The 144,179-nt window shown below is 40.3% G+C and overlaps 1 protein-coding gene across 1 annotated transcript; it reads right to left on the reverse strand.

Moving 5' to 3' along the window:
- Window positions 1–33,871: 33,871 nt before the first annotated feature.
- PLPP4 (phospholipid phosphatase 4) lies at window positions 33,872–100,045 on the reverse strand. Its single transcript, XM_037400993.1, has 7 exons — window positions 99,494–100,045; window positions 79,165–79,273; window positions 74,741–74,831; window positions 71,236–71,299; window positions 69,563–69,687; window positions 42,049–42,219; window positions 33,872–36,868 (listed from the first exon to the last, which is right to left on the reverse strand). The coding sequence occupies exons 1-7, from the start codon at window positions 99,547–99,549 to the stop codon at window positions 36,669–36,671; spliced, it is 816 nt and encodes a 271-aa protein (XP_037256890.1). The 5' UTR covers window positions 99,550–100,045; the 3' UTR covers window positions 33,872–36,668.
- Between the last annotated feature and the right edge of the window lie 44,134 nt (window positions 100,046–144,179).

Consider the following 144,179-nt stretch of genomic DNA (forward strand, 5'->3'; position numbering starts at 1 on the left):
AAATAAATAGAGGGGTATTGAGACTGGAGGAGAGCATTAGGAGACCTCACTTTTTCCACTCAGCACCCTACAAACAAAAAGTTAAAGCTCTCTAGATAGGAAGCTGCAGGAATTTATATTTGTCTGCTGTGGAGAACATTCACTTTTAGCTGTAAACTTTGAATCAGTTGTATTATAAATCCATAATACATATATACTGTTACAAGGATGGCTTTCCAAAGCTTGAGGTTAAAAACCAAAAAGAACCCTTCTCATCTGCACCAAGATTGGACTTCCCTTCTCCTGGCTGTCCTAAGAACGACACTTGATCCGTAGCCTTAGAGATGCACAGACTGCACTTTGTCTCCTACGCACATCAGACTTCATAATCACTTTTTTCCAACCTAAGATACTGTATTCCTGCCTCCTGATTTGCACACAGGAAGACCCAGGGACCCATAGCATGACTCAGGTTAACGGATGGCAAGCCACAATGGGAAGGTGAAAAAAATGACACCTCTGTCCTTGTTTTTCCACCTCCAGCTGACTTCGGTTCCTGAGGTAAAGGAACATATGCTCTTTGTAGAATCATAGGATTGTTTAGGTTGGAAAAGACCTTGAAGATCATCAAGTCCAACAGTTAACCCCGCACTGCCAAGGCCACCACTAACCCACATCCCCCAGCACCGCATCTACACATCTCTTAAACACCTCCAGGGATGGTGACTCCACCACCTCCCTGGGCAGCCTGTGCCAGTGCTTGACCACCCTTTTGGTGAAGAAATGTTTCCTAATATCCAATCTAAACCTTCCCTGGTGCAATTTGAGGCTGTTTCCTCTCATCCTGTTGCTGGTTACTTGGGAGAAGAGAGCAAACCCCACCTGCCTACAACCTCCTTTCAGGGAGTTGTAGAGAGCTTTGCCAAGCAGCTGGGATAACAGAGAAGCAAATCACAGTTCTCCTCAGATGACAGGGAGGAGGAAAAAACAAACAAAAAAAAAAACCAACCAAAAAAAAGAAAAACTATTCCTTGACTTGTAATGGACTGGAAGTCAGATTCTGTGTCCCAGACCAGCATTAGGAAATTACTCAGTCCTAACAATCTTCTCTATTCTGTAGTTTATTCCATCTCTGTCATTTTCTACAAGGGGTCAAACCATCCAGACATTAAAATCATGTTACAATTTCATAGGAAAGAAGCTTACAGACATTTCCAGAAGAATAGGGAAAATAAAATCTATTTCACAGACATTTTTGATTGTGTTTGAAGGAGGCATTAATTCATCCTTGCTTGATATATTGGGTCACAGTATGAAACAGCAAATTAATTCTGTATCAGAAAATACTTCTGCTTAGATTAATCCCTTTACATGTAATGTTTACCAAGAAAGATTAATACCTTTGGAAGTATTTGTACTTTGTTTAGACATAACAGATCATTAGCTACTTTACTAGTCCACGCTGAGGAGAGGGACTGTAAGAAATACCATGTTGTCATCTAAAGATAATACGATGGAAAAACAAATCAAATTTGTTGAGATTCTTTTGTAATAATTCATACATTTTTCCCACTTAGTTTGCATAATTTTATCTTTTTCCTCCGCACTTCCTCGGATGTTAAGAGATAAAAATAATAGTGTCCTTTGTAAGCCCAGCACAGTTTCACGTAACTGATTTTGAGAAAAAAAAAGATAAGAGGAGACAGAAAATCGGGTCTTTTTTGTGTTACTTCAAGGGCAGCCAGTGAAGGATTATTTATTATTGGATTAAAACAGAGGAAAGTTCAGCCCTGTTGTCTTAAGTAAAAGCAAGTAACTCTTTGAAGATCTTACAATCCAAACAGACAAGTGACTGAACACATTTACAGGCAGAAAAGCAGAATGCAGAAGCACTTCAAGGTTAAAGTGAGGTCTGAAACAACCTTCTGTGCCGCATACTCCAAGACTCCTGTACTTTCTACTTCCTTGGATGACCCAGGACCTTCCACACTAGAGTGCATTTCCCACTATGATCCATAGTGTGTTAGAGACCAGGGATGGGGCTGTTACTGGAACTTCTTGCTGGATAAATCTGACCTATAGATGCTATGGTGATGAGCGAAATAAATATCTCCATAATATAGGACAGAACAGAAAAAAGGGAAATGAAAGTCAACCAAATAGTTCTTAGAGACACCATGCAACCATTAAAAGCACTTATCTCTCCAATTTAGGCAAGATCTCACCATCAATGGAATGAAGAGTCCAGATTTCCATGAAAAGCAGAAAAATTCCTCCCAAAAAAGAATTAATCCAAACACTACCATAGTAAAAAGAACATTTCACTTTTAAACACAAAATCTTCTAGAGGGCATTTTGACCACCGATAAGGTGGTCAAAAGATATCGGTCAAAAGACCGATAAGCTACCTAAATAAACCATGCATAGAACATAACTCTTCTGAGCCTTCCTGCAGGTGTCTTCCTTAGAGATCTGTAATAAGCAGCTCAATACTTTGCAAAGCCCGTCTTCTTCATGCCCCAGGCCCCTCTAGGATCTGTCTAGAGCTTTAGCCTTATATTGTGCCCCGGTTTCAGCTGGGACAGAGTTAATTTTCGTCTCGGTAGCGGGTGCGGCGCTTGGTTTGGATTTGGTGTGAGAACGGTGCTGAGAGCACACGGGTGGTTTGGTTGCTGCTGGGTGATGTTTACACCAAGCCAAGGGCTTTTCGGTTTCTCAGGCCCTGCCAGCGCGAGGGCTGGGGGGGCACGGGGAACTGGGAGGGGGCACAGCCAGGGCAGCTGGCCCGAGCTGGCCATAGGGATATTCCATACCATAGGACCTCACGCGGAGTACATAAACTGGGGGAAGAAGAAGGAAGAGGGGACAGGCAGTGTTACGGCGTTTGTCTTCCCAAGCGACCGCTATAGGTGCTGCAGCCCTGCTGTGCTGGGATGGCCGAGCACCCGCCTGCCCTGGGAGGTGGGGAACGGATTCCTTGGGTTGCTTTGCTTGCACGCCCAGCTTTTGCTTGACCCATTAAACTGTCTTTATCTCAGCCCATGAATTTTCTTGTTTTCACTCTTCTGATCCTCTCCCCCACCCCACTGTTGGGGGAGCGAGATGGCAGCCATGGGACTTCGCCACCAGCCAGGGTTAAGCCACAACATATGGTCAGGGATTATTTCAACAGTCTTGTTCACAGCTTTCCCTGCTATACAAATGGAATACTGTCTTCTGCGCATCTGGCAATACAGAGTTGAGTTTTCTTTATTCCTATGCCTTACCTGGCTCAAAATGAAGAGCTGCCTCATTTCAGATGTTCTCTGCATTTCCTCCATCCTCTGCATCTCATTTGCCATGGAGCATAGCCCACTTTTAAGCAGAAAGTCTACTGTTATCTCTGCATCCATATTTTAAAGTTTTAGTACCATCTTTCTAAAGAATACAACTGTTATTAGTAAAGAATAACTAGTACAGAAAGTGAATACAAGATGCAGAGGAACTCAACTACAGTTCTAAGTATCTTCTTTTTTAAAGTGGAAGTAGGATCACACAGGTTTTCCTGTGGTCTTTGGCTCATTATCCAGTTATCCAAACAAAAGCATAATACCAGCTCACTTGCCAAGTACAGAGTCTGAAATCACTCGAGACCACCCTGCTTCTCAGTTGTCTTTGCATGAATTAATATCCGTGCTGTCACAGAATCAGAGGCTCTAAAGCAGAAATGATTAAAACTGACAAGTACAAAGGCCTAATGTTTTTTGGATACAAGCCAAGCAGATGAAATTGAGCAACACAGTGTTTCCCATCCAGTGTTTCAAAGGCTGCGAGAGCAACCGGGTGGCCAAGTTGGAACAATACTTTCAGCATCCTCCAGCCTGAGGATGTGACAGATCTGATCTAACCCAGCAGCCAGTCTGGGTTTTCAGTACATTAACATAAAGCAGATGTGATACCACAGCATCGCCGCCATTATAGCCATCACCTGCAGGGTATGACCTTCATACAACTGTGTTGGTCATTGCAGAAGGCACATAACAAAGAGGTAGGGAACAGCTGTGAGGGTAATCAATGACATTCAGGTAGGCTCTTACAATGATTCAAATTTGCGACACTGCTTATAGAGTATTTTCTACTCTGTTTTGGGATCCTGCTGCCACTAGCGGGTATCCAGTCTTCCTTTTTGTGTTCTGGGCATAACCTAACCTATAATTTCCAAAGTACGATTCAGTGTTTATTCACAAAAATATAGAATGAGTTGATTTTGGTGTTAATCGGTTACAGTGACTTTTCATAATCAAAATATATTTCACCCTCTCCTCCAACAGCAATAAACACCTTCACCCTCAATGGGATGCTTCTAAATTTCAGGGTGCAATTACATCTAATGTGCTACACTGCAATAAAAAAAATGAGTGTATTTCAAAACATTGCACTTTCAATACCATTTTGACTGAAAGCTATTAAGAATTGCATGAACTTATCTTATGGGAAATTACTCCTGAAAAAGGCTCCACGAGCATCTCTGAGGTGGCTAGGTGTACCTGGTGACTACACCTTTTATTCCATCACCAAAGATTAATCAGTGAGCTTCTGGGACCTTCTTTTACAGGATCTTTCCTTGAACATATGGCTCATGTCATGTCAGTGATCTATTTTCTCATGTACCAAATATACTTTTTGACTTCAACAACTACAAAATGACTTAAAATAATTTTAGTCCAGAGACCAGGCTATAATTCAGGGATAGGACAAAGTAAGTTTTATTATATTTAAAGGAAAAGGCAGAATTTAAAGTCATATGTGTGTCTGGAGAGATTAATAGAGTTTTGCTTCATATTAAGTATCACGCAGAAAATTTTCTTTTGCCATAAACGTGCCAACTATGTGTATCAACCAAATGTCTTCTGCAAAGGGGAAGGTGTGTTAGTCAAATTCAAAATTTATTTTCAATCTTAAACCCTGCACCTTTGGCTCATACACAAATGCGTTTCTTGTGCACCTTGAGGATTATCACTCAGTGACCTGCCTGGATAACCCCTTTCAGTGTACCTTTTTGGAACAACAGTCCACACAGATGTCCACACACCCCCCCGCACAGGTAGGGGGAGAGCTCTGCGGCTCAATTCAGACAGGACGTGGTTCTGCCTCTGAAAGTGTTCTTGGATTCCCCAGGTTATTTCACACACATGGATGCTGAGGTCATCCATGGATTTATCTTGTATTTGCACATCTTATATGTACTTCACACATACCGTCTTATACGAGCAATAGAGCATTTTTGCCTGGAGGAAGTTTAAGGGACAAAAGCATACATTTCCTCTGTGGCAACCAGATCCTGACAGGTAGAAAAAACCTGCCATAAATACTTTGCAAGAAAGGGACTGTAATTAGCACTAAGACTGATAGACCCAGAATTAACCGGTTAAAAATAAAAATAGAAAAGAAAACAGCAGCGATATAAAGAGACTAACTACTGCTTTTCTAAGCAGGATGTCTCAAAGAGCTAAATCTGCTACAGGGAGACTTTGCAAGAGTAATCTTGGATTTATCAGAGCTTTTAGCTTTCACATTTAAAGGGAAGGAAGAGGCAGATGAAAGGAAAAACACTGATGAGCTGAGGAACATGATGGCAGGACCAGAACAGAAGGAAAGAAGAATTAACAAGCATTTATGGCAGCCTAGAGAAGCAAACTCTAAAAATAATCACTTGAACTCCAGGACCTCAATGCAATTGTGATCAGATTCAAGTGAGGGGGTGGATATTGCGGAGCAGCCTTCGGGGAGAAAACTAAAAAGAGTAAAGATGGAATGAAAGCATGCGATTGTGAAAATAGCATTCAGATGTGGGATAAGGTCATGACAGAGCATACCCCAGGTCTTCTCTGTTTCAGCAGGTCACAGCCCTCTCCTATCTATTGGCATATCGGGATGTCCTGGGGTGTAGGGGAGACAGCTATGAAAGCAATAGTAAAATAAGTGCAGCCAAATCTTTCTGGCAGATCTCGTTCATCTTATTCTGCTTTTAATGTCTGTCAGTGTTTTCCCCACCCATTCCTCTTCTCTACCTGCAGCTGCAGAGTCTACATCATTCAATGAACACACAAGCACTTCAGATAAAAGTAATAGGAATACTAACTACCAGCTCCCTCTGCATTATAAAGATGCCTCTCCATTATTTTGCCAGTCTCAGGATTTTGCATACATTAATACATATATGATACCCTCCAGTTCATATCTGGGTTTTACTAACACCCTCATAGTCCCTAACAGCCTCAAACTAAACTGTTTCCACTCAGCCCGAGAGAAACAAGGTGAAGCGAAGGGTGAGAAATTGTAAGGACGAGTTAAGGAAGATAGTCCTTTTGCTTTACTTGTGCTTTTTTCTAGAAAGGAGTAACAGAGACCTATGTTCAGGCAAGATCCATCAGAAACTAGGAATAACAAAAGTAGTTAAACAAGGTTCAAGTCATAGATTATGGATCTCAAGCAGCTTTTCCAACAAGAAATCCTCTTTCATTTTCAATATTTAAAAGTAAGCTAGTCTGCATCGTAAGGCATGAGACAGCCATAGCATGAAGTACTGCCTAGCTAATCACCACAGAATCCTGCTTGTTAGCAGAACATCAAGTTCAAATGCACGTGAAACCCCAGGAATTTTACCCATACACAGCTTAATATAAAAGCTGCTGAGAAAAAAAAAAAAAGAAGTTTCATTATCAGCAAACCTTGGGCATCTTCCAACATCTTCCAAGGAAGGAAAGAAAATTAAACTTTAACAAAATAGGTGGGAGCATACTGGTTTTATTATAGAGCACAGGTCACTATAGAAATACTTTTCCTTTTGATGCCTCTCTCTAAGGCACGTCCTTGGTGTCATGATTAAATTATTGGACTGAAACAACTTTCTGTCTCCCATTCATTTACGTCCCTCTTTTCACTTGTAAAATACTTTTTAATCTTTTCAAATAGCCTATTTGAGGTGTTTGTGTCCAGCTCTTCTGGGAATTACTTTTTGAGATAAGAAATAGCTAAAGAAAACATTTTTTTAAAAGCACAGAAGCACACAAGGGAAATCAGACCCTTCACAAATAATGATTTAATAAAATTTATGTATTTTGGCCATAACCTCTGGAAATAGATTGTGTCTCCATTTTCTGTACTGTACAGGCTAAACATATTATCACACTTAATTATTAGTTAATAACCATTCACTGAGTAACCGCCACATCAATTTTTCTACCCATTTGCCTAGACTACCCAACTTGTTATTCAGTCCATGCACATCCTGCAGTATTATGAGATCATGATTACCCCATTTTCCTCCCTTTTAGTTTTATCCTAAGTGAATATTTTTAGACTAATCAGTATCTGTTAAAGCAAAGCAGCAATTCTCTCTCTCATCAGCTCATGTAATCCTTCACTTCCAGCATTTAACTGTGCATATCAGAAGGATTATGTATATTTAATATAATAAGTTCAGGAATGTTTGCCATATGAGGACAGAGTATGCCAAGAAACTTTTTCTAAAATGCACACAGCATTCAGCAACAAAAGCATAGAACACTGTATATATATAACAATAGCATGTTAAAAAAAAGTTATAGAAAAGGACATGCTCTTACATTGCCATATATCCAAAAGTTCATTTATTAGCCATCAGAGAAAGGAATGACATTCAATGAGAAGGAGGAACAGAGACAGTGTAAGTCTCCGTCATCATAGGACATGCTGAGCAGGTGGTAAGTCCAAAGGTATTAAAACTGTTCTGTTAGTTATGTAAGTTATAACTCGCCCCAGGATTTCACATTGCCAAGTCTCCCTTCAGTAAGCCAAATCAGACTGGGACCTTCTTTCATAGAATATTTTGGCACTGGGGTGCTTCCAAGTTCAAGGGGAAGAAAGTTTTTGGTGTGTGCATCGTTGCCGAGGACTGTTTTTCTCCTACAAACAATATAACCAAGATAGAAAATAAGTTCAGTTTTTAAATGTATAGCTTTTGACCTAGAAACCCTTGTGAATATTCTGATCAAAATTGAAAAGTCTTTTTGTTCAAAAGCCATTCTGATGAAAATCTATTTGCAGGCTTTTTTTTTGCCCAGGATGCATTGCAGAGAAATTTGAGATAACCCCTGTAGAGACAGAAACTCTCAAAACCATTTCTATTACTTTGCTAATATTAAAGTGAAATCAACCAATTCAATTAATTGCTGAAGCCGAGTGAAGTACAACGCTGTGCCAAACCAGCACAACCAGTGAAAAGCCGTTCGCATAGATGGCCCGTGAGGCTGAATCAGGAGGGCGCCCTGGCACACAGACAGCTGAGGGACCCCCGCGCTGTGGGCAAATAAATCAGCACAGCCGGCAACCAGGCAGGACTTGGAATTCATCAACAAAATTCCAACTTTCTGCTCTCAGATACTACTCTGCTCCCTGCCTAGAGACAGCGTATGAGGGCGGGCTGTCTGCAAAGCCTGCCGAGACCACAGCCGCCTCTCCCTACCTGTAGAGGGAACACAGTTTAGTTCTTGCTTACCCAGGATGGCTGCCTGCTTCTGTCAGGTCTCTCAAACCAGACTGTAATTACAGAACTGCTGCTCCTGTTATAGATTTGCTAATAAGTTAAGATTGATTGACTTTGATTACATGATTTTATAAAATCAAATAATCAATAGAAATATAAGAGGATAAGAAATATATTTTAATGAAACTTATAGTTATAGTAAAAAGCTGCTATAAAAAAATCCTCTGTACAGCCCCGTACCAAGGCCAGAGGAATTGGTCAGAATCACCTAGTAGGAATGTTTAGAACTCAGATAACAAACTTAAGATTTGAGATGATTGTTTATATGTAACCTAGGAGGATGTACTAAAATGTCAAAGTGAGAATTTATGTGAACTGGGAAGAGTTGAGTGAAGCAACCCACAGTTGCTGGCCAAGAAACAGTTACCTTAAGTAAAAAATAATTCCGGCAGGGGGAGATCGAGACCACCGACTCATGGACCACCTACCCAAATAATACCCCAGACCCATTTCCGGACCTTTCTAACCTTTATTGCGCAGAATCGGATATGGGAGGAGAGTATGTTAATGATTTATGGGAAATCTTATGATATGCATGAATATTTAATGAATATGTATGAATGAGTTCTATATAAGGTGTATGATTTTGAACCATGGTGTGCGTCGATCGTGAGGGGACTCACGCAAGCACCCGGCCGTCAATAAAGAAGTGTCTCTTATCTACATCACATTGGTGTCGATAAGTTCTTCATTCTGAGATTTCGGTAACACTCCTAGCAGTATGTTTAAATACTATCTGTGTATCTCTGAATTTCAGATTTTAAGAATACAGTGATATACTTTTCATATACCCCAAGGAAGGTGCAGACCAAGTCAAAGAATGAGCTATTTAGCACTGTAGGACTTTGAATGCAGCCAAGTAATTATCAAAAATGAAAGAGACTTGTTTGGACACTGATTTGTAAGGCTTTGAGCATGGCTGGATTTCAGAAAATACTGAAAAATATCATAGAACTGTACTCATAGGGGACTGTTGGCCCTGCCTAACCGAGGAATCAAGCACAACTATACGATGGGGTAGTTTAGACACCTGCATCTCTTGGTCTCTCCTCTCCACAACTTTGGCACATAAAGGTTTATGCCAAAAACCTCACAGAAATTGAAGAACATTTGTTTCTATTGTCTTGCAGCTGTTCAAAGTCTCCATATAAACAATTAGACCTTATGATAGTTACACAAAATGAAATTACTCACAAGTTTTGTTATTAACTGGTCCCTTCCCTGCAGATCATATTTTTTTTATCAGCAGCTCCTTACAGTACAATTAAGTCAGTGGCAGCTTTGGCTGGAGGGATTGCGAGATGAACAGTAGCATAAGTCCTATGATAAATCTCAAGGTTTTGTGCTGAGCTGGTGGAATCAGTACAGCAAATTGCAAGTGATGGATGTAAATGATACAAGGAATCCCAGCCTGGAACACGTGACTGCCTGTGAATTTGCTGAGTGTTTCTGCCTGTGGAGCTCCTTATAGACTACAAGGCACCTGCAGGCTGAGGAGCTGTGGGCTGTATCCCACCCTTAGCCACAGGCTCCCTGCATGTCCTCAGGTGAGTCTGTCCACTTTTCTGTACCTACATCTTAGCATTCATCTTGTCAAATTAGTAAATTGTTGAAAAAAAGGCCCTTTCCCCTTCTAAATCCCAATCTAAATCAATGAAGTCTTTCTTGCATGTGGACCTTAATTACACATTCCATAAATATTCGTAATAACTGTTTCCCATTCACTGGTTAGCTTCCTACTCCATAAACTTGTTTTAATATTGGGTTTTTTCTTAGTCTGTTTAAAGATCAAGAGAATGACAGTATAAATAGAAGCAATTTCAGAGCTAAAAGGTGTGATGCTATTATCTGAACACTTTCTGGTTTCCCTTTCGTTAACCTTCTATGATAAAAAGCGGCTGCTACGTCACTTTGATTTACTAGTGCGACAAACACACTCTTTTCCAATCACTTGGAAAGAGATTATAACCATGTTTTCAGAAAGAAGTACTAGTATCGAGACAAATATGCCTACATGCCCGAGTGCCTTTCCACGTTAGATGTTTTTGTGAGGGGACATTTGCTGCAGAAATTTTACCCTAGCAGAAAGACCAGGACAGGGATATTCCCATCAACCTTGCTGGGATGCCAAAACTGAGCCTGTGTCAATGCTGTGGTCCCCAGCTATGACAGACCTCCATCACCTGCGTGACTTTGGAGTGGTAGGTAGTTAATACGCTATTTTTTCTAGTTTCAAGTAACACGTTTACCAAGCGAGTCCATGTTGGAGCTGGTGGTTGTGGTTGATAGACCTTTAGGAACTGCCATAGGCTAGGTGGAAATACGGCAAGCCCAAACATCTTTGAAAGGCTCAGGGTTGTTTGGATATAAGCCCTGGCCATTAGACCATAACAAGAAATCTGAGTTCAGAACCTGTCTTTTAGGACAGCCCAGATGCTGCAAATTAAAACCTCCAGCGGGCATCAAGACTTGCTGCCTTTAGCAATGGATCTGGCAGCACAGGGAGAACTACTTGCAGTATTTGGACCATGACATGCACGTCCTTGAAAATCACTTGAAGAGTTACACTCTGACTCCACCACAGCTGCTCATACCCACAACATTTTATACTTCAAGAAAGTGCAAGAATGTGGAAAAAAGACAAGGTCTGATCTGATTCTGGGGACAGCGCTGGTGTCTGCGTTAAAGCTCTGCGAGTTCCTCTTATCTCCCTTACACAGAAGTAGCACAGCCTCTACAGGCTGGAAAAATCAAAGTGATACTCCCATTTGTGGGTTTACTGAAGTATTTGACTAAATTCCTGCCATCTCATTTCATTTCAAATGCGCTAGTGAATATACCATTCATACCACCAAAGTTGGTTTTTGCAAGTAACCTTTTGTCCATCTCACGGATTTTAAATTTTTTAATCAAATTACCTGATAGAAAGCTACAGCTTATTTTAAGATGACAGAAGGTAAGGTTGGTTAAGGCTTTCAACACGAAGGTCAAATCTGCGTTTGCAATATAAATCCAAAGCCCACCCAGACATTCTGAGCCACTCCAAATTTCCTATCAACTTGAACAGGAGTTGCAGGATTTGGCTGTTCCTCATTACTTCTTTCAAAGTAAGCTTGTAGCTGCAAGGCTTTGAGTCTCATTAGTCAGATCCTTATTAAAAAGGTAGTAACAAGCTTAATATGCATAGCTCTGCACCACACAGGTGGTTAGGATAAGGCCATAAAAGACAAACTGTAGAAGCTATTAAAACTGTTTACATCCAACTACAGTAATTCACATCACACAACTGATGACATGAATGGTTTTGCCTTCCTAGGTGATGGATTTAAAAAAAGCTTTGGTTAGATTTAACTATAAAAGAACTACACCTCTCAGATAATGATGCAAGAGAGAACAGAACATCTTTAAATTTCTGTGTATCCAAGACAGCAAAAGAATGCAAACTGACATTTGAAATAAGTTACTACAGGAGACTAAAACCTGAGAAGTTAAAAGAAATAGTAAATTTCAAATAAAATATTAGAAAACATTCTTAATTCCAATATCTCTGAGATTGGAAAACTTTCCCAAGAAAAAAAAAGGTACGGTCTTTGTTCTGTTAGATGGATAGTAAAAGTTAACCATTTAATGCACACCTTGTACAGACTAAGAAATTAGAGGTGAAAAACTACTACTTTCAGTTCAAATTTTTAACAGCCTGAAAATTGTAAGGTTCATCTCTTTGTTTTGTACCGGACTCCTCATCTGCAAGTCCAAAAGAGCTGAGAAGGATTTATCTGTCTGTCTGAATGTAGGCATGTCATTAGAGGCAAAATTATCCGCTTAAAGCATGTGAGCAGAGGGTTGCAAGGGCCTAAATCACGCACTCACAAGAACTTCAGGTGCATTTTTAAAGCTCCATTATGAAACCAGCTTCTAGCACCTTGTGATTTTTTTTTTTTTCCAATTTTAAGTATGTTCTTGTAGAATATTAGAGAGGTCTGTGTTTATTTTGGGCTATGCGTAGTAGCTTGAGATAATCTTGGACTTGCTGGACAAATCGTCATAGTTCGCTTGATACCGCTTTTGTGAACTACATTGTGATGGCTCAGGGCTCTCCCCACGAGCCTTTTCCCCATACAGCTGTTTCCTCATTTTAAGGCAACAGTTCAATATTCCCTAAGTCCAACTTGTCCTTATCAAATGTATTTATTAAAACATCAAGACCTTTATAATTACTACTATTGGCAAGGGGAAAGGATTTCTTCTAATTAAGCCAGTATAAATCTAATTATCCAGCGCATTTATATAAAAATTTAATTTCACGTTCATCTGTGTTTAGTTTGTGTTACAAAGTTCCCAGTAAGCTAATAAATGTTTGTGTGTTCTTTCTTCTCTAGAAGAAAGAAACCTTATCCTCCTTGGGGTTACTTTTAAATCCTAACACTGAAAGCCTGTATTTCCACTTGGGCTACTGCTTTATCGGTCTGTTCTGTGGCAGCTCTTCATTGAGCCCCACTGGCACTGAAAATATCTGCAAAACTTGCTTTACAGGAACCTCCCGAGTGCTGAGCAACCAGACGGCCTGCCACCAGACCTGGCACAGCTCCCACCAAGGTTTGTTCTCTTGCTCCTCCTCAGCTACGCGTAGATGACCTGGAGCCAAAATTGTCAGGCATTTTTATCAAGCTCGAAGCAGCCTCAGGGCTTAGACTGACTGAACTCAAATGTTGGCTGGTTTCTGCTTGTCCTGGTTCAAGGTCACCTCTTCAGCCCTGACAGACACGTTTACTCCTCCAAAAAGGACAACACAAACTGTGGAGCGAGCCTGGTACATGGACAGCTTGGTAGTTTAAAAGCCAGTAGGCTTGGCTTCTGGGCCTTGCAATTGCCCCATTCAAGTTTTATCACTATGAAGCAGAATAAATCCCATATATTTGCTTTCTTATCTAGTATTTTACTGTTCAGTGTGATAAAGCCACACATGCAACACCAGCATGGGCTTCGCAACCGACCGCATTATCAGCGAACATTTTGCATACAGACTGTTAATCCAAGATAACTTTTCTTTGGGTTGTATGCTTTCTTCACCCCGTTACCATTCATCATCTGCATCAGAAGCACACTGCTGTGAGTTCTGTTCACACACAGGGCAGCAAGGGGCAGCACGTCCCCTTTGCTCAGCGCTGGTCAGCAGCAAGAACAGGAATTTGCAACAGGGCTGCACTGCCTGGACGGAGGGGCTTCGTGTCCGCTCAGCACTGTGCAATTCCTTATGTTTGAGTTGCTACTTCGACAACCACAGTCAATAAGACATTTTTAGAGAGCTTGTAGATAATTAGATTAATGAGTTGAATCTCCTCAAACACACAATCCGCAGTAAGCCTTTCTGCTCATTTCTTTATTGACTGGCCCAGTAATGATATCTATTAAACTTCACTCAACCATTGGGTAATACAAACATATTCTTGTGGGTGGATGCAGTCAGAAAGGCCAGGCACACTATAGCTGCAGTACATCTATTTTCTGAGACAATTAGCAACCTCAAGTTGGTATTAATCAAGGAGAAATAGGACTCTAACAGAGGACTGAATTATCTCTTGCTGGAGTAGAGCTCTCTGAGGCATGATGTCCACATAATTATTTTGTGAGGATTCATCTAACCCTTTATCTTCCTATTGGTAATGAGGTAAGTCAGTCAATCCACAGGGTAAAAAAAAAAACCTGGTTACCTTGAAGAACCACTTTGACACGCAAGAGCTAGAAGCAGCGAGTGCCTTATGCAAAGCACCTTATCCACCTCATCCCTGTCCAGCAGCTGGAATTCAGGTTTTTAGCATGGAAATCTCTGTCAGTGTCCTTCAGTGATTCCAAAATAACAGCTAGCAGAACCAAAGCAAATTAAAAAAAAAAAAAAACCAAACCACAACACCACCTTAAGTAGAAGGTAGCAGAAGTAGCAGGATGGTAGTTAAAGCCTTGGGGGGAATGGATGGAAAGAGGATGTAAACAGCAGAAGACATAAGTGCCCTGCACCCATGAGCTACAGACACTAACAAATCTAGTCAGAAGACAGCTTGTTTCTGACAAGATCTGTGTTTGAGGCACTTGTTGTTTTAATGGTATTCGGTTAACTCAGGAAGATGAATTTAAATACTGTCATCATGTTCCAGGAGTTTGAGGAGCCATGCACTCACATGAAGTGTGCAAAATATGTGGTTTAGAGGGAGCTGAAAAAGCAGACATTTTCTTCAGTTTCACCAATTAGAATGGTGAATAGCCTTACAACTTCGGCTAAGCAAGTCCTTTCTGGGACCTTACCTTGGCTGCTATGAGAAATGAGAAAAGCCACACAGAAATGCAGTTGGCCCAGAATTAGCCCCTGACAAGGTGAATTAGCACCTGCAAGGCAACAGGACCAGTCAGCCTCAGCAGACTGGGGACTATAAATGCAATGGAAAAAAAATCAAAAACACACAGCAAAGAGGTCTGAGCTGAACAGGCATGCTGGGGAAATTTCATTAAGAACAGCAGAAGGAACAACAGCAGCAATTGACAGCACTAGAACTGTAGAAATGCAAGAACTTGACAAGAGAGTCAGACAAAGCACAAATCTGCAAACAGAAAAGATGCTGCACAGCTGACTGTCAAAAGGGTTAATGAAAACACTAACTGCTTCCACCAGCTTTCGCAGAGCTGCAAGGCAAAAAGCATCTGCTATGGTATGTTGTAAAGCAGCGCAGAGAGCGATAGTTAGCTAAATTGTAGAAAGTGAGATGGGGGTTGGGGCCATTTATTTTAGAGGAAACCAATAAAACAGAGATACCGCTCTCTAATGAATGTGACATTTTTGGTGAAAAGTAGCAAACTCTGATTATCAGTTGGAGAATAGAAGCATCCTGACTGTGTGACGGTGTTGGATACTGGTGTATGTGCCAGGATGGGGCCAGATGCCTCAGGCAATAGAAAGCAAACAGCCAGAGCATCAAGAGCGAGCTGTCACTAAAATGTGGGACCTAAACACATATCAGGGGAGAACGTTTAGTAAAATACATTGTCTGCTATGTGGATGAAAAGAGTGAGTTCATTAGCAAAGCAGGGGAAGAAAACATCCCATACAGCGAGTAAGGATGGATTCTTAGAGCAGGCAGAGATCAGAGCTGAAAGGATCTGTGCGGTCCACAAACAATATATCCCTCGGCCCTCCTGCTGCGGTGTGTTGGCTGATCACAAGGAAAGAGGACCTGATCCTTTCCCTATAGACCCACCAGTTCCTGATAAACAGATAGAGGAACATACGCTGCTGCCTATAACAGAAAAAATTCTGAGTGAGAATGAAAATATTTAAATACTGCACATCACTTGGTTTATGGATGTTGTCTCTAAGAATAATTAAAAAAAAATATGAATTTGTGGTAGTTACTTAAGCTATGCTTGGCACCACAGGCACTCCAGAGAGAAGCATGGCAAGTAGTGTAATGGTAGCAAGGAGGCAAATATCCCAATAATGTAAGGCTGAGAAGAGCAGCTTTAGAAAAGTCTGAGCTGTTAAGCTTCAGCAGCAACGGAAAATTTTCTTGACAAAATGCTCTTCAAACGGTACTTCAGCATCTTATCGTACTTTATACTGGTCTCAATGCTTCAATGATAAGCTGGTGTTTGTGCAAATAACTCCCTCTCACTGACCTAAATACACAGAAACAGCAGCAATAGACGCAACTGTCACATCCATCTAATCGAGCCAGTTGTCCGGGAAGCCCCCCAGCAGCACAGCTCTCCCAGCAGATCTGGGAAGGGCAAGCCCTGCAGGAGCCACCAGCACTGTCCCTCAGGCACTGGCCGGGCTGGGAAGGGTCCCGGGAGCTGGCAGGGCTGACAGAACCGATGCTAGGCACAGCGAGAGCTTACAGAGGGAGCATTGCAAAGTATAGCTTGGTTTAGGGGTCACAGCTCCACCATGGCAACACGGGACTGACACAGGATGCATCAGAAATAGGCGACTGTGCTCATACGTGGCAGTAGGGTAGGTTATCTGCAGCAGCCTGATGGCTACACAAAGTTGTTTCTCCAAAGATATGTACAGTATAGTAGGCGAGGTCACCTGCCGTCCCCAAGGTGGATGTAGAAAATGCTAAGTTGGGTCTTTCATCTAAATCTGAGAAACATGAACTTCAGGAAGCAGGGACAGCTGCACTGCAGGCATCATAACCAAAATTAATGGAGTATGCTAACTGCAGCGCTGCTAACAAAAAACAGAGATCAGTACAAAACAAGGCAATGTTAGCAAATACAGGCACCAGCCTTCGGCGTTGCATGAATGTTGGGTTTTATGAAGGTTTTTGCTGTATTTTGCCTGAAAAGGAAGATAAAGGGGACTGCACCTTCTTAAAGGATTGTGCCCTAAATGCCAGGGGAAGGATGGCTGACTTCTCCTAAAGGGATTCTTGCTGGGAAACAGTGATGAGCAGTGATTAAATGCACGCTGCATTTAACAAGTGACTGCTAATCAGCTTAAGAGATACATGAAAGTTTAGGCAGTTGTCAGTACCGGAGAACTGATGGGATGAGGACACATCCCACACTGGAAGTGTTTTTTCTCACCCTAGAAAACAGAGCTGAGCTGTACTGATGCAAAACAAGGCTTCCTCCAGGTTTTCCACGTATAGTTTAAGCTGATGTTTTAAACAAATACATTATTCATTATTTACCCAGAACACTAAGGCTTGTTATGTTCCTAACAGTACACGCTCACAAAGAAAACAGCACAGAATCATGCTGTGTAGGGTATTACCCATGTAACCAGGCTGCAGATCTAAGCTGAAATCTACCCCTATCCCTCACTGCTAGCCCTCCTGATTACGTGGAGGATTTGCCTAATTCTCCAACAACCCGAGGTGTTAATATAATTGAAAGTAGGCGTACAAATACATGGCAGAACACACATGTTTTTAGGTATCTGGTACGCGTGCATTAAAAGCTCCTTTGAAAGAAAAAAGCCTCCTGCAAAAACATCCATATCGGCATGGGAATTTCTGATAACCGCTGTCCCCCGTCGGAGATGTATCAGCCTTTCCAAGAGCATGGTGAGCTACCAGGACAGGGCACATGCAAAAATGTTTTACCTAGCTGTGATGGAGCAGGAGCTCAGATATGTGACTATCCTTACCAAAACTACTGCAAACCCCTGGTTTTTGGAGGGTTAATAATTTATAGACTTTGCTTAATCAGAAAACCGCAATAAGAACCATAATGATGCCAGGTGGTGAGGTATTTTTATTAGTATCAAGTCTAAATGACTATGATGAACCAAATTATTAGATTTCTCGCTCCACAATTTGGAGATAGGCCCAGAGATAAGTTATGGACAAGAGTTACACAAAGCATGTTAAGCCTTCAGTGCAGTGGGTAGATCTCCCTCGGGAGCTCATGTATCTAGAGCCAAAACCCACTTAATTTCTTTTTGCTTGCAAAATTACTACATAAAATATATGCCTATTTGCTTGTGTGCATTACCAGCTTAATGCTGCAGAATTATAAAATTAAAAGAACCTAAAAAAAGCCATCATCTCCTAGTAACTAAAAATATGTAAATAGGAAAAATACAACAAAAATTCCTCCTGACAGCTTTGGCAATAAAAATTTGGAAAATTAAATGCATATTTGTCAGTCAAGAGACTGTGGGGTGAGGGGTAGGAAACAGGTGAGAAAAGTTTAGCACTGCTAAAATAAATCTATATGTATTTAGCATCCGTGTTCTTCCAGTAAATCCTGAAGACTTTAACTTCCCTTGCAAACTGACGAAATTATGACAACTTCAGGAACTTCTCTGAAATTTTTCCTTTGGACCTTTTTACTTGTCACACAGTCCACATTCTAAAGCCAGAAACTGTTTCCTGGTTACAAGTTTAATCATCCACTTACATAGATTAATGGATTTTAACCAAGAAAAAAATATGATGATTTTTCTTTAGCCTGATTTCCCATTAACCTGAGATTTAATTAAAATATAAATTTTAGAAAGACAGACAGACTTGATGTATAGTCTTCAAATAGTGATGATATTACTACTACTTATCATTAACAACCAGAAATCATTAGGAATACATCTTTTCACTTAGGAAAGGGGAAACTTATTTCCAATTCGACTATTTCTGTCTCAGACTTTCTACCACCAGATCTTCTTCCAAGCTTTGATGTTTACTTTTGAGATGCTACCTTCAGTGTAATAACAGGTTGTAGGACCTTCAACCAGGGATTAAATATTCACCCTGACATTCAATTTTTTTTAAAGCCTTCAGCTACGTAAGCCTATCCCTTGCAACACGGAGGTAGGTGTCAATGTACAGTGTGCCGAATGCGTGCTACCCCTGGTAGGCAAGGATTTCCTGCCAGCTCTGGTGCATCAGAGCTGCACTATTATAGTGATTGATATGCCATCGGTCATTAGAATTCATTAGTAGAAATAAATGTAGGTTATTTAGCCCGCTTTCCATGTAGTTGATCCACAGCCTTCCTTGAATACTTCCAGATTTATCCCTTGGTGGATATAAAATTAAGTATATCATCTATAATGGATAATTCATGACAAATTAACGTAGAAGAAATAGAAGCTCTTCATACATAAACTGTTGGTAAAAATTCAAGAGGTACAGAAGTACCATTCAGGAAGCCAAAAAGTGAGTTTGTGCCAAAACTCATCTGATATTTGCTCATCAAGAGGCAGCATCCTTGCAAGCAGAGTCCGCCTGCAGCCAGCCTGCACCACAGAGCGCTGGGGGTGCAGGCAATGCTGCTTTTCGGCTGTAGGTTCTTCAGGGGCTTTCACTTTTGCAAAACCTTCCTTCTCCAGAGACATAGGTATGATCTGTATTAATAGCATCATTAAGGCTTCCTCTAAATATTAGAACTCACAGAAGCAAGCTACAAGGTTTGCTGCCACATGAATGCCTGTCTTTGAACAATTCATTTTGCTTTTATGAAGCAACATTCTCTTTGAAATATGCTGTTCTGATGGACACGTGGAAAGGACTACTGATGTTAACTGGAGAAACAGAACATGCTAGATTCTATGAAATTTAATATACAAGCTAAAAATAAATTAGAGATGCCCAAGTTTGAAACAGAGGATCTTTAGAAAAATAGCTGTGCTAATAAAAAAAAAAATAGAGAAGTTTCCCGAGTAAAATACCAAAGACATTAAACTGACTGAGCTGAGGAAGCAAGTGTTTCTTTCCAGGAAATCCAGTCCACTATTTTGTATTTAATCTTAGCTAATAAATCTTCTCACCTTTAATAGTTATTTGCTTATGTATTGGCAATATCTTCCCCCCGCCTTAAACACAAAGTGAACAGTGGTTTAACTTGAAGAATTTATATAGTTTGAGTCAATGCAGTGTTTTCTATTATGGAAAAATATGGATTAACATTAACTTTTAATAGGAGGTAACAGGATACAGATGTCTGATACTAATACATATGTAAGGTTATTATAGATGACCATCATAGAAAGGTCAGAGTGACAGATAAGTTCTGGGAGTAAATTAGTAGCAAACTGGATAGTCACCTAAGGAAGCTAACGAGCTGTTGGATCTCAGTGGACTTTTTTTTTTTCCTTCAGGATGTGCAAGGGCATCTTCTGAATGCCCTGAACATCCTTATGAGTCTTTGGATACAGGACTAAAGAACTGATTTACTTGGCTGCAATGAGGCACAGCCAATGCGCTTAGCTCCTTGCAAAGCTCCTGGTCCTTGGTTGTTTAAGAACTTGTACTAACCTGAAGCAAAGCTCTAGATTTGAGGAATGTTGTTGCCTGAATCCCTGGCCTTAAACTCCTTCCTATCTTTGGAATATGGGTTATTCAAATGCACCCGTCTCTACTACCATAAGGGGTAGGTTGCTTAAAGTCCTGCTCCAAACCCCTCCTGGGGCAGAGTTTTGATTTTGCAGCGAAGAATAAGCTGAACATCACCATTGCACACTTCAAGAAAGAACATCAGAAAAGGTGTGGAGTTTCTTGACACCCAGGAATGGGACAGAGTCCCCAGATAAAAAAACAAAGGCAATACTGCAGATGACTATTTGGGGGTAAAAAACCTGGCTTGTTTGGGAATCAAGATATCATACAAAGCGATGAATTTGACCTGTTTCAGAAATAAAATATTCTACAAGGATTCTGCATTATCTTTAAGACCTTAAAGCTATGTTCAGAATAAATCTAACTAACCCCACATGTTCATCTTCATTCTGCCGAAAGTTACAAACTGTATTTAGTGGAAGTCCCTGAAATATTTTCTTTCATGTCATGCACGATGGAAATTTTCAGTACCTTTTTTTTTTTTTTCCCCTGCAAGTGCTTTACATTTTAGGCTTTTTCTAGAAAGTTAGACTGGGGTTCCAAAGGAAACCACCACTTCCCTAGCGCAGATGTACTCTGACAGGTGGTCCACAGCACCCTGCCTGGTATCCTGGTTTGTCATTTTCTCTCCTTTTCTGACTTTGCCAAATATTTTACAAGTCTGGGGCCTGATCTCGTTGCAGTCGCATTGGATAACACTACTGCACTTCACACAGCTCTCAGATTTTAATTTTGACCAACAGCTGGACATGTAAAGCAGCCAGCTTAACGATCTCCTACATGACCTGCAGCTAGGTGCCAGGGAGTCAGTACAGTACATCTATCTAACCAAGGACAGGCAGACTCATTTGCAAATGAGTGACCCAAATTCAGACTATATAGTTTGAAAAAGTTTGCAGGATAATTTATTAGTGTCATTGTCTGCAGTTTTCCAGATGTTCTTATCCTGAAACATACACAAAGCAGAAGATCCCAAATATATCAATAAAAAGGCTTTGACACATTTTTCTACTAGGAGCCACAAAACCTGAAAAATTAAAGGTGCTTTCCAGAAGTGACTTTAAATTAATGAATGCATTTGGATCAAGGCCAGAGGCAGGAAAAAATGTCACTACAGTCCTTCCTGGTTATCTCAAGTTAGATTAGCGCTCTATTCACTACTGCATGTCAAGAAATGACAGAAGCTTTCCCGTGAGATGAGGGATACCTTCCCCAATGCCCAGCCAGTATCCCTGTTTCTCAGTCACACATACCATGTTGATAACACGATGTCTCACAGGCTTCCATTCACAGCAGGACTGTGTTAAATGATGCTGGTGGCTAATCACGCTGTCAACACCACCCTTCTCCCATGCAAGGAGTGTGTACCCCATGGATACCCACCAGGGGATGGCACGCCAGCTGAGACACTGATAATTTTGTATATGGGTTGCTAATGCTTGCAGTATTTCAGCTTTGTGCACAGAGCCACATTGCAAATTACCTGTGAAATCCATAGAAATGTTAGATGGAAGAATTTAACTTAGCCTTAAAATGCAGCCTATGGATCTGACAAATCCAAGCAAGCAGCCTCTGGGGTTTAGCATTGTGGCAAATCAATCTTCTCCTTCATTCACAGGTAACAAGTTTCCTGGCTTGATAATATCAGCTAATTGTTTTACGGCTTAAGTTGAACCATACAGAAATGCAGTAGGTCATTAGTGATGGCTTACACCGTGAAAGACATGTTACTCGTTATTTCTTGTATAGCATGTATATTCAAGTGCAAGTTGTCTTTGTTCCTTTTTTTCCTGAGAAGAAACATCTCTTTTGTAGTCCCAGGCTCAAGGTTTATAGTGCACAGCATATAGCTCTTTTCCACACTCCACAGCTCTCCTCATTAAAACAGAAATAAGGGACCACTGCAGAGATGAGTTACTGCATACGGCCATAAAGTGTTCACGATAAATAACTGCTTGGCAAGTAAAGTATGATCACTGAAATTTAGAAGGAAAAAAAAAAAAAAAAAAATCAGACCTCCTTCCACATTACAGCCTCGTGAGTCACAAGAACTATAACAAACAAAAGGGTTGAGGCAAACCATTTCTATTCTCTTCCTAGCTGTATCCAAAATAAATTGTCTATGCCCTGTCAGGTGAATGGGATTAATCTCCACCTGCTTCAGGGAAGGGCCATTGGAGTGTGCCCTCGCACAAGGGATAAAGCGGCACTTCACTGAGGAAGCCTCTGGGGCTCACCTCAGCCGTTCACCAGCTCAAGTTCTCAAAAAGATAAACCTTGCCTTGAAAGATTGCCCGAATCTCCCTTTTTTACTTAGCAACGAAGATAAGGCAGTCAAAATGAAGGCAGCGCTGCCTGCACAGAAGCAAAACGCTGAGCTCCAAGCGCCTCAGCTGCGGCCTTCCCTGGCTCAGCCCTCTGCTGTCATCCCACCGCACTAACCTAGGGAGTGACCCTCAAGCCAGGCACGCTAAGAGTAGGGACAGCACACACACCTAACAATGAAAAGCTTTCTGTTGCCCAATAAAATAATAAGGGGGGGGGGGAACCCCACTGCCCACAAATAAAAGAACGCACAGAGCAGGGAGTAACCCCACGTTTCTTGTTCAAACCCCAGTCAAGATTTTCACTTTGCAGAAAACCTAAAAGAAGAGAAAAGCATAATATGTGTGATCAGTAATTAACCTAGTTGATTTTAAGAACCTGATAGAAAGGTTTATTTAATACCTAGCACTTAATAAAAATTTGAATAATTCTAATTAGAACTAGGCATTAATACTTAATGACCTGAAATATTCCAGATCTACTGCCTGTATAAATACAGGGCTCAACATAGGCTACAATATAATTTTCACAGTTGTAGTGATGTTAAAATGTCTTTGAGTTTACTCTTCACATTCATTTGCTCGGCTCAAGCAGTTACTGGCCTGGCTACCAATAACGATGCCCTAAACGCATCCTGGGAGAGTTCTAGAAGGGGCACTTCATCCACTCTCTCCCATGCTGGTGGCAAAGCTTGATCATGGACAGCAGCTACAGGCTTGAATAGTAGGTACGTGTCTTCTGGAGTTAGTAACTGTCAGTACCAGCAGGATCAAATCTATTCTGAAGCTTCAGAAAAAGGGTAGTAGAAGTATGTATTCTTAGAAAACACGATCACATAGCTCGTATTCTCTTCGACGTGTGGGAAGGGATATGCACAAGAGAACACAGCGAACTGGGCTCCGGCAAGAAACAGAGGGCATCCAAGTGGTACCTCTGGAAGCGAGACGAGTTAGCGTGGTGCTCTTCCAGGCTTTTCCTGTAGAATAACAGAGTGCTGGGATGCTCAGTGCAAATAAATTCAGGGGCTTTTATTTAAGCTGATAGTATTGATGCAAATATCTGAATCATTGCCGTGCATCCAGTATGACATGCTTATTTTCCTTTGGAACACCACATGTGAAGGGGGAAGACATTGCCACTGGACTCATTTAGCCATAAAAACACAGAAGAAAAAAAGCCTGTCAGTTCACTGCTTCTTCCTAGGAAACCGCATCTGTGGGGATGAACAGCCCTAAACATTAGAAATTATTTCTGTCAGATCTAAGCCATAAACACTTGCTTCTGGTACACGTGACCTCAAAAAAGAATTGTCTAAAAAACACAAACCCTCTCATGATCGAGTCAGGTTTACGTTTCATTGAACAAAACCTGCAAGTCAGCAACTTGCAATACAAAATTTGTAATGAGTGCTCTGACACCTGGCTACTGTGACCCTGGAAAGGGTTAACTGGTGAGATTCTTCTGCTTTGGCAATTCCACTACTACAGATGAAGAGTTGATGCTCAGATATTAGAGCCAAGGGGGACTTGAGAGTACCAGGATGGTAACTTGCTTCCATAGCATCAATGGCCTTTATTGTAATGGGCACTGAACAAAGGGCGAGTGGGAAAACGGCTCCTGCTGAGTGGAGTTTAATGCCAGAAGAGCAAAAGAAAAGATGAGAGCTACTTTTATCCCTCAAGCCCTTTCACGTTCTACACTGGATGTATTCAGAAATAATAATAATTAAAAAATAAAATACCCACACAAACAACCTTTATAGGCGATTAGAAGCGATTCAGCCCATGTGTATCCCAGACAACTATCCATCCCACTATCTGCATTTACTGTGCAGAAGGAAAGAGTGAAAGATCGTATCAGAACTCAAGTATCAGTGTGAATAACTGATATCAGGATTTGCTGAAATGGAACAGCTTGACTGACCCACTTGCAGATTTCAGGGAAGCTTTTCCTTATGTAAAGGACTATTTTGAGTTTACAATGACTTGTTCAAGAGCATAAGCATGCCTGCCAGCTCACCTTGCCACGGACAAATTTGTAGAAAAGTCACACACAGTATGATGCTGGTATTCCCCAACTACATTTGGCCTCCATTGATTTCAGCAACGACCAAAGAGAGTTTATTTCTCGAAGACCAGTAATGACGTTAATTTTGGTATAAAATTTTCCTTATCAGGTCTGTAGACAGATATCTGTATTCATCCTAAACCGAGTCAGGGAGTCACTTGCAGCTGGAGGTTTAAAACCTCCTGTAGAGCAGTCCGAGTGCACAATGGTCTGTTGACTATAAAGAAATCCCAGAGCCTCATTTAAGGGCTTGATGTTGGGTGAAACCTGACTCAGACCCCACTTACATGAGCCAGCTCCAGTTTCTCTGAATAAAGTCTGAGCCACTCAGCTGTGTACCCTGCACTACTGAAAGCAGGAAAGAAAATATAATTTAATTGATGTAGTAAGATCCAGTGCTTTGCAGGAGAATCTCAGTTTCTTAAATAACCACCTTTGGGTATCACTGTTTAATATTAGCGAGCAATCACTGCACACAAAAGATACTGACAGCTCATTTTAAAACTCCTTACACCTAAAAGCTCAGCTTCTGCACGGTTTTTCCTGTGTAGTAGCAGTAGCTCAGCAAAGTCAGCAGGACAACTAATGTACGCATTTCAAACTGACCCAATACATAAACACATAATTTAGCCTGAAGACAGACATGGTGTGTTTTAAGAAAGCACATCACTGGACCATAAAATAGCAGTTGTGATGCTACACCGAAGACAGGGCTAGAAGAGGAAAGCATCTGTGAATTCTTCCTTACTTACCTGAGCATTATGTGATTAGCTTCCCCCTTTGGACCTAACCTTTCCTCCTTTAACACACTGAGGAGAGTCAGTTATAGCTCTTGCCCTCCTTTGAAACTAAGGAAAAATTCAGCACGACGGGGAAGTGACAGGAAAGCTCTTAGCTGAGTTCAGATGACAACGGGGTGTATTTGTGTTCTGGTCTTTCCTAGCAAAACCATGGAAATTCAGGTCACAGGATTGTTTTAGATTGTATTGCACCTGTTAGTTCTGGTGTTGAAATAAATTAATCTCAATCTTGATGCACCTAGGTGAACGTCAGCAATGCTACCAGCAAAGGTTTAGCAGAGCAAATGCAAGCCTACAGTCCTTCATGTATGATTTACTACACTAGCTTCTGAGGGTATTACACAGCACGTACAATTCTGAACAGTGATACTAATTACAGCAGTGACTTTAGATACTTAGGGGATTACCACAAGATAATGAGCCAGTCTTTCTAGGATTTAACTTGTAAGCACCTTTCTTCATAGCTCCATTTACTGCGTTATAAATGCTTCTTATTGTATAGCTGTTACCAGTGCCATTAAACTCAATAAATCATCCTGTCACAACTACAGTATCACAGGAAGATAGTAGTAGAAGCAGTGCAACTTTTCCTTTTATTTTTAGCCAGGAGAACATAGTGGCAAAAAATCTGTTATTTACTTGTCTAACAGTTCTGCATAACTCTTTAGAAACTACTATAAACATTGAATAGATACATATTCAAAGAACTAGTTGACTTCTTTAGAACAACCATTCCATAAAAGTAAAGATGGAACAAATTAATAGCCTGGATTTATAAGCCAGTACACATCAAGTTAGAAGTTAGCCTTTATTTAATGCAGATCGGAATACTCTTAAGAACACAAATCCTGGTGATTCTCCACTTGTTAAGTTAGGAAAAAAACACAAGGCTGAAAAATTTCACTAGGTCGATTCTGATTCTCCTTGCTGCAGAAACCTTCCATAAACTAAGGGTCATCAAAAAACAAGGCCAATTCTTCTGTGCTTCCTGCCCCCCACCCCATCCATAATACAAAGGTTCTACAATTTCACTGCCTTAAACCATGCAGTGCTTAAATTTCAGAACTGCCCAGCTGAAATGAATGCACAACATGCAATTCACACAAAACCACAACCTTGCAAATTTCCAAATAGTACAGAGGCTGCTTTTTTTATGGAAAACATAAATCCACTTACTAGCCAGAAGCTCCTGTAGCACCTGTCCTTGCACCGCCAGCCAGCTCTCCCTCCCTGAGCTCACCAGCTCTTGCTTGAAACGTTGATGGAGGAGGCTGGGTTGGTCTGTGACGGTGCTTGTTCTCTATTAGCCTGGATGGGATATTTGGATCAGCTGTGTTCTTCTCTTTTCCGGTTAGTAGCACAGGAGTTTCTCTTTTAGTGTTTAAAAAGAGAGGACTCTAGCTGAGGTTAAAAATAAACTGGTCAAAATTAAATTGAAACTATGTCCCATCAGAACAATTCACAGAAACAGAGTTGCACTGACATTTTGGGGGAGGTTTCTCAGCCCAGGATAGAATTAGGAAAGGAAAAAAATCACTTACTTGAGAATAACCCTGTTACTATGGGCATTTGCCTGGCATGAGTGGGTTGGAAGCCTATAAAAAAAGCAAAGGTGTAAATCATTCTCTCCACATGCTGGCAGAAGTCTTGATACACTGAGATAAATGTGTAGAGGTATCATAAACATTTTTCCATTAAAATATTCCTAACATTCTAAGTTTTGTTAACATACAGAATTAAAGCTATTTTCTAACCCCTCACATGCTTGTGAAATGGAGTTCCTGCTTCCCAAACAAGCCTCAGAAATGTGATTTCTGGCCCTTTGTTTCATTAAATGGTTTATTTGAAGAGGCAGGCTCCAGTCTTTTTCACACTTACTGATACAGAGGATGTTTTAAATTGCTTTATCTTTGTTGGACAATGCTGCAGATATGAATTCCAGCACATTCACTCCATTGACAAGCTTACACCTCTTAGATTAGAGTGACATTGTGACATTGCCATAATGTTCTTTTCCCCTTCCTTTTTTACAGTGTTATATTGGTTTCAATAAGAACTCGCATCTGAATCTTTTATTGTGGCTTCAATCTGTTGGACTGGAAATGAAGATGAAATGCAGTTTTGTACACACAAACGCTCTGTAATGCTGATAAGGAAGGATGTGCATAGAATACAGATTAATACAATAGTGCCGTATATCCAGCCTGTCTGGTAAAGGAGATAGTTATTCAACAGTTTTTGAGTAACAATAAATGATCTGCAAACATCACCCTCGGTAAAGTGGGGGCTCCTTTCTCCTAATGACCCCAATACAAGGAATTGAATGCAAAGCTCAAGGAGATTTTTGACAACAGTATGATTCCCGGGAGCCTTCGGTGTCACCTACTCCTTGTGACCAGCAATGAGCAATGGGCAAGGCTGTTGGAACAAAGAAATCAAACATTCCCTTGTTTAGATCTCTTCCAGCAATGATGTAATGGGCACGTATCTTAATTAGCACCTCTTCACTCTTAATCTTCCGACAGGTGTCAGAAAGTCAGTTTGAGAGCGCGATGCTAACTAGAATCCCGGCACAATTTGCCTTAGCGATGGCTCTCACAGAGCTGGCTACTATGAGGGCAGATCAGCATTGTCGTTGTCGTTATTTCACAGAGTGTTTCCCTTCTGCTGCAGTGACCACACATCAAAAAGCTGGAGGACAGAAATAGGCTGCTAACAGCGGTAAGGTCGCAGTGCTGGTCATGCGGAACAAAGGGAATCAGAACAAATTATTTTCCCAAGCTTTTGTATGCCACTGAATAGTGCTAACAACGTAGTTTCATTAGACAGGGGTCCGGAGAAAAGCAGTGTTATTTGACGTGCTCTGTCTCTTCTTGAGGTAGCCACATCAGGATTCATGCTCTCTTAAGTGGATGGTAAACCAGTACCTGTGCCAGGCGAGCGATATTTGGCAACAGGATAAACTAAGAAGTTTTGGGATCTCAGAAGGTTCTTAAAAGTGAAACATTTGCCTGCTGTGAGTGTAGCTGTGTTGGCAGGCTGCCTTCTGAAGGCATCATGAAGTGGGAATTTTTTTGAATTGTTGTCTCCAAACCACATTCGTAAAAGTGTACTCACCTGCCACTCAGCATCTCGCAGATCAGAGGTGCGTTTCATCAACCTATAACATCAAAAATGTGAAGAGCAGAAATCTGCTGCTGCTCCAGCTGTGGATCGGGATAAAAATTCCCTTGAATTTGAGAGCCAAATTGTATTTGGATGCTTCTCTTTCCTTATTACCCTTTCTCACTGCACTACTAAGAATTGTAAAAGCTGCTTCTTAACAGCGCCCTGTGGCTTCAGAGTGAGCAGTTTTGTGTATGAGACAATCGCAACCTGAGTGCTCCTGTCAAAGCTTGTTCTGATTCAGCTGGGCAATTCTGTAATTATATCTAGTCCCTTAAGAACTGCATTTTGTGCTGTGTGTAAATATTGTTTATAATATACCAGTGCATTAATTAGACTCAGAAACTTACAAATATGGATGCTTCTGTTCACCCCAAATACAAAAACTCCCACTAGGGGATACGTGTCTGTGTAGGGATCAAGCTGAGACAGGTAGTTACACATAAGTTTTAATTCTTAGTATTCCAAGCTATTTTTATTGCAGTGGTTCCCCATTACTAATGTATGTTTAGCCCCAGTATGACTACTGCTACTCAGAAGTCTCAGTTTCTCCATTTGTTGTTCGTATGAAGTGCAGGTACTCCAGGTTTTCCCATTCCTGAGATTTTTGCAATGTGCAAACCTTAACATCGTGTTCCCTCATACCAGCTTGCGGAGGGCAGCCATAGCAGGGGCTGGCGAGGAAGCGAGACTTTGCTTTCCTACTCGCAGAGCAGGCCTGGAACAGGTTCCATGCCGCTTGGGCAGACGTTTCCATGCCGCGGGACGGGTGCCAGGAGATCAGCACGGCATCGCTTAACCCGGGAGAGGCAGGGCAGGGCAGGCTGGAGTCGCAGCGTTCGTGACCCTGTGAGCTCTCCCACTGGCACCAATCTACAGGTGCAGATCCCTTAGGGTCCACCTATTTATTCATTTACATCAAAGAGTGAAAGTCAACCCAAACAGCTGATCCCAAAGTAACTGCTGGCTCCTTTCCCAGTGTGTGGAAATAACGGAGTTGCAAATGTTAGGTCAAATCATTCCAGTCAGTGAACTAAATCAGTGCCCCAAGGGAGGGGTGGCTGTTGTGTGCATCAAGCTGACTGAAGCTGTGACTTCAGAAAAAGGCAGTTTTCAAACAGGAGCAAGAGAATATATGGCAAAACAACAGAGGAGACCACTTTTAAACTCTCGAATTATTATAGAAAGGATGGAAGAGGGAGAGGAGGGAGACAAGACACTATCCAGAAGAATGTATGCATAGATGTCAGCAAAAACTTTCTTCCCCTTCCCTTCATCAGTAGAGTAGCTGCTCTGGGGATGAAAAAAAATCAAGAAGGGACTTGAAGGAGCTCAGAGGACATGGGAGGTTAATTAAAAAGCGTGTTCATACCTGTGAACAAGAGACCAAATAAAAGCAAACCGTAAATAATCATTGGAATGAAAACCAGAGCCTACTTCTGCCCAGCCCTGTCCACTTCTGGAAATAAAACTTGTTTCAGACCATCTGAATTAGGTCTTAATACCAAGTGTTAAATTCTAATAGGTCAACAGAATAACAGATGACAGCTGTAAAGCTGCAGAGAAATTAAGAGCCATTTTGGCGAACTAACAGAGACACTCAGTCCAAATGTTTAAGGTTTACAGAACTGGTTAAATTGCATTTCATGCTTGACATTCTGCAGCACTCATGAACGGGTCAGATGCATCAATGTGGTGGTTTTATTAATTCAAAGAGCTGAGTAAGGATTTTTATTTCAGGCCCCACTCATACCTTGCTACACAGATCACATATAGTGGGCTACCTCCAAATGCCTCTTTCCTTTCGCTTCGGAAAGTTTTCTCAGAAGCTGGCAGCAAAATAATAATGGGCAGAGCTTTACTTCTGTAGCTTCAGCATACATCTGTTGCAGCTCATATATTTCTAGTATAGTTATCTGGGTTCGGACAAGATTCAAATCTGGTCTGAATGCTGATTTCTTGGCTGTCTCTGCAAGTTTAAGCAAAACCCCTGTAGCGCTCAGGCAATGTGCCAAGCATCTGTAAAAGGAATCCCAGTTCAGTTCAGTGTATCAGGAATTACCTGCCTGGTCTTGTCATTTTCAATGTCCTCCCACTGCCCAGAGAGCACACACACACCCCCACCCCCACCCCCCGTGCCCTGGGCTGCATCCCCAGCAGCGTGGCCAGCAGGGCGGGGGAGGGGATTCTGCCCCTCTGCTCCGCTCCCGTGAGACCCCCCTGCAGCGCTGCGACCAGCTCTGGGGCCCCCAGCATGAGAAGGACACGGACCTGTTGGAGCGAGCCCAGAGGAGGCCACGGAGGTGGTCAGGGGGCTGGAGCCCCTCTGCCATGGAGCCGGGCTGGGAGAGCTGGGGCTGCTCAGCCTGGGGAGGAGAAGGCTCCGGGGAGACCTTAGAGCAGCTCCCAGCACCTACAGGGGCCAGCGAGAAGCTGGAGAGGGGCTTTGTACGTGGGCACGTGGTGACAGGCCAAGGGGGAATGGCCTTAAGCTGGGAGAGGGGAGATGCAGATGAGCTGTGAGGCAGAAATTGTTCCCCGTGAGGGCGGCGAGGCGCTGGCCCAGGCTGCCCAGAGCAGCTGTGGGTGCCCCATCCCTGGCAGTGCTCAAGGCCAGGCTGGATGGGGCTGGGAGCAGCCTGGGCTGGGGGGAGGGGGCCCTGCCCGGGGCACGGGGTGGGACGAGATGACCTTTAACATCCCTTCCAACCCAAACCATTCTGTGATTTTCATAGAATGACAGAATCATTTAGGTTGGAAAAGAGCTTTAAGATCAAGTCCAACCATTAACCCAGGACTGCCAGGTCCACCACTAAATCATGCCTCAATTTTAATTTCCTACATGCTAAGCAAGTTTTAAATTAATGGCAAAATGATGTTTTCTGTCTGTTCAGAGTATGTTCCTGAGCAGGGAATAATTTGCGCACCTGTATAACAGGAGTTTCTATATAATAAATGATGTGAAACTGGGTGTATCCTATGGGGTGTTAATCCTAATTGTTCAACAATACGGTCCTGCTTAGCAATTTGAGATACACCTTAAACTGTGGGAATAAAACCCTAGTAGGTGCTTTGATTTTGTATTTAAAATAGAGTCAATTTGGAGCTATTTGTAACTGATCACATTGTGTCTAATCCACCAGCTATACTGGTGTTTATTTATGTAACTTTGTTCTTTTTGGACTTGAAGCATGTTACCATGGCCTTGCATTTTATTTTACAGCATTACTTAAAGATTACCAATCCTATTGAATGCCTAGTTACAAATAACATTTGATCACCATGACATTTTTTTGCGTTCTCTGCATAAAACTGAATTTTGCCAAGTTTGTTAATTTTGATTTATATGCTTAATTTCTTTATTTCATTTATACTGTTCTGGTTTTTTCAGTGTTCCTAATAAAGGGAGCTGCCTATATGTATGATCGCCTTTGTAAGAGAATTGAGAAAAAAAATCAGAGAAAAACACTGGAACATCCAGCGAGGATGCTTAGACTCTTTGATCATTGAGAATACTGAAGAAAAATAACAAGTGTTCAGCATTTTCTCTTGCAAGGAGGGAATTCTCCATTACATGGATGAGAATCACGCAGCTTTTAAACATCTTCATTATCCAGACAGACACTGAAGGTTTTCCTGGCCTGCTGAAATAGTAACTGAATCTCTACACTGTCCTTCCCAGGACAAACGTTCAGGCACACAAACCCTGAGATTCTACCTTGTTTGGAGCACACACAGCACAAGATGACTACTGCAATATAACATGTACATCTAGAAAAGCACTATAGGCTCTTCTTTTCATGTTTGAGAAGAGTTTACCAGAAGCAAGATCCAGCCTACAGTGACACAAGACCAGAATCTCAAATTTTGCTTTGATAAGAAGAGAATTATTGTGAAGTAGGTCCATGAAATACAGCAGTGGTTACCCTGGTGTAAATAAGAGCAGAATTTCTGTTCTCTTTCCATGAATTAATATAAACATAGCATAACCCTTCAGTACAGGACCCGTACCGTATTTGTGCCAGCTGGCATGGCACCACTGTAAGCAGTAACACTGGTGAGCAGGCAATACAGAAATTTTATAATCATCGTTACCTATTGATCGTGGCAATTCTGAACACATTCTGAACATCAAAAGCAACAGAAACATGTGTCTAACCTTTTCACTCCCATCATTCTGATGCTGCTGTGTTCAAGACTTTTCCCATTCCGTCAGGTCAGAGCAACCCAACAGTCTTCTAACCCAGGAGGAATATATGTTATTATGAGAAAACAAAACTGTAGACAAATTAGTTGCAATATTTTGCTAATTATACTTAAAAATGTAAGAGTGCGAGCAAAAACTGTGTGAAAGTTTTATTCCACCTACTGGATGTGATGTGCTTAGTGATCCAGAGCAGTTCCACTGAAGTCAATGCAATTTTAGTACCGTAACATAAAAATAAGGCTCCCCCCCCGCCCTACCATGCATAGCATGGTATTTTTTCCCATGGAATGAAGGAAGGAAGATGAGGTTCTCTTTCCACATTAAATAGAAAGAACTTGCTGTATGCATGGGGAAAGACTAGAGGGCTAAATCAGACTAAATTGTACACAACAAAATCTGAGACTGAATCGGCATAAACGCTCCAGCTCTATTCCAAACACATCGCCTGAGATACACATTCCTTGTGGGGACATTTTGCTGACCGGTTTGCAGTCTCATGCTTCTCTTGGTTTCAGGATATTTCTGCTGGTTTTGTTTAGATTTTGCTATCCTTTTCTAGTCTAACCACATTTGTTATCAAATATGCCATTCCTAGTATCATTTGAGATATGGAACTTAATAGATGAAACGGACCTGTTGCAGTTTAGCTGGTCAAATATTTCAAAATTTTCAACCTTGCAGATTTACACTGTACTTTCTCCTGGATAAAAGTCGGATAGCATAGTTTGATTAAAGGAGAAAGGCTGTCCCATTTTAGTTGTATCAATAATGATTTTTGGAACTGCTGTTTATCAATAATTAAGTCATATTACAGCTTTTTCTTTTTTTTTTTTTCTTTTCTTTTTTTTTTTTTTAATGCTCCACGTGATTTATTAATGAAATTAAGTTGGTAACTTTTATTCTTTAAAAAAATGATAACACACAGATGTACAAACCCACATTCATGTGTTGTTTTATTGGTGCGTTACAACATTACATTTCCTTCACATTGAGAAAGCATGAGATTAAAATACATTGATCCACGAAAATGCCTTCCCTACACTGACTCTGCATTGGTAATTACAGCACCTACAGATCCCTCTGTAAGTTTCATTTCATTAACTCTTTCATAATTTTAATTACATTACAATCAAAGCTTTTACATTGTTTATTTTACGACTTTCAGTTTAATTATTCCCATTAAAATACTTTATTCTTTACTGCTTTGCAAAGTTCACCAATTACTTTTGCAATGTAAGTATTTATGCTGCATTACACTTCATATTCCAATCTTTTAGCAGCCACTACTCATTTGAGGGATGTATAAGCTTTCTCCATCCCAAAGAAGATAGCCTGTTTGTATCAAAAGCCATTAAAATACTGGGAATGTATACAGCACAGTTTTAGGAGGCCCCACTTATTTTTGAGAATAAGCCAGATCTATATAAAAACATGCAAAACGCTCTATGCATCAGTATTAAATTTCTGATTTTGATTTAGGATTATTTTTTTTTTTTTTAACATTTGCATATAACCTGGAAGACTAGGGTTCCTGCTGAAAGAAAAAGCTAATGGCCAAGCCCTACACAACGTAAAGACATGATACCATTACTCTAGGGCTTTCACTGATCCTCCCATATGAAGTAATAGAAAATGATATCCCTGTTACAGAATTCTGTAGGATGGTTTAAAAACTTTATAGAAAGATTAAACCTCCACTAAACTGTGTGGGTTTCTAGAATAAGACCTCAATTACACTAGAGGACTGTTCTGTCAAATCCAGTGCAAATGCAATGCCAGAATAATTTTACTCTGCTGACGCTAGCTTTGTGAACTAGCATATATACGCCAGCAAAACCACAGTTATGTTTGGGTAACTGTCTCTATTCTAGAGGTCAGAATACTGTAACTATCAGTAAAAAACCTACCCATAACTGACACAGGCAAGCTGGTACCAGTTTTACAAGTAGATCAGGCCTAACTGCTACAGAACCCTCCTAGGTTCCTGCCTATTACATTCTGCTCTTTAATGTTATTTCCAAACATCATATAAGTTTATAATAGCAAGGTGGCATCCCCTTGCACACAATTATTACATTTATTTTTAAGGGGATCCCAATTTACTTGCCTTCTACCAAAATTCAAGTGTTGCCAATCAGGAAGTAGCTCTTCTCAAAAAATCTACAAAGCTTACCTTTGAGAAAAGTGAATGACAAGCCTTACATAAAGACACTGAGCTGTCTGAATCACAAAATGCCTACAAGGCCAATACATATTCCAACAGGAACACATAAATTATAATTATGGCAGCAGTCTCCTCCAGTCTAAAGCACCGTAATAATGGTTGTTGATTAACCAGCAGCTCCAGCTAAGAAATGTTCAGCTGCCAAGATGTGGTCTGGAACATTTGCCTGCATTTTTACAGGACATCTAAGAAAAAAGAGTTCTGGAATCTGACATTCTGCCACCCAAAGTTACATCGTTTCACAGGAATGTGATGTATACTGCATAGTGCATACATAACAAAACAGGATCCTACCGATAATAAATTAACTAAAGCCATATACTCAGTAATCTTCTCCGTACCAACAGTGTTTTGATTCAGGTGAGTTTCAAGTTCAGGTACCAAGCTAACCTTTGCAAACACCATACTCAAGAAGGTGATGAGCTGAAAATGTGGAATGGGTCTGGTGGAAAGCTGTCTCCGGCATTCCTCTGGGTATGTTGCAGTGCTGGAGACCACCACAAGCATTCACGGTTGTGCGCCCGAAGTCACAAATGAAAATCTTTGCATTTCTTTAGATCACCAATGCTGCAGTGAGTCACTACACAAGAATGAATATGGCACACCGAGATTCACGGAAAACGTAGTGTTTCTTTGTCCTCACAGTTTTAGGATTTATAAAAATTTGTGTTCAGGACTTCAGCTTGTTGAGTGTCATGGGTTTTCTTTCATTTTGTTTTGATGGTAATTACTGCAAGAGCTCTCAAAAAATTGTTAATGATGTAATACCAAGTTTCTAGCCCATCCTATGAACGTATGTTACTGTAAACTTTATAATTTTAACAGCGTGGAATTTCTTGAATGTTAGAATCACCCTGTGGAACTACTAATGCACGAGGCTTGGCTCTTGCACACACTTAATCATTCATACCTTTTGGCTGCTTGATCATTAGTAGCTCAGAATGACCTTGTCAAAACTTGGCAATTAATATGAAGTTGTACCAGCATGTGGAGATTTTTTTAATGTGAAGACAACAAGATAAACATAAGGATGACACCCTAACTTATCAAATTATATAAAGAAATGGCTGGCCACAACATCTGATGAAAAGTGCTGTGTGTACTCACCACTCATCAAAATCAATGAGTGCTGAAGACGACCAGAACTTTCTAGGTGATTCTGAGTACTTTAGAAAATCTGTTTCCAGATCTACTATATATCCTCAACCACGTCTTCTTAAAATTACTCTCATAATTATTTTTTAAGTGGGATTGTTTTTGTTAATGCTTGTTCCCCTTCCCTCAAGTAGCCTATCTGTTTGCAGTAGACTAAAAACAGATAATTCAGCAAGTCAATATGAACCAAAAATTTAAAAGTATGATGAAAATAAAATATTTGATTTCTCTTTATAAAAAGCAAAGAAACAAAAGAAAAAAAGGTACAGTAAGAAACACTGTGTTAAGAGACCAGTTTGGAGCAAATGTGAGAAGGCTAAAAGTTCATTCTGCACGTTTCTTGAAGTCATACAGGACCTTCAGTTATTCCCTCTAGAGGCAGGCCAGTTGCATTGTCTGCTGTAGGTCTCTCTTCTTTCTTCACAGAGTTCTGATCTAGCAGGCTGACGTAAGATTTGTGACAAGCTGTGTTACCCAAAGGAGGGTAGTGTTGTCTGTAGCAAATATAAGCAAAAATGAGGCCAATGATCCCTCCAACGAAAGCATCTAGGTAAGAAGAGCAAGAAAAGCAGAAGCATGTTACCACAGAAAGGTCAGCCAGTAGTGATAACTGTAAATTAAAACCATTTATTTCATTTGGAAGAGTTTAACCCAGAAAATGTGAACTTTAAATTTCCATAAAGAATTGGGAACCGAATATCACAGTCATGTAGGACATATAAAATCAGTATTTTGTTGGGGACATCACCAACATTTTGAATACCCAAAATGTAGATGGTTGGCTACCTTTCAGGAGATGAACAAGGGGAACAGAACGGTCTCCATGGGGCATTGAACATTCATGATGTCCCAGATCACTGTTGACCAATGCCTGTGGGTAGGCAACCACGTACCTGCCTCCCGTTTGCCATGATTTACAGTGACCACCCCCAAGTTTTCCATTATGAACAACAGAGGTGCACTACGCCATTTACAGCATCCAGAGCTCTCCTGCTGACAGGTACAGCTGGCACTAGTGCACTGACTGCAGCCTGATCCTCGCCTCTGCCCAAGCACCCCCAGGAAAACCGGCAGCTAAAGTGCTGGATCTGCTCTTGACGGTTTCACGTCCCAGAAGGCATTCGCCAGCGCAGACAGGGAGCAGGTAGGATGTAAGATGGGAAATGACCTTCCTTCAGGAAGTGGGCCACTGCAGCTAGGACAATCCATTTCACTTGCAGGTCCTGAAAGGCCCCTGACCAAGCCAGGTGTCAAGAGCAATTTCAAGCAGGGTGAATTCTTCCTAAGCACCTGGAAAGGTCAAAGACTAAACGTGCCTGGTAACTGATTTACCACCTTCTGAAAATCTTTCTCAGATGCTCTTTGCTATCCCATACTCTATCAGAAAACAGAAGGAGATAAAATAAGGCCATTGTATGAGATATTTGCAGCTTTCACACAGAGGCAATTTTAAGCTTTCCATGGGAACCGCCAAGTGCCTGAAGGGTAAGAGGATTCGTTCTGTTGCCAGGTTCTCCCTGCCTCTTACTAATATACACTCGAGTGCCTGATCTTGTGTTTCATTTTCAAGCAACCAGAGCAAAATTTCACTGAAAATCCACACTGACTTTGAAAGCCTCAGATGTGAACACAAACCATAATGAAGTGAGGCAAAAGGCACTGGCTAGAATATGACTTGACACCACGTTTTATTATAACAAGACTTACTAAGCACCGTATCATCTGCGTATACCTGTGTTTCCATATTTCACTTTCGGCTAAAAGCAACTACAGCATAATAAAAATGGTGAATCACTGAATTCAATGACAAAGAAGGGTAAATCAATACAAATTATTTTTGTCTAAAATGCTTAAATACACATTAAATGTCCTCATTTGTCAGTCTAGTATATATTAGAACAAAGGGCATGTGGTTTGGTTTTCAGTAGGTAATAAATAGAGCCTTTTGACAGGACTAGCTAGGGCAAGAAAACCTAAAAAATTTAAAATTGAGATGGATAAATTTATGAAATGTGATTATAAGTCACAGTTGTCTGTTGAGGAAGAGGACTAGACTGAATGACCTAGGAGATCCCTTCTAATCCTATATTCTCTTTCGACATGCAAAAGGACGTAAGAAATCTATCGCAAACAAATGTAATAGAGACTCAAGTAAGATTTTAAAAGGTGATTGTGTGGACATAGTATTTGCAAGCAGACAAGGCTGTTTTTCCCATACTGGAAGCTGATTGATTTTGTACCATTCAGACTATCCCTATTAAATTGTCATGGTATAAAAGGCACCACGGGCAAGAAATTTCACTATAGTTTACTACTACAGCATCGATCAACTTGTGAAAAATCTAGTTACCATGAGATTCATTTTCTATAAGCCTGTGTTGATTGCAATTCTCAGATTACCCTCCTTTAACTGTGGTTGCCTGAATACTGTTCCAGCTGCTTTTTTATTTTGCTTAACAATGAGGTCAAGCCTGGGATTACTATTTTTAATCATGGAAAACCACCAGATTTCTGACAGTACTCTACGAGTTCCCTGGTATTTCAAGACTTGCTGAAAACTTGCTTAGATAAGTTCTTTCAAAATACTTACATGCAAATGATGTAATTCTGGGCCTCAGTTTGAGCACCACGTCAACACAAATTCTCTACATGATTTATGCCAAAGATTTGTAGCTTACTGACCTTGACTGGGGGTAATGAGCGAACACACAGGCAGCTATTTTGATTCCTGTTTTTGAAGATAACATTCTGTGTTTTGTTTGAGCTCATGGTATCATGGTAGCCACAGCTTCCATTTTTTTTCTTTTTCTTTTTCTCTTTTTTTCCTTTGCCAATAAAGGAAAAATAGTATTCGTTCAGTCTCGGTATTTACCTTTACTTTTTTCATACAGAATTTTCATTTCTTTCAAGAGCATATTAACGTTTTCAGAGTTATAAGCCTATATAGAGATCTAGGGACTTAAAAGCAGTGAATACATTCACAACTATGATATATATACCAGGATATAATAAAATATCCTAATATTCACCAGTGCTGACACAAAGATCTTGAATATTACGTTCTCCAGCCAAAGTAAAGGGAGATCATAAAGTACTTATAACACTAACATTCTGAGCCTCCTTGATGGCTTTTTAATGTGAGGATGCTCCAACTCCATATTTCACTTACAGTATGTTAAGTCTTGGACGTTATATTGATGGTCCTTGTTCATTCCCAGCAGCACAGTTTAGATTTTATCACAAAGCCACCATAACACATGATAACATAAGAAGGGGAACAAGTTGCTGAATGACAGAAGCTGCAGCCGGAGAGGGGCATGCGGTGGCGCAGGGGGCACAGCCCCACGGGCAGGAGTGGGCAGGAGGGGCCCCTGGCCACGCAGCAGCGATGCCCCAGCAGCCCCCTGATTTTGATTGGTAATAAATTAAACTAATTTCTCCAAGTAGAGTTTGTTTTGCTCGTGAATAGTAACCGAGGGATGTCCCCATCCTTACCCCAGCCCCCGAGCCTCCCGCCGTGTCCCCGCTGCCCGGCCCGGCTGAGGTGGACAGCGATGGGCAGGGGGCTCTGCCAGGCACCCCGCACCCCCGGCCCACCCGTCCTGCCACAGCCTTAGAAAACAGGCAAACAATATGTAACCAGTATAAACCAGACCATTGAAAGGAGCACTCGGGACCTTGAGAAGAGTCTAATTTGCCAGCCCAGCAGTGCTGTACCAGCAACACCGTGCAAAGCCAAGATGACCTACATAACAGGATCAGATGTACCAAGTCTGGTATTTCTGATAGGAATACGGAGACAAATCGGGGAAAAGCGATCACAGGCTGGTTTACTTAGGAGGATACATGACTGAAGAAAGGCACCTGCAAAGGCGGCAAAAAAGAGGGTCAAGAAATGGTACAAGAACTAAGAGCCAGGAGGGGTTTCTGACAGTGGAAGTGTGGACGCTGCTGGGCAGTAGTGAGTTGGGCTGTGGACACGGGAGGGAAGCCATGTGGGCAACCGACCGGACTGTCCACCAGGTCCGTGTCTGAAAGACTCGGTGTGGGAGGGTAAGGCATGATATAACTCTAGTGTAACAGAATGAAGTCACAGAATTCTAACTTTGTCATGTAAGTGCATAGTTCATGAACAGCATAGCCTCCTACATCAGTTACATCTCACGTCCAAATGTTAAAGGACTCTGAGACAACAGTTTTCCTGTGAGAGACACGGCTGGTCTGACTGGCGCTGCACGCCAGAAGTGCCTACTGGGAGGGAAGCGGGGATGCTGAGGCATAGCCCTGAAGCTGTGAGGTCACTGCTAGTTAATTCAACCTCACTCAGAAACCTGCTGAAAGGTATCTGCTCTAGTTAAATTGTATTATAACAATGCCTCATTTACATGAGAATGCTCACATAATATGAATATCCAGAGCTTCCACCAAAGACAATAAGAAATAAATGAAAAAGAGAGTAGGATTAAGCACCCTTCAGACTGCTGATGCTTCACTTAAGAATATCCCCTGTTGTTCATTACATGTCATTTTTAAGGATGCAGGTTCATCCACAAACAGACATTTTATATAACTCACCCACATATCAAATACTGCTGTTAAGTCTTTAAAACCATCTTCCACCTTGTCAATAACTGTCATTCCCTCGCAAAGATAAGATTTAAGATTGTGTGGCATGTTTCTTTAGCTTTGTGGATGTAATTTATGATCAAAAAATACATTGCACGCTGCTCCAATGACCTATTCATCCATACCAAATACATTCAGCATTTAATTGCAGTTACAATTTAATAACTATTCATACTGAATCCATCACGCTAACACCTAGTCAGTGTAACAAAACATCAGCCTGGATATATCTGCAGTCCAAAACTATGGAAAATAATTGTTAATAGTATGTAACAAGAAGATTAAGTATTTTTCTTCCTTTCCTGACTTTGGAAAGTGTGGAATGGGCACCTTGGGAGCAATTACAACCTTGGCCAAAAAAAATTAAGAAAACAGAAAACATCGAATTTTGCAGCAAGGTTTTCAGTGTGGGCAGAATCTGTTACAGCCTGTGCTATGTAACTTGGTATGCAATGTTTCTATTCTTCTCAAGGAGGGGCCATAAACCCACCCCATGCCCAAGGTAGTATGATTTGCATGAAAAACAGTGTATTACATCATAGAACCATAGAATCGTGCATCAAATGACCAGAACGTAGACAAACGGCTGAGTGCATGTTTGCAATGAGTAGCTACACACAGACGCTTCAGTCTAGTCTAATGCACATGCAACCACATACGAGCAGTCACTCATGTACCCAACAGGTACATAGCAGATACCCAGAAAAGCAGTGGGAAGGACTAAGCCACATGAGAGAGCTACCCTGAGGGCCAGATCCAGCCTACAGCCGGATCGATCCATCCAGGAGAGCTATGGCACTGGTGTACATTTGTAAAAAAATGATGTAAAAAAACCCCACAAACTTAGATTTGTATATAAATATGATAATGTACATTGTCTATATAAAAATATAGAGCAATAAAGGGCCCCTGAAGTATTTTCAGACGTTGAAACCCTCAACATCGATCCAGGAGCAAGGAAAATCTATAGCATACTATTGTTTTTTAATTCCTGTGATTTAATCACACCCCCCCCCCCAAAAAAAAAAATAGAATCAAAGCAATACAAGGCTACTAAAAAAAACCCCAAAACCTTAGAAAAAAGTATCACTGTAACTCACCTTGCCAGTGATGTTTGTAATCACACATACGTGACAGGGCGATCATCATGGCACAGTAGAGTGGGAGAATTGCTGCACAAAGCCTCCAGCTCTTCCCCCGGCCGTTTTCCGTGAAGCAGTGTAACTTTCCGGCTAAGTAGAACGTGGTAAAGCCAAGGCCTGAAAATGCAACTGAAAGAGAAACACATAATTACAGTATTTTGTCGTTAACACTATCCCTTAAGATCCTTTAGGATGTGACAGCAGGATCCTTCTACTGCAGAAAAGTCTTGGATTTTCTAGGGTGATATTAGGAGCTAAGGTAAGTTGAGAAGACCCATCTGAAAAAAAATCAAGGGAGTTTCACAATTTAAACAGCGATTCCCATGTAACCATATAACAATGCTGTTATAACCGAGTATTTTAAAAGGGATGTAGCAAATAGCCTAGGTAGAGAGTTTTCTTGGTTTGGTTTGGGTTTATTTTTTGGTTTTTTTGTGAGGGGGCTGTTTTGGTTTGGTTTGGTTTTTTTATTACAGAAATCATGCTTACAAACTTAAAAAAACCCACTGTTCTTTGGGGCTGAATGGGAAAGGGTAGTGTCCCACAAGATCCATGACATACGTATGTTTTCCACAGCAGCAGTGTTACCTATGTGCAATGCAAGGAATCAGGCAAGCGAACACTGCGAAGCAAAGGAACTTCCTTCTCATAGATACTCAGCTTTCACGTCATCTGACATGTCTGCAAATACAGTGGTACCTCTAGACATTCATCTATCCAACAACAATTTATTTTTTTTCCCTTTAGCAATTTACCTTTTTCCTCTGGGGGAGACATCAGCTGTGGAAAGAATCCCTGATTTTATTTGCACATTAAAAATGTAGGCAAATTTTTAACTTGAGTCACAAAAGTCCTTTCATGCTTAACCTTTAGCACATCTTTCCTGATTTTAGAGCTATTCTAAAAAGCTGAGGTTCAAAGCAGAAAAGGATTCACTTTGGACTGCCACTGAATTACACTTAAATGAGATTTTTAGGTTCCATTATCCTATTTCTAAAGAACATGCACAACTGGCAGTGATGACAGAACTCAGGCTCCAAGTTTCTATAATGAACTTCTTTGCTCTTGCAGCTGTTCACCTTCCAGAGAGACACTGGATGGATTTCTTTATTTTTATATGCATTTTTAATTTTTGTAAAAAATGTTTGATTTTTAGTTTTGGCTGTAGGAAAGTTAGTGCTGTGGCTGAACATGTGCCTCTGTGAAAGACATCTATTTTCTCCACAGATAGCATACTCAAATTTTCTGCTGACTGCAGAGATCAAAATAGAACATAAGCACATAAACCACAGAGAGCAAAATTATATTTATCCAAGCATTTGAAATCCTTTTTCTGACTACCTTTATACTTTTCATGTTTGTGGTATCTAAGCACCTCTATAAGAGGTCATAGGTCCATTCATATTACAGAATTCTGTTCTGATATGAGTGAACTTAATGGTAAAATCGCCATCAGTGCTGAGTCGGACAGGCATCTTTTTTCAAATCTCCTGCTAGGGCTTTTCAAATGCCCTTCTCCTCATGTTCTCCAGTGCTAGATGTGATAAAGTAATTATTTGTGTTCTGCTGATAAATCTATGGGATGGTCAATTTTAGCTGACAGTACAATGGTGTGGTTTTGCAAGTTTATACTACACAGCTGTTTGAATGCAATTACTGAAGATTTGCATTTCATCTTCAAACACACAGATAAATCACTTCTTCAGACTGGCTGTGGCAGAGCAAGACAGAATGCTGATTAGCCATCAAACCACTGTACCACAGATATTGTTTCCTAGATGCTTTTTCAACCAGTGCTGATTCTGTACTTGTCAGAAGACAGTGGGAGGCAAACCTTAAAATATAATGAACAATCCTGAATAAATAGAAGATTTCTTGCAGACTGGGTTACCTTCTTGTGTACAGACCTTTGAGAGTCATATAAACTTGCTTTAACTTTCAGACTATCTATCAGACAAAAAATAATTTCTTCTGACATTTCTACATCACGGTATTCTTGAAATGACTGTATTTTCCAAAGAGTAGCATGTCGTACACAGAAACAGGCTGTGAGATGCACAGTCAGAGCACCAGGCTACAGCCACCACAGAAGACATAAATCTATGAGACAACGTAGCTCAGAAAACTGGAATACGCCCTCCCTTTGCAAATATCCTCTCCAACTCTTAGAACCCAGGGTAGGCTGACACACCTAAAACAAATAAACGTTTCTTCTTCTTTCCAGTCTTGCGCCTCTCACATTTGTTAGATTAGCCACTGGAATATGACAAGACAACACTGCTCTCTTTTGTGCTCTCCCTGTGGCACTAAATAATTTTGGTGGCATCTGCACCAAAGATCTGCAGCTCTTTATAGGGTTTTTTTGATGGTTAACAACACACATTTGCATCTGCGTGAGGAGACATAGGGGTTGTCCATTCTGCAGACCTTTGAAACTAGAAACACGTCTAAACTTACCTGAGACTGCAACGACAGGGCTACTCTGCGTTGTTCCATCTTCCAGTTGAGTAAATGGAGTGAGTAAAACTCTGTCTTTGATATTCAATATCAAGTGCAATCCTGGAATGAATACGTCCAAATACTTCCTCTGAAAAATTAGTTTTATTTTCACATTTCCATTTTCTATCTCAGTTTATTATTTTTTTAGATCTTTAGAAGAAGGAGAACTGGAATCTGAAGACAGTATTTCCAGGCAGAAGCATCAAGTGCTTTGTGGCTTCATTTTCAGGCAATCTACACCGCCTAGCAATTTAAAGGGCTTAAAGAAATACTGCCCAAACTATAGAGTAGGTGTTCAGCTCCACAGACTCCTACGCAGGATTACTAGCATTTGCCAGGCAATTTTGCTAGCACTTGTCAGTGTGTTGGACAGCCGCAGCAGATTGAGCTAAATGGGCTTTAGAGCAAAACTTGTGATATTTTCTTAAAAATTATTGCCCCAGAATTTGGTTTTTTTCAGGATCTGCCACATTTCCAGAAGGAGGTGCTTATGAATGAATAGGGAAGTTCAGCAGGATCTACACTTGCACCAGACGTAAAGGCAGATTTTGCCTTAGATGGTTGATGTGTTCCTCTAAGCTAAAGTTCAGGTAGAAAAGAGACTCGCAAACACTCCTCCAGGGGAACTTACGCCTAATCTAAGATGGAAAAGTAATATAACGATGCTCTAGCTTGTGGCTATGAAACTAGTGTTCTGCAGAGCAGCTTTACACTGCAATATTGTAAGATTGACTTCCCTCACCCTGCAGCGTGCACATCCAGAAAGAGCTGCTTGGCCCAATAGCCCCAGTGTGTGCAGAGTCAGCAGAAAAGAACGTGGAATTAAGAGCGAAACACTCCGGGATGTGGGAGTACCCATTATAAAGGTAACTATATATTTCAAGACAACTCGATTGTTGTGCACTCCATGCAGGCAACTCTGCCTGATGGCTGTATTTTGAAAATGATGCCGGTCAATAACATTAAGGAAAACAATTGACTCTTCAGGAATCCTGGGCCTATAGGCAATACTTACACTGAAGAATTGGTCGATCAGTGAAATATACCTGAGCATTTTTTTCTGCACCAGCTAGAGTCGGTACCTCAATTTATCACAAAGAAAACGGAAACACACACATGCACACATCACATGCCCTAACGTATTACATACTGCCTAATGTTATAATAAAAATTAGCATTCTGCGTAAGAAAGATTCCAAAGAATCAGCAAAGCAATGCTCCTTATCTACACAAATACTTCTGCGAAGGTGGTTTCTTCCTAGATCATTAGAAATTCAAGCTCTGTTTATATAAAGGCAAGAACAACATACAACACCAAGCAGACCTCTTCAGAGACATTGAAAGAAATGAAAATAAGACAAGCAGTCTGATTTAGTTTAAAACAGTGTTAACTCAAGATAGAGGTTGATGTAAATTTCAGACACATTTTTTTTTTTTTGTAAATTTCAGACAAAAAATTGATTTTAAGTGTTGGAAGAGGAGAAAGGAATGAATCACACAGTATAAAGCAATCAGATATTTTAAACTATTGCTGTACCTAACTCAAATCAAAGCCCTGACACTACCAGTTGCTGAACTCAGGATAACCTCTCCCGAGACAAGCCGCATGTTCTGTCAGGGCTTGAGAAAACGCTGCAGAGTTTGCAAATGCGTTGAAAGACTGAAAATGGAATATTTGCTTTGTAGCATCTCTGCAAGATCGCAGCTGAGACAAGGTTATCATTGTTCTAAGTGCTATGGAAACACACAGAGAGGACACCGTCCCACGAAGCTTAGCAACTAAAGATACGAAGGCAAAGGAGGCAAGGTGAAGTGCAGAGAGCAGAAGGGATTTGCTCAGTCAAGGATGAAACCTGGCTCCTGGAGCACCAGGGTCTGTGCCCTAGCTCAAGGCTTGTGCTGCCTCACGGTTCTCCCTCTGCTGCTGAAAGCTGTTACTGAGCTGTTCCCTTTAAATCAGGCAGCGATGGTTTCTTAAGAAATGAAGACAGATGAAGGGAATTTTGGTCTGAAAAGGGAAAATTTAAGTCTTACAGGAACAGGTGCTATGAGCTAACTTCAATGGGATAAAATACTTGAAATTAGAGGAAAACACCTTAAGCGGCACTCGATTTGTCCCGTTATTGTTTACTCCATTTCCTGTTCTACTGATAGCACCAGGTCACTGGTTTAGGGCCAACAGGGTTATTTAAACACCAGTAAAAATCCTGGATTTGCAAATCTTTATACCTTTCTGAACAGATTCTGAAGGCAGCTGAGATTCATAATGCATGTTGCTTTATTTGTATGGCTTTATTTCAAACCATAATCTACAAAGAATCTTTAATAATGCATACCCACTCTCCAGATAATATTAACAGTACCTAGATAGTCATGGTATCTAGTCATAAATAAACGTCAGATTGTGAAAAATCAAAATGATTTCTGTTCCCTTTTTTTACGCCTGTTCTAGCTGTTTCACTTTTCTGTAACGTAAGCCTCCTGGTTCTGTAGACCTACCAGTCACAGGTGTCTGATTCTGTTTGCAACACGGGTATAAACCATTCAGAGACTGTACTGCAAGTTCTGTCATACGGCCCAAGCCTGCAGGGCAGTAGAGAGCAAGCACACTGTCTTTGTCTGCCCATCAAAATGAATCCCCTATTCCCACTCTCGGAATGAGACCTTTGAATACCAGTTACACATTGGATCAATCAACTTGAAGCCACCACTCTAGGTCGGTCCAGTTCACAAAGTGTGCTGGGTTTGTTCTCTGCAGATAACGCTGCCTACTTTGCTTGCTGAATAAGGAGTCTTCAAAAGTTCACAGCTGGCAGCCAGAAGGGACCAGCTGACCTTTCCATCTGACCTTCTACATATCACACCAGTAAGTATGATCCACTTAGCACCAGAATGAGTTTCAATAAAGTATAATTTTCAGAGAAATACTCTGAAGACAGAGGAGCAGAATTATCTTGGATGCAAGAGGACTTGTAACACCAGCCACCTGGGGAAGTTCTGACAAAACCATGATAAAATGGTAAACCACCATCATCATGGGCCACCTTCATCTGAGGATCAGATTCAGTACAACGCTTACAATAGAAAGAGAAATATGAACACTGCTATGTAGGCAAAAAAATCACTAAAGGCTCTCCAACAGTTTTCCTACAAGAACTGCTGCTCCCACTTGCAACAATCAAGCACAGGCAGAATTGATGCACTCTGTTACAAGCACCTACTGAGGTAGAAGCAAAAGGGGGTATCTGAGCATGTTTATTTACTGTTACAGCAACGACACGAGCAAAATACTTAACAGAAAAAAATGAAAACCTGGCATATCTTCTGCACACAGAGTCTATGTACTAACTCCTCATCCTGCAGTTGCATCAAAGGGTGCAGAACCTTGCCACCATGGAAAAACCTGCAGGGGATAACGGCACTCTGTAAAGGTACCCGGTCCAAGCCTTGCAGTTCTGATGAATGAGCAACCAGTAGGGGGTAAAAAAATGGAAGAGCCAAAAAAACCCCCAATTGAGTAGGGTTTTAGAACTAACTAGATAGCTGTAGACTTCTGTGTGAAGACAAAAAAGTGTTGTTGACCTTTATATCCTAGTGGTTTAGGAATTACCAACTTAAGAGAGTGCCTTTCAACTTGTTGTGTGTATGTATCTGGAACTGCTACTGGAAAGCACATTTTAAAACTGTACCATAGTGGCACTTGAAGCATGTCAAAACCCAGCATCCTCCCAGGCATTATCATTATTGGAATAAATAAAACTACATAAGACTCAATCTTTCAGTTTGCTTCTATCACCTTCTTTAAAAAAAAAAAAAAATATTACAGAAGAAATAAGGCAGATGGTAGCATCTGGAGACGCTGCAGACTCCATCCTGACATCCAGTTTTCTCTAGCCAGGGGATCTAGGTGAATTAAAAAACCTAACTGTATGGACCAAACCACTTACCACGTTGAAATGCCTAATGTGAGAAACTGTGAACAAGAATCTGATCTAAAGCACCCCAAGTAAATTATTCATTAAAAATGTAATTGCTTTTGTGGGTGTTTTCTGGAAATTAAACTACCCCATGAGGACCTTCAGCTTCTCAAGCTTTAACGGATGCTTTGCTAAGCACACAATCCATGTCTTCTTTACACTAAGCAGTTTTTGAGCTGAAGAAAAAATTCTCAACTTATTTAAGTGGCAACAAATTATGAAACTGCAAAACAACCACTCAGACAGCCTATGTAACAATCAGAGAAAATGATCCATCTCTTTGTCTGTAATGCTTTATGCTTGCAGTGATTACTGTATATTTTCCAAATGCAAACACATACTATTCATCACTGGAATTGCACAGCAGCCTACTGCAATTTTAGCTAAGGCTATGGTGAACGTTTTCAGTTTCACACTGTTCAAAGACTGAAATATTTATCTTTCCTGAAGGAAAAAGTATGATACCAAATGGTTGCATAAATTTTAATGCTGAAATTCAATTCAAAGAGCATTTTATAGAAGTACAATTCCCAGAGAACGTTTAGAGCTTATTATCACAGGCAATTTTTTTTTTTTTCAAGTGGGATAGTCAATCACCTTCCCTTTGGCTTAACTTTATTAATTTCTTTTCAAAAAGAGGAACAGTTCAGCAGAAGCAACCTGAAAAGTACATCACAAAATCACAAATGTATGCACGGACTTGGGGAAACAAGGAGATATTGGAGACAGAGACATGTTAGAATAAAAATAGACCTGTATTATCTGAAACGCAAGTAATTAGAGCATTATTCATTAGGGGTTTTTTGCAGGACCGTCACAGTGAATTCTCCTGAACTTCTTTTGTTTTTTCCTGACATATTTTATTTTCATGCACCCTTCAAGACACCTCATTACACTTGAAATATCTAAAGTGGTCTCAGCGTGCATCTCATTGCTACCAAAACATAAGAACTAAGTTCTGATTTGTTCAGCTAATGACGGCATTTACAAAAAGTCTTAAAAGTGAACCTGTTCATAGCCTGCTTTGCCATTTCTGCTGACAGAAACCTTGAACACACACACACCCCCCTTCTCTGAGATCACAATAAAGACAAGCCTAAAAGGGCTCTGATCCTGGAGTCACTTTGAGGAGAAGGGGTCAGCATTCACGCACAAATCCAAGCAGCCTGAGCATTAACGCAAGCTACAAGAGGCTGTCTTGTAAACTCAGCCCTGCTCACACAACTGTGTCAGAGCAGAAAGACGGCTTTTCTCTGCCCGGTGTGTTTTTTACTCTTTACACACTGCCAAAATCATCACGCTTCTCAATTACACTTGGTGAATTGGGTCCACCTAATGAACTTGTATCAGATTTAAACCTAGGACAGAATGACATCAGGATGCAACTGGTCCTTGAACACACCCATGATGGTGCTGCTCTAGTGTGGTCCCTGGCTAATATACTCTCCTCCTTACAGGTATCAGGAACACCAAGTGTTGACTGAATTATTTTTTGTTAGATTTGATGTGCATCCCTTTATGCAATAAAGTCCTGATACCATACCTCTAGTTTCTAGAGAAAAAAAAAAAAAAAAAAAAAAAAAAGATAAGAGTTGCCAGGTTAATTCAAACAGGTCAGAACTAATTAAACAGCTACTACCCTGTCAATTATCAATAACCAGAGAATAAATTTCTCTTTCTGCTAGATCTTGGTATCAATACACTATATAACCACAAGTTTTAGACCATCAGCTCTTCATTTCATTGCCATAGGGGGATTTATGAGATACCTAGCTACAAATAATCCCTGTCTAGCGCAATTTTTTCTTTCCAGTTCAATGTTGGAATATACCAAATCCCACACATTGGACCCGGGCAACTTCTTACTTCCTGCTTTGCTATACATATGTCATCAGTAGTATCCTTGATAACGGATCACATCCTGCTCAACTCCATGTCCTTCTATTCACCATGCTAAGTATTTGTATCAGTCTTTCAGGGATGCGCATTTAATTTAAAATTTGTTTGAAGTGAATTGCAGAAGCATACAGAGGAGCATGTAAAATGCAGTTAAAAGACATGTTGAAGACGACCTTGATGGAAAGAAACTTTTTCCAATCATCTGATGGAGGATCAGAATGATTCTGTCAAACACACAATGCAGCATGGTAGGCAGTGTCAAGGAGTTTGCTGGATTCTACTAGCGTTAGTACTGCCTGCAAATAATCCCCCAAAATATTTCAAAAAGAAACAAAGGAAACCCCAAGATTATGTACAACCAGAGCAGTAGGGTTATATAGAAGATCTCTACTTCTCTTTTCATGCTGTGAGACCCAGCAGGAATAGGAAAATGTTATTTATTCCTGCTACACTGCAAAGTGCAAAGCAATGAAGCCTGATCCATCCACCATTCGCAAGAGGAACTTATCATTGGGGGGGGTCATGTAAAGAAGAAGGGTTTGAGGGGAAAAAAAAAAAAGGCAAGCAATCTGAAGCCTTCTTCAGTCACACTTTATGTAGCAAAGTGAGAACATCAAGAGGAAAGTGGCTGCGCATTATAATATACTGAATTTCATGCACACTCCAAACTTGTAAATAACTCCCTCGAGAGAAACTTTAACTGTCTTGAGAGAATCAGGACTGGAAAGTGGGTAGCTTCGTTTCCAATGCAGTCTAGATCCTCTGAAGAGAGCAAAAATAAAGTTGCTATCTGTCCCTTTGGAGTACACCCTAGAACTGGGATTAATCTCTTTAATCAAGCAGAGAAAAGGAGAAAATATATTACCATTTACTACCATAACAAATAATTCTTATTGTGTTAAATGCTACAGTGTAAAAGACGATGCATAGAACATGTTTGCTAGGCAGGATAAATACCAGTGAGGAACTACTGCTTTACATTGAAATATCATGTAATAAACCCCCACATTTTTTATAAATTCAGAAAAAAAACAGTCTTCCGGAGGTGTGCTTGACGCCTATACATAATCCGAACCTCTAACAGACTAGCAAGAGTTGATTTATTATTAGAGCCTGAAAACTAAACTTTAAAGAGTTCATCTCACAAGTCCCTCATGAATTCAAACAGCCTTTGTTATTGAGTACCGAGAGGTAAATATGTCAGAGAAGAGGTAAAAGCATTAAACACAACCATTCCTGAGTATATTTACAGTTTGAATTAAAAAGTCAATAAACCCCACAGGAGATTGTATTTTTTTCCTTGCATATCTAAGAAATCCATTCCTTATTCCCCTGGATTCTTCTTTAACAGGATGAAATATTTGAGGGAGACACTGCCATACAACTGTTAATTAAGAGATTTATCTTGAAAATAGGGGAGCAGCAGCAATTACTGCCAAAAACCTGTGGCTTATAGCTCATCTGTTACTTAAAATGTTCACTTTCAACTGAAGGAAATATGATTATCCTCCATGAAATTGCTAGCTAAAGATAATTAACAGTTCAAATTTAGATACCCAACTATAATTACATGTACTGTGGTAATATTTTATATAAATTATCATAGGATAGCAAACAATTCTATCGAAATTCAGTAATTTCTTCACTCTGAAGCACATAAATATTTTTAATTTTTCAAACAAATTAATGCCTTTTAAATTGTAAAAATATTTTCATTTTTACAACTGACTAATTTCAATTATTTCGTGAAAAAGAGGAGGAGGAGCTAAGCTAGCTGTCCTTTCACTCTAAAGACATAATACTTCCCAGCCTCCTTTTTGATTTTTAGTGACACAGCAAGGCACACCACAAATACATTCGCTTAATTAGTGCTTCATCAAGCAAAACTGGCGCAAGCATGAACTGCATAATCAGCTCTGATGTCGTCAGAGAAGGCAACTCCTTGGGAGCAATACAACGATAACGCACTAGGCAGTGACAAGCACTGAGAGGAACAGTTTGTTGTGGAGAAAGAGAGAAAATATTATTTTTTTTATTTTATTAATACAATCAGCTAGTCAACAGCAGAGGGGCTATTGCTTTTGTGAACTGCTGTAGTAGTCCTCACCAGGCTAAGATGACAACTCACACCGAGTAGACACCTAGTCTGACTGTCTAATATATAGATATCTAATATATAGATAACTGTTTTATAGCGGGGGCGGCGGGAACCAAGACATTTCTCTCTCCTTCCCCCAAACCCAAGGAGCAGACTGGACAGAAAACTATTTTAGGAGTAATCTTGAGAACACCTTCTGCCCAAATAAGCAGAGTTTAACTAGTTGGACTGGGACACATCCAAACAAATGCAGATATTGGTATGTGAACCAGTTATCAAGACTAGAATTGGTGCAGATAAATAGGCATTTCCAAGGTATGCCATACAACGTTTTTTGGTAACAGAATTAAAGCCAGACTCATAAATAGACACATCCAAATTACACTCCCAGTCCTCATATTTAACTCCTACCCATTACCTACCCTACAGCAACAGGCGTTCTCTGGATACAGTGATACTCTCTTCTCATTCAGACTCTAGCCTCCTGCCCTACTAAACAATTCCAGAAAGTGATATACTAATTCTGTTGCTTGATAACATACCTTTTAACCCTTGCCTTTAGACTTTTTTGTTATTTACTGCATCTAGTAGTTCTGATTTTCTAGGATCTTGCTGTGTTCACGCACACAAACTTACCGATGTCAAGCAAGTAATGAAAGAAAACAGGAACAGCGGGGAAGACTGAGCACAGAATGGCATAACGTATTTTCAGTTGGAAGGGACCTACACTGATCATCTACTCCAACTGCCTGACCACTTCAGGGCTGACCAAAAGTTAAATCGTGTTGTTAAGGGCATTGCCCAAATGCCTCTTAAACGCTGACAGGCTTGGGGCATCGACCACCTCCCTGGGAAGCCTTTTCCAGTGTTTGACCACCCTCTTGGTAAAGAATTGCTTCCTAACGTCCAGTCCGAACCTCCCCTGGTGCAGCTTTGAACCATTCCCATGCATCCTATCACTGGATACCAGGGAAAAGAGAACAGCAAAGGGGTCAGGCTAATACAATGAAGAATAAAACGACTAATCATGTAACAGAGAACTTCTTGCATCCCTGAGCACCTCTCACCAGCACAAATCATATTTAGACCTGACTGTCTCTGGAAATGCTATGACATAAAAACCATCTGGCCAACAATTCTGATTTCTGTTTTTGATTATTTCCCTCAGTAACATTATCCAAAGACTTTTTTTCAGTCCCCCCTCCTCCCCTGCAAGTGATTTTTCTTTTTTTTAAAAAAGATCCCCTATGCTATGATGCACTGTCAGTTTCACCCATGAGTCCAACTTACATTGGCTTCCAACATGATCAGACACTTTTCCAACATACTGATTCTCCAAAACTTTCTGGTTGTTTAAACAGAACGTAGGAACCCTAGACAAAGAGACTTCTAAACCCACTGCCTCAGTTCAGACTGAAAGAAGCAGAAACTGAAAGTCTCAAGATAAAATCACCAGAGAAATCAGTTGATTGCAACAAAGCAGTATTAGTTTTAAAAATATTTTGCATAAGCATTTTTTGTGTAGGTTTCATTTGATAAAACACTGACTTCATTATTTGCTCAGTCCTCTGCAGATGGGAGGAAAAAAAAATTACCTACTTACTTCTCTGTAATAGCTGGTGCTTTCTACATTGAGCTGACAGTAATAGCAAAATCCAAATGAGGCTTTCTGCAGATGTTCTGTATTTTTGTCTTTCTGGCATAAACAGTATGCTTGATTTCCTGCATTTATCTCATAGCTTTTATCTCAAGAGACTTAATATCCCTTTGTTTTCAAGAGACCTAAATTAATGTTTTTAGAAATATTTATGATTGAGATTTCTGCAATTTGATAAATCAGTCAGCAGCCTCTAAAGAAAGGTGCCTAGCATTTTAACTTTATAATTTAATTTCAAGGTTTTTATTGATTTATTTTTCTTTTGCTTACAGTAGAGTTGTAGTTGATACTCTTACTGAAATAATTCTGGATTGATTCAGTTATTTGCAGTACAAGAACATGTACTTATGTGAGTCAGCTCTCTCGCTCTTGCTGCTCAGAAGGGGTCTGAGTCAACAAGTAGTATTTGGAGACTGGTCACAACTAGCTCTTGTAGAGTGGAAAACACACACCCCCAACTCATGAAGTTGATCACCCTCTATACAGATTCACAGTCCCCATGGGAACAGAATGATCAGTCTTCCTTCCTTGCAAGTGGCTCAAGTCTAGGCAGAGCACTCTCACACATAAGAGCACTCTCACACATAATCTGGCTTATCCTTACCGTGGGCTCGAAGACCACAGCGTGACGCGAAACAGTGCTACAAGAGGGGACTGTCAACACTGTCTTCACAGCGTATGCCTGACCAGCATGAAACTGCTGCCACAGAAAGCCCTACCCTCACACTCTACAGATGTCGAAAATTACCCTATTGAGATAAGCAGAATAAGAACTGCTTCTAGCAGTCATTCCTGATCAAACTTGGCCAAAATGTTTCACAGCTGACAGGACTGGGGGTAAATTCATACACAAACACCAGCTTCTAGTTCTCAAAATAAGAATTCTGACCAGACCTATGATTCCCTATTTTCCTCTTTGCAGAGGAGGAGGAAGGGTTATCCTTCACAAGGCCAGGGTCTGACCTGACATTAAAGTTAGAAGAGAGCAAAGACACATGTTTATGCAGTGAATACAGTAAATATGCAAGCCAGATATGGTTTTCATTGGCCATCTACCTGCTTCTCATATACAGTGCAGTAGCCAAGCTTCTCTTACCTCCCAAGTGCTGCCTAAAACTGCCCACTGTTGAGTTTACCTACCTTAAAAAGAAAGCTCTATGCTGAAGAATATATTACTGAGGAAGAGCTAACAACACTTCTGGTTTAGAAACATCTCTACGTTTGGTTTGTTCTTAACAGAAATGCTACACAAAAGCATATCAAACAGATTTGGGGGCATGCTGTCAGCGCAATGCTGCAATGGTAGTTTCAAGGAATCTCCATATTTGCCAGTGCTGTAATGAGACTTCTTCCTTTAAAGATGGTCAGAAATTGATGAGCCAGCCTCCTCGGTCTGAGTTAAGTTGAGAGCCATCCATTTTCAAATTAGTCTTGAGGTTTCTGACCCATTTTGCTCCAGAGAAGAGCTGTCACTGCTGCTCACAGATGAAAATTGATCTTTAGATCTCTAGTGTAACTCAAAGCCCTCTCAACTGAAAAGGTCACTCAGAAGAACAATGGTCTTAGCTTTACATACTGCTGAAGTCTACAACATCACAACGAAGTGTTCTGCAGGCGGTGAAATCAAGCATATAACTTGATCCTAGATTGTGAATTTTACCCAAAATGCTAAAGTTAGGTAAAAGAAAAGGAAGAATTAGACCAAAAGGTAATTAAAATTATTCCCTACACAGATGAACGCAAAGTGAACAGCTACAATAACCAAGAAACAGCAATAGCTGCTGGGAAAACTGATTTATCGAAGCTAGGCTCAGAGATTTGCTTATAATCCCAGCTCACTTTTTAACTTCAGCTCTCCAGCTCTTGAGGAAGAAGCATGTTGACTCACGGAGTCATTCATTCTATTCCTCATTAATGACCCAGGATTCAAGATGATTTCATGTTTTTTCTTACTTTCCTCTGAAGTCTCACTCTACTCGAGTGCCTGGTATGACCTGGTCTCCTGAGTAGGAAAAGCAAAACCAAGTAACAAGCCCCCACCACCTCTTCTTTAGTATCCTACGTCAGTCACAAATTACAGTGGACTGCAAGTCAGCAAACCACAGTCCTGAGATCAAGAAAGCAACAGGCTTACCTGGTACTTTCTGACTTTTCGTGCAGTACTTTGTATTGCTAAATAACATGTTACCATGAAGAATCACATTACTTTCTGCTTTTCTCCAAGAAGGTCTGCTGAATTTTGCTAGACAGCGGAGAGATGTAACATCTCATGCTTCAGTTCTTTTAGTCATTTTAATGAAAAAGGCTGGGTGCTGGTGAGAAGCAAAGAGCTTTTACACGGCTTGGAAGGAAGCCTACTGTTTGCAGAGAAACTGATGGAAAGGTAAGGACCTTGCCTTTCACCTTAAGACTGAGTAGAGTCTCAGACAGGTAAGTGGCAAGCATTGACAAAGATGAATAGCGTACCTGCATGGCTATACCTTTTTGTAACCAAAAAAAAAAAAGTGGCTAAATAGTCACCTTATTTATCCCAATAATAAGCATTAATAGCTGCTTGATAAACTGTCACGTGAGCCAGTCTATACTCAAACTCTGGATAGCTTGTGGAAATCAGCTGTTGATTCCTCCTAGAAAAAGAGCGGGGCACAGACCTTCAGCATTCATCTCTATTCTGCATAAGGGAACTATCTCCCGAGTACTGCCTCTAAAGGTGAGTATGCTGCCGTTCCTGGAGGAGATAGGATGCTCTGTAAGGGATGAGTTGGCGATACTCATGGCCATTTCCCCTACTGCCACCTGCATTCAATGACAATCATGAAATGCAAATACCGACAGCAGCATTAGCTTTCCAGCCGAGACTCTCGTTCTGTGAGGAGCCTTACTGAAGAGCAGTCCTAAGGAGCTATACAGAACTTCACTTCCAGGAAATACCTGGACGCTGGAGGGAAAGGCATGCATGTTCTTAACATCTGTAGGATGTGGGGGCTGATCTTACTCACAAAGGAAGAGACGTTAATGCAGCAAGAATAGTCAGCTGGGATTCCTCTCTCCTTACTCGAAGACAGGGCTGGGGGATCTCTGCAGAATTTTCTTGTATATTCTTAAGCTTGTTACAACGGATTGAATAATTACTGCTGTATTCCTAATGGAATCTGACAATTAAAGTAGGAAATTACTATTCAGGGCTGGTCTGAAGATGTAATCTCATTTATTACGCCAGCAGAAAACAGTAACCAATTGCTTTTTTCCTGTTGCTGTTTGTACTTCCTTTCCTAGAGACACTGCTCTTTCTTCCAACAAACAAGCACAAATGACCTCATATCCAGTACTCTTGCAATGTGCATACCCTGCTTTTAATATAAACAGAATCTACAATGTGTAACATGCTCCACTAGCAATGTTTTCATAACAATTTATTAAAGTACACAGTAGGTATTAAGATCCTAATTCCTTGGTCACTTGGTCCATTAACCCTGTTTGTTGATGACTTCTCTGATGTAGTAATCATGACTATTAATAGATTAGAATTCTCAGGCAATTCAGTTCTGGTATTGATTTTGATCAGAGCAAGATTATGCCCTATGTTGGAAGTGGATGTTTACTTTGATTTGCCATGAGTTTATACCTGCAAAGGCTCATCATGAAAAATGACACTGTGAAAAATCAATTCTTCATGATGTTAGAACTGATACAACCTTGCAAATCTGGCCACGGCAAACATCAGTGACAATTAGCAGTGACAGATTACTACCTAGGTCTTATTTTCATTAAAAGTGCAATTTATTAAAAATAAACAGTGAAAGGAACCATTTTTTTGAAAAACATGAATTCCTTATAAAAATGGGGTCAACCAATACATAAAAGTTGACTGTTTACATATAATTTACCATCTTGTCTATGAGGACTGTAAGGTAAGTCTGAACTATACTTTGAAAGGCAGAGAAAATAATTTTCTTCTTCACTTCTAAAAGGCCACTGTTCTCTCAAACTTATTGAGACGCCTTCGTTCATCAAGGAGATAATTAAAAAACATATGATGTAACGGTCACTGTTATTGTTCCAACAACCACACAGTCTGATTATAGGCTTCATTTCAGATTTCCGACTGAACTCTCTGATTTCTTCAGCAGTATTCAACAGTAATCACTACAACTCTCTTTCAGGCAATATAATATAGAGAAGAAAAAAAAAAAAAACAAAAAAAAAAACCACAATCAACAACGAAAAGCACACACAAGAAATACGAGCTTACACAGCATGATGTTAACATTCACTCTGGAAGCTGTACAAAGCAAACTGAGACGTTACCACAACATAATTTCTTCAAACCTTGTTTTTACCTTGCAAAAGGGAACCTCTGGAATCAATAAAGATTCCTATTAGAAATAAATAAATAAATAAATAAATAAGCAATGGCACAATTTAGCCAAAATTCAACTTTTCAAATTAATATAAGTAACTGAATTGCAGCTACAAAAATAGTCACATAAGTATTTCATTTATTTTGCTGCTAGTACAGCACTTTTATACAGAAAATGATAATTTTTTAATTGATTTTATTCCCATGAACCTATCCAATCCAACATCAAATTGTAACTTTAATCATCTCTCCAGCCACCGTGTTATTCAATTGATTAATTTTTATCATGTTTGTTTTTCAGCCAGTTGACGTGAAATCCACTAGCATCGAATGAGACGGTTCTATCAACAGCCAACATTAATCTCCTGAAGTCCAACACAGGGAACTGCAAAGCCCTGTGCTGGGGGAGGTAGAGCCAGACTCCTCAGCGGGAGCCAGTAAAAGGAGGAAAGACAACAGACACAAGCTGATGTGCAGGAAATTGCATTTAAACATAAGAAACAACATTTTCACTGTGAGGGTGGTCAAACACCGAAACAGGTTTCCCTACAAGAAAGTTTGTGGAATCTCCATATTCAGTTACATGGAAAATTCAACTGGGCACCGTCCTGGAGGAATGGACACTCACTGACCCTGCTTTGAGCAGTGAGGTGGGATTTCACAAATTCTAGAGGTACCTTCAACCTAAAAATTCTGTGAATCAATTGATAAGCTCATACCAACCAGACTACCAAGTGATTATTCATTTATTCCTAGCAGACACATCTATTTCAGGATGCGTATTTGGGTATTCATGGCGATCACAGACACAATCGGCCGCTGACTGCTGATACTAAGCAGTACAGGCTCCAAAGAGGTTAAATTAAACTCTCACCAAGCCGTTTCTTTTTTCCTTCAGCACAACGGTATCAAAAAACAGCTTCATGCAGCTTCCTCAAATCTACAACAGCAATCCCTTAGCTGAAAAACATAGCTTAAGTAATTCTGACCAATTCAGAAATAACACATTCAAAAATAGTCACTAAATAAAGCTGAGGCTGAAACTCTGGCAATTGCAATCTGCTTGCACACGTTTTGAGTAAAATAAGAGCCTGAAGGGTGTTATAGCATGATGAATTAATCACTTCTTCTAAGGCAGCAAACAGGGTCAAGAATTTGGCATTTCATTCACACAGAATTTTTGGTGTTTCTAAATAAAATGTGTTGTGTTACTATTATTTGCCCATACTTGCTTATATGAGGACTTCATTTCTACAGTCATGCCAGCATGTAAGATATCTGACCGTGTAGAAAATTATTATCTTTTTAAAACCTAAACAACCTATTTTACTGACCAATATTTGAAGCAAGTCTGTATTGCCCGAGTTGCTACTTTTTTCTCAGAAATCTTCAGGAGATAATGAACTCAGAAATCATTTACATGGCAAGCAGATCCGAATACAATACTACGGGTTTTGCTGCTGTTGCAAAGCTACATTTACATGAGAATGGTCTATTGCTTGTGGAGCTGAGGCATGAAATAGGTCTCTGGACACACCCTTTTCGTCTACTATATCTATACTTTTATATAGTATACTTTTTGTATACTATATGGCTTTGGATATTCCTCTAGCACTTTAATAATAATAGTAACAAAATCTTACGACTACCCAATAAAAAGTCCACAGATGTGAAAGAGAAGGCGGGTTGTGACAGTAAGAGCCCCACACTCTGAGATCACTCCGTGATGCTCTCCTCAACCCTCCCTACCATGGCAGGTCACAGCGTCCATAACCAGACACAGGAACACGGGATCGTTCCGCGGTGGATGCAGCACAGCCCTACTGCTGACTGCCAGCTCAGCCGTGTCTGGTTCATCTACTGGCTGCTCTGGTAAGTAACACAACAAACATAAGCAAACATTTAAGGTCAGATTGAATCAGGAAGCTGAGCCAGTTTTGGCAACGGGTCAATACTCACTCATCAAACTATATTAACGTAAACACGTTAATACTTTTGCAGCACTTTTTTCCTTGCTGTTAGTGGCCTGTCCTCCAATTCTGGGTTAAAGACTCAGTTAAGATGCCATGGACCACACCTTTCTGCCTATGATTTAGAGCTCTGTGCCTGAAACTTTGTACCACAAACTTGGGAAGATGATCTGCATTCATATTTTATGACAAAATCTTCACAGCTAAAAGCTTAGGGAAATTAATTTCAGACAGCAATAGGAACAAGACTTGGATTTCTACAAACTTGTGCTTCTAAAACATGCTTCCCTTGAGAGCGGTTTTTCCCATCTTTTGTAGTATCCCTCAGTCTCCCCCTCTTCATACCCTAAACTACCTACTAGTCCTCCTTCATCGTACACACAAAACATGCTCAACTCCTCCACCTGCAGAAATCTACCTGAAGTCCTGGTAAACGGTGCTTTAAATAAACCAGCACTCAGCATACAAATAGTCTAACAATATCCAGAAAAGTAGATATGTGTTCATTCTTGGTCAAAGACTCCATCCATTCACTGCAAAACCGTTGCTTTTTCCATAAAGATCCTTCAAAGGATCTTGCATAAAACCATTTTTTGGCACCTGTAATAAAACTATTTGTAACTGACAGTCTCTTTTGTTAAATAAATCAGAAAAAGTAAAAACTCTACCAGATACAAAGGCCAGTCATTCAAAGATTTCAGACGTAAGGAATGGCAATCTGCTTCAGTTCATTTGTTCCACTCCTAAAATTGCCAGATTTTAAATGCATCCTGAAATTAATTTCCTTGCTTTGCATTGTAGAGTGCCTTCAGGATTTGCAGAAGACTAAAGCATATATTGTGATAGCGTCTGTTTTACAGGATATCTATTTGTCTTCAAACACTTGTTCTTCATAGCGTATTCCACAAGTGATACTATCTGACGGGAACCCTGCAACTAACAGCATGTACAATCACAACATGCACTGATGATGGCTCTATCACTTGCCAAGAAGCGTATAAACAGGCTTTAAAAGAGAATATCAGTGGTACTCTGACAGCTCCTAAAGCATTACCTTGGTCCTTGTATTAGCTGGCGGTCGGGTCTCTGCACCAGTCCCCACAAACAGTGTAAGAACCAAGGGAGATGGGAACTTCTTACCCACTGCTGTCCATTCCAGCACACCATCGTATCTGGTTCTACCCCACAATTCTTTAAGACATGATTAGATATTTTCCAATGTTTTCCAATATTTTCAACACTTGGAGACTTCCACAGTGCAGTAGCCCGAAGAATTATCTCCTGAACTCCTTATTAGCACACTTGGTGAGAAAAACAAGCAAATGCGCTACCAATGATGTACATAAATACAGAAAATGAAGTTAGCATGACAGTAAAACCACAAATTATGCAGGAAATTACTGGAACACATAGCAAACGGTAATATTAAACTGTAGCTTAATAGCAGAGGATCATACTGACATGATGAATTCAGAGCAATTTGAAATGAGGCACCAAGCTCAGAAAAGAAATGTCCAATTAGGTGGCTCAAGATTAGATCAGAGAGAAGTATTTATCCTAGGCTGAAATCACAAACCATGCAATAACCACCCTAATTTTAAGCTGCAGGAAAATCCTACTATGTAAGATGCTTAAAATTAATATAGGAAAATAACTTTTTTAATTTGTCAGGAATCATCTGTGTATAGCAATTAACTGATATGCTGTAAATGATGCAAGAAGGCTTTTCTATCTTCAGTGTCTAGGAATCTATGTGTGGACCTGAAAGATGAAGTCTGTTCCCAATGGAATTCTGTAAGATTTCAGTGTACATGGCTTCCAGGTCAAACCTTTCAAAAAGAGATAGAGGACAGCAGATATTCCCAAACTTCATATGCAAACTGAACATTTTTTGCATATTAAAAGTTCAAGGGTTCAACTGAGCTCTATTGTTCAAAACAGGGGGGAAGAAAAACAAAACTAACCCATAACATTTGATAGAACTTTTTTTACATTTATGACAGTACCAGGACCATAAAGTGAAATGAGAATTTGTCCCTTTAGTTGTCCCCCTGCTTACAGCCACTGGCAATGTCACAGCTACCTTACTGGTCATATTTTTTCTCCTCCTCTGACTCTCTGTCAACACCACCTTCTCTAGCAGCATAATCGTAGTGGATCAGCTCCAGGTCTCCTGTAGTTCGTTTGTTCTGCTGGCAAAACTGCTGGATTTGAACATGCATCTTTTGCTGCTCCAGTGAATAGAGTAAGAACACAGAGGGGTTTAAAACCAAAGTCAGCATCAGCTGATGAAGCACTAATGTGGTTCAAACAAGTCACCGTTCTTTGTGAATGGAAGTTCTAATGTGGAAGTTCTAATGAACTGTTGTGGCTGGTGACTTGCCATGCGTCTCCCATCCACCCCAGCAACCTTGTGGCAGCCGCCAAGGATCTGGAAGACAGTTTACTATCTAACCAGAGACAGACAACAAATTAACTTAACTTTTTATATCTCCTACCCCTGGAAAGTAAAGGTTTAATCTCCTGCATAACGAAGGAACGGACATGCTAGTCACCCCATGTATTTTAAAACACTTCCCTGTGCTTAGAAAAAGAACTGAATTTTGACTGGTGTGCAACTGAAATCTGGACTTGTCACCATCCCTAAAGCTATAATGCATGACTGATTTAGGGAGAACAGCTACATCTGGCACTGTCACCGTGTGCAGCTCTCCCAGAACGCTTCAGAGGTCCCAGGGCATTCTTCCCCCTTCTTCCCTTGCAACCAATGTAAGCTGCAACTCATGAACAGTACATGCTTTACAGAAATGTGAGCTCATATGGAAAACATGCTCAGTATTTCTGTCACCTTAATTAAACACATACTTGACATACAGTCTTTTATTCACAAGCAGAATCAGCCTTCCTAGTGCATGAAAAAAACCCTGGTGGTTTGTAGGCTGAACACATTCCCTGAAGAAATTTAGATACATTCTCTAAACAAAGATACTTATCCAGTTATAGCAACGGTAATTTAAGACTAAAACAGGAACTAGAAAGCTGACTTTCTCCTTCCAGATTCCATGGTAATCAATTCCAAATTTTGTCACCAAAATAAACTCAGACCTCTCTGTCCACACAAACACTGGACAAACAAATACTCACTGCTTGTAGCCTATATAAAGAACGGCACATTGTGAAATCTTTGTGAACTGGCAAACCCATAAAGCTATTTACAATAACAAACAGCTTTTATTGAAAAGAACCCCTCTGATTTCTTTTCCAGTTTTTAATCACTGAATATCTGGTCTACCTGGAATTTGTCCACTAGATCTAAACCTGGTATTATAACCATTTATTTCCCATACACTTTTTCTGCACAATAACATACTGGGCAATAATTAAACTTAACAAGAGGCTTCTGTATGATGGTAACTTCTCAACAACAAATGTCAAGCGTTAGATATAATTGATTTTCAGATAAATAACACTACTGGACTCTAGGTTCGTATTGGGCTTACCCAATTAACCGTTCTGTGCTTATTCACCATATTTTTCCTCTCATCCATGAGTTTTCATGCATTGCATTCAGTTAAATACTCTTTATTCACACATTGCATTTTTCACCAATTGATATGCTGGGTAATCAGCACACATTAATTCCAGACAACAAAAGGTTTATACTGATTTCTGCATAATTTGTTCTGTTTGTTTCATTAAATACACTAAATCATTCTGTCTGTATGTCCATCCATTTGTTGTTCACATTCATTTTTTATCCGTTGCTTGCTGCTGCTCTTTGAACCTTGCCGCAAGGAGAGAAAAAAGGTAAAGGGTCTTGTATCGGTCGATCAGCAGTTGCATTATGTACTTCCCAGCATGGCAAGGAGCAATCTGAGGAAACAATATATTCTCACAGCAAAGGGCAGTTCTTACCATACTCCACCAAACATAAAAAGTTCCTTCAGAAGGTCACCGCAGAGATGGCTGAACTCCTCCACTCCTCACTAGGGTCAGCACTTTCAGATGGTGTAACTGGCTTTCGGACGTTCAGAAGCTTCCGCTGTTCTCAGAGCCATCTTTGAGAGAAACTTGCTTGTTATTTGGATCACAAGCTTGCAAAGTACGTTCAGAGCAAACCCCGAAGAACACGTGTGCTTACTCCACATATCTTGAGAGGTTAGGAGGCCACGAGGTGTCTCCAAGGCAGGCTGCCTTAAGGCTCTCTGCAAGATAACTCTACAGAAGACACACAAGGAAGGACACAGGCCGGAGGAAGAGATGCTGCCTTTATGATCCTCATAAACATAATTCTTTCCATGAAGTATGGTCATAGAGAAGCTGCACAGTATCTCCACAGGTAGTAGCTTTAAACAGCATAAAATTTCCAACGGATTCTAAAACATTAACGGATTCTGGAAACATTAAATATGTAGAAATAGACCTACATTTTTGAAGCATTTTGGTCAGAATGGCTATGCATAAACCTGGAACTCAGGAGCACCTCTGAGCTACTGGAACCAAGCAGGAGTCTTGGCTCCCTACCCCCAAGCATTGGTTCTCTCAAACAAGATACACTGGCAGTTCAACTGGAAAAGAGGCAAAACATGCTCCAAACAATCTAGAAGGTCCAGGGACTTTTTTGATCCAGTAGAACAAGCTGGGTGAATTTCAATGGAGTCATTGAATGTTGGGTTGTGCTTGTATAGATTCCAAACTCAAGTTGCTGTTGTCAAAAGTTATCAAAAGGAGTCCCATAACTTCAATAGCCTTTCCAGAAAAGGGCAGCAAAATACAGAACTAGGAGACAGCAGCTTTGAAGGAGCTATGCCAGCTCAAAGTATGTTTTCAGCAGCCAGTACAGGTAGAGTTCTGCTCCTCGTTCAGAGAAGGTAGTAACACCACCACCGTTTCATTACAGTCCACCTCCTGTTCCAATCTGGTACAAACTGCCTCAATTGTTTCAGGCAAGTACAGTCTGCGTCTACCTGCAAGTCACTCTTCGGCTTTACAAAACAGTTTTTGCTTCGTTCATTTTTCATATTTGTATTATGTGCATTCCTTTGCACAGGGAGATGAAAGACACGGCAATTTAAGCCAAGAAAGTCATCTGTGCTCTAATAAGAACGCACTGTCCTTCAGGGCACAAGCTGGACTCCCAAAGTGGAAGGCGGGGAGTTCACAACATTTTATTGAGTACATGAGGTCAGGCCAGGCCAGCTGGGGATGTCAGTACTGCCACTCCTGTTATACATCTTTGCGCTACTTCCCTATAGCACAGCATCCACAGCACCTCAGACTTTTTTGTTAAAGGCCTCATCTCGTATGGATGAGGTTTTAGATCCTGGTATAACAAAGTTTTGGATTGACAGCCTGTCCAGGGAATGCTCTATGAAAAACTGTTTTGAAAATGAAAATGGCTCTTGACTGAAGCTTTTCACCTCTGTTTATGAGCTGCCTGGCAGCTTTTATTTGTGATTTATTTCCTTCGTGTGTTCAAGTGAAGTAGAAAATACCAAACTGTAGTGGGCTACTTGTAACTATCACTGCAAGAAAGGTACTATAGTTTATGTCAAATCTCATCCTTCATACTTCCACATTTTCACAGCCATGAAAATAATAAAAAAAAAACCCACAACACAAACAGTAACAGAAAAAAAATAACTTTTTTTTGGTGCTGCTTCACAAATTCCATCACAGAGAAAGGATGACAGAGATCAGAAGAACGGAACTCCTTCATTTTACCTAGTAGCAATCTTATGCTGAAGGAAGGGAGAAAGAAGCTGAGAAAAAATCCTGGGCTGAGTTAATGGAAGGAAAGTTTGCAATTGCCTTCATGTTAAGAAGGCAGGAAGGACAGCTTTTTAAAACTGAGATCAGAGAATAATTTTTCACAGGGAGTGGGAGGTAGAGGAGGTATAGTTCATACATTACACAATAAAAAATACTGACAATGTAAATTATTGCAAAATTTCCAAACATTTATTATTATATTCTCAACAGCCTCATTGCTTCATAAGTCCAGGAAGGTAGTATAATGTTGTGTTTCTCATAATATTTTTTGCTTTTCACTTTTTTGGTCTAGTGTGAGATGAAGTAACAGTGGTCTTGATAAAATGAGGCTGACAATCCTGGTTATCTAAATAATTTTGCTACACAGAAGGAGCAGAGATTAGCATTGTAAGATTAGCAAATTAAAATGGTTTCCTTCTCCATTATGAGACTAAAATACATACTGATTTTGAGGTTTCAAAACAGTCTTGTCAGAGACTTAGATATTATAACATCATGCTTCAAACCACTAAGTACTTCAAGCAGCTGCAAAATTGCCTCACCCTAGCACACACTTAACAACAGATAAAAATTACTGCATATATAGTATCTTTTCATTCTTATCGCATTGTAATAAAAGCTTTGTAGTGGGAAATACAGTCAACTCAGCCACACGCTAATATTACATTAATGATAGAGAAAGCTGTTCCCATAATTTTGATCTAAATACACTGAGCCATCATTCTGCTCCAATTAAATTCTGTCTGAGCTACAGTAACATAACTCTGTGCTTTTAAAACCAATACCAGTTCAAAGTAAAACCCCAGTGTGTGGTCTATGGCTGCCTCACTGACACAGGGACAAAAAGCACTTGACTGTGTGACAAGCAGCCTTGGTAAGAGAGCTAGTATGTGTGCCAGAGCTAACCAGAGCATGCCACACATACAGTGTTTCTAGTCTGTGCCAAAAAAAATATATTAAAAAAAAAGTACATTGAGTGTCTTCTGCAACACACACTTTGCAGCCTCAGAGTACACTGTTGTGTTTTAGTAAAGTAACCAACTATAACACTTGCTGAGGGCTAATCTGTAAATTCTAGTACATCAATGTATACATGCACTTATTTTAAGCTTTTGTTGTTATACGCTGACAAAATACTTAAACAAGATGATTGCAGTTAAGTGTAACAACCAAATCTGAAGAGAGACTACAAACAGCAATTAAAAACATTCATTCTAAATGGCACATGATATATTCTGCTATTGTCTCTTCAATGTAATCGAAGCTTGTAAGCAAAAATTAAGACAGCTAAGTTGGTTTATTGTTTAGGATTATAAAGATTATAAAACATCCACACACATCTACTAATCCCTGATTTGTTTCTGGGCCTCAAACAAGAAAAAGTGAGCAAGACCAGTACAGAATTTCATTCATCTCATTACCCAACTTCTTTGCAATATACAATTCTGCACAATTAGACAATCTGAAGTTATTACTCGAAAAAAAGATTAGAGAAACAAATTCCAGAGATATGACGTACTGGTACTCAACTGGCAGTTCTTGGAAACAGAACAGTACAAGGCAACAAACAATACTGTCCAAAAAAACCCCCAAAAAACAACCAACCAAAAAAGCTCACAGTAATAATATTATTTTATAGACGAAAATAAGTTTTATTAGACACTTGACATAAAACACTCCAGAAGTAAGCTCCTCAAGACAGTGAAAGGAACCTTTAAAAACACCTGAGTTAATACACCTAATTAAATAAGACGTACAAGTTTCCACAAGATGACCTAAATGTCTATCAGCATAAGCTAGGAGTACTCTATCAAACCATCTGACCTAGACTGAGGACCACCTCAAAGCCAAATGGAGTGCTGTCCAAGGAGCAGACAAGAAACCACAGAAACTCCAACCTGTGCCAAATTTACCTCTGATTCCTGCTTACCTGCTCCTCTAAATACAATGCTATCGATATACCTGTTCCCTCATTACATGCTACCTCTTCCCCCATTACTTGTCTTGTGCTGACAAGAGTCACAGACACATAGAATCCTTTAGGTTGGAAAAGACCTTCAAGATCATCAAGTCCAACCGTTAACCCAGGACTGCCAAGGCCACCACTAAACCATGTCCCTAAGAGCTGCATCTACGTGTTTTTTAAATACCTCCAGGGATGGTTGATTCCACCACCTCCTTGGGCAGCCTGTTCCAATGCCTACCCACCTTTTCCATGAAGAAATTTTTCCTACTACCCAATCTAAACCTCCCCTGGTGCAACTTGAGGCCATTTCATCTTCTCCAATCACTTTTCATGTGGGAGAAGAGACTGGCCCCCACCTGCCTGCACCCTCCTTTCAGGGAGCTGCAGAGAGCAAGTCAGGGCATTCTACCTATTCTCCTCTGCTTGCAAGGAAGATTCCTCTGCTGAGAACAGAGCTACCATTTCCTCCCACCTGTCCCCAGGCAAAGCAGCCCAGTGGCAGTAGACACCTGAACATCGAACCCCTCAGAATCAAGGCCCACACAGACAAGGATCCCTACTTTAGCCACAGCCAGAAGTGGATACTCTCAAAAGAGTCAGAAAACAAAGAATGAAAGAATTGTCCTTCTCCAGTACATTACAACAGCTTCTAGTGCTACAGGGACTTCTTGAACCTCACTTTCTACCCAGTTCATTAGGATGAACAGCATCAAAACAATGCAACATGATCTCCGGGTACTCCTTCCTACCCCTTCCACCTTCGAGCACACAACATCCCATGAAGAAACCTTAACGATAAAAGCAGTTGAACTGTCTTTGTGACTTGAGCTTTGGATGAATAGATCTAGGACTTGAAAGATATCAACCAGATCTTGTCATAAATACGCAGATCAAACATGCCTTGTAACACTTCATACTTGAATGGAATATAAAAAAATCATTATTTACTATATAGGCAAAGGTTGCATACAGAGATCTGATTAAGGAACAGACACCCCCTCTGAATCACACTTTCTTTAACCTGGAATAGAGCTTCACTCTACTGATGGCCCTGCTGTGGCTCTCAGTGAGGTCAGGTGGTTCTCCAGGTAAGGACGGGTCACAAGCTCACAACTTCATTTCCAGAAAGACATTTCTGGGAGTGGTGACCTAAGACAGAAGTCCAGACCCCTTCAGCAAAAATCAGGTTCATGATATAACACAAAAAAAAGCAATTCCAAAACATAGATAGAACAGCTTTTGACAAAAAAGGGACAGCATTTAAATGAACTTACAGGAAGAGTGGATACTCGGAAAGCTTTTCCTGCCTTCAGACACCAGATCGGGATCACCTGTGCAGTGCATTTCAGAGTTCATTACTCCATCTGGAAAGCAGCGGTAAAAGAAATCGGGACGCGGTCTACAAAAAACACCACGGATATTAAAAATATAAAAGCTGTAGTAACAAATAAATCTCAAAGCGATTATTAAATTTGCTGCTTATTACATACAGAGTTCATTCCCTCCTGCCTTAACACAGCAACAAGAAATCATAGGAACATTTAGGTTGGAAAAGACCTTTAAGATCAGAGTCCATTAGTGAACCTAGCACTGCCAAGGCCACCGCTAAACCAAGTCCCTCAGCTCAAGGTCACTTTTTGGGCAGGCAGGCTCTCTGAAGGGAGCTTCCAGTGCAGCGTGCGAGTGGGAGTTGCCTCTGAAAACCAGCGTGTGGCCTTACTCTTGCCTAGAGCCATCAATCTTGCTCAGCACCTCCAGCACAAAGGGGCACAGCAGCCCCACAAAGCTGCACGAGTCTTGCCAACACATCCAGCCATGAACAGGACTACAGCTTAGGCTACAAGGTTGGCACCGAAACCACCACCAAATTCTAATGCCAGCCTTGAGGCTGAGTCTAGCTGCACTGAATAAACCCCCAGGCTTCTTTTGGCCCTGCCGAGGTGAATGATAGCACACAGGTTTGCCTGGTGTCACACTGAGCCTGAGCTTATGAACCGTGTAGACAAGCAAGGCAAGCGACCAGATTCAGACACCAGCTGACAGAGCAACAAGTTGGCTTGGACTGCAAGCAAAATGAGCTCGTCTGCCTGAAGAAGATGGTGCAGGCATTCTTAATTACATTTCAAAAGCACTCTTAAAATAGAAGTGCCAGGTACCATTACTGTCAGGGCACCAGTACTGTACCAGAGAGGGTTCACCAAAGACCGAGCACAAATACTGTTTCCTCAATGCTGCAAAACAGGTGAATTACAAATGCAGCATTGGACTCCATTAAATAGTGTATGAATTCAAGTCAAATATATATTTGACTTAAAATTATTCAAAATTTTGATCTAAAGCCAAAAAATACTTTTAAAAAAATGTTATTTTCCAGAAAGTTTTGATTGCTAATGTTTTTCCGAGGCCTTCATTCAAATTTATGCTTCCCTAAAAAAATGTCCTACCTAGGAGTCCACTCATTGCTTAGCTCCAAGGTTAGTTCTGCCACGGACCTTGATGTTACCTGGAAATACCACATTCACTAATTATGCTTCACACGAAATGCAGGCACTGGGTTATATAGGCACTCAGCTGATTCCCGTTTAATGAGACTAGTGGCACTGGCATCTAAACTGCCACATGCTGTGATTCTCCCCTTCTGTCTTGCCTATTTAATGATCTGATTTCAGCTCACACTTTTCTTTTCAAACTCCTTGTTTGTCTGGATCTGCCAACTGGTCTAACAAATGACAAAACACAAGGGCATAGATTCCTGCCACAGTTGGACGTCACATAATGAAGTTGTGCAACACCTGCACCAGGGGAAGGACAGCTTCACAGGAGCCTGTTCTAATTCAACGTGCTTTGGAGCAGCAGCTATCTTTTTATCAAGGTCTATTGTATTTTTCAACCTCTCTTCATTTCTCTTAACAGTTCAAGTTATCATTTATAACATGACAAGACTTACCTTCCCACAATTAATTTAATAGTATTTGTGCAGACGCCATTCAGAGCTAGAGCCAAGGAAACAGCTACAAAACAGAATGAACAAACAGAACAATAATAACCTAAATACCAAGCTATACATTGCAGCAGTACAGCATTTGATTTACAGACTGAAACCTTTACTGGACTGAAAACTGAATGACCTTTGCAGCCTATTGTTTTTATTACCCAGACTAAGGACAGACCCCAGAGCATCACAATAACCACATGACTGACTTTGTTCTGCTTTTATTCTTGAGAAATCTTATCTCCTTATACAAAGCCGCTTTTCCTATAGTGTCATTTGCACAGGCATACATCATTAGATGGGAACAAATATTAGAGAATCAAGCACTGTTTGTATCAGTTTTGCAATTTACTAGATGAAAATATTATGCTCTTTGGGTCAAGGAGAATTCCTGTATAGACCTATAAGTAAAATATATATGTACACATGTGTGTGTTTATGTATTTGTATATATATGCATATGCACAATGCAATTAAACAGTCCACTTTCAAGCTAAATAATTGCCTTTTCACTAAAACTAGAATTGTATTTTTATTATTTTTCTTTCAAAAGGATGTGGATGTTTTGTCTAAAATCCCTGAAATTTTCCCCTTACACTTGCCCCCAGGATTAACCAATTTTCCAAATGAAATTGGAGTAATGAACAGGAACTGTCATACTAGGTATGACTGAATCATCTTTTTTATTTGTACTTGCATGCCAAGTCCCTAGACTTTCCAAAGAACCTCATCTAAAGCCTGTGGAGATTTCTGCCGTGATTTCAGCAGCACGTGAATTGAATGCATACACTCCTTTTAGATTAAAATTGATTTAATGTTGCAGTCCACAGCATAGCTCCCTGGTATGACACAAAAGTCACTGAATTTTATTCCCCATCAGAAAAAGAAAAACTATTAGGCAAATCTCTGATTTCCAGCAGAACAGTTACAGTAATATAACTTTTGGTTATGCCAGCTCCACGAGCTTTTTTCTCATTGGACTGCTGCCCCAGATGCTGCACTTCAGCAGCACTCATCCTGTCTCCATAAAAATCTTTGCCTAAGGATATTATATATCATAAAAACGTATGTTATAGGATCTATTTTTCTTTAAGTTAAAAAAAAAAACCACCACAGAAAACAACAAAAAAAACGCCCACAAACAAAAAAAGGAGGTCCTCCATCAAAGGAAGAACAAGGGTTTTCTCAGATTATAGCAATAGCTGCCAGCAAAAATAAAAGAACAAGTCAATCCTAGAGACACTGACATTGTTCAAAAAAGTCTTCCACTTTCAACACCCACGTCCACAGCGACCACTCAATCCCATGTTCTCTTTTTCCTTTCAATTATTTTCTCTCTGTTATTCATGGTGATTACATGGTGAACTGAAATATTCCACAAAGTCAAACGCATATGACCAACAATGACGTGGTACTACAGTCTCCTTTCTAAAAAACGGGACACATAGATTTATCTGCTTTCTGAGACATGTGGTCAAGTTTACTCTTTTCATTGACCTTTGCCTTGATTGTTCATTATTGCACACCTGACTGAATCACGTGTTCACTGCTGCCTATTCCTTGCAATGGCAATGCAAGTATCAAATGACCGTGTGAATATAAGCTGGTAAACGAGTTGTATTTGCTGACATTTTGCTCCCTTTAGGAAAAAATTCATACTTCCCACCAAAAGTTATATAATCTAGTCAGTAGAGATGTAGGCACTTCCAGGGGAAGGGTTAAGGGCACCAACATTAGGAAACTCACTATTCCAGACCCTAGATGCACTGATTCACCTTTCTTATATTAATGGCTATACAAGAGGCAAAGCATTTTCACACCCTTTTACCCTTTGCTCTCCTCTACATATGATACCTGAAGAAGTTCACCTTTTGGGGGACTTCCTGATGATTCATTATGAATGTTATGAGCCAGATCTCAGCAAATCAGTAAAGCTCCACCACAGTTAATGAATTTTCACAGCAGTCTCACATCACCAGACATATTAACAAATTTAATCATATCAATACACAGTACACTTGAACATAAATAAGCCACAAGTTCCACAATTATGGCAGATACTAAGTAGGGGTACACCACAGAAGAACATCCAAGGTTGGGGTTTCCTTAAAGTCTGGGTGGCAAGGAGAATACTGGGGAAGCTGGCAGGTTTTCTACTGGACATTACAGGGGGAATCAAACAGAAAGCAAGAACAGCAGAAAAAAACTTATGTCTCTGCAGAAGAAAAAGGTGGTAAGAATAAGTGATGGAGAAACTATAATCCAAAGCTCCACTCCTTACCCAACAGAAAGTGAAACTCAGAACTGTGACTGTGTATGCATTTTATGAATCAATAGTTATTTCTACTGAATGGACTTGCCAGTAAAATATCACTATAAGACATTTCAGAAGTTAGTACAAATGACTGGCAGCAGCCAAAACAAAACTAGGATGTTTTCACACTTGTGGTAAAGCAACTGGAGAAAGAGCAAGCTAATGGGAATGCAGCCTTATCTAAAAAAAAAAAAAAAAAAAAAAAAAAAAAATCTCAAAGGCATAGTGCCATTTACATCCTATCTAGCTAAGACAAGGCTGAGTATTGGTTTGACCTTGTGACCTAAGGGCCAATAAATTAAAGTGTAAATTAGCCAGTAAAGCAGAATTTCAGTATTGGGCAGATTTCAAACACACTGCCAACAAAAACATTTGCAGTTCTTAGTGCTTCAAAGTATCCTCTGCCAATGAAAGTGTTTTAGTCAGTTTTGGTGTCTGTGTAAAAAGGATCTGGGCATATATCACTAAAAGATTTCAAAAGAGAGGCGCAGCCAGAATTAGCTGGAACAGTTTAAGACTTACCATCCCTGTCGTCTACCTGCTCCTCTGCTTGAAGCTGCTGCCTAGAGCCGTAATTAGACCTCACCCATAACACAGCCATAGCGGTTCCCAGTCCAGGATTAGGTGCAAAACTAACTCCACTGGCAGTTTAAGATGAAACATCAGCTTGTGATTAGAAAAGCTGAGCCATAAGCATGGATTTTGCAACAGGGAAGAGTAAACTCCAGGAGAAGGTCAGTGAAAACAATGAGAGGAGTAATTTCCTACACTAAGCAGCTGAGTCTCACAGGACTTTCCAGTCAAACCCTTAATTTACAATACCTGCAAGTATAAATAAGAGGTAAATAACAGATCGGCTGTGACAGAAAAATGTACATCTGAACAGCCTCTCAGATGGCCTTGTCTTTACTGATTGAATTCTGTCCCTTTCTAGCTAGAATGTGGAATTAAGGCACAGAATTTGTACTTTTAGAAACATACATAAAAACAAAGGCTTTTGTGAGATGGCTTGCAACTATAACTGCACTGAAAACTACTGTAATGGACTGTAACGGAGACAAGATTTCTTCAGGGCTTAGAGTACAGCTGGAATCAATCTTTGAGAGCTATCATGCATTTTCCAACTTGAAGTATGACATACATTACCTAAGAAAGCCTCTTTAATTTCAGTCTTGTCTGTTCGCCGGATTATTTTCACCACAAAAATCACTGCTAGTGGTGTAAGGAATGAAATTGCCTGTAAGAGATAACAAATATCATGTGTGAGAGCATCAATTCCTTTCCAGTCCTACTGATTAATAATTAGTTTCAGTTAGGTCCATTTAAACTGGAAGGCTGAATGATCTTTTATCAAACTCCTGACCTTAAGCAAATTGGGATGATTTGTCTTTGCAACTACAGGGCAATGGATACATTAACATTGTAACATAACTGTGGGTTATAATTGATTTGTAATTGCCTGGAGCTGCATTTAAAATGCCAGCTTCATAAATGAAAAAGCAACAGTCTATAATGTCCACAAAATTCATACGCTGATGCATACAGATCTTGTACATTGCTTCCACACTAAGCACTGCCCCAGAAGGCATCCAGGCTCCGCTCTCAAGACCGTATTCAACAGACTCCAGCACCAACTTCCTGATGTTTTAAAATGCTATTTATTTTATTTTTGTTTTCTTTTTAACTGTCATTCTCAAATGCACTGAGATCATATCTTTATAATTCTTTTGTTTACAAGTGTTTGGATGGGGACCAAACTGCTTGATTTTGTTCCAAACCAGAAAAACAACACCTGAACATTTACAAGTATATTCATTGGTTAAGCAGAACCTTATTCTTTTATGGTCAGTGCTGCACGACAGGATTCCTCCTACAAGGAATCTGAAATGGCATCTGCACATCAATGCACACACTTGATTTCCATGAACAGCATCTCCACTATCACAGAGCGATTTGGACTGGGGTTGATGATTCACTGTACATGTGCCAGTTATCTGAGGAGCATCCCACCTCGTGCAGTGTCGGTATAGTGCAGCCTGTCCTCCCTGAGCAGGGTATTTACCGTCTCTTTCCAAAGAGACGTATCAGTTTATCCTAAGCACAATACCAGGGAGTTTTTCATCAGTAGCTTGCTATGGAAACTATGATTTTGTTCCCAACTGGTCCTTCCGTCATCCCTTCTATCTCAGACCTTCAGTTGCAGAGGTAAAAGGCAGCTTATAGGCAAGGTAGTATGTTTATGCTTCTTGCTGGTTCTAAGTTATCCAGTTCCTTTCTGGAATCTACAATCCTCTTCACAATCACATTTGTTCAAAACCAAATCAAGGTCTTTCAAAAGCAATTAGTCTCTTGAAGAAAAGTGAAAATAATTGTTTTGTTTTTAAACAAGGCAAAAATTAAGCTGTATATGGCACAAGGAGCACGAGGGCTTAAGTAAGATTATACTGTTTATACTGAGGCTGAACAGTGCCTTACTCCTTTAAACTGACTCACTGAAATAAAAAACAGGACAGATGTGTTATGACAAAAGATGTGTGACTGTCTTCTTTCTATAATACAGATTAATCCCAGTCCTCATTTTATGCTTTTAGAATATCTGAGTAGGGAACAACATGAAAATGCACTATATTTGTTATTTAGGTAGTGCCTTTTGGACCACATTCCCCACACCCACATCTGCAAAATACCATCTAACTCAGCAAGCCATGCAGACTAAAACACAGTCTGGAGTGTGCTCCCCTTTTTTACATTTAGAAAGGCAGGCACCAGGTTTTGTGCAAAAAAAAAAATGCACCATTTTGACTTAAAACTCCCTTCTGTCTACAGTGTGTGAGAGAGATTCAAGTTAGGATGTCAGTGCTGTGTTACTTGTCCAGAAACATTCACTCCTCTCTATCTTCAGCAATAGTTTCATTTCGGCTTTCAGAGACAAAGAGTGAAATAAAAAAAATGCCACCAGGGGAAAAAAAAAAAAAAAAAAAAAAAGCAAAAGCAAGATATCTGCATTCCATTGTTGAAGAACATGTAGAAATATAGCCAGGCTGACAGGCTTACAGTGGTGGTTTAATGGAGTTAGAAATATTTTGAACAAGCAGGAGCAGCAGAAAATATCAACAATGAATAGAATTCAAGTGGCAGCTTGTTCCAAACCATTTCACAATCAATCTTCAGAAGTCTGGTAAACCTGCAGATTTCCTTATATTTCACAAGCATATGGATTTTTGAGAAAGATGAAGAACTATTCATGTTTGCGGTACATTGCTGTTCCTTACACAAGAGCATTAGCTGGAAGGTGCTTTTTATTCTGCAGCAAAATGCACACATAGAGTTTGGCTTGCTAAAGACTCCTTTTACTTTATTTTGCAAAAAGATTCTGTATGGCTCATGTCTGCAACAGATTTGGCAACAGCCTAATGAGCAATACACTCCTCAGATGCATCTCAATAATGTTTTCTTTTCCAGCAGTGAAATATTCCAACATTGCCTTGCTTTTGTGAAACATGGACAAAATCTCTCTTGTTCATTATTCACCCTAGTAAGCGAGAGATGTGCTAAAGTTACAGGGACTCCCACATCCTTCCATGCATTCAAGAGAAGCTGACAGTACCTACTTTCCAAGACAAGGAATATCCACTGATAGAGAGACAGAGCAAAGGTCAGGTCTTCCCAGACCTTGTGGCTTGCTTGCTACCCATGCAGAAGTCAACTTTGTCCAGTCTTGATCTGGGTTTGAGTATTCACAACATTTCTCTTGTATTCAAATCTCTCGGTATAGAAAATAATCCAGCAGTTTGTAAAATGTTAGAGACAGCTTTCTGGCAAGCCACAGCCATGCATTTCAATATCAGAGTACAACACTAGTGTCAAGAGTTTCTTTACATTATGAAAACTTGTCATCAATGCTGGAGTTGGATTTTTCTTCTTTTTAATTAAATAAGAAAACAGATTCAGAAATTATCTACATTTCTTCATTTCAGAAGCTGTTTGCTGAGTTACTGAGATGTCAGTGGTCTGAGTCAGAAGGGGAACACAGATTATACAAACATTACTGACTCACAGCTGCCTGGAAATTCCACCTACCGTACAGTATACCAAAAGCTGGCTCTATGGGCAGTGGTTAGCAGGGAAAGGTAATGCACATATCCCAGAATTGTGCTTCCCAATGGCTACCGCCTAGAGAACAAAGTATTAGACTAATGATTATCCCAACTGGTTTCAAAAATAGTTCCACCACTGCAGAAAATCCCTTTGCAATGATTCGCTATTGGTTCTTGAACTCTTCAGTTGCAAACACAGATCGGAGAAACGTATCGAGGTAATGCTCAGCCTAAGGAAAAACAGCAGAATTAAATTCAGATTCTTTCCTAGCACAAAAATTTAATGTTTGGTTTTGTGGTGGGTTTTGTTTCTACAAAGCTTCTATTTCAGGAAATGGAACATGTTTTCCACTTTATTCCAGGAAAAAACATTTATTTTCAGCCATCTAGGCTGAAAAAGTCCTTAATGGAGCTTATTCTTAATGCAATATAAACAATATGTTGGTGAATCTAAAACCAAGCCTTCAGTCTCTGTCTTAGAAGGCTGGGATATGTTGCTGCCACATAAACAGGAAGCACCTTCAAGGTGTTCCTTTATTAAAAACTTTCTGTAACTGAAAGCCAGAGCCTTATTAAAAAAAAAAAGAAAAAAGAAAAATTACATAACTGATTTGCATTTATTCTGAATATGGCTTCACTGAAGACACAGCAAAAGATGCTTTGACATAAGGGTAATAGGATTTGACCACATCTATCATGCTCATTCCTGCAAAATCTCCACTTTGACTGATGAAGCTTTTGTAAAGATTGACCTACTTGCCTTAATAACCTGAACTACACCTGCGATTTCTTAGCATTTCTGTAGTGGTCTATCTTAGTGTACTCTTATAGGTGTAAATTATTATGATTCTTAATCATTGCTAGTGAAGGTTACCAAAACCATGAATTTTGACAACCAGGCAAACCATCAAAATCAGACAGACAGTCTGCTTGTCAACATGAGCTGTACTGGGAAGAACCAGAATGGTGACGGCAGCTCTATGATATGGTTAGTACACCTGTTGGTACTAGAAGCTAAAACAAAGGTTTTGTCTACATGAAAGAAAAAAAAAAAAAAAAAAAAAAAGTACTTAGAGGCAAATGCCTCTGTGCCTAACATGCCTAAAACAAATCCGATTTCAATATTTAAGCACTTAGCCTAATAAGAGCATGGCAAGGTTTTGTCAGGTCACCCAACCAGCTAATTCAAAAAGCTTCTCTAATCTTTTCTCCAGCATCCTTCTAAATTAACACTAGCTTAAATCTTAAAGTGTAGAATCAACATTAATAAATTCAGCCACCTAGTAATGCTGCTTTTTACAAACTCCCCACGATTTCCCACATTTTGTCACTTATGACATCCCTGCTTTGGAGAGCAATTGTTAATAGCATTAAAGGAACATCCTATACTTCTGAAAGATTTCCTGCTGCTTATCAAATGAAAGTGTACTTAGTTTACAGCCATTGAATGACTAATAAACCTTTAGTACTTACAAACATAAGACGCGTAGGTATGTTGTCTGATTGCACCAAAGGATTTTTATACAGCCAGATCTCTTCTGGCTGGATAACCCTCTGGAATGGATCCAAAAATTCTGTAAAACTGAAAATGACAAATAAAGATACAATTTTTTTTGCAATTTGAAATCATGACCAAAAAGCCCAGAAGAGTCCTGCTGATTTAAAACTTCCCCCAAAGTTAATTATGATATGGCATGCATGAATTACCCTTATCTCACTGCTTTTTAATAATGCAACCTTCATAAATATACCCTTAGGAAAATGATTTTTAAAAGTTTAGATTCTACAACTTTATAAAAGTTCCATAAACTTCACTGTGGAGAAAAAAATTGTCATTTTATTTTTTGTGGGAAAAGTGTGCAAAGAATACTGTGGGATTAGAAAAATCACATAGCAGATGGTTGATACTGAAGAAATTATATACCAGATACCGAATACAAAATGTGTCTTTCAAATGTCAAGATCCAGACTTTGAAGTATGACAGTTGTGTTTGCAGGGAGAAAGAAGCAGCCCAGGCAATTCCCTCTACTGATAGAAAGAACAGAAAACTTCAGAGATTATCACCAAAAAATGCTTACTCCTAATCTCTTTCTTCAGATTGCCAGTATTTTGATTTGGTTGTGAAGCTTAAGAACCTAAATCTACCAGAAATGTCTCATTCCACCAAAACTGACCATTTTAATTCCATTCTCATGTCATTTATCTCTCTTAAACGAACAACAACAATAACAAAAACCCCATACAGCTTTGTAATTATGTTATTTGGAAACGAAAAGCAACAAAATAAAATGTTGAGGTTACATTGTCACACAGAAAGTAAATTGTGTGGGTATCTTTTGTTCAGTACCGAAAGAGGAAGCAGGAATTGTGATCTTTGACTGCAGTGAGAAGTTTCAGAAGCTTTTCAGGACTACATAAATTGTCTCTCTTCATTTAAACCGTACTGCTTTTTTCAGAGTCTTTCACTATCCCTTAACTCTTCTTAGCTTTGAAGTCACACCAGACTTCCCGGGAAGTTTTGCCTTTACTAATTCCAGGCTAGTTTACTAGGACTGAAAGAATGGCTGTTGAGAGAAGACACAGGGACCAGTTTTCTGCAGCTTGGTCTGACCTAAAAAGCCCACGGAGCTTTAAACCCCTCCAAACCCAGGTTTTATACAAGTAAAAGCTGCAAAATTGACTCTGTAAATAGGAAAAACTGATGCAATTTGTAAAGCAAAGTAAAATGAAACCCTACATAGGCATCTCCCCCTTGCGAAGACAAGTCCTGGAATCTAGCCAGGTCAGCCACTTCCTAAACAACAAGCCTTATCCAGTCTTCTGGGTCTTAGGAATTCCTACTTTTTATCTCTTCCGAGGGCTGACCAGCTGCTCTTTGTTCTCTCACTGTAGTCCACAATCTCTGCATTAGCAGCAGTCTCCCACTTCCCCAGCACACACTGCAACTGCCCCCCTTTACCTCAGCACATGCTTTTGCTAGACAGAAGGCACAAAACTCTCCGTTTACTCCAAAAAGAGCTCCAAAGAACTTCTTCCCTAGGGAAAACAACAAAATCTGAGGACCAAACAAGTCAAACACAGTGTTGTCACTTGTACTGATAGTTATGTTTCCCCTACTGACCTACATGGACAACCACATTCTTCTGGAAACTTAAGGAGTCTGGTTCTGCAAGGAGAATATTTACTATTATACTCAGCTTCTTCAAATGCTGAGTATCTGACCCCACTCTCTAAAGAAGGTGCAATGTGAATTTCAGAAGTGTCAAAACACTTTGTTTCAGTGTTTTCAAAATGAAAACTTAAATCTTTTTGAAGTTTAAAAAAACATGGCTTGGGCAAGACACAAAACAGGGAAACATTTCTAGAGAAGACTGTTTCCAGGAAATAAACCCCTTCATATATGAAAAATTCATTTCATGATTTTTGTCTTCGACTAGAAAAAATAAAGGTTGATTTCTAGATGATGCAAACAACTTTGTTTCCAAATTTCGACTGAAAGTCCTTAAGTATATTATTTTTATTTTCAGTCTTTTAAAGACATTGACAGAAGCTAGAAGCAATTAACTGCTGGTTGAAAGGGTTCATTTGCCAAATAAAGTCACAGGTCTGGGTAGAACATCCAGTATGTGTCATCTGGGAGAGCTGAATAGCAAAGATCACAGCTACACTGTCCAGGACTTAATTTTTTTTTGTTATGAAGATGTACACAGACTCCATGGCAAGGATGTACTTCACCACTATCATCTCAACATAAATAAATAGATAAGCACAAGCATGTCTGGGCATACAAGAAGTTAAACAAGCCAGTTGAGTTTCAATGACTTTATCTTCCAGCCAGTCACATTTTTTCTGACATACTCCCTTAGGTATCTGCTGCCCTGACTGTTCCGAGGCAGCTCTCAAAGCACTGGGAATTAGGGATACGCCAAGGAACGTCTTGAAGCAGACGCATGTTCTTTGACATATCTGGGCCTTGAAGCATTTCTGCTAACTGCAAAATGTGAACAATACACAAAGATTTATGCTTCAAGGTGATCACAGTACATCCATGCACCAGGGCACTTCTGGAAAATGTGTCACATTAGACCAGAAGTTTAATTAATTTGACATTAAGACATTTGAGATTATGAGCAAATGCCAACAGAGTTAAAGGTTTGGGGCTCTTCTTGTTCTTTTGTTTCCTGTCTCCTTGTAATGTAAGAAAACTAAGGTTAAAGTATAGTTGTTTAAATCTGAGAAATTAAACAAAAATCAAATTCATAGTTCTCACAGGAATCATATACCATGACACTGCAAATACGTGCTAAATCATAAGATCTAATTTCTTTAAGAGCAAAATGACATGTGCTAAAGAGATGAAAGTATAATAAATAACATAAATAGTATCCAATTCCAATTAAAGATGTATTTTCTGATTAGTATGCATTCACTATATTGGTGCTTTTCTAAAGAAACATTCTTTTCAACAAATCTATGTATGACAGTAATAATTATTATAATTACTCTTTTATTTAATAACAGCAGTTTTGTATCCACTACATATTAAATCTGATTATGTATCCATTTCTTTCTGAGTTACGCAGTTTTGTATCCACTACATATTAAATCTGATTATGTATCCACTTCTTTCTGAGTTACATTTTGAATGTCTTCCAACAACAATGTTCAAATATGTTGAAACTTAATACAAAAAAAAAAAGAAGATTCATTTGCTACAACCAGGTAAAATCATTTCAGAATCACTACTGATGGAGAAAAAAAAATAGCTGTAGCTGTAGAAGACAGCAGATCTTGACTGTATGAGCAATACAGAAATACAAAGTAAACAGTTAAAGTGACTATATAAAAAGAAATCACTTTTTTTTCATCTTCAAAAAGAGCTCAGCTGCTAATTAAATTTTTATGCCAAGACTCATAAGAGAACAATTCTCTTCTTTTTTTGAAGCATCACCAATGGACGCCTGGATACGAGATTTCACTAGCTTGAAGGCAATTCCCTTTGTACTCTATTAAACAATCATGAGGACATACTGGTTTCTAAGCTGCCTGACACTTAGTGATTTATGTTCCTTCGTCCTAACCAAAAGTCAGTCCATTACTATTCATAAGCCAGCACAAGCTTGTTTAAATGACTAGATGTTATTAGAAATGAATGTACTCCTTGGATAAAGAAAACTGGTTTCTAGACATTTTCTATTATGGCTGAAAATACAAGCTCAATCATATAACATCCCCTGGTAGCAGACGGGTAACTTAGCAAGCTTACTTCATACTAGTACATGAAATTTTAGTGTTAGCTTTTTGGTCTTATATTTTCTGCATGTTTACATATTCGCCCAGCATTTTTAACAGTTTAACAAGCAAGACTTCAAACATTTCAGCCTGATAACAGATATTTAAGGCATAAAAGGACTTCCATTAACTTCAAGAACCTTTAACTATGACTTTCAAAGCATCCTAAGGGAAACAGGAGCCCTAATTCTATTAAAAGCATCAGTGAGGAACAGGTGCCCAAGTGCCTGAGGTTGCTTTGGACATCTCAACACTACTGCCTATGACACCACACTAAACAAAAATCTTCTTTTCTGAGGACCCAAGCACTTCCAAGTTAGATTAACTTCATTTCCATTTCACAGCATGCAGCCTTTTAAGCCAACTGCTATGCAAGCGCCACACAACAGAGTGATCCAGGCAGAAGTGCACAGTAGTTTTGTGGTAATTCGGACTAAAAATGCTTTTTTATGAAACCATTCACTGGTAGCAAACGAATCAAACATTGCATAAATATCCTCACAGAGTCGTTGACCTGTGCTTCCACCATGGTTTCCACCTCCCAGAAGTAGCAGCAGGGCATTCCTTAGCACCTTGCCTTACCGTGTCAAACGCTGCTTACAGTAGCTACCGCTCCCTGGCACTCAGCACCTTGAAATCCAGCAGCAGTAACATTTGGAAGTTGCTGACATCAGAGAAATAGCAGTAAGTGCTACTGCACTGGCAAAGCTGGTAAGATAGAAACCTTTAAATGTTAAGAATAGAAAACTATGTTCCAAATCTAGCAACAAGAGCAGGATAGGGACAGAACTGATGGGCCCGACGTTAGGATTGTATTGTGTCCTGTTAGAGCAAGACAGACACTACCAGCAATGAAACCGTGACTAGCATTCACCTTAGAAGTACTTGCCAGTGTTACAAGGGCTGCCACTGGCCAACAGCTCCACTTGCAGAGAGTAACAACATGAAATCACACAGGCACTTTGGTCCAGGCAATCTTGGGGACTTAGATGTCTGCTTCGTCAGAAGAGTTCATAGCACACTGGAAGTTAAATATTGCTTCCTGGTTTTGAGCATCAACTAAGGCATGTACAAAGGTGGGGTTTTTTGTTTGTTGGTGGGGGGCCTTTTGCCTTGTCTCTTGCAGACAAGGCTTGTCCCAGGTAATAATAACCAAGAGAGGACAGAGAAGTACATACGGCATGACAAAGCACCAGAAGAGAATGAATGTGAGCTTGTGATTGTGATACTTAGTCTTTCACACCAAACACCTAATGACCAACCCTTCTCTTTTCTAAGCTTCATCTGTTCATAAGCAGATCTGATGCTAAAATATTTTTGTATGCAGTTCCTCACTGCAGCCAGTAATGAGGAGACAGCAGGTGTTCAGGGATCTCTCTCATAAAACACCTCTGAAGGCTTGTAGGAAAAAAGTTGGGCTCTGACCACCATTCCCCAGCTGCAGAACCCTGTGTGAGCAGACTCGCTGCGTCCTCTCCCACAGAAACAAGTCAGCTGCAACTGTGCTACTGGAACTCCAGCGTGCACATTCTTACATGGAGATTTCCTTGAGTATTCCCCAAACTAGGTCTCCGATCTAGCAGTAGAAGCTTTTATAGTGTACCTGCCATGTTAAATTGTGCAACCAGTTGTCCTGACACTAGAACTGCACAGTTGCGAGCATCATCAGTGATGCTGATGTCTGTATAGGCTGGCCTAATTACCGAGTACATACACAATACATAACTCAGTGCGAGATTCTCATGCAATAGATTCGCAGCCCCAGCATTCTGAATGAAGAGCCATAAATCAGAATGTATCATAGGGCACAACAACAGTGGAGGTAAGAAAATTATATTCTGAAAGACAGAATTTGCTTTAGGGGTTTCCAACAAGTGACCTAGGCTAAACAGAAAGAGCCCAGTGTTTACAGCGGCTGGGTACATTGCATTGAACACCGCTTATTTGCATCACCTTTCCTCACATTTGAATCCAACACTTCAAATTATCCATTCTGAAACATACTGATAACGGGAAAAGCATTTATGTCATGTTATTTGATATACCTGGAGAGAATAACTTACTCTTATGCCATGAGAGAACCTAGTCTTGTTTATTCTCTCTAGGCAATATTAAGGGGAAAAAATATAACCTTTTAGTGGTTATTTTAGGAACTCCTGCACAAACAGACAAAATATGCAAAGCTTGAAATGGTCTGTGGCTGGAATGCAAAATTAACAGACCTGAAGCAGACAAGATAGTGATGAGGTGAGGTAAGAAACAATGCCTGTAATTCATCACCGTCATTCTGCTCACCACAGAGTTGGCGGAGTTCAGTTGCTAAAATGCTGCTGACTATGCATATCAGTATGATGAGATAGTTCTGTGTTAGCTCTGAAGTTAGCGTAAGGAAAGAGATCTGAGCCATTTAATTTCTAAAGCAATTTGGGAAATCCTCAGCCCTCAAGAAGGGAATTACGTCCCAGGGTACAAAAAATACAACCAAGGCCCAACTATTAATAATGAACTGCAATCTCACCAACGAAGAAGCTGACATGAATTTAAAAATATTCACTTCAATAATATAAACTCTAGAATAGATAAGAAAGAGAAACTTCCCCTATAGTTAAGGCACAACACTGCGTATCAAGAGATTTGATGTTTTCTGCCACTGTTTCACAAAGCAAGGCAGGGCAATTCCCACCAGCAAGAAAAGTCGATATCGGCATCAAAGCAAGACTCCTAATGCTGTAGCTTGCTCATTAATTGGCCTGGTATTCAGATATGCCAAGTGTGCACTGCTGACAAGAATTCAAGTAGGAAAAAGCAACAGCTTTAACTTCTCCATGGAACTAAAAAACAGAGAGTTAAATTGTAAAATATTTTAGAATTTATATTGCAATAGATGTGGACTGCATAAGAAGCACGTACATGAGAACAGAAATTACTATTTTATTGGTTCTTCATAGGCTTTGATGGAAACATGTTATTATAACCATCATCTTGTAACTACGCTAAAACCAATTCATTAAGTAATTTACACTTGCACTAAGAGACACAGAAGCAGCTGTATCAATAAATTATCTCTGCCTTTCTGACAGCTAAAAATGTTTATTTCCCAGTACAATGACATGCAGTGTATACACCTACCACTCTTGATTAACAATCTATAATCCTAATATGCAGCTTTATTGGGTCTGTATGTCCTGCAGGATACAGGGTAGTTAATATTCACCAGGAACACCCTACAAAGGTAATTCAGAAGCTGTTATTGCTAGATCTGATGCCTCTCTTCATTTGCAGTAACCTTCTGTTTGTAGGTGCAAGTATTTACAAAGACTGAAAGCAGTACTGGCAGAAAGTAAATGGTAAGAAAATCATTCCAAGAGGCTTCTTTAATTTGGTCTCTATTCAGTGCCCAGTACAGCTCTGGGAATAGTGCAAGCTGATAGCATTTTTAAAATTCCTGTATTTTTAAGAAGCTAGAAACAAGGCCTTCATACCACTTCCTGAAACATTTAATACTCTGATCTGAATGTATACAGCTTTCCCCACTTCAGTTCTATGGGTGTACTTTTAAGTAGGGAGGAGGCAAAAGTCAATGGAATTAAATTCTGGGACTGATGAGGACAAAGGGCAGGAGCAATATGTTTGGTTTTTTATTTAATATCACTGGCAAGTAGAGAACTCAAGGGTAGGTTTAGCTTCAGATGAGTCAGTATCACTTGATGTAAAATATTTCTGAATATTTTAAATTAGCTAGCAATTGCAGTGTGACATTTAATTAGCACATATGCCCACATTAGTCCTTCAGATATATGAGAAATCATTTTGATTAAGGGATGCAATTTTAAAAATATACATATTACCATGGCTATCATATTTCCTAGATGCGCTGAAGGAGGGTTTTCAGTATTTTTCTTCAGTCTTACCAGCAGGTTTCCCAGATTTGCTTCATATATCCACTAATTTAACAAATATATATTGGGGTATGACTTCTTCCAAAGATAAACAGCCATCCTCTTCACTCTCCTCCTTGCAGCTAGCATTGCACCCCCAGTCAGGGTGAGCTGTACTGTTACTGAGCCAACAAAGCCAGCCATAGTGCGAGACAAGTTCTTCAACTAAAACATGTCTAGATGATGAAGTCTGTGCCAATCTGTGTGCCTGAACGATTATTGAGCCATGGACCCTTCTCTGATACACCATCTGGGGCTGTATTTATCAAGGCTTCCACAGCTGTGCCTGAGATCAGGCTCGAGGCTGCTACAGCACATGGCTTGAGCTACATGTACTCACACTGAACGTACATATGAACAGAAACAGGATAAAACCAACCCCCTCTGCTCAAATTTTCTCTGCCTTGTTTGGTCCAAATCCAAGAAACAGTATCATTTAAATGAATCAGCAAGGAGGCAACAGCTGGGGACTCTGGGCTCACGTAAAAGCTCAAATCTTGAACTAACAACAATATAGACTCACAACAGGAGTCCTGCAGCTTATGAAATACTATGTAAATGATATGCAAATGTTCTTAGAATACCTAATATGAAATAGCGAACCAGAAATCTTTTTACAATGCTGAAAAAGGGCGAATGGCCTGGAGTTTTAGAACCTAATGTTAGTTTCCTTAGTACCTAAATTACACCTCTACTGGTTTCTCAAGCCCTGGCATTGAACTCTCTCTGGGTAAACGATTTCCTTCCTGTGACATTATTCCAGTCACACCAAACCTAAGAGGAAAGGGAAAGGATTATCTGAGTATGCATGAGCGGCACAAGAACAAGTAATTAACATAGCCAGCCAGTTGTTCTTGCGCACCTGAAAGAATGCAAAAACTTCCAGTCCATATATTCTCCTTGCTCACAGACTGAGCACTTTGAATGCAAGTAGCACTAAATGTTGCTGAGTGTAATTATTGCCAGTATGAAGTAACTAAATCTCAAAAATTCCAATTCAGTGGGAATAAAAATGGGCATCCAGGCATTAAACTACTTAACTAGCTTAGATACAACCTTTTCACCATCGTTTCTTCCGGAAGGAGAATATTTGGAAACCAGCAAAGTGAAAGGAAGAGAGGGATCAGTTGGTCATGCTGCATTGCAGCTTTGAACAGAAGAGCAGGAGACAAGACAGGCTATACTGAAATAGGAAAAAACACTGCAAAATGAACCAAATTGACATTTTTTGGCTTGTTTTACATTTTTTAAAACTTTCCTTGGCCTAATATTGAAAGTGATCTTTACATCTGCTTTACGGTCAGCAGACTATAAAATAAACCATTCTGAAACAAAAACATGTTTGGTTTGGCATTTAGCTGCTCCTGAGGTGAAAAAGCAGTTCAGGTCTTGCGATCCCTGCTCACGTGGAGCAGCGGTGCACTTCAGGCACAGGGCGAGCAGGTCAGAGCTGCTACTTACTATGTCCGTGTACAACACTTAAGGCAATCCAGTACAGCTGCACTACTGTCACACAGATAATCAGCAGCGGTAGTCTTACAGAAATAATAGATACCAACAAAGGGAAAACGATCAGCTACAGTTTTCATTGCATTATCTCTCATTTTAGTTAATAAAAAGCATGATTTAAGGTATCAATTGTTGCCTCTATGCTCTATTCTTATTAAATATACCCTATGATGTAAGCTATCTCACAAAAGCCATTTTAATGTGTCTGTGCTTGGGGGCGGGGGAGGGAGTATAGAGAAAGGAAATCATCAGTATATGAACATTGATGTAGCCATTAGCAAAGCTGGCAGTTGTACATTATTCTGAAGTGAAAACCAGAATTCATATTACAGGTTTAAATAACCTAAGGACGTATCTGAATAATGAACCAAAACATACTACAGACGGTCATAATTTTGCTTCTGATGTTTTTTAATGCTTGTTTTTATTACATCTAGAACTGTTTTCAACCAAACAACTCTCAACGGCTCCTTGGACAACTATCCTAGCTTCACAGCAATTTGATAGAGCTGAGTAGTCTGATAAAGTTTCTTCTGTTTCCATACCTGGTGCCACACTGCTATTGACTATAGGTCTGGACCTGGAAGGAAAGTCAGGTGTTAAACTCACAAAGGTGCCGAGTTTCTTTTAGTGATCAAAGCTTTCCCTCTCAGTTATTTCTGTCTCTCCACCACTCCTTCAAAAGTCCCTTTGTAGGTCACTCATTTCAATGCCTCTCACTCCTGTCCCTCCTGCGATAGCTCTTTAATATCTTGCTTGGAACAAGGTTTAATCAGTTGGAAGTGACAACTCGGCCCTAGCAGCTTATTTAGGAGCAATCTCTAAAAGACACTAACTAACATCTTCCTCCGTGCTGCAGGATCTTGTCTTCATCCAGCCACTGCCCCCTTTGCCCAAGCTCTTCAGAAGCCCCATATAAAAACCCTACCACTTCTACATGTGAAATTTTCTTTCTCTCTCACTCAGTGTTTTACCAGAATCTGAATTTTAATAATATGGATAATTTGCTGCCATTTTAATCTAGAATATGTTTATCATATGGACATTTATGATTTGTATGCCATTCCCTACATCTGCTCTTCCCTTTGCATATACAACAGATAGAGACATGACCTTGAAAGAGGACCTGCATGGCAGTGAAGCCTATCTCCACATAATGCTGTACCTGAGAGAGACAGGCTGAATAACAGTGAGGATTAAATACAAATTGTCCACGACCAGAGCCAAGTGCCAAAACACATCCTCAGACCTTTTTTTTTTTTTCTTTTTTTACCAAAAACTCAAGAGCTGTTAAGGAAGAGAGAGAAGGGAGAGAAATATTTTGGCCCAATCTAGAAGGCTCAATCAAGAGTGTCCTTACGTGAAATTAAAACATTAAATTTTGGTCAAGCAGAAACATATCATTTTAACCCAAACTGAAAAGAAATATTTTGTTTAGGCCTCCATTAAACTAATTTTAATACAGAATGCATTTAAAAATATAAATTTTAAAATAAAACACTTCAATAATTAAGAGACAATTTTTTGACCAAGTTATTTACCAAATCTAATACAAATTTTAAAGTTACTTTGTTCCAGTTTTTCCTTCACAGTTGCTGTATGCAATGACTTCATTATTCTCTAAGGATGAGAAGAAAAAGACTGGCTTAATGATATTCACAGTCAAATCCAAGTACATTAAAATCACTCAATCCAAAACCACTTCTGTGAATAACTACATGTTCCAGAGCATTTGTAACGATTTTAAAAATAAATTTATAAATAAAAATAAAGCTATAGTAATGGGGAATAGGAACATCACTGTTAGCATTTTGTAGCACTCACTAAAGGCCAATAGCAATAGTTACACTCCTGTAAAGCACCTTGGACACTAGATGAATGAAATTATTAATGGCCTCTCTGCAGGCCACAAGAGTACAGGCAGGCTATTAGATCTGTTCTCCCATTAGTGAAAATTGGCAGCTAATGAAACTGTAACATTTTATATCAAATGATACTCTCCTCTGTTGTTTTCGATTTGCAAGGTTTCACAACACTTGGCAGCGTGCCACAAATCCTTCAAAGTTAAAATATTTCTGAGCTGACATTTACACCTCCATAGTAAATTCTAAAGTAGTAGTAAAACTGTTCACTCAAAATAGAGTCAAACGTTGAACTGCAAGATTGCAGAGCGAAATATTTCATCTACTTTAGGATTTCATTTTCCCCACAGTCTCATCAATGCAGCATATTTAGAATATGGCACCTGGCATGGCAGTGCCCTCCAGCCAGAAAGCATCATCAACCTCTGCTCAGTCTTTGCTAAAGTATTCTCCAAGTAACTTTGAATCGGTAACACCATTTTCTTTCATACCCATCAAAATGAGCCAAAAATCTCTTACAAGAAATTCTGGTTTAATGTCTTTCAACTTTTCTTTTGCATTGCACTCTGGGACACTCTCAGGCGGTATAAACCTCACTCCACTAAATTGATCCATGCCAATTTACGAGGCCACCTAATCTGTCTCCTCATATCCATGCAGCAAAGCTAAACTTTACATAAAATACTCCCAAGATACTTCAGTGTAACTTGCTTTTTAAAGTTTCCATTGGCAGAGATTCTACATATGCCTCAGGTAATCTACCACAGTGCTCAAAAGTCCTTACAATTAGGTTGCATTTCCCCACACTCAACCTAAGTTTCCCTTGCTACAAGTTTAAAAATCTTTCCTTTCTGCACAATTCCCAAAGGACATGAAGAGTAGTTTGTCTTCTTCATACATCTTTATGGCAGCTGCTTAGAGGTGAAGTTTACTGCCATGTCTCCTCAGATTTCTAGTTTAAACAGCTCAATTATTTCTATCTTTGCTCAGAAAAGGTGTTTTCTATACCCCTCCTACCGTCTTTCTCGGTCCTCCCCAGTTCTCTGAAATTCAACTGTGCATGAGTAATCTCAATCAGCCACTTACTATGTAAACATGACTTGTAAACCCTGTTATCCTAGCCTACAGTAAAACAATCCCCACTTATTGAATTTTATCTATATGCAATTTTAATTAAATTCGGAGGAATTTTAACACAGAAAATATTTAAGCATTTGGACAGTAAAAGCTAAAAGTGTTTTGTAATGCAGAGAAATAAATACAGTACTCAGGGAGGGTACCAAATTGATTTACAACAAAGAAATATTCTTAAACTAGTTTTCTGCAGAATCATATAGATCAGTCACAGTTTCTTGCACAGCAATGACTTGTGGTTCAATGATCATAAGTTTACCATTTACAAGGCAAGGGAAAAACATGAATGGAAAGTACCTTAAAACCCATGTAGTTAAGAAAAGCTCAGTTCAAATGCCACATCTGATGACTACTTTGTCTATTCTGTGAAGACAATCTAATTGGATTATCTGTAAAGCAATTACTCTGATTCAGAAACCAGTGAAGTTTTCCTTAATCATTCAAGTGTAAATCCCTGATGTTCATTAGTGCATCACAACCAATACCTGAACTAGGGTCATATGTGTTGTCTTTAGCTTTCTCGTTGTCCACTAATCCCTGTCAATATAGATGCAGCACTCAAATGTCCCCCGCTCAGCAACAGTACAGTGCTTACTACAGGAAAAAAGTTACAAGACATATAAGACGTAATCCCCAATACACTTTTAGCGTCAATAACTGCTAACTACTTTCAGGCTTTTCAAAGTCACCAGCAGACTGGGAGACTATAAACATCTTGGTTTACCGTGCCAGGTATGAGTGCATTCTCAGCAGTAAGACTGTACTTTTATTAAAGCCTTTGCCACAAGAATCACAGCTGTGACACAGCTTGACTGTGCTTAGATCAAAGTATAAAAATCAGTATTTTTAAAGAAAAATTTCCCTTACAGAAACCCCGTCGGTCTTAGTTGCATTCTCACTACAAAGCACCCTCAATCAGGGCTTGGAGCAAATAAATACAAAGTGCCAAAGTCAGTGAGTAAATAGGATTCAACGCGAAAAGACACAAAGTCACCATTTACTCCTCGAAAATCTGGAGCAGATGCTTTGGCACTTACAACAACATCCTTCTTTAGCATGTATGCAGCTGAGAGTTTAGCCACAGACATCAACTGTAAATCCCATCCTATTAACAGGACAATTAGAATTCCTGCCACTAAATCCCCCTTTTTTTTTTGCCCCGTGGGACTCAGGGAAAACAAATCAAATAAACGTAGTTGCAATATCTGAAAGCACTGATACAACAGTCTGCAGAACAGTCTCTTCGGCACAGACCAAAGTTTGCACAACAAGGCAGATACATTTGCTCCTGAATAGCTGTTACCACAGCCACTAGAACCCTCCCCTAGCTTCAATAAATGAAATAAAAACGGAAACAGAAGCTTCGGCTCAGTGAAAGGCCCAGCGCCCGCTGCGGGCCGGGGGTGCGGGGCGCCCGGCGGAGCCCCCTGCCCATCGCCGCCCGCCTCAGCCGGGCCGGGCAGCGGGGACACGGCGGGAGGCTCCGGGGCCGGGGGCAGCGCTCGCAGGGGCCGGGGGCACGGGCAGCGCCGGCTCCGCCGGGGAAACGGGCTCCGGCCGGTGCCGCTCACAGCCCGGCGGGGCCGGGAGAGAGAACCCGGCCCGGCCCGCGCCTCCCCCCGCCCCGCCCGCCCGCCGGCCCGGCCCGGCCTCCCCCCCGGGCTCCCCCCGGGCGGGCAGGGGCCGCGCTCCGCTCGGCGCCGCTGCCGCTGCCGCGCCGGCCCCTCCGGGCGGCTCCTCACACTCGGGCCCGGCCCGGCCCGGGCTCCGCTCCCCGCGGCGCCACAGGCCCTGCCGGGAGCCGCTCCGGCGCGGGCTGCCCGCGGGGCACGGCCCCCGCCGGCACCCCCTGCCCCGGGGGGGAGCCGCTCCCCCGCGGGCTCCGTGGGCCGAGGGGCGCCGCCTGCCCGGCCGGGGGCTGCCCTGCCCCGCGGGTGGGGGGAGCCCCCCCGGCCCGGCCCGGCCCGGCCCCGGGTGCCCGCGGCCCCGTCCCTGCCCCGCTCCCGCCCCGCTCCCCACCGCCGGGGTCCCCGGGCGGGTTGTGCCCCCCCGTGAAACGCGCCCCCCGCGGCGCTGCCCCCGCGGCCGCTGGGCTGGGCCGTGGCCAGCGGCGGGCCCGGCTGGGAGCGGCTGCCGGGGCTGCTGGGGCCGGGGGGAAGCGCCCGCAGCCCCCGCGGCCCCACACAGTACCGGGTGTCTCTGTTACCTTGGCGATATTTCATAGCTAATAGGACAGGCACACAGTCATCGTGTTGTGTGCTTCGTATTACACTAGGTATAATAGGTATTTATGGCCTTTTGTTTTTACAGTAACCTCTCAAGGACGCAGAGCTGAGCAAAGTTAAAATTCAAGTTACTTTGTGATATATGAGCTGTATTCAGCGAGTTACAGAAGCTCCGTGGCATTCTAATTCTCCCATCACTTCAAAGGTATAACAGACTTTGCTGAGCACTGGAACAAGTGTGTTGCTTACCGCTGGAGCTCAATATGCAAGCTTTGATAAATGTTCTCAGATCCTAAGCACCAGAGAGGGTAAGGCCTTTTTTACAGCAGGTCTTTCCCTTAACTGTTCATTAACCGGGCTCAGTGAGCTAGACTTCAATCTGGGCCACAGAACTAAACTTCTTCCTCATTTTACTATCATCTAAGTTATGGTTCACAATACAGCAGCCATTTTTAAACAGGTTAGTATGTTCTCACTTCCTAGTATCATTTCTATTTGTGAAACTAACACTGAAAAAGCTCCAGTGTTAGTGAGTTTGGCTACTGTCCATATACCTCACAACAAAGAATTTATCCGTTAAATTAATAGAGTGTGAGAAAAGGAAGTATTATTCTCCTTTCTTGATGAGAAATTAGGGGACACACGAATGAAGTCCAAGACTTCTAAGATTAGAAGCCAAAAAACAAGTTCTAAACAAACAATTACAGGACACCCAAATTGAGAATGTAGGACGCTAAAAGACCAAGTTGTTCATGTGGCCAAATACCTGCTTTGCTTTGAAACATGCAGCTAGAAAGAGCACCTAGGCTTAAAAGGTGCCTCAAAATCTTGGTCCAACTGATTCGTGTTAATTTGGCAGTATTGGTGTAAACATGAGGAAATAAGTCTTAATGTCTCAGACTGGTGATTTCTTCTCAGTACCGTTTGGCTTGTATTACCTACAGATCTCTGACTGCTTGTGATTCTCAGCTCAGTCTATCCTCCAAAAATCCAGCAGATATGACAAAGAAAAGGCAAGCACAAACTGTGAGAAGAGTAAATCAGAACAGCAGCATTGTGAAATTTCCTCAGCTAATTGATTTTCTGTGTTAACAAGACAATACATAGTATCACTTATGATGGCAACATATGCAGAATATCCAGATCACCACCCATGACAGAGTGAGCTACTTGAAAGAGCTTTCCACGCTAAATCATTTCATGCATATTCATAACATGATTAAAATCTTAATACTGTAAACATGTAAGAAACCCAATATGCACAGAATCAGCTAAACCAGAGTCTGAACATGGCACACACACACAAAATATGTCAGCATTAGTCAATATTGTACACTCACGTGTGTAACATATACATATGTTAGCCTGCAGATAAACATTTACTCCCAAGGGAGGCTGCTAATGAGACTGTGCTGTAAGGAAGATAGCCATTTACTGTGAATGACATTTATATTTTAATCACATCACACTCACTGAAGAGCTCAACGTTTGATGAAGCAATCCTTGAAAGACTTTTTAATCGATTAGACAGTTCTAGAAACGTCAGTGATACGTTGTTGACAAGTCATTGGGCTACACTACCACACATGCAAATTCTTCTGTCTTCCTACCAAGACAATGACGTGGTCTTACAAAACTTAGGAAACTGTTGAAAAAGTTTTCCTTGCAAGGAGATATCTAAACCAGAGTATTTTGCTAAGAAACCAGGACTTCCCGGCTGGCAATTACAGGTTCACTCTGAACTACCATTCAATGAATTCTTCTTAGGACAGATAAAGAACATTGTTTTAAAGGCTTCACTCCTGTGTAAAAATATCAGACTTGCTCACAAATCTTTTTACAATCGCCTTAACTGAATAAAGCCAAGCCAGTCAAAACAATTTGCTTTCATCAAGCATTCAGTACGTGACAAATGCCACCATCTACAAGGAGCAGATGAAAGACTGACCACATTTAACATGTTTGAGCATTCAACAAGCATCTTAAGATGCTCCAGGCCATAGTAATAAGTACAAAACGAAGAAAAGAGAGATGCAAGACCCTAATTAAATCATTCTTAGAATTAGTGTTTGAATTTTGCTATTATAAAGTACATGCTCACAGTTTGTTATACTAAACAATAGACAATTTCTACTTCTGAGACCTACCATGAAAAACTTAAAAAGAAAAAGTCCAGTTCTGTACTCACAGGTATTTCTTAATAAATAAAAAACCTAAACAAACAAAAACATGAAGTGAGAATTGATTAACTCAAGATTTACTTGAAAAATATTTGAAACTGCATAATGTAGTAACAACATAATGGTCAAATTACAGCATGAAAATGTTCTTTGCCTAGGAAGTAGCAAGCCACCTATGCTCATTAGGATCAGTTCAGCCCAGTCAAAAGGTGTAAAGCTAAACATATTGAAAATGAAAAATTAATTTCTTACTGTTAAGGAAATAGGAAAAAACTGTAGGGCAGAACAGAAATATCGCTATCCTCTTCACAGTTTGTAACTTGTGGCTTGAAAGCTATTTTGCTGAAGGTACTCAAAGAATGTCTCTTTACCTTCCCAGTAAAGTGTGCATTATGTTTTTGACTGCAACCAGTTGTGTTTGGATTTTGGCTGGGTTTTTTTTTACTTGGATGTGTTTTTTAACTCCTCCTCCTGAATTTCAGGCATCTGTAGTTCTTCTAATAAATCTCTCCTAACTAATCCCTCCTTCAATACTAGCAAATCTTGAAGGCTAAAATGCACTTCAACACAGATCTTCCTAAACACAAGTTGGTGAATTTCAGTACCTAAACCTGTCTTTAATTGCTATGTGAGCACTTAGCAATTGTTAAGAACACATTTAGAACCGAGTCAGTTGTTACCATTATAGTCCATGAATGTCTGTTGAGTTCATCCTAAACCAATAACCCACCAAAAAATATGTATTACTTGTAATGGTGTACATTTGCATGATAGAAGAGAACTTAAATAACAAGTACAGATTTTTGCCTTGGGTGGAATGACTAAAGTTGATAATTATGGCAACTGGGGGGGGGGGGGGGGAAGGGTTGCCAGTCTTAAGAATAGAAAATATGGCTGTTGTTGCTGTAAAACACATTCAAATTGGCAATACATTCAATTTCAGCAATCATCAACATAAGTTTTCACACCTCCATTTTTATGAAATGACATTTATCACCAAGCAAAACTACAACATGGAATATGCACATATGCACCTTTTTCTTTTGCATTTTATGGCACAAAATATGCCAGTATATTAGTCTGAGTTATATTAATCAGTAGGTTGGAGCTAAATAGACATCTGGGAAGCACAGATGGTTCACAATTGGCAAATAGCATATGGAACCATCATCTTGAAGGTCAGACTTCTAACACTACCTCCACTAAAGGTTAGTAGTGACCCAAAGTCATCAAAACCTCTTCAGAATGAACTAATTCTCCTCAAGCCAGCTCCTGGTGGACAAATATCTGTGTCGCAGCTGGCATTCACAAGTGAGAGCATCTCGGCCCTAGTAGATGATGACCATTGATGTTAATGGTATCCCTTTCCAGGGGAGGTGGGAACTGTACAGCCTTTGCATTCCTAGAAATAGGTTCTGCAGTACAGCTTACATCGCTGCTGCCTGGATTCCAGGCCTAGGGCTTCCAAATTCACCAGTAACTGTTCATACTTGACAAGATATTTCAATTAATTCAATGCTTCATAAGAATCTTTGCCCTGGCTGTCTACAAAACCACAGAAAACACAGTATTTAAACCTCCAAAACATAAAAGTTTCAAAATATGGGTAACTGCCTCTTCAGAAAAACTGAGAGAAATATCATATGCTATTTCAACAGCAAACGATTACTTTGGTGCTAAGATCATCTGAATATAAAAGCTATTCTTGCAACCATTGCAAGTAAATAAAGTGCAGTTCTTCATGAAACTGAGCACCAGCCTGAATTTAGAATACTATAGTGTTCAGTACTTCTAGATGGCAATTAATACTCTAAATGATCTATTACAATGTCAGAATTATTCCCCAGGATTCCAAGAAGGCAGGAGCTGAGCTACGTGAAAAGATGAAAAGTGCTTGCATAGGCATTTGCCATAGTGGTGACTCTACTGAAAGCTTTTCCTTTAGCCACCCCTCCGTTAATTTTAGAACCTCAGCATAAAAAATAGTGAAAATTAGAGAATATGTTAAGGAGGAAATGAAGACAGAAGACCAGCATAACCGAGAAAATACTACTTATAATGGGTCGTGATTTACATATCATGGTAATGAACTATATAAAGAGATCTCTTACTGGATGGCGTAAGTGATGAATTACATATGAAGTCATAATGAAGAGAAAGGTTCTGAGGTAGCATGAGATTCTGAGGTCTTTGCTTACCCTGTAATTCCATATATACCAGAAAAGAGTTCTGTTGAGAAGAACAGGTCCTGCTTTCAAAGAAAGATGCAACTGAACTGAAAGGTATCAAAGGTACCTTACAGGTTGTTGAAGATGTCAAAGTTTATCCTAAAATGATTACACCGACCAAACGTTGCAAATCAGAAGATTTGCATCAATATTCAGGAGAAATGAGCACTGAGGGAAAACTTAAATACCAGTAAATTGGGCAAGTTATTCATTAAGCACCAGAGGTTCAGAAAGGAATCGCATCAAAGAATTCCAGTATCACCAGCTGTAAGGCAGTATCACACACTAATAGCTGCCCTATACCCTTACTGCCTGCACCTGTGACCAGCAGCATCCACCCTTCAGCAGACAAGTAAACGGCAGCAGGATCTGATCCAGTCTCTGTGACGCTTTTGAGAGATCACAAAGATTGAGAATACTCATCTTTAAACATTAAGCAAGTGAAATGCAAACTTAGATGAAGAGTGGAACTTTTCATTGTTCAAATGCATGGAGAACACAAACTGCCAGAAAAACAGAAACGGGTACAGCCCTGAAAAGAAAGGGGGAAATCCACGGAGCAAAATAATATGTGACTGCTTTCTCCTAAAGAAGGCAAAAAGAGTGCTCCTCCTGCACATCTTTCAGCAGCCACATTTCCATGCCTTTCCCTCCTGCACACCAGCGTGCGGACACGCATCTCCAAGCCAGCTGAGACACGGCGCATCCGCCGTTCAGCCGGGGGTCCCTCCCCGGCTCCGAGCACCAGCGCCGCGGCTCTCCCGCAACGGGCGCCTGCCCCGCCGCTGGCTGGCTGCGGGCTGCCGCTGCTGCAAGCCAGCGGCGGAGGTGCGCGTACAGCCCCGGCAGGCGAGACCTCGCAGCAGAAACGATAATCCTCCACACGGAGCCAGCAGCAGGGCTTGTTTGGGTTTTGGGTTTGGGGGTTTTTGTTTGGGCTTTTTTTTTTTTTCTTTGCCGGTTGCTTTTTTGCACACTTCTCTCACAAACGGTAGTTTCTCCAACCAAAATTTCCCGCAGGTCTTCGGCAAAATCCCAGGGTAGAGAGGGCTCCCCGCGGCTCCTGCAGCGGCTCGCCCCGGGGGAAAACCCGCCCTCCCCGGCACCCCGGACGGGGCGGCGGCGGCGGCTCCCCCCGGCTCGGGGTTGCGGGCGGCAGCCTGGGGGGCCCCGGCAGAGCCCACCGGCGGGCGGCTCGTCCCCCGTCAGGGGCTGCGGGGCCGCCGAACCGCCGCCAGCCCGCACGGAGGGGCGGCCACCCCACCCCGCACCGCCCCGGCCCCGCCATCCCACCCCGCGCCCGGCTGCGAGGGGGAACTCGGGCGCCCGAGCGGCACCGGGCGCCGCAGGAAAGTTGAGGCGGTCCCGGAGGTACCCGCCGGCGCCGCTCCGCTGGGGCCGCCCCCCGCGCCCGCTGTCCGGCCGGTACTCACACGAAGACCCCGAAGAGCAGGACCCGTATGCCGATCTCGATCGCCAGCTCCCGCATGGTGGGTCCCGGCGGGCTCCGGCAGCCCCGCGCCGCCGCCTCTCATTCCCCGCGCGGGGCGGGGGCACCCAGGGTAACGCGGCCGCCTCACGCCGCCCGCCGGCGGCCCGCCCCGCCGCCCCGGGGGAGCCCGGCCGCCGCGCACAGCCCCGCGCCCTGCTGCCCGGCCGCCGCCATCCCCCGCCCAGCCTCCGCGGCTGCCCGCGCCTCACGGGGGCCGGGCCGTGCGGGGAGCCAGGCGCCGCGCTGCCGCCAGGCTGACACGGCCGCTGCCGCGGCGGAGCCGAGCGCCGGGCACAGGGGGGAGGGTCCCGCTGACTAACGCCGTGTCTCCCCGCGCGGGGGCCGGGGCGTCCTGGGGAGTTCCCCGCCCCCGCGCCCCCGCCCCGGCCCCCCGGGGCTCCCCGGCGCCGCCGGGCTGGGCGGCCCTCCCGGGCGGGCCCGGGCTGCTCCCCCGCCTGGCGCTGAGGGGGGTCCCTGGCGCCCCTCGCTGTCCCCCCCCTCAGCTGGGAGTCGATCAAGGCTGGCACCGCGCCCCGGGGCACAGCCCGCACCCAGCGGCACGGCACGGCACAGCCCGGCCGGCCTCCCGGCGTTCGCCCCTGCTTTGGGATGGGGCACTGTGCTCCCGAAAAAATGGAGCCGGAAAACCGGGGGGTGGGGCACCCCTGGGCACCCCTGGGCACGGGTCATGGCAGCTCTTCCTGAAGAGTTGAGGTGCTGGGCGCCGGTGCAGCGGGCAGTTATGAGCCCCCCCCCCCCCCCCAGCCTGGCACCTTTCCTTGGGTCTTTGCATAAAGGATTAACGAGGTGTGAGTACTTTCTGGGGTGTGTGTATAACCAGCTTTCCACACGCGTAGACATCAATGCCATTTTGAACCCTGCTTCAATAACCCAGCGTGTCACTCCTGCTTCGCCTGGTCAGATACTGCCCTAAATGCCTGTTTAGTTCAGTGTCTGCTCATTCCCAGAGCTCGGCCCGGCCCAACAAACAGGCAGAGTAGGGAGTTACGTGGGATTGCACATTGCTGGGGTGGGAGAAAGGCAGCAGAACAACCATGGCCTTGGTTTACTGCTGTCATTCCTCCGATCCGTCCTCCATTCCTCCCAACGGCAAGCTCTGAGCCACCCTCATCCGTGCACCGCCTTAGCCTAGTTCTGCACAGAGTTCATTTAACTTCCTCTCTGCATGGAGGGATTGAATCCTGAACATCTTTATTGTAAGAGAGGTTCAGCCTTAAGCCACAAAATGCAGCAAAGTAATTCACATTTAAATGTATTTAATTATCTGCTTTCTTGTGGCCTTTGAAGGCATGTCCTTCAGGAAAGCGCTCATAGCTATTAGTACTGCACATAGTTACAAAACAACCATCAGCTTTGCAACAGGAATCCAATTCGCTTTACTACATGATTATTGCTAGGGAATTAATGCCAGAGAGGCTTTATTATGCCTATCTTCTTAATATATCCACTATGCATCAAATAGAAACTTTGAACTCTGAATTAACTACCATGCAGTAAAACTTTTATTGTCCATGTTTGTGGAAGAACAGAGGCATCAGCTTCCCTACTAACCTCACCTATGGATAACTACACCAGTGCTAGATCTGGTGCAAGGAGGGTGACTGAAGCCCAGAAAACACAGGTGTATGACTAGCATTGGAGAGAGCGCTTAAAATATTAGTGTTACTTAAATGAGATCCTTCTCCCTTGTATGCCTTATTCCACTAATTTTCAAGACAGAGCATGGTCAACTGTTTATATTCTGGATTTTTAAAAATGTGATTCTGTTTCAGGAAACAAAGCAAAATTGTGAAATCTCCGTATTAAGCTGCTGGTGGTGGTAAAGGTCATGTCCCCTTCCTTTGAAGACACACTCAATTGGTTTGTCTTCTATTGTCCAATATTTAGACTTCCTCTACTTTGTGCCCCCAATGACTGAACGTGGATGTACATGCTGTGCACAAGAAAAAATCTTCGGTTTTGTGAATAGCCCTTCCTTACAGAAACGGCCTCGTAATTTGTGTGAATCAAGCCAGTCCTGAAACGAGGAGCTGCAGAGACTATCAGATAGCGCTGGCAGTCTGTACTGCAGTTACCAGTTCCACACAAACTGTGGAGGAGGCAGGTGGCAGAAGTGACTGAGCTGTGTTTGCTCTGAGCACCTAGACACCGTGTACATGGTGTTTAAAGGGGAAACAATCACATCTCTTCCCCTTTTCATTTTTGTCCTGGAATTCTATGTATCTCCTCAACATTGTTGCCTTAGCCTGTGGATCCTTCAGCCTCTCTGTGCTACAGCACCTTTGCTACTACCCGGCTACAGAAAAGGGGATTTTCCTCACAGGTTTGTGTTAGCATTTGGAATCATTCAACTGTTATCAGCAGAGCTAATAAACAATACTAGTTATAAATCAGAAATTAAACAAAATTTGTCCTGCTGCAGCTATCTGCTTGCAGTGTTCTGATTCTCAAATTTGTATCAGCTGATGGTGATTTATGAAGCATAAGTACTTCAGATTGATTTTTTTTATTTTTTTTTTTTTTGAAAGTAGACCCAGCTTGCAGCTGGCTGCTGAACAAAACTTGCTTTGACTTTTAAACAAAATACGAGTTAAAGGCATAATTGGCCAGGAACAGATTTCAGGCTACACTGTGGCATTAAGCTACAACCCTGCAGTAGGAGCAGTGCAGAGTCACTGCGCTGCAGCAGATTCTCAGAGCAAACCGTAATGACCCTGGGAACAACGCAATTTCCTATTCATCCCATCCCTACCATAGGCACAGCAGGTGCTCTTCCATGCCGTTCATTTTCTTCCCTGTGACTACAAAGGAGAGAGAACTGACCCCATTCTGGTGGAGGTAGTGATCAAGCCTTTTAGGTGGCTAGCTAGGGTTCTCAGTATTTTTCTCTCACAAGGGTTAGTCTCTATTTGAGCCACCTGCAGCCTACTTTCAGTTCACAAAGAGATGTTCACAAGCAGAAACAGCTGCCTAGCTGATATGGCTTTCCTGGAGGTTACAGCTCTTGCCAATGCAGCAGGATGTGTGCATACTTCTTACCTGCCTTGGGGCAAAATCTTGCAGCTCGTGGTGAACTGAGTTTAAAAAAGAGTGATTTTTCCATCACAGCAGATAAACTTTATCCTACCAAAAAGCTGTGGAAAATAACAAACTTGCAGCAAAAGAGACATGACAAAACCCCAAGTGGTAGTAACAACTGGTACAGCAGAAGCTGGGTTTTTTTTCTGTTTCCTAAGAGCTTGTAACTCCTCTGGGATCTGGTGGACAAAAAAGCTCGCTACAAATAAAGTTGTCTGGCTCGTTCTTAGGTCTTGCAATTGTGGAAGCTCTTAAGTCCATAGAGTTTCATGGGCTGATGATTGCTTTTCTTCCGTATAAAGAATTCTTTAAAAGTTTACATGAAAGTCTAACTTTTTTTAGTCTTCTGTGGCTACATGCGCCAGTCAAAGAAAAATCCCAGGTCCAGCCCAGAATGTTTGTTAGACAGCTTCACAGTCACCATCTATGTATTTTTTATGGTTTTGTATCAGAGACAAGTAGTACCTGTAAAAATTGATAAATCAAGCATTCCTAGGCTGCACAGGTGAAGAATAAAAAATCTATGAAGATTCATGAATAGTGTTTCAAAAGTTGAAGAAAAGTATTTCAATCCTAATGAATGTATTATCAACTGGAAAATCCATAGGTTTCAGTAGGGGAAGCGATAGCAGGATCAATTTTTAAGAAAGCGTATTGTTCAATTATTTCATAATTCAGATTAATACTTTTAAACAACCTCTTTTTCATATCACTGGAAAAATGTAAAAGATTGAAAGTCATATTTAAGCCTCATTGAGGTTGATAGAAAAGTTTCTACTGGTTCAGGATGTTAAAATCTGTCATATATCTCCAAATGAAACAGAGTAAAATTATCCTGAAAAAATCCTGTCATTGTGCTCACTCAAGAAGTTCCACTTAAAGCTAAATTTCACAAAAAAGCTCTATGTTGTCACTGATAGAAAAAAAAGGATGTTTACTATTAGGACTTTACATTTATTCATTCTTGAACCATTTAAAGTAGTGGTTATGTTCACTCTGGTTTTAAACTTTTTTGAGCAAGGTGTATTTTTCTTTTTTTGTTCTTTCAAGGCTTAGTATTAGTGTCTATGAGTATAAATTCAAATACTTCGGTATATTTTTTACAAAATCACATAAATTCAATTATAATGTCATAGATTAACATAAATTTTAAATGGAAAAGAGGTTTAGATGCCCAAAGTGTACCTGTTGATTGAAAGTGTATGGAAATGGAATATCTCCTCTATTTTAAATTGCATCACTTTCTTCTTCTTTTTTTTTTGTTTTTTGTTTGTTTGTTTGTTTGTTTGTTTTCCTTTTTGCTTGAAAGAAGAATTCTGTGGATCTAGGCACTTTTCAGAAGTCCAGGTTTTCATTGTAAGGGTCAAGACTTGCAAGTTGAGGCCCACCTGTACACCCGGTTCTTGAGTAAGGTTTTGCTCAGACTTCCTACCTCTGTGTTGGCAGAGTGCAGTGCAAGTTGGTTGAGCTGCACTCCCAGTGTACCTTACACGGGGGTTTAGGTGGCATGTGCACATAGTCAGCTCTTCTACCCGAATGAGGCAGCAAATGGGCAATGACAGTATCAACGTTCCTGTGCTACTCAGCTAAAAGCGTTGTCCCTGGGAGGAAGAGGGATGTCACGGTCCCGCTGAGGCAGTGAGGCTGAAAGCGGTGGGCAACCCAAGGACGCACGCACAACCTGAGGACTTCATCTTGTGCAGACAGGCCCTTTCGTGTGCCTGAGTACCTAATGAAAACCAGAGGGCTTTGTATAGATTTAGGCATCTGCCCAAGTCAGTCGCATTGATTCTGAGGTGGCATTATTAACCACGTGAAACTCTTCCATTAAGCTGACCTGGTGCAAACAGTTCATATAAGTCAGTGAAGAAGAGTCACAGTTTTTTCTCTTTCTTCCCTGAACTTTTTCCAAAATGTTATAGTTCCATAGCCCCCCTCCGTCTGTCATCCACAATTTCTTTCTGAGAAAATCTCTATGTATATGTATGAGTAACTCATGCGAAGCTCTTAAATCTGCACAAGTGATTTCTTAATTACTAGAGCTCATTCCAGAAACACCTAGCCTATATTTTTTGTTCTTAATTTCTATGATAAAAAGCACATCTACGGAATGCTTTAGCTGGTTGCCCACAGGAAGATTATGTGACAGGTTTTACTACATTGTGTGCATCAGATCTACACAAATTACTTCAGAAGCATGTTACTTAACAGTGAAAAATGGCCACTGTTTTGTGTTATTACCAAATTAGAGTTATCACCAGTAATTACTAATGAAATTAGGATTCCTTGAGGTCTAAAAGATTCCCCAGAAAAGAAAGCCAAACGTAGCATTTTAAGATACCATGCAGAGAAATTTCTTTAGAGTACCTGAAATAAGTATGCTGTCTATGGACCAAACATCCTCTTTCGTACCCCTTATAACTTTACTGAGGCTTTTACTGATTAAATGCCTCATTCTTGATGGCATTAAATCACTGGTTATTATTACCTTTGTATGTAGAGAGGAGTATCTGAGAGCAGAAAACTTTGGTTTATATTTCTTCACAAGGACCCTGCTACCATTCAAGTCCATAGGAAGTGTACTTTCGGGAAGAGCCTTTCAGACAGTAAGAATTATGCCTCCAGCATTTAATAATATCTTACACGTATATTAGATAGGATTTACTACATAGCTCGAATTTAGCACTGCCTCTAAGTGACACAGGTTTTTTTGTAGGATGAAGGAGGCAGAGCATCGGTTCTTTGTAAACCCGTGTAAAGGAGTTTGGAATGAGCCCCGAAACTAGGCAAGGGTTTCACCCCAACACATATATGTGAAATAATTCTGTATGTTTTAAGAATGATTCAAGTGATGTTGACTAAAGCTCGACTATTTTGTCAACTGTTCATAGTTCTGATGCAAAATCAGGTGCAGCTTGGCAGCCAACTTTCATTTTAGAGTTATTTACACTTGGCTTTGACACGGGACATAAAATTGATGTGGGTTCAAATCCATTCAGATCATACACTAAGACGTATGTGGATGAACAAAATTTCCAGTTTCCCATTGCCTAAGTCTGTAGCAAAAACAGCTGGCCAAGCAATCACTAAATTCAGGCCTGGCAAGACAGTTGAGTAGCTTTTTAATCTTCAGCAGTTACAATCTATTAAAAGAATCTACTTATTATTTCAAAGACATAAATGAAAGGCCTTTTTAGTTCTTTTCTTACACTGTCTTTATACCTGTCAGTATTTTTTCCTTTTACTGCTTCTCTTCTTCTTCTTCATGTCTGCTTGACTAATTAAATCTAGGTCACCATGGGGAAAAGCCCTCATTTTCTCTTCCTCTTCCATACACCACGTATCCTGATTCCCTAAGCATACTCACCGAGTTACCCTGATGTAATGGCGTTGTGCTGATTGACATTTGGAGCAATCGAGACTGAAGTACAGGCAGAGCTCTCTTCTAGGGGAGTGGCAGCCAAGAGCCAACTTTAAACTCTCTTTGGCCAGTTTATGTCAGTCAAGAATTTCAGCTTTCTGAATTGGTTAGACTACTTGGAGTAGGGGAACACTGCCAGCACAAAATAGTTCAAATACTTTAATTCAGGAGATTTTATGTGTTACACTTTATTAGTCTATTGCAGGTTAGTTTGCTAATTTTGGTGAGTTCATTTTGTATGAGAATTAATTCATACCAGCAAAACCTGTTTCTAGGGCTTAGCAGAAATCTTTGCCTAGTATAGGACAAATGTCTTCATGTGCCAAGGATTCCGAAATCAGTATATGTCAATGGAAAGACAGCCTTTATTCTAGTTCTAAGCTTCAACAACTTCATAAGTATTGCCTAGGGGAAGAGGTGTCCTGGTCAGTAGAGAAACCTAAGTAGTGCTGCTGGTCTTACTGGAGAGTTTGTTCTATAATGCACACCCAGGTGCACTGCACAGCTGTAGATATAGCACTAGAGTAACTCCAAAGTCGTGGAGGGCTTTGCTGAAGAAAACAGAGCCAAGATTGAGAACGTTTTACTTACTCTGTACCTGTCTACGCAGATGCATATGGCAGCTGGGAAGTTTCCATCATCGGTGGACTTGTCTGCTATTCCATCTATACTGCTGATGATTTCTTCCCTCTGTACCTGTTGGTACTCAGTTGGGCAAAATCAACTTCAAAGAACAAAGCTCAAAGGAATTACAAACCTCAATCAGCATGATGGAACCGTGCATTTCTTAATTGCCCTAGATATCATATTTAAAGTTTTATAAAAACAAATCAATAACGTTTCTGTTTGGTTACTACACAAGTGCCGACAATAGGCTCATGATTGTGCCTAATTAAAAGTTAATGTATCAGCACATTTCAGTAGTTGCCATTTAATGAAATTATGACAAGTAGAGTCTGAAAATTTATTAGGCTCGAATGTATGTGCCTGGAGCCATCTCGTGGCCCTGGGCTCCACTGCAATAACCGTGTTGCTGCCTGGCCTGTCCCCACACACCCCGGGCATCCCACCCCACTGGGCACCGAGCCCTGCAGGCTCCACCTTCAGTGGAATTTGTCTGCTGAACCCTTGCTTACATGTTTCAAAATATGTCAGTTATGACTGTGCTTGACCATGATGGACAGGGGCATACTTTCAGCCAGCACACTATTGCATCTAATAATCAGCATCCAGGTGAAATTTGATAAGTCTAAGTAATTAAATTCGTGCATATATGAAATTGATGTATATTATTTATGAGCCAATTGACATTTGCAGCACTGTAGCCTTAGTACTATACTGTGTTTATAGTTGCGGGGTTACACTTATAAAAGTATTAAAGCTCTCATAATAAACGTGTGATAAATTCAAGTCTTTAACATTTATAATATTTAGTATTCTTGTGCAGTATTTAATAGGAGACCATGACTTAAAAGCAGACATCTGCTATCTGTAATCATAAGTAACACTTCAGGCCAAGAATGGCCTTATTGACTTCAATGAAATGGTTGGGTAATTACTTTTTCCTTTTCTTTTTTTTTTGCTTGTAAATGTAGTAGAAAGTTGCCAGCAGTTGCCACCGTCATTTCAAATTACTCTTGACCCAAAAGGGAACATAACGAAGCAGGACAGTTAAGTATAGGAGGTAAATGGAAGAATAAGGTCTAAAACCATGAGTAGCTTGAAACAAAATAAAATGGGCACTTGGGCTGGGCAGAAGTTGCAAAGCAAACACTCTGAAGTTTGAATATGGCCTGATGGTTTAGTACTTAGTAACAATAAAAGACCAATTGTTCATCTTTTGCTTGGATTTTTTGAAACTGCTAGCTGCTTCGTCTGGATTTTGTGTAATAAAGAAGCTACTCAGAGCAGGATTTCCTTCTAACACGGTTCTATAGGAAACAGTCGTGGGGACAGCAAAATGGGATGAGGCAGTGTATTAATACAGCTTCAGCCTGCATTCCCCTTTAAGCATTCCATTTGTTGCATAGCCTTAGGAATCGGACTGTAACGGCACACTCGAGTGCACAGGGATCTGCATTCCCAGCACTGGAGAACACTGTGTTCTGGTGACTGTGCTCACTGCAGCGGTATCCGAGAGCTTCAAGAACAATGCGCCAGGGGTTTCCCAGCAGGAATCATGTTTTATTGCTGTTCTGTGGGCTTCCTCAGCCACCCGTCATGTCAGTGACATGTAGGAGGAGAAACAGGATATTCTGCTAGATGAGAATGAGACCCATTTCTAAGTTGTAGCTGTGAGCTACTGCAAAAGCGATTTCTAAACCCAGGACTAGGAAACAACACCAGGGACTTCATTCATCTTTAAATTCTGTGATGTTGTGAGATTGGGTGCATTCATCCATGTTGCGGCAGAAGGAGCAACTTACTTTATCTTCACATCAATGTCTTACCTTATAGAATGCTGACCTGTCCAGCCAGTAACTGCAGGAGTAGAAGAAGCGCTTTTAATTCCATGGCTAATTGGAATACAGCAACGATGTTTTGTCATACAGTAACACAGGTCAGAGGAGGGCAGAAACATCCTGATTTAGTACCCGTTTCCATGAATGCCACTGAAGGCAAACTGAAATTAGATTTGAACACTTCATGCTACTTGTGACTGAGGTGGTAAAACTTTGTTCTCCAGCGTGAACCCTGGAATTCATGCCACACAGCACTTAGTCGTAACTCATGTGCTTGTTTAAATACAGAAGTAATCGCTGTCTGGCCCATCTCGCATGATGTAGATTTCTGTCACATGAAGATATGTGGTTCAATTTGTATCGTTTCCAATATGTAGTAAAGGATATATTTTACCAGTAGTCAAGAAGAGGAAGGACAGAGCACATATCAGGGCATATTACCTTTTAGATGCCTAGAAAACATATTCATAATTTCATTATTTTCTGCAAGGTAGGCTGGGAAAGCCTGAGAAAGCTTGGGGCTTATTTTTACCGGAGCTGCACTGTGGCAGCCTCAGTACTTACTTTCATTCTCTTTGTCTTCTATATTATCTCTATTTAAAAAATCAACTTGGGTAGGCTCAGGAGCTTGTTGGGTACGTATGTGCATGTTACTGTTAATTTTGCACATCATGCTCTAGTCTTTTAAAGTGAGGACTACTAATTAATTAAGCACAGTGGCTGAATCCCAGCTTACAACATAAAGCACCCTGTGTTCCAAGGCAGCTTGATCACCAGCCATGAAAGTTGCCTAGCAGGGAAAGTACACACCACGTGTGTAATAACCCTGTAGTTCTGGACATCAGCAGCTCCATGAGCTGGCAAATCTAAACACACTTCTGTAGGTAAGCCAGAGGCTGATTTGCCATATGTAGGTGGAAAATGGTAACAGTTGTTGATAACGAGGAAGTGAAATGATAGGCAGCTAATTTAAATTAGCTCCACCAAGCTCGGTGCCATCCCAGGCTACAGCAATGTGGATGCCAACCACTCTAGGTACATAATCAATATTTAGGTTTCATTTTATGAGGCAACTGTGTCTCCTCTTAGAAGGAGAAATAAGCAATTCTGTTGCTGGGCAATTTTTCCCTGGGAAAGCCGAAGGCAAATGTTAAATATTTATTTGACTTCTAAAACATATTCTGAAATTTTATGTACTGATTTGTAAATAATGATAACTGAGAAAACTAGAGCAAAATCAGTACATAGTTGCTTTACTTTCTACAATTGCAGACAGATTTTAATCAACTAGCTTTAAAGTATAACTTTCTATACTGTATGACGGTAGAAAGCAAGCCCTTTAATATTACACAATACCAATACTACTGCGTGTAAATATTGAACTTTAGAACTAGTTTTGGCAAAAGGATCTCTTTCTGCTGTGCCACTACCTACAAAAGGACCCTATTGTGGATTCAACCACAAATGACATGGTTTTGAAAAGGATACTGATTCAAACTAAATGAAATTGTGGGATTCCTAACAGAATTCCGTATTCATTGAAATTAGTTCCATGTATTTATCATAATCAGTGTGGTACCATAGCAGTAATAATGACTAGCTACTTATTGTTGGGTTTTAGGAAAGAACCTAATATTACTCTGAATGTTTAGTCTCTGCGAACAAAAAAGAACAGAGCATCTTTGTTAGCAATTCAGCCCACAAATATAACAGGCTTTCTGTTAAAGTTTCCAAGGCTTTTAGTGGAAGGCTTGACATGTTCTCTGCTCTAATTTGTTCTAGAGGGAATATTTTGTTCAACTTCATTGGAAGTGAGGTACTAGAAAGCAACTTACCAGAGTTAAGTTAAAGGCTCTTTCACTGGGCTGCCAGTGTAAAGTTGCAAACTTATACATTAGCTAAAATGTTTTAAAATCTTTAGGAAAGCATTTAATTCAGCACACTGGAAAATTCCTGTGTAAGCTATAAAGCTCTTTTAATTCTTCCTTTAGGTTGACTTCACTGATTATTCTGAGGGTTTTTTTTTCTTTTACTACTGAATTTTTTATTTTAAAGAGTAGTACAAATAAAAGAGAGTTGCTTTTAGAAAGATATGAAAACCCGATGTCTTCAAGTGTATATTTATACAATTTTTACTTGGATAATTCAGTCCCCTTTGGTCCCCAGTGTTGTTAATGATAAAGTATAAATGTGGTAAGTAATCAGTTATGCTAGATTTGTGTTGAATATGGCAAAAAAGAATGCATGAACACATCAGACTGCTTTCTTGTTATTAACATTCTTAAAAGAATTTCCTTTTCTCAGGATCCTCAATCTTATTTTGTCTTCCAGTCTTTTCTTACCAGTTGACTATTAGAACTCATATCATCTAGTCTTGTTTTCTGCTGGTAAAAAATACTGAGTATTTCGTAAACAGCAGGCGTGAACTATTCATTATTTGTATATATAAAAATAGAAGGCTAACCTTAGTAATAATAATTTTAAAAGTTTTATTTTATTAATTTTTTAAGGTGGTTCCAAAACTGTGGATCCCCGTTTTGCCTAACGTTCCTGAAATTTGGACATAGTGTTTTGGATATTGGCATTTCATCCATCCTTCCTACACTTGGGTAGAATAAGTCGAATGAATGAATTTCTGCAGCCAAACAGCAGGTTCAGTTACGCTTACTTTTCCATCCTCTGCGATTTTGATTCTCTTTTTCCATGTCTCATCTGATTCTTCCCTTTTCTCCTTCTCCTTCCACAGTCTTTTTGGTTTGTTTCCCTCCATCAAAGAGTTATGCCTTTTCCCAGCCCTATTTTCTTGCTCTGGATAAGCAAAATATATTTACTGAGCTGCAGTACAGGTCTTGATGGAGAAAGGGGATAAATTACCAGCTGATGTTTTAATGCTGGTATTAACATCGTTAATAGGAGTGATCCTTTTCATGCTCAAGAATTAGAATTGAGAGACGTTTAGATTCACAGCAGTACAAAAAATATGAAAGCATTCTCGCACCAATATAATCCAAAAATAACCTCAATTTCTCATTAGTTCTGAAGTGACTATGACTTGCCCTCCTTTCTAATTTTTTCTGCAACAGTAAAGAGCAGTTGAAAGGCTGTGTCTCTAATTCCTGCTAGAGGCAGTGAAAAAAGGAGTTCTTTAGATTTACAGCAGCAAACAAAGGGTTTAGCAGTGTAGTGGAGAAGGCCACTTTTGAACAAGGGAATCGCGTTATGATTTGTTTCAACGCTGCTCTCAGTCCAGGAATTGGGCTGAAAATTCTCATCACTTCTTTCAGGGCTAGGTCCTTTAGATCCTAGCCCAGAAAACATTGTTTGGGTTTATTATTTCCTTGCTTTTAAAGGAAGCATCTGGATACACCATGAAGTTAATATTTCATGACATACTTCTGGTGTATGAGGACAGATATTTATTTTTAATGAAAAGATATAGCTGCAGTTTGACAAGCTATACATTGCCATACCACTGAATCTTCAGTGGTCTCCGAAGTACTGGCAATGTTCCCACTTATTTATTGTTGTGTTTTTATGACACAACAATTGTATAATTTAATTATTGTGATAATCTGATTAGTGACTTTTTGAGAAGGGCATTAAGGTGTATGTTTACCAGGTTTAAATTTAAATTTACATGACTAGAGTGATAAAAAAGCATAATCTCAGTTTACTGTAAATTGGGAAAAGAGAGTAATTGAAAGGTTTAGCAAATATTGTAGAACACACACAATCACTTTTTAGGTAGAAAAGGGGCATTTTTTCATCTGGAAATACTTGTAGGTCATGAACATGGATATTTGCTCACAATTTTCCTTTCAGCAAATGACACTACAACAGTTTTCTGGAACTGTATGAGCTTCAGAGACCTGGCAGCAAGAGAAATGTGTAACTTTGGTTTAGCAGGGATAATCTACGGGGAAAGCGCTGTGCTGGAGCACTTAAGTCTTTGAAAAACGGAGACTGTGCTACCTGCTGTCTAGGTAGACCCTGCAGTAATGGTAATCCAAATTAGACCAGTTTCAATTTATATCCAAAGCACTTTCAAAAAGTCACGCAGAAGCATGGATTTTGGGGAGCTGGTAGTGGTGGTGGGAAGCAAAAGTTCACTGGTTTCCAGCTCTGAATGTATCAGTGGGGGACCTGAGTCCTTTTGTCCTCCAACAGTATGTCAGCAGGCACACATCTTTTGCATCAGACATGTGATGGAAAAGAGTCCACAGCAGAAGTTCCTGCAAGGGACAAATCCATGTTTCTTAATTGTGGCACAGAGCCACAATTCTTTTGAATTTTCTGTGTCTTTCAAACTCACAGCAGAATCACAGCAATGCTGAACTGTTGTCAAGAGAATAGAAAAGTGAGGCTAAAGCTTCATGAGTTTTCCTTCTTGCTAGTAAACCTATTACAGCAACTTATTTTGTATCTAGAGACAGAAAATAAGGGTCAGGAAACATATAAGCAGTGAGTCTGGGTGTTTAAAGTGACTAATTCGCTCTCTGAAATGTAAAGTGCCTGAATAAAGAAATCAAAAAATCGAGGCATCAAAAATCAGGTATTCCTTCAAAACATTGTAACTCTGTATAGATGATAATGATACATGTAGATAAAAATGAGAGTGACAGAGAAAAAAGACTTAAGTTCAGCCCCTGAGATGTAAATGTATATTGCCATTATGCTGTGCAATTTTAATTGAGTCATCCAGCTCTTTTTTATAAAGACCCTTCCACAACAGTCTGACACTTTTGGTGTTCAAGAGATCACACATAAGTAAAACCACAGTCCTGTGCACCTGTTTTACACTGACACCATGCAGTATTTATATCAACATTTTAAAATCTAGAACACTCTTTTTACTCGAAATTGAGTTTGTTTCAAAACAGCTCCAAGCTGAAAGAGACAAAGCCCACAACATTTGAAGGTCTTTTCGCTTTGAAGAGAACATCCATTTCAAAGGCACACAAAGCCATCGCAGTCTAAACTGAGATGAAGCTACCAGCTACCAAAGCACCACAGCCTCTGGAGCTCATAGCCTTGTAAGAATTACTTGTAATCGTTAAAAGAATTGCATAAATATTAAATAGCATATTTGATATTACCTAATCTATCATAGACACTACTTTGCATATATACTTATTATCAAAGTAATAGCTCAAATTGTTGAATGAATTAAACCTTGCCATGCCATATGGGAAAGCTATCTATTACTTCATTTACTGTTATTTACTGCCTAATTTCAAATCTATTTCCTGCAACATATCTGTAGTAAAATAACTGCCATAATAAACACTGTAATACCTACTCTCAAAAGCTTGCATTTTGTATTGCCATTGTTAGGACAGAGGCAGCAATGACACTCAGGTTTATTTCAACTTATGATTAAAACGCTGGGTTCTTTATTCTCTCCCATAGACCCAGAGATCTAGGGTTTCTCGCACCAACCTGTGTGTCTTCAGGCAAGTCCATTCCCTTTAGTGGGAGCCAAGAATTTCCAAGGTGGTGCTGAGTTCTAGGGGAAACTTCAGCCAGAAGTTTGAACTGTGAAACATGAACAAAAATATCCCCATATTTCCAAGGTATTTAAACGTGCAAAGCGATCTTAGACCTTGTGTCACAAGCGGACATCATTTTTAATAAGAGGCAAGAAGACAGGGTACATTTAATACATATGCAAAAATGTAAAGCAGAAGTTGTCACTTCTAGGTGTTCAAAATACAATTACAGTGAACATTAATGTTTTGCTTTTAAATTCCTGTTTCAAAAAAACTGTTGAAATGAGCAGGTTGAAAAGACTCGATCAAAACTGAAAAATGGAGGTTTACAGTCAATGAATTTTTTCATTGAAAGGATCTAATTTCTGGGAAATCTATTTTTATTTTTCCTGCAAGACCCAACAGTAGAAACATTCTGCTTCTCAAGAACAAAACAAAACAAAAATAATAAAAAACCAACCAAACAAAGAAAACAAACAAAAAAAATAGAAAAAAGTAATTATTTTCCACAGAAATGTCGAGTGTCTGATAAGCTTTACTGAAACAGTGATTTCTCTATGAACTACCAGCTTCTTCCCAAGTTGGCAGATCTTGGCATACATGCAGAGAATAGGGACAGTTTCGCCGCTTGCAGAGCAAATGACCTCACATCTAATGAAAGGAGCATTACAGTGAAACATTCAGCCTTCCTTTCCTTTTTTCAACAACCCCCAGCCCTTGCTTCTGCACAAAGTTGACTTTGTGTGCCAACAGAAAGCAGTCGGGAGGCTGCCCCTTCAACAAGCAGATTTTAAGTCATGGCGCAGTGATGAAAACTCTGAAGGCTGTCCTAGAATAATGTCCCACAGAAAGCTGGAGTTGCAGAAGACGTATTTTACCTCAGCAAGACTGTGCAGTTAAATATTGGGATCCCTTCAAAAGTGAAAGGGGGGTGGGAACTTTATGGGATGCTGAAATTATTTTATATTTCCTATAACATTTCTTGAGCAAAGAAAGATAAACTCAGACTCTCAAATTATTCATTTCAGGTTTGGGCAGGACTGGAAAAACTTAGGGCTAAGGTGCTGTGCTTTCAGCTGTGATTATATCCATGGAGCCTCTGAAAAAGGAAAACAAGATAGGTGGTGAACAAAGGAGATCCCAGAAGAGCAAAATCCTACTGTAACACCTCTGCTTATCTTTTAGCTGTTCTGGAGTTCTTTTCATGAGGAACACCTCCAGGAAAGTTTTGAAAACAGGTCTTACCAGTACATTAGCAGGTAGCACAGCTCTACTAGGAGTGGAGTTGTAGCAGGAAACGGTGCTGAGCACTTGGAGTCTGTAATGTGTATCTGGGGGGGCTGCTCCAGACTGTTGTTCCAGGCTGCTGCCCTGAATTGAATGCGTGTGAGGGCATTCATTAGATGAGTTTATATTAAAAAACTGATTGGATAAAGTTTCCACTTTCCAGATTAGGTGGACCTTCCAGATAGTTTCACCCAACCAAAGCTCAGTTCCTGTGCTCTGAGACACAGTGACATCAACCAAACTGTGGTAAGTGGAAATGACCTGGAGATTCCCTCGAAGAGCACACTCCTGGTGCTAATACACTAAATGATGCAACTTCAGATATCAATACTGCAACCAATAAATGCTTGTGTATCCGTTCAGGCTTCCAGGTTCCCAAACATCAGAAACAATCCACCACCCCACTGGAGTGCCTAGCAGGTTACTCGTGGGAGCTGGCTTGGATACCTTTCAGACCCTTTTGTCATGACATGATCCTTTGCTGACTCCATCTGCTCTTCCACAAAAAACATGCAAGGTGCCAGAGAGGGAGATCACGGACAGTCCAGCAGAGCTGTGGTCCCGTCCCCAGGCTAACAGCCAGCGTTCATTCACTTTCCACTGCTCTGAATCCCTTTTCCTGTATTTATCTGTTGGCCAAATGAACGTGTGAATGCTAAAATAGACGTCTGAGGCAACTGGAGTGACTACCTGGAGACTGTAAAAAAGAAACGTTTCTCCTCGTTTACATCTGTGCTTGCTATGCTCTGTTTTTACAGTGGTTCACTTCTGAAAGGAGGGTGCCCTTCCTAGTTAAGAGCCAAGAAGTAGACCAGGAAATGGGAAATAAGTTCCAGTGCTAGATACAAGTTAATTCCTATTTTCCATCTAACCTTATACAAACATCCTGGTTAGTGTATAGCATTGTAACTGCACCAAAAACTGAGCTGAATAACAAAAGAAGAAGTAGTTCATATGGATTTATGTAGATCTCCTGTTGATCAGTACATATCTATTCTACTTAGAATTTAGTAACTACAGATAAGCAGGACCTATACAATCTAAGAAAAGCAAAAGACACCCAGGCATATAGAACAAAATACCTCTGGCTGAGACAAAATTCCATATGGTATGGGAATTTGTAGTACACGCTGGCAAGAATCCATCGAATGAAGGGCGACCAACCTGCAAGATCCTACAGCACATTACTGCCAGCCAGCTGTGGATCATCACTTCTGCAATCCAGAAGGGAAGGAAATATGCAGTGTGCAACTGATGACATGGGTCAACACTAAAGCTGAGTTAGGAAGAGAACACAACACAAATCTCTAGCATGAAAGCCTAACTAAATAAGGACTGGGTTTCAGCATTTAATCTCCTGCCTAGTTTTGTGATCTGTTATGAACAGCATCCTGGCCCAAGCTCGTCAGGAGCTTTCTGAAGGATGTGAGAGCTCAAAAAGACAACAAATGTAATTTAGAAGTACGCTGCAACAGATCGTGGCTAAAATTTTTTACCATCTAGTAATAAAAAAGAGATACCCCAGGAATCTTTGTTCTATGAGAGTCATAGAGACCCGTGTGAGAATGAAATATGCAGCAACTACCAAGATTATCTCTTTTGCAAAAGGGAGAGTCAAGCTTGACTAGAGAGAGGTTCAAGTGACAGGTCAGAAGTGGCTCAGGAGACAAGACGGAATCTCTCAGAAAGGTTTAACTAAAGCCCTGGGATTAAGAGTCCAAATCCCTGAAAGAAGATGGGAGCAAATGCTGCTCTAATGAGTTCTAATGCCAATTGTAAATGGCACCTTCTGCTCGGTCATGAAACTACATATGGGAGGTGCAAGTAACACGTGGGGTTTTAAAATTATCCGGATTTGTTCCACACAAGAAAAATACATCCTTATTACTTCTTTTTATGACATCTACCTCTGTCACCTTACGCTTAATGATCAGTGTGATATGAAACATCAGTTACTGCTACAAAAAGGACCACAAACAAGCCATGTTACTTGGCTGATTTATACCTTGTATCTGCACGAGTAAACCTAGGAAATGCCTCTTCCTTGTCATACTAGAAGCTACAGATTATAGTAAGCACATTCTCAACATTTGCTCAGGGCTGTTAGTGTTTTTAGAGTAAAGCCTCCTGCACGTATTCATAACTTAATTCCTTACTGAGACCTCTCAGATCTGTGTCAATGAATGGTTTCTGAAGATGTTGTTACTATTTAAAAAAAGGCCTTTGACTTTTAAAATAAGAATATATTTTAAAAACACATTGAAGAAAGCTTTCATTTTATGTTCGTGGCACTCAGTGAGAGGGAAGGGGAAAAGTTACGCAGGTGTTTTCTCCCTGGTGATTCTAACCTTTAACGGGTTTGAAAATGCACCACTAAACAAAGCAACCTACCTAAAATGCTTTAACGGTTGCTAAAATGTTTCTGTCTTTTTGCCCTCTCCTGCACTAACCCCCACACAGTTTAATGATCTTTGTGGAAAAGTCAGCTGACATGTAACAGAAAATGATGTCCCTTTTATGCCATGTTACGACATGAATTTCACAGGAATTTCTGGGACGTCTCTTTCCCTGGCATATTTTGCTACTTTACAAATAATCTTTGTACATACCTATTCCATTTCTACGCCACACGAGTCCAGAGTAAATCCAGCCTCACGTCTTCATTCAGGTTTTTTGCTCTTCCATACTGTGGCAGATTGGAGATTACACAGCACCTCATAAGCTAATAAATACAACATGAAAGTACATAACACATTCTATTGTTAGCACTGTTTATCAATCCTATTACAAACAGCTCTTAGAGAATAAAATTAAATCAGTGTTGCTGTTTTATATGCTGTTCATATAATAAGGAACAGTCCTGGTCCAGGACTATATTGGCAGGTCAGAGAAGAAATGGAAAAGGATTGATATACTGATGTCAGGTATGAAAAAGGCCAATCTGAAAATAATTTTTCATTTAAGCCCTGTTGACTTTCCTAGAAATTGAGATCCTAAAAAACCCTAGCTCTGAATATTTAGCCAAGAATCCGACTGTATTCATATCACCTCAACTTGTCATCTAGTATGTTGTATAATTTAAGACGTTCATTTACACTCCCGTTATAGTCAATGTAGAGAGAGCAGCATCTTCAGAAAGGAGGTCATTCTGTCTATTTTTGGTATAGAATTTATGATGGGATAAATTTCCTTATGAGCTATCTGTATATGGTGATATGGTTGAGTATAATGCTTCTCAGGGATATAAAATAAAAACAGATGAACAGAAGCTAATTAAAATATTTTAAGACTTTAGTTCTCATGAGGGTTAAAATGCTTTCTAATTTTGTCATATTTTTGCGATTTTGCTTTTGATTTGTTTTAAGCTAGTCTGGCAACATTTTTTTAGTAAGGCTTAAAAATAATCCCATGGTGAAACATATTTAAAGATATGCATGGATTTTATTCAATGAAGTCATCTAAACCATAAGATCATTAAACTCTAACCACTTATTTACATGTACAAGATATTACATGCTATCTAGTCTCATGAGCTTGGCATTGAGTGACACTGCATTTGAAAATTTCAAGCTGATTTACCACCTCTTGAGAGAGAATGCAGTCAAGCCTAGAGACTTTGGCTATATAACAGATTTCAGCAGATCCCAGGCATTACTAGCTATAAGCGTACAAAGGTTAGTTCACAAGTCAAAGGTAATTATTGAAAGCTGCTGTAAAAGGAGGCAGAATTTTAAGAGAGCTAGAATTCTTTTTGAAGACTGTGCTTTTTGACATCAACCAACCCCTTCTCTGGCAGGGGCACCGCTTCAGTTTTAAATCTGAGGCAATCACTGCTTCTCATGGCTTGTTGCTAAATTCACAGCTCCTGTTTCTCATCAGGACCCCCAGTGTGTTTCAAATGAACATAAGCCTCTACTTAGGAACTCTTTCAAAATCAATACAACATAAATGTGCAGTGGCACCAGGCAGCCTTTTGCAACCAACCTGACATTTATTACTCATTTGGAACATGTTATTTTAGGATCCCTAAACCAGAAGGGAAAAAACAAAATTAAAAATATATCTCTGCTTTTGAAACTGTCTATCTCCTTGTCCCCATCTCCAAAAATTTCAGCTCCCCCTCTGTAACGTTCAAAGTGTTTCCCTAGCTTCCTGACATATTAATTCATATATTCTGAGTGGCAGTCACGCTGTTTTCAGAGGTTCCGTTCTTGTCTGCCAAAGGCTAAAAATATGTCTGGTCACCAGTGCATCCAAGGTAATCCTATTCATATGTTGATGGTCCTTGAAAAGCCCTTCGTTCCAACCTGGCAATGCCTACAAGTTACCTAATTCCCTTCAATTCTGCTTTTCTAGAATAGAAATTGTCCCTTAGTCCTGACAGCATCAAAGTAAATGCGTAAAATGAACTAACACAGCAATGTCCAAAAAGATGAATGGGTAGGATAAACCATATCCATCTTTCACGACAATAAAGCTAAAATTCACCACCCTGTCCCACAGCTACTCAAAATGAATGCCACTGGTTTAAAAACAATGAAATTTTAACACAGAAGCTTGGATACTTACAAGGAGTAAGTACTTATGCTGCCCTGGAGTGGAACGGTCCTGCACGGTGCAGTGAGGGGCTAGGGAGGGATGTGAACAAGGGCAAGAGAAGAGAATCACAGCATCACAAAATCATGGGATGGTCAGGGTTGGAAGGCACCTCTGGAGCTCATCTAGTCCAGCCTCCTGCTAAAGCAGGTTCTCCGAGAGCAGGTTGCACAGTATGGCTGATACACCTGAAGAAAGGTATCTTGATACTGGAACATTCATTCCTGAACCCTAAAGCTCATTATTTGACTTTTAATTCAAAGAGAAAATTTTCAGGTGAAATGTGAGAGGGTCCCAAGCATACCCCCTCCCCTGGTTGGGCACAACGGAGGGCTGCCCCTTCCTGCTGGGAAAGCTCCCAGAGCCAGCTGCCACCAGCCCCTGCCCTGGGGAGCTGCCTGGGGCTGGGGTCTGGCTTGACCTGCAGCTCCTGCCCCACCACGGCCACCCTCACTGCGCCCTGACAGACTGTGCTCATGGAGTAAAACACAGCTTCACTTATAAAAGGCAGGAATATATGGTGTAAAAATGCAATTAAGGATATAGCTCTGAAAAAAAAAAAAGTTGTCATACACCCATAACTAACTATCCTCCCTTCGCTCTGATATATCATTGCAGAAACTGGTGTTAAAGACTCTATAGTATCACCAGAACTACATAATGAACTGTCTAAAGGCTCCAGATGGTTTCTTCCTGAAGCACTCGCTCCTCACATGTTGGTTTCCCCAGTAGCAGCTCAGGTCTGCAGTGTTACAAAGATCAGTTATCTTCCACCTGTGAGCTTCTGTTCTACTCATCCCTCCCTTGCCAGGGAGCGAGGCTGTGTCAGAAAACATTGGGATGCCACAAAAATGAACGCAAGTCATGAATTATTGAAGACAAGCATTAATATCTACAGAATGAATAATATATGTTGAGGCAAAGTCTCATTATTTTTCAAACCTCTTTTGTAACTTGACTCATTGCTCTTTGCATGTGAAATTACGCTCGTATCATTTACATGACAATCAACTAAATATTATTTTCACAAATTTAAATGTTAACTCGCTGGGTTTTTTTGATACTTCAGATTAGCTCCATGGAATCCACTGTAGCGGAGTCATTATTTTTCCTGGGGGACCAGAGGGTTTTGAACATCCCTAAAGTTTTAGAAGAGGAGATTTGAAAAACATGTCGTCTGGATAATTTACATTTGAAAGGTGAAAAGAAATGGAAGATTAGCCAGGGAGCCACGGCAGTCGATCTTAATTTTTTTGGTGTGCAACAAGTGCTGTTGTAGGGAAAGGTACCTGAGGTTAGTGAGAAGATAAAAAGAAATTGGGAAGAGAGAGTCATGGGGTGTTGGGAGGTGATAAGGCTGAGTGATAGTACATTTGTTAACGGTGACATTAAAGCTTTTTGCTTTGTCATATACAGCTCTAGAAGCATGACTATGTGACAGCTTCCCCGTGCAGTCTTTTTGGCTCTTTGTAGAGATATAATCCTCTCAGAAATACTACCATCAGTCTGGATTTAAACTTTTGGCAAGGATCCCAGGAAAGAAATTTTGCTAAGGGACTAAATTATGTAGGTATTGAAGCAGCAGATAAAGAAATACATTTTTAGAACCATATATGCTGGTACAGCAGAGCAGGGTAGAAGTTGTCACATATGAATATACATTTGTATCAGACTTGTCCCTTCAAATGGCATTATAACCTTTATTTTCAAGAATATGTACTATATTTTATAGTGTAACTGCAGTTGCCTAGAAGGTCAAAAACAGACCATGATGCAATTATTCCATGCGCAACATCTAGACTCTGTGATTGTATCTCCCTAGGACAGCAGCCTGGTTACAGAAGGGGCTAAGGTGGTACAAGGGGGGTTTCCTCTTCAGTGTGGAACTTCTTAGATACTTCAGGTTGGCACAGACCAGAGGCTGGATCCAGTTACGACTGGTGTTTCTGGAGTGTAGCAATATGAAAACAGGAAGGGATAGTTATGTTTCCATCAACAATAGAAATGGGAACCTTTTTATTTGAAGGAATTTTTAAAAATCAGAGTTAACGGAAGTATTTAATTTCCTCTTTTAAAAGTGAGGATTCTGATGAGAACTCCAGCTAAGGTTTTCCTGTTGCATGGTTGGTAGTCAAGACTTCTCAAAAATGTAGACTTGAACAGTGCCTGATACATAGGTTGTCAAACTCAGGTTAGATCGGGCTTTGAGGAACCTCATCCAGCGAAAGGTATCCGGGCCCACGGCTGGGGGCTGAACTAGATGATCTTTAAAGGTCCCTTCCAACCTAATCCATTCTATGGTTTTAGGGTTCTGTAACTGTACTAGGTGCCCTAAGGTTAGTCTGCCTTTTGAGGTCTGGAAATTCTAAATCGCTTACTCATACTCGGGTCCAAAGGAAGCAACATGATGTGACCACCACAGATCTGTAAACCATGAGTCCGCATTTCTGAAGTAACCAGCATGCCAGTGCTGTCCCAAAATTGTCTTAGAAGACAACACGAAGCCAATCTAAGCCTGCTCTGTTGCCAGAAGGAACCATCCCATCCTTTCTCTTGGTCCTGTTTCGATATAATTACCCTTAAGTTATTGTTGGTGCTATGTGGCCCACCAGGTAAATTCAGTCATTTCACTATTCAAATGAAAATGAACCATTTAGTTTTTGGAGGTTACATTTTTGGTCTGATGATTCACGCAGAACTGCATGAATATTAGTGCTTGTTCAAAGAAGCAGGAGGGAGCTGGCAGCTGGAGGAGGTCAGCTTAGATAACCCCTTCAGATGATGAACCCAGTGATGCAACTGCACCCTGATACTCTCAAAAATTCTTTTATTCTGAATAGTAAAGCTTTTAAATATTGTATGTAATACATAGCCATTTCATATCCACAGAAAATTTCAACTAAATAATATCAGAACAATAAGAGATTTTAACACGGAAATTCAATCATTATATCTTTCATTAAAGAAGTGGTAAGATAGTCTGCCTGGTATCACGTCACATCAGAGCCAGCCATAAAACCTACAGCTGCCTATTCCAATTCAGGAAGCATTTAAATTTTTTGGTAGCTTGATTACTGTTAAAAAATGTAATGAAAATGGGTAATGTTTGATGGACACACTGGTTGCTTTTGTTTGCGCAACCACTGTGTAGACTTCCTGTAGGATGATCAAAATAAATAAATGCCAGGACCAATACAATTTCCTGAAGCTCAGGGAAAAAGTACAAACAGTACTTCCAGTAAAATCTTTGCCTCCCAGCCTTAACTATGCTGGGGATGAAGAAAAACACAGGAATTGCTCCAGCATGCTCAAGATTTCTGTACTCTGAAAACAGCTTTGTAATAATACTTTGCTACTACCAAAGGAAATGTTTAAAGTAACTTTTCTTTGTAATTTGGTTATTGTAAGCACAAACGGCTTTCCCCCCTCCCTGTTCTTAATATTGGTTTTCTCTGCTGTCTTTTCTTAAGTATCTAATCTATAAAATGATAAAGTTATTAATTTGTTTTCTGTGGAGTACTGGTGAATCTAAAAAAAATTAATAAACTTACCACCATGGTGTTCTAGGCTGGCTCACTTTTCTGTTGCTCAAATGAATGTAGATAAATTTATGTAGTCAGCTTAGCCCTCAGTAATGCCACTACCCAGTTTGGTCCTACAGAAATGAAATTACTTTTTGAGTAATGCTCTTGAAATCTAGGCAGTTAGCTACCTCTGTAGTAAATACAACCAGTGTGAATTCAGTATTATGAAGAAAAGATGAAAATGTGTATACACCATTTTGACTATGGAATATAAAAGGTGCTTTATAGTAATACTGAAATGCAAAGTGACTCCCATAGTGAAAGTTCACTCGTTAAATTCCAGGAGAGTATTTTGTATTCTGTATCTGGAGCTAACATAACACTTAAGAGTAGAATCACATATAATTTAATACAATTAAAGTAATTGGAATTTATAGTTTAATAAAATATTCTAAATATATATTGAGAATGCTATTACTGTATACACAAATTAATACACTTTTAGAATGTAGATTTAGCCTCTTGTAATCCTTGTCAAGTGACCAGACTGTAAAAAGTAAGAAATGAGTCCCAAAACAAGAAAGGACAAGTTTTTATTATTGAAACCAAATCAAAAGCAGACTGCAACAAATCTGGAAACAGCTTTTCTGTATTGCCACACTACAACGTGTATAGCACCATCAGAAAAGATTTTTAAGAGGGCAAATGAAATAAAACTCTTTTGATGTCTTCAGATGGGAACCCACTGTACTGTTTCGACAGGAGCAAAGAATCCCAGCATTATGTTTAGAATTTAGCCAGGTCCCTGAAATACATGACCTCTGATAATTGTGCTGATGTTTGCCTGTTCCCATTGTGAAAATCCCTCTGTACCTTCTGATATATTTTCTCTTTACTTGAAATTAATGATCTAGCTCTATAAAGATTTTCTTGGAATATGCACTAGTACAGTGGCTATAGATGTCCCTGAATCAAGATAAATGTTTTATAGCATCTGTTTTGAGAAATGGCAGGAATCTGGGACTTTATAGGAACTAAGCAAAGGGGGCAGATCACCTAATCACTGAAATTGGATTTGCATGTTGATTTTTTGCAGGTTAAAGGCAAAGCACCTAAGAAAAGACAGCAATTCAAGAGGTGATATTATCTCCGTGATATACAGAAGTTTCCTTGTTGCACAAGGGGCATTTCAGTAAAGATTTCTCATTTGAATTATTTGCTCCTTGGAGTAACGGAATGGCTGCAATGCAAGAAAAAGCTAATTGACTCCAGCGGACGGACAGACAGTGATATATTATATTCATGTGGAGAGGAAACCAAACCCCTGCCCCTTCACAGCATATGCAGTTTCAGGTCTACATATAAAGAGAGTAATAGAATAACCAAAGCAGGTAGGAAAGAAGGGGCCAGAATACCGATATGCACAGTAGCTTTTTAACATGGTGCTAGCAATGTAAATGCAAATTCTTGACCTTTTTCATGGGAATTAGGGGAATAATTCCCTTCTAAGACAATGTTTCATAAAGGCTCAGAATTTCCTTGTCCTGATCCTTCACCAGCACGATTTGTGAATTCCACGTCTGCAGGAACCGCGGCTTTGCTAGGAACTGCGTACTGTACCCACATGCAGAGCTGGTTCTGTTTATCAGTTCACTTATTTCTTCAGACTTCCCCTGCAATCTCAGCTCTGCAGTTCATCTTTCCTAGCACCTTTCCCCCTTTGAATTCCATCTGGCTCAGTACTTTTTGCCAATTTGCAAGGAAAATTCTGACTTAGCTCCTCACAAACCAGATGAACTATTCAAAACTCCATCTTGACATCCTGCTTATGCACACTATGCCTTCTTCCTATCTCAGTTTCCATTAATCTGGCAATACCTCTTGGTGTATCCTTTCGCCAGATCGTGGTACTTTCTCATTTCACGCCGTGCATTCTTTGGCATGTAGTCTCTGCCTCAGAGACTATCTAACCACTGCTTGCTTTTGGGCTTGGGGTTTTTTGTTTCTTTTAATTTGATGATTCTTTTTATTTGATTGATTTGATTTGATTTTAATTTGATGAAACTGATGTATGCAGTTTCATTTTGCCATAGCTCTTTTGGGAGGGTTCCCACCTACAGCTTGAATTTTAAGATCTGAATATACTGCTGACTGTTCCATCTTCATCTATCGCAGTGTCTTCAGCTTGATCCTCATGCTCTGCAACTCAGCAGAATTCTATATTTAAATAAGTATCTTAATGCCTTTTGACACATTGGAGTAAACTTTACAGCCTTTTTGTGTGTGTGTGTTTCCCTCTTTTCAACTGACTTGTCAATTCCACCACAGAGGCTGTCAGAACCTACACAAAGTACATGCATTTTGTGAATTAATATTTATAAAGACAGGCAGTGGGATGTGATTTTCATGAAAGAGGTTTTATGCTAAATACAAAGTATTTGTGTGTTAAATTGCCCATCAATGAAGAACTAATGCATCAAAGAATGACCTTTACTTGTTCTTCTATGCCATCAGTCTTAATTCAGAAATGCAACAATGTTCTTAAACAGGATAATTATGGAGTTAACCTCACACATAAATCTTCAGTGGGCATATGGGCTGAATGATATTTTGCTTTCACTTCCCATTCCGTAGCATTTCGTTAGGTTAACAGGAAGAAACAGAAGAATAGCTTGCAAATTCAGAGGGCATCATCCTAAATCCTTGCTTGAATTCAAATCAAGGCCAAAAAATCTGTAATGGAAATACCTCACGTTATCTGCTTAATTTTGCAAAACTCCGACTCCAGTTTAGTGGAGGGTCGTTGCCTGTCCTTGTGCTGTAGGGATCCTGGGATTGAAGTGTCCTGGAAGTGTATGAGTAACCTCAGCTCACATCTCCCAGTGTGTATTCTGGGGTTCCTGTATCCATCTTTGGTGAAAGAAGGTCGATTATGCTTCCCTACAGAAATACACTTTCCTGAGAACAGGGATCTAGAAGCAAATGGGCCTCCTTATAACAGCATATAAATGTTGAAGGTGTGTAACATTTGATGTTTCCACCTCGTAATAATGAGACCGTTGCTTGTAGAGTGCCTCCTGAGATACACGTGGCTGCTTCTCAACATGCAGCCCACCAAGGGCGCTGCGAACAAGCTGAAGCACAAGCCATGCACCCAAGGAATCACTGCATGCATAAATGCTGTCAGCAGAAGAACTCTGACTTCCTCAATGAATTATTCAGAGTTACGTCAGTAAAACAGAACTTCATGAGCAGAGATCAAGGTTCTGCCCTATGCTGTTACAATTTACAACATTTATTCGAACAAGCTATCAAGATGCCAAAATAGCTTTAAATCGTATCTATTTTCCACCTTTAGATCTGGTCACAAACCATTGTGGACTTTCTGCCTTAATTCCTTAATTACAAGTTAATAAATTAAAACTATTGCCCTAAAACCAGAGGGCAACTATCCTTTCTGAAAGGTTGCACTGACAGCCAGAATCCTATTTGGACACATTCACGCAGAGTGTTACAGGAGCTACTGTCCTGAGAAGATTCCCTTCCTTTCAAAGGATGTCTGGATAGTTTTTCTCTACTGCACAGTATTTATTCAGTGATTTCTGTGTCTGTGCCTTTCCTTCTTGTCCAGAAGGATCTGTCCATTGTTTGTGATCAGATTCAGAAGCCATTCCAGAGGTGGTGTTGCTAATTACAGGCATGATATTTTCATATGTGTGTATTGCTGCAGCTATTTCTTGCATCTGCCTTTCCTCCTCAGTAGACTCCAAGATGCTGAGTCTTGTAAATTCTGAGCGAGTTCGCCAGGGAGCACTGGAGAAACCCCAGTTACAGAGCGGCTCTCAGCTGATGCCTGGTGTAATTGCTTTTCACAATAGAAATGCTACACTTTCTCTTTTCATCCCAGAAAGAGTAGCACCCTTCCTTCTCCAGCTGAGCCAGCAAAATCAATACAACTGTAATTTCACTGATTATCATGTTCTTGTGTTTAGGAAAGGCTGCCTTCTGTGAAACATCAGAAGAACATGATAATGCAAAGAACTCCCTAAGTATTGGGACAATTCCCTGTTTTTCCTGTAAGTAAACACAAACACATAAAACATTTAACTCATTCAATACAAATTCCATTACATTCTACAGGGAGTTTGGGCTCCATCTGCAAATGCAGCTGACTCTGCTTTCCTGCACAGATCTGCTACCTCCTACTTTCAGACAGCAGATTTAATCAGTGAAAATGAATTACTCAGGAATTAGCTTCACAGGAAAAGCTGGTTCAAAAATTGATCATTTTTATTGTTTCAGAAAGTTTGTAAGTGTATCATTTTTACCCAACCATCATCTCTTTCAGCTACATTAACTGTAATGGAGCAGGTTAAATTATTCATATCTTTATAAGATGGGCAGGCTTATCATGATGTGAAATCAGTAAAAGAGGTGAGCTATGGACTCTATGGAGGGTCATCTATCATGATGTACTAGGTAACCTTCACAGACCCAAGTGTCTTTGATTAAGGGCTTTTCTCCCATAACTTGTGATAAATGCTGGAGTATTAATATTCATGAACCTGTTACTGAAGACAGAGAACATATTCCAAAAAAGCAATTGGGCAGTAGCTAGAGAAAAAAAAACTTTACGCTTTCAGAAAAAAAAAAATACAAACCAATATTAAAAAATCGTCCACAAGGGAAAAGAAAAGAGAGTTAGCTGTAGCAATGCCATTGTAAGAGGGTTGAAAAAGCTATGTAGGAAAAAGGTAATTTATTCTAAGACTACTAAATAAAGCAAAGGATGTAACAGGCAAATGGCTTTTGTATTTAAGTCTAGGGAGTTCCAGAAGCCCATAATATAAATAGGGACCCAGACTGTTAAAAAAAAAAAGTATCTGCTACAATTATGACATTCTCCCTCTTTTGTGTAGCAAGTGTCTGCAGCATTAATTAATGCAACACCATGTTGTTTGCCAAGATTCATACTCTTTTAAAGAGGGCCCTCTAGGCATATTTGGAAAAGTTCCACAAACTGATTGCTGATTTCTCTTTTTATTCCAGAAACAGAGGTAACCTGAGTGCTGACAATCATTGTATTTGGACAGTAAGTTGATTTAGCTAAACAAATCAGAACAGAGAGTGAGAAAGATTAGAGACTGTAGGAAAACAAGGTCTTGGGAACTGAAATGATGTTAAAAAAACATGCACAAAATTTACATTCCATGCCTTAGCTCAGACGTTGGTATGCTGCTTTGTGTTTTTTGCAGAAATCACTTAGGGAATAAACATTGATACAAACACCCATATTTTTATGCAAATTTAAATTTGAGAACCAGACAGAGGAATTAACTACTTATTGGTTTCCATTCTCATATTTATAACTTAACAGGTTTCAGTTATCCAGTTAGACATCAGAAAGATTAACACAAGATATAGGTGATCAGTTACTCACCAAAACCAAGGAACAAATATCCCTTGGGATATAAACTTGTCTTTGCCTGTTCAGCTTTTGCCTTTGGGAAAATGCATGCATTTTCAAAATTTTTAACTTTACTTTTTTAAATGAGTAAATCAATTTTTTAAAAAATAAATTCAGCAAGAGCCTTGCAAGATCAAGCCAATAAGAACATTTTATCATGCAACAACTTTTATTCCTTAGCAGATGATACATAAAGCCCCACCAAACCATATACAGGAAAGATTAACTAGCTAGTAACTGTAAAACCTTCAGCTACACCCCTTCAGTTTGCTCATGTCCAGCTCTGGTAAATCAACAAGGTAGCTTCTACCTTAATTGGGTTATATCTGCTGTTTGCACCCTCATGTTAAATGCTTTCCAAGCAGCTGTGGTAAGCTAAAGGAGTTAATTGAGGTCATCCCAGTTGTCACTCCAAAAATGAGATTCTGTTCTTTTCTTCATTGAAACATTTCATTTTTTTCTTTATGGGCAGAACTTATGTATTGTCTTTTTAGCTCTCAGTCTCCTCTTCAGTCCCTGAGCAAGCAGGGCAGCTCTGGAGCATGAAGGTTGGTGGTGTGTAACATTTTGAATCACTGCAGCTCTCCCAGCTGTGCAAAACATATTACTGCTATTCCGCCAGCTACATGTGTCTGTACAGTTCTCTGCTCCTGTGGCACCCAGGAATCTAAGGTGCGATTTCACATGAAATTCATCCTAGAATCAGAGGGGAACTGTTTTGCTAAAGCCTCAGGCAGAGCCCAATGGCATCAATGGAAAGATTTATTTTGATTTTGACAGGTTTTGTATTGCATCTCCTACCTATCTGCAGGGACATCTTGTCTTCCTCTTCTGGCAGATGGTGGCTGAAGAAACAGCTTCCACATTACTACTCTTGAAATACCAGGGAAACCCATTCCCACTCAAGTTCCAAAATTTGGGAGTTATTCCATCAAAACAAACTCTTGACTGACTCTAGTGCCAATTCTAACTGTTGGGTGTTACACAATCCATTCAATTACTCTTTTCTTGTCATTATAACAAGAAGAATTTTTTTCTTTTTTTTAAAGGCTTTCTTTTTCATTTTCTGTTCATTATGTATTTATTGTTTAGAAGGTAACACTTTAATCTTTCCTTTCTCTCATTTCTAACGGTTCAGTCATGCTTATACAGTGCAAACTTGATTTAATTTCTTAGCAAGGGCCACAGGGAAATTGAGGAGGTGCCCTTCATTAGTCTCTCTTCTAATTATGTTTCTAACTCTGCTTTCTAAAATAGCTTTTAGATGCCTTTAGTTCTGGGGCTGTTTTGAATCTGATCAGCGTCTCCTTATCTGACATTTTTGTAAAACTGCTGAAACAGATAAACTAGCATATCTTGGAGACTACTGACTGTGTGTCCAGTAATTTTAAGTAGAAGAAGGTGTGAGGAGATGCAGTGGTGTATCAATTCCAGAATGGATTTGGTTTCTTTTAACTTTGTGATATTACTGCTAGCTGATAATAATACATACAGATTCAACCAGTTATAATAACAGTACTTAACTCCATTGCATCTGTCATAATGATGGTATATACTTGATTACGTAGGCAGAGTCAATGCATAAATTTTCTAATATCTGGAAGAGCTGATATTCCCCTTGAGCTGACTGACTATTTTTGTGCTATATGAAGGAGACTGGTATTTTTCTTAACTTGGCACAAATTTCCAGTCTATGGAACTATCAGTTCTTTATCTGCCTTTTCTGACTTCCCTTTGAACATAACCCCTTGGAGAAGGTGTCTGTTCCCCCTTGATGAGCAAACCCAACTTAGGAGAGTGCATCAGGGCAGAAAAATCCTGAAAACTATATGGCTGCACAGGGAGACAATAAGCACTAGCAGTAAAACCCCTCTGCCTTAAGAAAAAGTTCATTGCTGCCCAGAGGAATCCAAACTATGAAAAAGGGATAAGAACCCTCAACAGAAAGCAAATCTGACTCCTTGATTTTTTTTCTCCTGGACTGATGCAGTCCTCTTGGCCAATGCCCCTGAGGGTCCCAAGGAACACGGAGGCTGGCATCCCCCAGGTCTCCATTTGGCCACAATACAGATTGGGAACACTGTAAATTTTTCTATTCTCAAATGAATGGTCTTTGTTCTCTAGACCTATGCAATGTAGTGTGACTCTAATAACGAGGGAGGAGGCAGGGTTCGTCAGCCCTCACATTCCTCTTGAAGCAGCCATCAAAATTGCCATTTGTCTCACTTTGTGATATTTTCTGTAACGGCAAGTCTCCTACCTTCAGAAACGGGACTGGGAACATTATTACATTTTGCCTTGAGGTTAATTCATCAGATTAATAGCACCTATAAAAAGATAGTAGCTCATTAGCCTATGAACTCCAGGCTTTGTACAAAATCCAGCTCCACAAGCAAACCTCAGTGTTGGTGGCAAGTGGCATATCATAAACGCACAGCACAGCAGTGAGTATACAGGTAGTATCTGCTAGAATTTTCAGAGACTGTCTTTGCAAGTGCTTCAGCAAGAAATTAGTAGTATTGTTAGGCTCATGTTTTCTCCTCTTCCTTCACTGACCCAAACTCTCTGGCATCAGGAAACTGGGGGTTAAAGAGTAGAGTGACTTAGGTATAGCCTAGTGTTTTCTGCTGGAGCTATTCCATAGCATACCTGATTCAGTATTCCCTGCATCTTTGAGATGCATCTCTGACTCACATCTCTGCCATGTCCTGAGAGCACTCTGACCCGTAGGCTGTGAACTCAATTGTGGATATCTTTATTTCATTCCAGACCAGAGAGTACTTAATTTTACAAAACCCTACAGCTATGGCAGATTAAACCCTCTGCAAAGATTACCTATAGCCCTCAGCACTTTTCTGGGAAGTAAGGAAAGTGGTTTAGCCCTCATTTTCACATGTATTAGGTAGAGGAAGACCTCCTCTCACACCTCTAAGAGGTGTTTTAGCAAATATGCCACATGAGCAAGGGGTCCAATACCCCTTTACATGATTTAATGAGTAAACGACAGAAAAATTTACTTAAGTGTTCACAATCAAGAATGCTAAGAGAGAGAGGCTAACAGCAATGGTATTCCCTTAATTACGGTCTCTACCAGCTAGCTAGCTATTGGAAGCTCTCCATTCAAGTAGCTGGCGTTTACCTTTCTGATAAGCACTTCCAGCCATTGCCCATGGATCCCAGGAACCCAGGGCTCAGGGCTTTCATCAGCTCCTGTCTTCAACTTTTCAGGACATCAGTTCTGCACTTTCTCCCCACGTTCTGATCCTTTATTCTCATGCCACTGGTTATGTCTCCAAGCCTTATGTTTCAATTACCCTTCTTTCCCAGATGCTGCACACATCTGGAGCAGGAATGCTAGAAAATTACTGGAATTTGCATCCTGCAGATGCGCATCAACCCTATGAGCCACCGTAACTCCAACAACAATCCTCAGCTCTTCGTTGACATGTCTCACTTTACCTCAGATTTACCCAAACAGGACCTTACTGCTTTCCTAAGTGCAACAGGATCCACTACTACATTTTCCCCATCTCCTACTTTATCATTCTCCATCCTCCTTGCAAGGTACCTCTTCCCCAATTATACCCCTTCCCACCTATTCGAACAAGTATCAGTGACAACCTTCTACCCGATACAATTGCACAGAGAAGGACATGAGCCGTAACCAGTGGTTTAGCTGCATACGATGCCTACTCGTTTGTCTTCATGAGTGACATGAGCCTCAGCAAATCAAGTACATATTATAAAATGCATTTTTCACTCTACCACGCAAAAGAATGAGAAACCCCAAGCCAATTATAGCCAAGAAGATGCCACCATGTTGCTCATAAAAAAATAATACCCTTTAATCTCAAAAGAGAGAACTATGATTAATTCCTCCCCGCCTTCCTGGTCTTTTCCTCTTCTCCCACTGGAGGTCTATTATGTTTTTAGCCAAGTCTCAAGCTCCTGCGCTGATTCCTGTTACCTGGGCTTCTGTTTCACCATATTCTTTCCCACATGCTTACAGGATCCAGGCATCCTGCTGAAAAGCTTTTCTGGCTGCTGCCTTCAGACAGGTTGGAAAACTTCAGGAAGAATTTTCCTGTCTGTCTGGTTACCAGTCAAAGCCTCCCTAACATCCCCCTGATTTATTCACCCAGCACAAAGTGAAAAGATATTTATGACCTCATGCGGCATGAAGTTTGAAATTTGAAAATTATTGTGGGAAGGGAATTTTCACAGCGAGTTCTCCCGAGTATGCTCTGACATTTAAAAATCCAATGGGGAATACAGGCACCCAAAATGTGCAAGAACTCCCAGTTCCAGGACTAGAGACAAATAGGAATGTCTTCCTTGCTCTGAAAATTCTGAAAGTGCAGTTTAATCTGAGTGTGATTTGTGTCTCTCTTGCGTTATCACAGCTTTTTTAGCTTTTGCTTAGCAATGCAGAGTTTACATCCATTTACAGACATCTCTGGCTTTGGATCAACAAGACTATTAGGAGGCGATTGAATTTATATTCATCGCAGAAAGCAATTAAGTCAAAGCAAAGCATGATTAAGGACAAAGAGCAAATACTAGGATGGAAACAACAGAAACAAAAATAATGCGAATACCCTGTTCGGTCCCTCGAGTCCTACTGCCTATGACAATACCTCATCTCTTTCCAACCCCCCCCCCCCCGAAGGACTGTCCTAACTCTCTTGTTCTTGGCAAAATCTATACTCACAGTTTTATCCTGATGTTATTAGAATTGAATGCCAAGAGCACGACAATGGGATAATACAGTATGAAATTGCTTTTAATCCCAAATGAATTAATGACAATTACATCAAACAAAATACCAAAGTATAAATGTTAGAAAACATAAAATATTTTTTTTCCTTTTCTGCAAGTTAGTAATCTGACTTAATTTTTCACCTTGCACAGTACAGTTTTCCTGTGTCTCTGTTTCTAGTGTTAGTGTATTGCTATTTTCACAGCCAGGAAAGCAACAAAATTCATTAATTGCTTGTCTTTTTGCTTGCTTAGTAATTTAGTCTAAACTAATGAAAAGGAATTCTACTGGAGTATCAGTTCAACATTAGTAGCTAAGCTGATCAAAAAGTAGAGGTTTCCACCTTTAGGGAAAATCCTGTTACCAGAATAAAACTTACATTTTTTTTCCAGAATCCAAACCCACAATTTGAGATGTAACGCCAGAAAGCCTACAGCTTCTCAGGGAACCTGACATTTGAGAGCATTAATTTAATTGAGTATGTGCAATGGATTTCCAGGGATTTCTACGAAACACTCCCACAGCAGACTGGCTTAAAACTGTGCCCTGAGGTATTTTAAGATGGATCTTTTGGACCCTAATTTAAATTCAGAAATAGTTCATTAAACCTAAAAACTTTTTAATACATTTCAAAAAAAGATTTTATTTAGGTAGAAATATCTATTAACAGCTCAAATAAGAAATGCCATAACTAGAAATAGGGTGGCATACATATATAGCTTTTTTAAGAATTGTCAACTTCACAAGTTTTTTCTAAAAAGAAAATCAGAAGTGTTTTATCATAATGATTTGAAAATGAAATTGAAAAGATTGAAATGTACTTGCAGATGAAACACAGAAAGATTTGCAATTTCTTACTAGCAAAATCAGAGCCTTATGTCAAAACTAAAGTTTCCTTAATACTGAAATGTTAATTAAACCAGTTTTCAGTAGAAATATTTCATGCCTTGAAAAAAAAAAAAAATCACACCTTGTTTTAGTTAATAAAAAGAAAAAAACAATACTTCGTTCAGTGATGACTTCGAAAATTTGGTAATAAAGGCAATTAAATATTGCAAAGGTTTAATGGAAAACAAAATGGGGTAATGTTGACCTCTCCCAAATAGACGACTCCAAAATCCTTTTCAGATTTGTCTTCATCTTTGTTTCTGTAGCTCCAGCAGCCTATAAACAAACTGTAACAATTTGGTATACACTTTTTGCGCACTTTTTCCCACAAAAGCAGGTTGAGACAATAAGTGAAATCCAAGTGCAAATGTGGTGAGAACATGTTGCAGTTTTGTCCCCCCTTGAGGCAGCCTCAAAAAGTAACCTTCCAGCGCTCTGCTGTACTTGAACACTGGAGACATTTTTTGCTGTAACCGGCAAATCATTCTCTTTACAGCACACCAGCAGAGTTTTTATTGCTATCTTGTCATACTTTATGCCTCTTCAGTCAAATATATCCATAAGCATTGTTAATATAGAATTTTCCTCTGCTGAAATCTGCGCACCCATAACAATTAATTCCTAGCTACGTTGGGCACCAATAGTTGCCATTTGAGTTGTAGCAGCCAGGAACTATTCCTACACACCCATATCAGTTAGTCCCCCGTGGCTCACCTCTCACGGCATCTGTTAGGTGATCCAGATCACAGGCTCTCCCCGCCTGTCTCAGTGACAATGGGCACCGTCATCACAGCCTTTTTAGCTCCAGTCTCACACAGGCTTCAAATGCCCAAATCAGTTTGCCCCACATTGGGCACCAGTTGTAACAGTTTGAGTCCAAATCAGTTTACCTCACATGGGGCACCAATTGTCACAGCACTATCAAACTAGCAAGCTAAAACAAAACAAAACACCAAAAAAACAACTAAAAAAAGCTTTTACTGATGGTCAGAATCTGCTTCTACTGTCCATGCTGTTTCTCCATCCTCCAGAGGCCAGACCACACTCCTCCCAGTCTCCACTACACTGGAGTTTTCCTTCTCCAAGCTCCTCCTTCATCTGGAGCTTTTTACATCCAGAACTCCCTCTCCTTCCCCCCCCCCTCTTCCTCAGGGCTATTTAACCTCTTTGTAAGGAGGAACTACAGCTGCACATCATCCATGTCAATCAACCCACTGCCTTGGAGGCAAGGCCACAGGTGCATGTTATCGATGTCAATCAACCCACTGCCTTCGTTCCCCTGCAAGAACACACTCCTTCAGGGAAGGGTTTAGCTGTAATCGGTGGATCCAAGGCCCTTCCCTGTTCCCTGCCTGGGGCTGCATGCACTGGCTCACGAGGCTGGGCTGAATCTGCACTGCCACGGCATCAGGCCTTGCCTTAGTGCTTGCTCAGATAGCCCATTTGCAAAGTGTTACACTTATATGTGTAAACATGGCATCAAAACACCTAATAATAAACCGAAAAAAAATTCCAAAAATATTGTCCTCACCTGGCATCTTCTGTGGTCTAGCCAGTGCCGGTGGAAAGAAATCCTATTGGCTGCCAATGCCACAGTGCTAGGACCAGTAACATCGTAGTGTACATAGTGCAGCAAAAATTTAAACAAAATAAGTTTTCAGGCAGGTTTTTCAGTGTAATTACAGGCAGTGCTACTGCCTTCAGGGCTGCTGATGCATGAGCTGAGCCTGTCAGGGTCACACAGGGATGGAAGATGCCGAGATCCATCAGATAAGGCTTTTAACTGGAAAGAAGGGGACCACAAACACAAGATGAAATTGTGATATATTCCCAAGGCTGAGATCTTAATCAACCAAGCATCACAAAAGAACTCACATTATTCTAGATACTAGAGCTAAATGGAACTGGGTTTTGATTTTCTTCTTCCTCCAAAAAGCAGGTGCAGGTCTAGCAAGAATGTGAACTCTGATGACTTCTTCCTAGAAAAACCTATCCAAAAAAATAGTACTCAACAGGGTATGGTCTTGAAAAAGGGTGTTATTTACTGATAAATAGTACATCCAGATCCATGCAAAGTCTCTGCTCTGTGGTCTCTTGAATCTGCACAGTCTCAGTGGAGTCTGCAAATAAATCCCAGCTGGAGGGTCTGAGCAGGGGAGAACCCTACCGCTGGAGATCCTCACCAGGACTTCCACCTGACTTCTTACATCTCACTCTGAGTACTCCTCTCTTTGGAAAACCACTGTGATCTTGAACATCCTCATTGTCACTAGCCATGATGCAGAACTCCCAAACAAAGGCATCAGGCATTAACAGAAGTAAAAATGTGCCGCTGGATTTGATGTTTGGTGGCTTTTGTCACACATATAGGTACTATAATTTTTTAAACTATGCATTCCAAAACATTATTGATAAAACTGAGTTGCCATTATTACAAATAGAAAATAGATACAGCATTGCTCAAGTAATTTTGGAAAGGTGTAGTCCTGAGTCTGGTAGTATCCATAGCTGCAATTTTTCATATACTGTTTTGAGAGAGCATTGAAAAATGTGTATGACAGAACACCTTCAAGAAGAAAGAGTACACCATGCTCACTGGTTTTTCACCTGTTGCAGCCATTTGGAGTTTAAAACTATTTTGAAATGGAGAGAATTAAACACTCTCCCATCTGCGGGTGAAAGGCTGATGGGAAATTACATTCTTTTAGTTACTGTAAATAGTTTTCATTTGGTATCAGAAGGCACCGCACTGTTTTAAGAAGCTGTCACTCCCACCACAACCACTGAGAATGGAGGGCTTCTGCCCAAGTTTGAGTGGGCAAGAGGAAGGTCAATATAGATTTGTTACACGTGGAGTAAAGGAGCACAAGGACTGGTTGTGGCCAGGACCAAGACAAGGTGCCGGAGGTCATAGATATTCTGTCATACTGCTGCCCTGAATAACGAAGCACATTCATCAGCACTCCTTGCTTTGGGGAACCCGAGGGAAGAATATGCTGACATTTTGAGAACAGCTAGCAATGTCTTTAATATTTTATATATTTGTCAAACAAGTCATTAAGCTATTTTGTAAATGTGCTGCAATAACAACAAAAACACAGTGGCAGGACTCAGGTAATGGGTGTCATGCATTGCTGGGAATGGGCTGACTTAATAAAATTTAGTAAATTGTAGATTAAGGCTCTAGAATTCTCTCAATGCAAAAGCACTGAGAGCTCTGTAATTTGTGTCTTAACAGTGAGAAAATGGAGCAGTAGCCTTTAAACTCCCCCTTCACAGCCACCCTTTTCCCACGTTTCTCAGATCATCTATAAATATTTCAGAGGTTAGTCACATTCTGTAAGCTCTGTGCAGTTCCTTTATTGGGAGGTTAACAGCCTGGACTACATTTTGAGCTAGGAATACATCTTGAATATTTGCTGTGCTTGAATGCAACTTTAAGTCAGAGGTACTAAATGTTTTGAAGAGGAGAGACACCTTCAAAACAAAGACCTAACAAAGCTCATTTGGGAAAACGGGGCGGGAGTCTGTAGCTCCCATGGTCAGGGTTTCAGAACTGAATGAATGCAGGTGCCTCTCCAAATAAAACTGAATTTACTGAAATGAAGCTGTGGATAGAGCCCCTGAATACTTCTTGATGTCTGGAAAAAAGTTTGCCTGAATATAATTTAACAGATGAAGGAGGAGAAAAGGTCTCCATGCAAAAACAGTTGATTAAAAGACATTCATAATGTGATAGGGAACTGAATTCATGAAATACTGCCTAGAGTGTATGAGCTGTTAATATTATTTTAAACAGAAGCATTGAGAAGAGAGCATGCATAAAATTATAATATGTATGTATTAATGTATAATATAAAATATTCATTAGCACACAGAAAATTAAAATAAGATAGCATCTAATCTGTTTAACCTCTAAATGACTAATTAATCTCATTAATACAGTCAGCATTTTTTGATAGATAACAGAAATTAACTGCAGTTACTTCCCTTTCTATGTTGAGAGACAGCTGTGAAGTCATAGGAAACAAAAATTTTGAAAGATCAACTTTTCCCTGTGTTTGTAAATGGATATTTCTAAGACATCTCCATGAGGAAGAAGCTAAGAGCAGCAGCTGCCTGGAAGTCCAGGGAATGAGCCTAGCTGAAGGACAGCACAGACACAGCAAGTTCAGGTTTCATACGGATTTATTACCTTGTTCTTTGGGAGGTCTGGAGCCAAAGATATGGCTCAGAGCTTATAAAGGCAGATTGGGTTTCATACTTTCCTTCTTTTAAATATTTAGCAGTGGTTCTTTACCTATTTTTCTGTCTGTACTTCAGTTGTGCTACGTTTCCAGATGACCGAAGCCCATGACCCGTCAGTCTAGTCCAGTCGGAAAAGAGACAAGAGTTTGGGTTGAACAGCCCTAATTGTTATGTAGACTGGGCTCGTTCCTGCTGCTCTTTGGAAGCGATTAACAGAAGAATAAAGTCAGAACTCCATTAAAAATCTAGTTGGCTCAGGAATTTAAAATTTAGCCATAAAATGCAGTGGGTATTGAAACAGTATATGACAAATCAGCTTAACGAGGTGCCATAAATATGTGTGTACCGTGTGCAGATGGCTACTCGATGGTTACCTTTTCCAATAGCAGCTCTGTACTGGTATCTTTGAAGAGAAACTGTTGAACTTACAGGTGATTTTTGAAAACTAGATGAAGTATCAAACTTTAAATATAATTTTAAACACCAACAATTTCACAAACTTCATTCCAGTTTTCCATTCACTGTCATTATTCGAAAGGGATGACCTTAGGCAAGAGAATTCAAACTGAAGTGTTTTCATGATGTTCCAACATTTTTTTCCTCCTCAAAAATGCTGATTTGGCAAAAAGAGAGGAGATGAAAAAATTCACAATTCAAAATACATTGCCATTATTCCTGTCTTGTAATTATCCCTAAAACTGCTTGGTCTATGCCTTCAAAAAGCCATTGTTAAAGTTTGGATACTTTTTTATTCTGAGGAGTAAAGAAAGAAGCAAATTCTATTAGATGAAATCCAACATTAATGCCAAAACTTGCCCTCGTTTCCTATGATTTAAATACATCCAGTCATTTCATTATCCCCAGTGGTGTAAGTAATGTCCTACTTTGCTCTGGATGGAATTAATTCCCACACAGCCTGGGAAAAGATTTGGGATCTTTGAATACACTATGCCAGATGTAAAAGCAAAAGGCAGATTGTTGTTTCATCCCCTAAGAATCAGAGGCTAGGGAAATATTCATGTTCCAGAAAAATGCTTTTCTTCTGGTGAAAAAAAAAAAAAAAAAAAAAAGTTACTGCAAGATTAAGCTCTTGATATATCAACCCATTCAATACAAAAAGAACTTCAAGCAAGTAAGATTATTACTGGCTTCAGTGGAATTGTTAGTTGCCTGAACTAATCTTTGAGTTTATATGCTTTTTTGGAACAAAGTATTAGAAATTTTGACATAATTCTCTCTGCGTGAAGAAAACCTGGATTTTACCCTTGTTCTATTCAAAATGCAGCCATTAAGACATTTAAATTAAACGTGATCAGTCAGCTCTGATTTAAACCTCTGCATTTGTAGCTTTAATTACAATTACAATTACATAATTACAGTATGCAAAATTCATATACAAGTTTTGTTAAAGATGTGGTGCCCGTTGGCTATAGGTGTCAAAAAACATGCAGTGTCCTTCTCTCCTTGTGTAAATACTCCAGGAAGCTACAACAATAACTTCGATTAAACAAATAAAATTGTCTCATTATTGATCTCTCATGTTATTAAAACAAAGTGGCACTTCTGTCATATCAACAGATCTGTTCTGCTTTCTCCAGGAAGGGAATATTTTCTGCATCTCTAAAATTGTGTCGGTTCCAAGGACGAAACTCAGGCAGCTATAGCAAGGCCTAAAGAATCAAAGAGGGAAAATATTTCTCAGAAAACTCCATCTGTCATCAGTCTAGAAGAGGACTTGTAATTTGTGAAAAAAAACCACCAGAGTGGGGGCTGAAAGGGTACTGCTATGCTCATCTGCCGCATGTTTCCAAACACTTACTATAAGCATTTCACACTAATCCGGGAAGCAATTGTTAATGCCTTGTGGTCTGCTGTTTAACAGCAGCGATGCAGCGAGCTATGGACAGAGAAAAACAGAGATTCATCTATGAAGTCATATGCTACGCAGCAGCTATGGTAAAGAAACTCAGATATACGAGGAAAAGCAGCTAAGATCTATTATTTCTAGTGGGAAATAAACAAACCTCCAGAAATAATAAGATAGGTTTTGAATGAATATGAATAGTATTTAAAGATACAATGAAAGGTCATTAATGTGGAAGTGCAGCTGTGCAATGCCAACCAAAACTCCCCAAGACAGATAACAAAAGGAGAACAAAAGGAGAATAAATGCTTTAAGGCAGTGGGCTGAGATGGGACATCAGGTTGGTAGCAGCTGGAGGTGAGCCCCTTACAGAAGCACATATATTGCAATTGTTTTCTGTCTTCCAGTCTTGATCCAAGAGTTGGAATGAACTGATTTGAAAGGAATTTATGACAATCTGTAGGAAAACACTAAGATGTATACAAGGGGAAACAAGCAGAACAAGGACAGCTTTTCAAAAACTTTTCTTTGCGTGCAATGAGCCTATGGCTAAACTAACTTGTTTACAAGAATATTTTTTCAAGTCACCTTAATTAGCAGCTTCAGCAGCTTCCTAAAAGCAGAAATACCTCAATGCTCATAAATACTCATAAATGACAAATATAATTGGGTTTATTTGGTTTGACAGAAACGTATTGCAGTTATCCAGACATGCATCCCAGCTATCCAACTTAAATATTTATGGCTACCCAACTGCAACCGGAGAGGGGGTGTTACAATAAGGATTTTCAGCAGACAGAAGCATTTAACAGGATCTAAAGCTATACGCAGAGCTAAAGCCACTATGCCATATCCCTTCCCTCAGGTATATCCGTTCTACATAAGTAAAGTTTCATTAACTGCACTGGCCCTGATTTAAGTGGAACAAGGGTTTCTTGGCATTAGAATATGAGACAAACTGCATTGAAAAGATTTCTCAGTGTAGCTCTCAAATACTGCACCACAACTGTAAACATCTGAAAATTATATATATATAAACATATATATATACACACATAAGTATATATATATACATATACCCACACGCCCATGAACAAGTAGTGATTTAAACCTGCCTGTACAACCCTCTCGCTCTCTGCTCCTCCTGCATCCTCGTGTCCGTAACAGCCGTCCTGGTGCCAAAGTGCAGACCGAGCGGAGCCAGTGAATACACTGTGTAACAGTAAGATATTTCATATTTAATGCTTTCACATCGGTATAATCTCACTGACATTGATGTAATTACCTCTGATTTACTATGGTAAAAGGATACAGAATTGCACGGAAGAGATAGCTAGCTTGTCTCAAAGTTGCTACACAATCCTTTCAAATTAAGCCAAAGGCAGCTGAAGTCTTTCTTCACCCATTTTAGACTGTGCACTTTAATGGTACCTTATAAATATTTATGAAGTTCATTAACAGACATATAATATTTGAGCTTTAATTGTTTAAAGGCATTAAAACTTCATTTTAATAGAGGTAATATAATTTCTAAAGTCTTAGTGTACCGGCTCCAGACGCTGCATTTGTAAAACTTAATGGCAATGATGGGTTTTCCATCATGGGGTCAGAGGAGTTAGCAAATGTAATTTTCCAGACCCATCTAAAATATCATTAATTCTGTCCCTTGCATATAAAATGAGCTAAGTTATCGAGTCAGTTTGCTTAACATATGGCAAATCCTTTAAACTCTCATCTTCTATTCCTCAAATAAACTTCTCAAGTTGACAAAACCAATTAAACTAGAACAACATGAAGTCGTATTGGGAAACGACATTGAAAATCACAAATGCGGTTAATATTCCATCATACTAATGATTTCATTAAACACTGCTAAACACTAATGTGTTTTATTGTACACATTAGAGAACTTATTCTGATGGATTCCAAAGCCAAACCCATTTTGCTGTCCTTTTTTCATTTGATATTTACAGAACACTGCAGCCCAATTTACCTGCAGGTACTGCTCCTGAAAGACAGTGGAATCTCTTCCATTCTTCATGGGAGAATAGGTCTAATGTGGTTTATTTCTTCAGCTGGAGCAGATGGAAGAAATTCTGACAGATTTGCTCTGTTTCATTTCTGCCAGCAGTTAAAGAAATACATTCTGTGACTCCTTTGGCAAGCTTTTATTTCACCTGGTTTAGTTTTAGAGGTGCTGTTACTTCAAAGTGTTGTTTCCGCAATAGTAAAACAAAATATAGCTCTTTCTCCCCTTTCTTGTTTTGTTTTGTTGTTCTGCAGTGCAAAGAAGAAAAAATTTTAACAAACTCTTATTTCAGTCAACAGTTTCAGTGAAGAAACCCTCTCAAAGGAATTCCTTTGCCCTTAAAAGAATCAACAGACATGTTTATCACACGATATTCCAACTGTGCCCCACAGTTTTGCAGCATTCTGCAGCAGGTGGTAGCATACCCCTGCTAGGATAGTCAAGTTTTAAAAATCAATTTGCACTATTATTGAAGAGCAGAACATGTGCTTCTTTTTATAGTAGATCCTTCAGTGTCCTTACTGGCACTTATTCTGGACAAATTCTTATTGAAATAAACCACATCCTCTTAAACCTTTTAAAATCTGTGGGTCTTAAAAAAAAGCCATGAAAATCTAAAGATTTAAAACTGTGATCAGAGAGATGGCTGTAATTGAATAGCATCTACAACAGAAATACAGCTGGCAGTGAGATCATGAATTCTGAAGGATGGCTGTATATCAACATATTAATGTTGATTTGTACATTACTAATTAAGTAACATACATCCATTAAAATAATTTTAGTAAACTAATCAGTGTCTGACTAGGTGGAGGAGGTAGAGAAAGCTCATGAGCAGCCAGTATAACGAAAAGGGTGACAGAGACCAGCTCTGTGGAAAAGATTTCAATGGAATGAAATGCATTGAGATAAAGTTATGCAGTAGTTATTATTACTTCTAAGATTACAGAAGTATCGGTTAGAAAGAATCCTTGGAGATCATTTACTCCCACTCTCCACTAGAAATGGGACCGTTGCAAAGAATGGATGATGGCAACCATGGCTTTGTCAACCCACACCTTAAAAACTCCTGTGGATTGGAGATTCCACAACCTTTCTAGAAAATTTTGTTGTGATACTGCACTACTGCCAGTGAAAATGTTTTTCCCAGCAGGTCCATTCTGAACGTCCCAGTCTGCAGCTCAGTGCCATTCCCCTGTGCTGTACCATCCACCGCAGAAGAGTTTGGTTCCATTGCTTTTGGTACTCCCTGTCAATGAGCTGAAGGTTGCTCTTGCGTTACAAAGTCTCCTCTCCAGGTCAAACACTTGCTTTAGGTCCCTGACTGTCCTATGGCCCTCAGTTGCACCCTTCCTGGATTCTTGATACCCTCCTTAAACTGGCCTCAGTGTTTCACACGTAGCCATACCAGTGGCAGGTGGTGAGGGATAACAACTTCTGTCAGTCACCTTGCCATGCTCCTCCTAGCACAGCCACACCTGCAGCTGGTGGCAT

The sequence above is a fragment of the Falco rusticolus genome, chromosome 9, assembly GCF_015220075.1.
Source record: "Falco rusticolus isolate bFalRus1 chromosome 9, bFalRus1.pri, whole genome shotgun sequence".
In the NCBI taxonomy this organism is placed as follows: domain Eukaryota; kingdom Metazoa; phylum Chordata; class Aves; order Falconiformes; family Falconidae; genus Falco; species Falco rusticolus.

What these genes read in the sequence shown, in the direction of transcription:
- PLPP4 (XM_037400993.1), bottom strand. Translation starts at nt 99,549, where the DNA reads ATGCGGGAGCTGGCGATCGAGATCGGCATACGGGTCCTGCTCTTCGGG. An exon ending in CTGCTCTTCGGGGTCTTCGT is followed by an intron (nt 79,274 to 99,493) that starts GTGAGTACCGGC and finishes TGTCATTTTCAG; the next exon opens with TTTTACAGAATTTTTGGATC. An exon ending in AATTAAAGAGGCTTTCTTAG is followed by an intron (nt 71,300 to 74,740) that starts GTAATGTATGTC and finishes TCTGTTTTGTAG; the next exon opens with CTGTTTCCTTGGCTCTAGCT.